Source organism: Dama dama, chromosome 17, assembly GCF_033118175.1.
Source record: "Dama dama isolate Ldn47 chromosome 17, ASM3311817v1, whole genome shotgun sequence".
In the NCBI taxonomy this organism is placed as follows: Eukaryota; Metazoa; Chordata; class Mammalia; order Artiodactyla; family Cervidae; genus Dama; species Dama dama.
Genome location: NC_083697.1, coordinates 68,137,282 through 68,281,460, shown reverse-complemented (window position 1 = coordinate 68,281,460; position 144,179 = coordinate 68,137,282). Strand labels below are relative to the sequence as shown.

General features: G+C 36.6%; 2 protein-coding genes across 2 annotated transcripts; one reads left to right on the top strand and one right to left on the bottom strand.

The window, feature by feature from the left end:
- Nucleotides 1-36,817: 36,817 nt before the first annotated feature.
- GABRG1 (gamma-aminobutyric acid type A receptor subunit gamma1) lies at nucleotides 36,818-123,114 on the top strand. Its single transcript, XM_061164677.1, has 9 exons — nucleotides 36,818-37,218; nucleotides 59,453-59,601; nucleotides 82,775-82,842; nucleotides 98,721-98,941; nucleotides 99,786-99,868; nucleotides 102,475-102,612; nucleotides 102,736-102,888; nucleotides 107,038-107,249; nucleotides 117,090-123,114. Exons 1-9 carry the CDS (start codon nucleotides 37,115-37,117, stop codon nucleotides 117,357-117,359), a joined length of 1,398 nt encoding a protein of 465 aa, XP_061020660.1. The 5' UTR covers nucleotides 36,818-37,114; the 3' UTR covers nucleotides 117,360-123,114.
- LOC133071822 (voltage-dependent anion-selective channel protein 3-like) lies at nucleotides 48,485-49,880 on the bottom strand. The gene has a single exon (XM_061164676.1). The coding sequence runs from the start codon at nucleotides 49,778-49,780 to the stop codon at nucleotides 48,929-48,931; it is 852 nt and encodes a 283-aa protein (XP_061020659.1). The 5' UTR covers nucleotides 49,781-49,880; the 3' UTR covers nucleotides 48,485-48,928.
- Nucleotides 123,115-144,179: the final 21,065 nt, after the last annotated feature.

The window sequence follows — 144,179 nt, the reverse complement described above, 5'->3', positions numbered from 1 at the left end:
AAATTTAAGATTTTAAGTAAAAAAACAACATGAATAAATAAATGCAAATCTCCTTCCAAGTCTGAGGCAGCTGTGTGACTTGATCTGACTTAGGGGATGTATGCTTTTTCTGACAGGAAACTTTAAAATCCAGTGCATCGGTATTCATGCTTTATTCCATGGTGGTTCAGTTGGTAAGGAATCTGCCTTCAATGCAGGAGACCTGAGTTCGATCCCTGGGTTGTTAAGCTCCCCTGGAGAAGGGAAAAGCTATCCATTCCAGAATTCTGACCTATAGAATTCCATGGACGGTTATAGTCCATAGGGTTGCTAAGAGTCAGACACGACTGAGCCATTTTCACTTTCGCTATTTCTCCTGCTATAGTAACCTTGAGAAGCAGCCTAGATGGGGTCTTCGTCAGTCCAGTTCTCTGACTAAATTGATCAGAGAAACTCTGCTGACCTTTACTGCACATGGGACACACCTGATAAATGTACCTGTTATCCAATTCTGTTTTTGTTTCTGCAATATTATTTAGCCTCTTATGACTGATACACTATTATTTGGAAAAATACTGTTTACATGTACAAAAGGCATGCAGGCATATTTGAAAGCATAAACTCACACATTAGAATAACTAATAGTTTTATTTAAAAAAAACTAAACATATGCTGCATTGTGCTATTGTACCTAAAAATAAATACTCATTGTGAATTACGACTATGTTAATTTAAATCCACTTCACAGTCATTGAAAGAATTCCACCTGCCAATAACTGCACATATAGTACAGTATAAGGGCACAGTAGGCAGGCTATAGAGTTTCCTTTTCTCTTTGGCTCTTAAATACGATTTTTCCAGTAGTCATGTGTGGACATGAGAGTTGGACCACAAAGCAGGCTGAGCTGAAGAATTGTTTTGAAACTGTGGTACTGGAGAAGGCTCTAGAGAGTCCCAAACCAGTCCATTCTAAAGGAAATCATCCCTGAATATTCATTGGAAGGACTGATGCTGAAGCTGAAGCTTCCTTTTACTAACTCTGCATTAAATCATTATAGTAAAAGTCTTGTCTCTGTACGAATGAAATGAAACAAGTGTAATAACACCAGGGGTCAGCATCCCTAAGGCTATCTTCAAATCTCTTTCATATTTCTATATCCAAGTGCGTGCTTAGTCAATTAGTCATGTCTGACTTTTTGCCACCCCATTAACTGCAGCCCACCAGGCCCCTGTGTCCATGGGATTTTCCAGGCAAGAATCCTAGAGTAGGTTGCCATAGATCCTTTAGGGGATTTTCCCAACCCAGTGATTGAACCTGATTCTCTTGCAGCTCCTTCATTGGGAGGCGGTTCTTTACCACTGAGTCACCTGGAAAGCCCAGTATCCAAGTCATATGAGCCAATCATGTCTATTTCACTAGAGTGGTCAGTTGCTGATCAGTATTTCAGGAAGTTCTTGTCTTTCCAATAAAGATTACATTCCATCTTAAGCAATTTGTTTCCTCACTAAACCTTAAATAACTTTCATCCTATAAACCTCACTTAGTATTTATTTTTCATTGTATCTTAATATGAATTAACTCCTTTGCATTGCATCCACAAGTTGATTTAAACTAAAGTTTAAACTCATAGAAAGTAAGCGTGCTTCCTTTCCTCCCAAAATATCTATGGCATTTAATGGTTCTTTATCAATTTGATTCTAAAAATTGATACACTTAATTTACTTTTTAAAGAAAAAACATTGAAAATTGTCACCTTAGCAAAGATTTATGTGAGAATATGAGAATTACCCTCAAAACTGGGAAATGAGATTACTAAATATGTCCTGATATTTTTTAAAAAAACAAATATTTTATATTTCTGAATATGCAGAAGTTTTTAGCAGTTCTCAAGATCCCTTTGGGGGAAAACTAAATAGTTAAATGAGAGAAGTGGTCTTTCCTTTTCTATGCCCAGACTTCAGCTTTGATATTTATAAATCATCATTGGAGCAAGGTGACTTCCATTTCAGTATGATAATATTATCCCAAGATTGAGGAGAATAAAAAGAGTATCAAAAATATCTTTTAAAAGAGAAATGTGGTTTAAAAATGAATTATGTTTTCTTCTGTCAGAACAAACAAAAGATAAAGTGGTGAAAGATTGCGTTTGTCAGCGAGCAAATGGAAACTTCATGTTAATGAAACATGGAGAGATGTAGTTGTAAACTTAGACATTAAAATTGGAAAAGACCAAGAGAATTCACAAAATTCAAGAAACATAAAAAATTTCAAGCCAATTTTTTCCCAGTGTGCAGTGAGTTAAAATCACACATTGGGTTAAATAGAGTTGGAAGCAGAAAACAGCAGAATTAAGAATTACAATCTCAGATATTTATGAGCAGAAATTTAGTCTTTTCACTTTCCTAAGAATCTGAGAGACAAATAGAAAGAAGAAAGATAATTGTCTTGGTTTATTAAGTACTAGAGGTTAAAATGTGAATTCTACAAATGTCCACATAGCTCCTTTCTTTCTTGCAGATCACCTTTAAGACATAAGCATTTCAGATGAATATTTGTAATATGTTTGGTACCAGGAAGATAGACCTGATTTTGAGACTTATAGAGAGATAACAAAAACAAATTAAAACTGTTTTTATTTGAAAAAAAAAAAAAAAGCTTGGAACTAAATCTAACAATAGAAAATGCTTTCAGATAGGGTATTTATTCTATCATCTCCCTTTGACTGGCTTTAACCAAGGACAGGATTCACTCCTTGTGAATGTGATGAATTTAAACCCCAGAGTCTCCCTTGCCCAGTACACACACACACACACAAAGCAAAACTAAATAAAAAACCAAATTTTATCTATCCCAGAAAGGGTGTTCATTCACGATGCTGTTGCATCTTTAGAATTCACAGATTGAATTCCTGCTCTTCCCAGTATTTGAAAACCTAACTTTTGCGGTTGCTTTACCTCTTATACCAGATCAAATTCTATATTGTATGATAGATTCTCTCTGCTAATTCCTCCAGTCCCATCCAGTCCACAAAGCTTCTATGATTAGACTCCCCTGTCATTGTTCAACTGTAAATGCTCTTTCACATCATCTCCCAAATCTAGAGTTGGTGGCTTGTGTATCAAATAACAACGGGTCTCCAGTCAAGTACTGACTATTGTTACAAGTACTGAGTATTGCTACAAGTACTGAGTATTGAAGACAAATGAGACAAGCAGCAAGCTGATTGTTCAAAAACCACCCCTCATTGTCCTTGATTTAATTCTGCTCTTTGTCCTTTTTTAAAAATAGAATGAAGTTAGTTGCTCAGTCATGTCTGACTCTTTGTGACCCCATGGGCTGTAGCCTGCCAGGCTTCTTTGTCCATGGTGTTCCCCAGGTAAGAATACTGGAGTGGGTAGCCATTCCCTTCTCTACTAGATCTTCCTGACCAGGGGTCAAACCCATGTCTCCTGCATTGGAGGCAGATTCTTTACAATCTGAGCCACCAGAGATGTTACTATAAAAGATCTCCACATTTTCTACTGGCACAACTCTTCTCCAATGACAAACATTAAAATAAAAAGGCAGTGTCAGCAACAATTGTATACTGATAATGTGCAAAATTACAAATGGAATGTGGCTTCAAATACTTACACTTGCCCTAAAATTCCCTAGAGGAAGAAATGGCATCACAGTATTCTTCCATGGAGAATTCCCTGGACAGAGGAACCTGGCAGGCTATAATGGGTAGGGTTGCAAAGAGTCAGACATGACTGAGTGACTAAGCATGCATTCATGCCCTAAAATTATAGGGACAATCCGATCCACAGAACACTCTGGTCACTGCACTGTGTGAACAGTACCTGGAGAAAGCTTATTGAATGTCTATGTTTATAAATGGTGGAATCAGCACTTAAAGGTGTGCACTAAGTAAATGCCAGATGGTGTGGAGAAGACTGACTGCCAACACCTGGACTCTTCAAGTTATTGCTTTTACAATACAAATAACCATATTGTATTTGGATCTTATTCTCTGAAAATCTCATTCCTGCTCTTCTTTCTTTCTCTCTTTTGTTTTTATAAACATCTTTAATGGGAAAACTCTTTTCTTAATACAAAGCTTCAAATATATAAATATATGTATATATACATATACACAATACATATATATATATATAATTTCAGTGTATACATGTGTGTGTCATTCTATAATGTAAACATTAACATTTTTATGTGTTTTATAACTATTTCTTATTTCTCAACTTTAAACACTTATAATTTCTATGAATTATCTTTCATAGATCAATCCCAGGCGTGGGTCTCATTTTAGTGGCTTCCAGTTCCCTTGACAGTCACTATCGTGTTCTCCTTTTATTCAGGGCATCCTTAGCCTTAGATCATGCCTTTTAGTTTTAGGTTGATTTTTACTTCTATTATTTTTGTAAGTGTGCCATCCTAATGCTATCTAAAAAGGGAAGGCTATTCTCTCCTGTGTCCCAGTGACATATTATCATTTTTCAATTAAACTGTATTCAGTTCAGTTCAGTCACTCAGTCGTGTCCAACTCTTTGCAATCCCAAGGACTGCAGCATACCAGGCTTCCCTGTCCATCACCAACTCCTGGAGCTTGCTCAAATTCATGTCCATAGCGTCAGTGATACTGTCTAACCATCTCATCCTCTGTCATCCCCTTCTTCTCCTGCCTTCAATCTTTCCCAGCATCAGGGTCTTTTCAAATGAGTCAGTTCTTTTCATCAGGTGGCCAAAGTATTGGAATTTCAGATTCAGCATCAGTCCTTTCAATGAATATTCAAGACTGATTTCCTTTAGGATTGACCGGTTGGATCTCCTTGCAGTCGAAGGGACTCTCAAGAGTCTTCTCCAATACCACAGTTGAAAAGCATCAATTCTTTGGAGCTCAGGTTTCTTTATAGTCCAACTCTTACATCCATACACGACACTGGAAAAACCATAGCTTTGGCTAAATGGACATTTGTTGGCAAAGTAATGTCTCTGCTTTTTATATGTTGTCTAGACTTGTCATAGCTTTTCTTCCAAGGAACAAGTGTCTTTTGGTTTCGTGACTACAGTCACCATCTGCAGCGATTTTGGAGCCCAAGAACATAAAGTCTGTCACTGTTCCCATTATTTCCCCATCTATTTGGCATGAGTGATGGGAACAAATGCCATGATCTTAGTTATGTTAATGCTGAGTTTTAAGCCAGCTTTTTCACTCTCTTCTTTCACTTTGATCAACAGGCTCTTTCCATGGAATGTGCAAGCGATTGTCTATTTAGAAAAAAAAATTAATCCTGTTCACTGCACCTTTTTCAGCCTCTTTCTTTTATGCATTTTTTTTCAAGTTTTGTCTGTTTTCATTGTTCTAGGCATATCTAGCCCCCACTGCTGCCCACACTTAACCATCTCTCTGATCCATACATGTTGCCTGCCATTATTTCTCCCCTCCCACTTTTTTATACACATTTCTAATCTTGTTACATGACATCTGACATAATTACCTGTAAGTCCCTTGCTGGAACTCTTTTCCACGCCTTCACCTCCGAAGAGTGTTAACAAATTTTAAAGTAATTTTTCCATTCTAAATTGTAAGACATAATATTCACTGCTGTTGTAATTTACATTTCCTTCTTTTTATTACTACTTTTCAACTTGGGAGAGGATTTCTGCATACTTTTTGGCTATTTATTTAGTGAATTGTTCTAATTTATTTACTTATTTTTTTAAATTAACTGTATACATTCTGCTGCTAATGATTCAATATATTCAATTATTTTCTTACAGTATGTCATTTTCCTTTTTATATTAAGCTTGATAATGTTTATAAATATTCATATCTTTATATTATAAACATTTCCTATTTCATAATATGAAATATTCTAAATTTATCCTTGTTTTATTTTACATTCTTAATAAAAATGTCAGAATAGCTTTAGGTGGATTCTACACAGTTACAAGTTTTATGTCTAGATTCTCCATGTTTGTTACTATTATTTTTGGTTTAATTTTCTCTACACTGTATAAGAATGTTATCGATACTTATTTTGTCTGGCACTTTATTGCTTATGTATTAAGTACCTACCATGGCTTCCTTGGTCACTCAGACTATAAAGAGTCCACTTGCAATGCAGGAGACCTGTGTTCAGTCCCTGGATTGGGAAAATCCCCTGGAGAAGGGAACAGCAACCCACTCCAGTATTCTGGCCTAGAGAATTCCATGGGCTGTATAACCCGTGGGGTTGCAAAGAATTGGACACGACTGAACAACTTTCTCTTTCAGGTGTAATGCAATTTCTAGTCTCTGTAGACGAAATAGTCCTTGCTTTTATGGAGGTTTCATATCTAACTTATGTGATGCATTTAATGACAGTTAGAATGCTTCCTTTTCAAAAGGTGCAATATGTGAGTGTTATTTATCAAAGTACTTTTGGTTGCCTTTCATTTTTGCTGTGAATCTTAAATACTTCTAAAAAACAAAGTCAATAAACAATTAGTAGTATAGTATTGAATAGTAAGGTCATTCTTGTCTAGTCCTTGACTGTAATTGAAAATGTAACTAATATTTCACCATTAAGTTTGAAGTTTTTGATTGATTTCTGATAGATATATCTTATTAACTAAAATTTGTTTCAACATATAAATTTATTATTAGTCATTTATAATCACAAATGCATGTTAAATTTGTTGAATGGTTTTTCATTATCTATCAAGATTATCATGGAATTTTTCACCATTATTCAAGAAGGATAATTGATCTTGAAATTTGTTCATGCAATTAGTCATATTGTCATAGAATATTATCACATTAATTAGTTCTATACTTCAGGTTATAATCATTAACTTTTAAAATATATGGACTGATCAATATCTTAATGTCTTTCACTATGCATAAGAAATAATTTAGATTTTCAATATTGCTTTAGCCATTTTATTTTTTAGCTAATGTTTATTGTATTCTACATCTATCTCTTCATTTAAATACATTTGTAAAAAATTCTGCCTTCTCTTCTCATAAAATTCTTTCAAAACTCTCCAAATGACAAACTGACCAACTACCAATCATTATTTGGTGAGTAATTTTTGACTAAAAAAATACTGTTCATTTTCCAGATTTTAAGTATTACTGTGAATACAACTCTGAGTTGAAAATAAATTTCATTCAGAAATTTAAAGAAATTATTACATTTCTAGTGTCCAATATTGGAAAAGAGAAATTTAATGCAATTTTATTATTCCTTCAAAGATACTATTTTCTTTCCCTCTCAAAGCTTTTAAATTTCATCTTAAGATTTCTATAATTTTGCCAGTTTATTAATATGTCAGAGTTAAGGAAAGAATGAAATAATTTTTCCTCAGAATTTGATAGCTTCTTTCAATCTGAGGACTAGTTTTAGGGAAATTACCCACTTAAAAGACAAATAAGGACAATGAGAAAAAGGCCACAAGTTTTTCCTCTTCCATTTTCTTTTTTCTCATTTTAAGAAGAACACATTGCATAAATGTCTAAATATCTCCTGTATATTGATCTTCTAGGTACTGAAGAGTTCTCTGATTTTCCCTTTTAAACAATGAATTTTATTTTTAGCCAAATTTAGATTTACTTAGTTTGTATTTTAATATAGCAAGTGTGTTGTGCAGTTTAGTATTTTCTCCTCTCTTACAAAAGCCTTGTTTATCATGCTTTAATTTTTCCCCAGAACTGCTCTGAGAATTTCTAGTACTCAGAATTTTCTTTGGCTCATTGTGTTTCTTTTGAGTTCAGTTATTTTGATCATTAATTTTGGTCCTTTTCCTTAGGTCTATTAAATATACTCCAATTCTAAAAAAAAAAAAAATTGATTTTTTTACTGAATGAAAATGCAGAATTATTTATATAGGTATCTAATATAGCAATCCCCTGCTGCCATAATATTATAAACTATTATAAACAGCTGTGATGTTGTAATAAATTTAACCTCAGGAGAATGTGTATTATTAATTACTAACAGAGAATTAACTGAGGAGTGCCTCTTGATTACTTTATTTCTTGTTGCTAATTTTAAACTATCATGAAATTACAATAATCTTTCACTGACTTGCTCTTACACATATTTTACACTGTGGTAGGCTGTCTTCAATCTTTCTTCATCATTATAATCTTAAATATTGTTTATCTCCCAGAAGTTTTTCAAAATACATGGCTTATTTTTGATGCACCTTTGGTTTCCAGGGCTATTAAGAGTTTTCCTTTAACAAAAATAGCATTTAAACCAAATCATGGTGATAGGTTTAGAGGAGAGATACAGTTTTCTCAATCTGTCTTAATGCAATTCTTTTTTTTCCATAACACATCACACAGTTTTATTTACTGTCAAACACTGCTCTTTTCTTTTTTATATATATATAAATTTATTTATTGTAATTGGAGGCTAATTACTCCACAATATTGTAGTGGTTTCTGCCACACATCAACATGAATCAACCATGGGTGTACATGTGTCCCCATCCTGAACCCCCTTCCCTCCTCCCTCCCCATCCCATCCCTCAGGGTCATCCCAATGTACCAGTCCTGAGTGCCCTGTCTCATGCATCAAACCTGGACAGGTGATCTATTTCACATATGGTGATATATATGTTTCAATGCTATTCTCACAAATCATCCCACCCTTGCCTTCTCCCACAGAGTTCAAAAGTCTGTTCTTTACATCTGTGTCTCTTGCTGTTTCTTATAAAGGATCATCATTACCGTCTTTCTAAATTCCATATATATGAATTCATATATTCTATTGATGTTCTTCTCTGACTTACTTCACTCTGTACAATAGGTTTAGTTTCATCCACCTCATTAGAACTGATTCAAATGCATTCTTTTTAATGACTGAGTAATATTCCATTGTGTATATGTACCACAATTTTCTTAACCGTTTGTCTGCTGATGGACATCTAGGTTGCTTCCATGTCCTGGCTATTGTAAACAGTGCTGTGGTGAACATTGGGGTACACGTGTCTCTTTCAATTCTGGTTTCCTTGGTGTGTATGCCCAGCAGTGAGATTGTTGGGTCGTATGGCAGTTCTATTTCCAGTTTTTTAAGGAATCTCCACACTGTTCTCCATAGTGGCTGTACTAGTTTGCATTCCCACCAACAGTGTAAGAGGGTTTCCTTTTCTCCATACCCTCTCCAGCATTTATTGCTTGTAGATTTTTGGATAGCAGCCATTCTGACTGGTGTGAGATGGCACCTCATTGTGGTTTTGATTTGCATTTCTCTGATGAGTGGTTTTGAGCATCTTTTCATGTGTTTGTGAGCTATCTGTATGTCTTTTCTGGAGGAATGTCTTTTTAGTTCTTTGGCCAGTTTTTGATTGGGTTGCTTATTTTTCTGGAATTGAGCTGCAGGAGTTGCTTGTATATTTTTGAGATTAATTCTTTGTCAGTTGCTTCATTTGCTATTATTTTATCCCATTCTGAAGGCTGTATTTTCACCTTGTTTATAGTTTCCTTCATTGTGCAAAAGCTTTAGGTCCTATTTGTTTACTTTTGCTTTTATTTCCATTACTCTGAGAGGTGGGTCATAGAGGATCCTGCTGTGATTTATGTCAGAGAGAGTTTTGACTATGTTTTCCTCTAGGAGTTTTATAGTTTCTGGTCTTAAGTTTAGATCTTTAATCCATTTTAAGTTTATTTTTGTGTATAGTGTTAGAAAGTGTTCTAGTTTCATTCTTTTACAAGTGGTTGACCAGTTTTCCCAGCAACACTTGTTAAAGAGGTTGTCTTTTCTCCATTGTATATTCTTGCTTCCTTTGTCAAAGATAATGTGTCCATAGGTGCATGGATTTATCTCTGGGCTTTCTATTTTGTTCCATTGATCTATATTTCTGTCTTTGTGCCAGTATCATACTGTCTTGATGACTGTAGCTTTGCAGTATAGTCTGAAGTCAGGCAGGTTAATTCCTCCAGTTCCGTTCTTCTTTCTCAAGATTGCTTTGGCTATTCACAGTTTTTTGTATTTCCAGACAAATTGTGAAATTATTATTCTAGTTCTATGAAAAATACCATTGGTAGCTTGATAGGGATTGCATTGAATCTATAGATTGCTTTGGGTAGTATACTCATTTTCACTATATTGATTCTTCCAATCCATGAACATGGTATATTTCTCCACCTATTTGTGTCACCTTTGATTTCTTTCACCAGTGTTTTATAGTTGTCTATATATAGGTCTTTTGATTCTTTAGATAGATTTATTCCTAAGTATTTTATTCTTTTCATTGCACTGCTGATTGGAATTGTTTCCTTAATTTCTCTTACTGAATGCAATTCTTAAAATAACCAATCACAACTTGTTAAATGATTCACAATCTTATCTCACAAAAATAGTATTTGTTGTTGTTGGACTTAATAGATTGGCCAACTTGAACTCCTATTCCAATTTCGTACTGGAAGTATTTCACAGATTTCTTAGAATCTAGGATCTTGGATTTGAGTTCAGCTTTGCCAATCAGATGAATTAGTATAAAATTTGAATTTGGAAATGAGCTAACTGGGGTTAGATGTGTTAAAAAAGACTCTTATTTTATTTTATTTTGCTGCTGAGGGATTAGTGATAGGACTCTCATTCCAATATTCTGGAGGGAGAGTCCTAGTTCTTTATTATAACTGCAAACCAATGATGCACTTTTGGAGCTAATGATTGCAGAAGCAGCTTCCTGATTCTTCACTTTCCTGATGTGACAGAGGTTCATAGAGTCATTACCAAGTGGCTTAGCTGTGAGTCTGTTCCTAAACTCTCTTCTGTTTAACATATTTAAATATATTAGAACAGAGACTGGAGGAAGTTAAACACTCAAGAAACTTAAGGTATTATTGTTAGTAGAATTTTTGCTTTCTCCTTATTATATACATAGCCTCCATAAAAGCAAGGACTTCTGCTTGGCTTAATCTTCTACACAAATGTTCTTTTACTGAACATATAAGAATAAAAGGAACAATATTGTAAAGTAATTAGCTTCCAACTAATAAAAACAAATGGAAAAAAAAAGATGTTTAGAATAAAAAAAAGAATAAAAGGAATATATGAAATAATCAAAATAATTGTTTCTATCTACAAATGTAAATTATAAAACCTATATTGGGTTTTAAATGTAGGCTTGATGCACACAACAGAGAATTTATTCTATTTCCTTGGCAGTGAATAATTTTGGAAGAATTTGCATCTTGAATTTTCATAAAAACTTAGACACTTTTTAAAATATATTAATCAGAACAAATTATTAGCATAAAGAGCACTGATAGAGACAAATAAAATATGAAATATGTCTGATCATATTCAAGCCAAGATGACAAAGTAATTATCAGATTACTTTGATATTTACAAAGTAAAACAAAACATACACCAATTTAAATAATGATAAACTTGTTATAGCAATTTAAAAATAATTTTTCATCTATATTTTAAAGATGTAATTAATAGAAAATATTTACTATATCATTTTGCACTCATCAAATTCATGAGAACGGCAATAATTTAATTAGATTAGTGAAATTGTTTTTCACCAAACAACTGAGGAATAAAATATGGAATTCAAGATGAATTACAGTTGAGGAAGAATCCTGAAAAAGGATACTAAGTCACCTTTTTTCTTTTATATACATCTTTAGCAGCTACAGCTAGTTTATATATTATAAAGAAAGTATATTAAAAAGATTCATACAGAATTGCAAGAACAAGAACAAATTTGTTTAAAGACAAGTAGAGAAACCCTTTTAATCCTAAGTCCTTCTTGATAATTTTAATTGTTTTTATAGGAAAGTCCTGACAATGGTTCAGTCATAGCAAGACAGGCATGACAAGAGCTGGGTATAGTGATGGTATGTTAGCTTAACTATGAAACACTCTCTTATTATATTTATCTGTTTTATTTTTATATTATCACTTTATATTTTATTGTATGTTATATATTTTATTTATGTATTACACACATATATTTTATTATTTACAGATACACATTTGTATACATTATGTTTTTTTTTATACCTACCCCTTTCTATGATCTGTATCTACCCCTTTCTATGATCACATAGTCAAATTGTTGGCTTTCAAACTCCACTTTTTTCAACTCTTGAAACTGTGTAAAAGTCCCCATGTCACTGTCTTTTGGAGTAAAATGTTGACTAAAGAATTAATGATTGGGAAATATGAAGATGTAGAAACAAAGAGTAGCTGTTGGGCTGGGGAACTGGCAACAATTTAGACTATAATTCTGTCACATAGCAGAATCACCAAACACACAGTTCCCTAAGAGACATAGATAAAGGCCTGACACACATTCCTAAGTTGTTTTTTACAGGAAGCAGACCCGCTCCAGATGAAAATTGTGACCATAAGTACATAGAATGTTGAAACCAGAAGGTCCATGATGCTTGAAACTACACTTTCATGTTAATCAATCCAATAATTGTTCACAAGTTGATCACATCCCACTTCTTGAACATGATAAAACTCTTCACTACTCCCTCCAGTGGGGGTCACACACAGTTTTGAGGGCTTCAGCCCACTGTGGTCCCCTTTGCCAGGCAAAGCAATCAAAGCCACTCTTTTCTGCTTCACCCAAAACTGTCTCCACATTTCTATCCGGCATTGGTGAACAGAGGCTGTTTTCAAAACACTTTTAAGAGATTGATTAATGATTCCTGTTGTTGGATGCTACAGGATAAGAACAAACAGTAGTGGAAGAACCAAGCAGGGTTCCATAACCTGCACCCCTGATTTATCCAGTTCATATTTATTTTTAGCTTTTTTGATAATTGGGATTTGTGATAAGTATTCATCTGAGAATAGGACTACAAATAAAATCAAAACCAAACCAAAACAAACCCCAAATGTTTACAGATAATTGATATAGTTCAAGATCTGCACTGTTTGATGAAAGAACTCAATCTTTTAAACACCATTTAATTAATGCCAAGCTCACCATTTAAGACCACTTTCTAATCCACACACCAGTCCTCTTAATGTGATGGCACATCTCTTCTCTCTACAGTAGTCTTTATTTATTCTACTTAACTCAGTTTATTTCAGTAAACATATTATGCCTCTCCTTTATTCCATGCATATATTAGGCACTGGAGGCATGAAGATGCATGATTTCCTTTCCTCTGAAATCTCAATCTACTTAGGAAACAAACAGTAAATACAGATTTCAGAATACAGGAGTAAATGCTATATGAGGTATACCATATCCAAACACTATTAAGACAAGTCAGGAGTGTTTGAGTAAGGCCTTTTATTTCTCATTATGTTCATTCTAAGTACCAAAATCTTAATTCTAATGTTTAGAAAACATTCATATGTTTCTTATATCAATATGAAACAATACTAAAGTGTTTTCATTTAACTTGGGCTTCCCTTGTAGCTCAATTGGTAAAGAATCCACTTGCAATGTGGGAGACCTGGGTTCAATCCCTGGGTTGGGAAGATCCCTTGGAGAAGGGAAAGGCCACCTACTCAAGTTTTCTGGTCTGGATAATTCCACAGACTGTATAGTCCATGGGTTTACAAAGAGTCAGACGAGACTTGGCGACTTTCACTTCACTTCACCTCTTCATTTAACCCAGAAAAATTTGAAATTAAAGGATTTATTGAGCATAACTAAATTTACACTAACTTTTGAAAACTATGTAGAATTACCTATACTATACTTATACATAATGGACTCTAAAGGAAGGTGGTTTTTGTCATTAATTTCTAGTTTTTTAAGTAACAGTCAATAACATTTAACCTTTAATGTTTATAAAAGTAGAAACTGTGATCCAATTTGTGTTTTTTTTTTCCCTGGCATTCACCATGTTGCTCTTTTCCACATCTTCTGGTCAATTTTGGGATTCTCACATTTTACTTCATGGCCCTTGTTAATAAAGCTTTTTCTTCACATCCCTACCCCTCTGCCCCCTACTGACCAACTGCAATGACTGATGTCTATCTCCAGTCTGAATAATGGTATCTCTGGAGTCTCTATTGAATTCATGTTTTCCCAAAGTATCAATGTTCTTCTACCTGGTGACTAAAGACAGGTTCTACTTTCAATTTCTTTGACTACAAGAGTTCCTCTGCTCACCTTTAAACAGAGCCCTTATTTGCACTGATGACACTTCCAGTGACTAATCATCAATGATAACTCAGGATCCAACTTTTTACTTATTTACTTGTCAATATCACATGGTCAAACATGAGATGAAGCTCAAATTATGAAGTTTAAATTATCAGAATTTACTGCCAACTTCACTGGAGACCATGTCCTTTCACTGGAAATTATGTCTTTTCAGGAAGTGAGGTCACAAATTGACAGAACATTTCTCTACTTTGTGTTATACATCACTCTAACTTAAAATATATAAGAGATAATAATAAGCATCTGTTTTACTATCAAAGAGTAACTTTCAGCTTCAGAGACCATGGCTTATATTGCTTACATGAATGATTCTTACTTTCTCAGTAGTCACCTTCACTGCTTGTACTTCTAAATCTCATTAATTACGTTCATTTCTATAACATCACAATTATTTAATCTTGTCTTTGAGTAAGCCTATGATCTTTTTAATGAGACATTATGATAAAAAATACTTGCTGAGATTTTTGAGACTGATTTCTTCATTAATAGATTCTGAAACCAACAGTTTAATTTATAATCATAAATTACTGTCAATAAATTTATGCATCTACTAAATTAGGATGAAGATAAAAACATTGAGAGAATGTTTTTATATTTAGGTGAGAAAAGTCATTTTAGTTAATTTGGATATTCGAGTCCCAAGATTCCTTTACGATTAAACAAATCAGTGGTCTTTTACCATTTGTATCCATACTCCAATTTTCTTCTTTGATGTTTTGCTAGCATCACATTAGTTAAATGAAGCAAATGTGCTTTTAGCCTTAAGCAGCTACTTAAATTCTTTTGAGGTACAGTGGAAAGCAGCAGGGTTTTGGAGTTGTTAAGAACAGGGATTTAAATACCATCTCTGCCATTTAGTAGCTGTGTAACCCTGGGCAAGTTTTTAACTTATCTGAGCTTTCACTACTCTATCTATAAAATCAAAATAATAATATTAAAGTGGAAGATTTCTTTTAGGGATTAAAAGAAATACTAAATATTTGCAAAAAAGACAACATCAGTTCAGTTCAGTTCAGTCGCTCAGTCGTGTCTGACTCTTTGTGAACCCATGAATCACAGGACGCCAGGCCTCCCTGTCCTTCACCAACTCTCGGAGTTTACTCAAACTCATGTCCATGGAGTCGGTGATGCCATCCAGCCATGTCAATCTCTGTCGTCCCTGTCTCCTCCTGCCCCCAATCCCTCCCAGCATCAGGGTCTTTTCCAATGAATCAGCTCTTCACATCAGGTGGCCAAAGTATTGGAGTTTCAGCTTTAGCATCAGTCCTTCCAATGAACACCCAGGACTGATCTCCTTTAGGATGGACTGGTTGGATCTCCTTGCAGTCCAAGGGACTCTCAAGAGTCTTCTCCAACACCACAGTTCAAAAGCATCAATTCTTTGGCGCTCAGCTTTCTTCACAGTCCAACTCACATCCGTACATGACCACTGGAAAAACCATAGCCTTGACCAGACAAACCTTTGTTGGCAAAGTAATGTCTCTGCTTTTTAATATGCTGTCTAGGTTGGTCATAACTTTCTTTCCAAGGAGTAAGTGTCTTTTAATTTCATGGCTGCAATAACCATCTGCAGTGATTTTGGAGCCCAGAAAAATAGAGTCAGACACTGTTTCCACTGTTTCCCCACCTATTTGCCATGAAGTGATGGGACCAGATGCCATGATCCTAGTTTTCTGAATGTTGAGCTTTAAGCCAACTTTTTCACTCTCCTCTTTCACTTTTATCAAGAGGCTCTTTAGTTCCTTTTCACTTTCTGCCATAAGGGTGGTGTCATCTGCATATCTGAGGTTATTGATATTTCTCCCAGCAATCTTGATTCCATCTTGTGCTTCTTCCAGCCCAGCGTTTCTCATGATGTAGTCTGTATATAAGTTAAATAAGCAGGGTGACAATATACAGCCTTGACATACTTCTTTTCCTATTTGGAATCAGTCTGCTGTTCCATGTCCAGTTCTGTTGCTTCCTGACCTGCATACAGGTTTCTCAAGAGGCAGATAAGGTGGTTTGGTATTCCCATCTCTTTCAGAATTTTCCACACAAAAGATCTTCATGACCCAGATAATCACAATGGTGTGATCACTCACCTAGAGCCAGACATCTTGGATTGTGAAGTCAAGTGGGCCTTCGAAAGCATCACTATGAACAAAGCTAGTGGAGGTGATGAAATTCCAGTTGAGCGATTTCAAATCCTGAAAGATGATGCTCTGAAAGTGCTGCACTCAATATGCCAGCGAATATGGAAAACACAGCAGTGGCCACAGGACTAGAAAATGTCAGTTTTCATTCCAACCCCAAGGAAAGGCAATCCCAAAGAATGCTCAAACTACCACACAATTGCATTCATCTCACATGCTAGTAAAGTAATGCTTAACATTCTCCAAGCCAGGCTTCAGCAATACGTGAACCAAGAACTTTCAGATGTTCAAGCTGGTTTTAGAAAAGGCAGAGGAACCAGAGATCAAGTTGCCAACATCTGCTGGATCATTGAAAAAGCGAGAGAGTTCCAGAATAACATCTATTTCTGCTTTATTGACTATGCCAAGGCATTTGACTGTGTGGATCACAATAAACTGTGGAAAATTCTTAAAGCGATGGGAATACCAAGCCACCTGACCTGCCTCTTGAGAAACCTGTATGCAGATCAGGAAGCAATAGTTAGAACTGGACATGGAACAGCAGACTGATTCCAAGTAGGAAAAGAAGTACGTCAAGGCTGTATATTGTCACCCTGCTTATTTAACTTATATACAGACTACATCATGAGAAACGCTGGGCTGGAAGAAGCACAAGATGGAATCAAGATTGCTGGGAGAAATATCAATAACCTCAGATATGCAGATGACACCACCCTTATGGCAGAAAGTGAAAAGGAACTAAAAAGCCTCTTGATAAAAGTGAAAGAGGAGAGTGAAAAAGTTGGCTTAAAGCTCAACATTCAGAAAACTAGGATCATGGCATCTGGTCCCATCACTTCATGGCAAATAGATGGGGAAACAGTGTCAGACTTTATTTTTCTGGGCTCCAAAATCACTGCAGTTGGTTATTGCAGCTGTGAAATTAAAAGATGCTTATTCCTTGGAAGGAAAGTTATGACCAACCTAGACAGCATGTTAAAAAGCAGAGACATTACTTTGCCAACAAAGGTTTGTCTGGTCAAGGCTATGGTTTTTCCAGTGGTCATGTATGGATGTGAGAGTTGGACTATAAAGAAAGCTGAGCGCCAAAGAATTGATGCTTTTGAACTGTGGTGTTGGAGAAGACTCTTGAGAGTCCCTTGGACTGCAAGGAGATCCAACCAGTCCATCCTAAAGGAGATCAGTCCTGGGTGTTCATTGGAAGGACTGATGCTAAAGCTGAAACTCCAATACTTTGGCCACCTGATGCGAAGAGCTGACTCGTTGGAAAAGACCCTGATGCTGGGAGGGATTGGGGGCAGCAGGAGAAGGGGACGACAAAGGATGAGATAGTTGGATGGCATCACCGACTCCATGGACATGAGTTTGAGTAAACTCCGAGAGTTGGTGAAGGACAGGGAGGCCTGGCGTGCTGTGATTCATGGGGTCGCAAAGAGTCGGACATGACTGAGCCACTGAACTGTACTGAAATCATGAGATATAAACAATGTTCTTTACAATCGTTACTGTTAGATTTTAACTGTGTCAAGATTTCCCAAAGCTAAATTCTGTCATGCAGTATGTAAGAAAGCTTTCTCTCCTAGCTTCATATTTTTCATTACCTTGCAAAAAATACTTTTTAATTTTCTTTCAGCATGACATTGATCAATTAAATCTATAGTGTCCTTGTTTGGTTGACTAACCAACTTGAAATCCACACAGACTAAAGCTACTAAACAGACTGAAACAATATGTACCTTAATGATTTCAAAACCATGACCCTTCACTATGTCTGTCAGAGGCAAGTTCCTTCAATGTAGCCAGTTGAGCTATAGAGAGGGTTGATCAAGTTATCTCAGAGCAAGGATTTCTGTCTTGAATTCTAATATGAAAAGCTTAAACCTCAGAGGCTATCTACATGATAATTACTGTGGAAAAAATGATGTTATTTCGTCTTGTTTCCTGATCATACTGTTTCCTTTTTATTCTAAGCATATATGGATTCTTGGTAATTGCACTTTGTTTAACATTCAAATGATGTTGGTTGTGAGCCTAGAGGAAAGATTTTAGCATGCATGCAAATCAACAGCAATATGAGTAATTTAGGGCAATGGTTCTTAACCTTTGGGAGATGGGAGAAAGAATCCCTTATTGATAGTCAAATATTTGCTGAATCAATGAGAATGAAATGGAGCTTCTTCTTAGAAAAAAAATACATACCTATTGTTTATGTAAAATGGAGTTCAAAGACAATGAATCCCATTCATCTTTTCATTAACAGGTTACCAAACCCTAAGAGAAGGATCACCATGATGTTGGCTTTTAAATACTTGTTAAGTTCTGGGAAATATTTTAACATCCCTAGGAATGTGATACATTTAGCCAAGCTGCAAAGTTGGTCATTTATATATTTAGTGAGCAAATATGTATTTATCACATTTTGCAATTGTATATGGTTATCAGTGGTTTCAATGCAGGTCTGTATATCCTTTGTGTCAGTATTACTATCTCATGAGAAGTTTGTTAAAAATACAAATTTCAGGATTTTACCTAGTGAACCTGAGTCACGTAGTATAGGGTGGTTCAATTTCTATTTTCAAAGCCTACACTAGGTCTTTCTGTTCAATAGCCTAGTTTAGAAATGTGTTTCAAAACTAACTAAGTCCTGTGCTATTTTTTCAATGTTTATAAAGGAATGAAATTATCTAACATGTTCTTTAAGTTAAACTTTCTCAGTGGAAAAAAAAAATATGATGACAAATTCATTCCTAAAGACAATGACAGTTAATTCCATGACTTCATAACCATTTCAAACATTTGTTCTGGGAAGGATTATTTATGGATTAAATATGCATTATTTATAAATAATTAAGGATTATTATATTGTCACCCTGCGTATTTAACTTATATACAGACTACATCATGAGAAACGCTGGGCTGGAAGAAGCACAAGATGGAATCAAGATTGCTGGGAGAAATATCAATAACCTCAGATATGCAGATGACACCACCCTTATGGCAGAAAGTGAAAAGGAACTAAAAAGCCTCTTGATAAAAGTGAAAGAGGAGAGTGAAAAAGTTGGCTTAAAGCTCAACATTCAGAAAACTAAGATAATGGCATCTGGTCCCATCACTTCATGGCAAATAGATGAGGAAACAGTGGAAACAGTGTCAGACTTTATTTTTCTGGGCTCCAAAATCACTGCAGATGGTTATTGCAGCCATGAAATTAAAAGACACTTACTCCTTGGAAGGAAAGTTATGACCAACCTAGACAGCATATTAAAAAGCAGAGACATTACTTTGCCAACAAAGGTTTGTCTGGTCAAGGCTATGGTTTTTCCAGTGGTCATGTACGGATGTGAGAGTTGGACTGTGAAGAAAGCTGAGCACAGAAGAATTGATGCTTTTGAACTGTGGTGTTGGAGAAGACTCTTGAGAGTCCCTTGGACTGCAAGGAGATCCAACCAGTCCATCCTGAAGGAGATCAGTCCTGGGTGTTCATTGGAAAGACTGATGCTGAAGCTGAAACTCCAATACTTTGGCCACCTGATGCGAAGAGTTGACTCATTGGAAAAGACCCTGATGCTGGGAGGGATTGGGGGCAGGAGGAGAAGGGGACGACAGAGGATGAGATGGCTGGATGGCATCACCGACTGGATGGACATGAATTTGAATAAACTCCTGGAGTTGGTGAAGGACAGGGAGGCCTGGCGTGCTATGATTCATGGGGTCACAAAGAGTCGGACACGACTGAGCTACTGAACTGAACTGAACTGAAGGATTTTTTAGTTTTTATTTTTGGGAAGATATTTATGGATGTCTTTAGCAATAATGACAAAATAATGGTAAAGCATCTGCCTACAATGCAGGAGACCCGGGGTTGATCCCTGGTCGCGAAGATCCGCTGGAGAAGACAATGGCACCCCACTCCAGTACTCTTGCCTGGAAAATCCCATGGATGGAGGAGACTGGTGGGCTACAGTCCATAGCTCACAAACAGTCGGACATGATTGAGCGACTTCAATTTACAAAAAAATTAGCAATAATGAAGGAATTTTTACCAAGTGAACTACTGAATTTGAAGAAATATTATGGTAATACTAAAAAAAATTCATTTTCAGAGAATAGCACACTGATGTTCGTAATTCTTCTGATGTGAAAATATGACAGAAAATGTTTTAAAGACTTCTAAGAATCAGCTCTATTAACCAAATATTTAATCTTGGGGCAAGTGAAAGTGAAAGTTGCTCAGTTGTATTCGACTTTTTGCGACCCCATGAACTATAATCCATGTAATTCTCCAGGCGAGAATACTGGAGTGGGTAGCTTTTCCTTCTCCAGAGGATCTTCCCATCCCAGGGATCAAACCCAGGTCTCCCGCACTGCAGGCAGACTCTTTACCCGCTGAGCCGTAAGGGAAGTCCGAGAATATTGGAGTGGGTAGACTTACATTATTCTGCATACGTGTTGCGCAAATTTGTAGATGCTTCCTCCTCTTCATCTACTCCACTTGTAAAATATTTTATGTTTGACATTATTTGCTTTTTTATTCCTCATTTCTGTGTCTCATAATTTGTTTCAGAGATTAATTGTCCATACTCTTGTTCTTTATCAAAACCTTTGATATCCAGACAAATATATTCTTCTCTTTTACCCATGAGATATGATACAATTCACCTGATTAACTTTTAACTTTTGTTTGAATCAACAAAATGCAATTCATCACAATTCTTAAAGACTTAACTTGTACCAGACCCTTGTACCATCTCAATTTCTACTGAGAAATATCTCCCTGTATTAACCCTGACATCGCATCCCATGCACTCAAATTTATGACAAGTCTTCAACTCTTTATTATGCTTTCTTGACTTAAATGCTAGTCTTATTTCTATAGCTAGTTATCTAGACAGATAGACTGACTGACAGATAATTTACAAATTTACTTTTTCATCCAACAAATAGTGTACCTACTATTGCTAGGTATTATTAGAAGCATAGACAAAAGTGTCTTTGCTACAGAGAAATTTGCCATATGGTATGATGACAAATACCATAATTTGAAATACTAATGGCTAAAATGGAACACATACATAGTGTAGAAATACAGAAAATATATGTCAATATCTGATGAGTGTGTGTATGTGGGGCCTGTCAATTAAAATTTAATTAAAAAATATTTTACATTGTGATAACATATTAGTCCATGTTTATTCTCAAATATATAGACATTAATATTCTTGGAGACTTTGTAATTTGGACTTCTCTCAGACCACCCTTTATTTTTGCTCAAAATGAGTCAGACTGCTATAGAATTTCATGGGTGGTGGTGGGTAAAAAATGGCTGTAGGTCAGCTGGGATAGCAATTTTGGAAGAAAGTTGGCTGCAAAGGGATGAAGAGTGAAGAAAAACTGGAAACTAGGGTGTTTCTCACAACTTCCAATCTTGAAACTCAGGTAACTTGAGAATGTCAGACCATTCTCAGTGAATCTATGTTATTGAATCTATGTGTAACTTTCACCACTTTGTGTCAGATTACAGTCTGTAAGAACAAGGGTGGTTGGGGAAAGCAGGTAGTCAACTAGCACAACATCTGTTCATGTGAACATAAAGGACTTACTCTGCTGACGGTATCTTAGTTGAGAATCACAGATGGAATGAAAAATAACTTGATATTCTGTTCCTTCAGAGAGATCTACTCAAATATCTCTTCCCCATTCTTCTTGTCACTGATTTTCCAGATACGGCCCTTCCATGTCTCCGACTTTACACAACCTATATATCAATGTAGATTCTACTTCTGACAATCTCTTATTTAAAAAAAAAATCCAACAAAACTGTTTACTACTCAACATTCTGCCTCCTGGAAAAAGATTTTTTCAATTTATTTGGTTTCCCAGTGCATATATTTTTTTTTCCATTTATTTTTTATTAGTTGGAGGTTAATTACTTTACAATATTGTAGTGGTTTTTGCCATACATTGACATGAATTAGCCATGGATTTACATGTGTTCCCCATCCCGATCCCTGCTCCCACCTCCCTCTCCACCCAATCCCTCTGGGTCTTCCCAGTGCACCAGCCCCGAGCATTTGTCTCATGCACCCAACCTGGGCTGGTGATCTGTTTCACCCTTGATAATATACATGTTTCGATGCTGTTCCCTCACAACATCCCACCCTCACCTTCTCCCACAGATATTTGGGAGGACCTGGAACAATACTTTGTTAAGCTGAAGTTGTCTACTTTGGGGTGCCAATCCTACAGAATCATTTGTAAACAAGGCTTGATTTTTTTTCCCCATTTTCTGTTCACTACTCATAGGAAATGCCTAATGAAACTCTAGGTGAAGATTATTTTTTCTTTTAAAAAATTTTAAATAATTAAAATTTTCTTTTAAATGAGTTTAAATAATTAAAAATTTCTTTTAAAATTTATTTACTTTTAATTGGAGAATAATTGCTTTATAGTGTTGGGTTGGTTTCTGCAATACATCAACATGAATCAGCCATAGGTATAAATATATCCCTTCTCTCTTGAACCTCTTTTCCACCCCTCCCCCCCCCACATCCTAACCCTCTAGGCTGTCACAGAGTGCCAGACTGAGTTCCCTGCATCACACAGCAGATTCTGACGGCTATCCATGTCACATCGGGTAATGTATATGTTTTAGTTCTACTCTGTCAGTTCGTCCCATACTCTCCTTCCCCTGCAGCATCCACAAGCCTGTTCTCTATATCTGCATCTCTATCACTGCCCCACAAATAGTGTCATCAGTACCATTTTTCTAGATTCCATATATACGAGTTAATATACAATATTGGTTTTTCTTTTTCTGACTTACTTCACTCTGTATAATAGGGTCTAGGTTCATCCATCTCACTAGAACTGACTTGAATTCACTTATTTTATTGCTGAGTAATATCCCACTGTACATATATACCACAACTTCTTAATCCATTCATTTGTCAGTGGACATCTAGTTTTTGTCCATGTCCTGGCTATTGTAAAGAGTCCTGCAATGAACACCAGGGTACATGTGTCTTTTAGAACTTTGGTTTTTCTCTGGGTCTATGCCCAGTAGTGGGATTTCTGGGTCATATAGTAGTTTTATTCCTAGTTTTTAAAGAAATCTCCATACTTTTCTCCGTATAATGGCTGTATTAATTTACATTCTCAGCAGTGCAAGAGGGTCCCTTTTCTCCACATCCTCTCCAGCATTTGTTGTTTGTAGATTTCTTGATAATGGCCATTCTGAACCTTGTGAGGTGATACTTCATTGTAGTTTTGATTTGCACTTCTCTAATCACAGGGATGTTAATTAAGCTGGAATCAATACTGCCAGGAGAAATATCAACAACCTGAGATAGGCAGATGATACCCCTCTAATGGCAGAAAATGAAGAGGAACTCAAGAGCCTCTTGATAAGGGTGAAAGAAGAGAAAAAAGTTGGCCGAAAACTCAACATTCAAAACACACTAAGATCATGGCATCCGGTCCTGTCATTTCATGGCAAATAGAAGGGGAAAAAGTGAAAACAGTGACAGATTTTATTTTCTTGGGCTCCAAAATCACTGTGGATGGTAACTGCAGCCAGGAAATTTTAAAAGACATTTGCACCTTGGTAGGAAAGCTATTGACAAACCTAGGCAGTATATTAAAAAGCAGAGACATCACTTTGCTGACAAAGGACCATATAGTCTAAGCTATGGTTTTCCCAGTAGTCATGTACAGATGAAAGTTTGACTGTAAAGAAGGCTGAGCACACACAAAAAATTGATAATTTTGAATTTTAATGTTGTAGAACAACTCTTGAGTGTCCCTTGGATAGCAAGGCTATCAAACCAGTCATCCTGTGGGAGGTCAACCCTGAATATCATTTGAAGGACTAAAGCTGAAGCTGAAGCTCCAGTACTTTGGCCACCTGATGCAAAGAACTGACTCATGGGTGGAGAGGGAGGTGGGTGGGGGAATCGGGATTGGGAATACATGTAAATCCATGGCTGATTCATATCAATGTATGACAAAACCCACTGGAAAAAAAAATAATAATAATAAAAAAAAAAAATGAAACCCACAAAAAAAAAAAAAAAAAAGAAAAAGATCTTGATGCTGGGAAAGATTGAGGGCAGAAGGTGAAGGGCATGACAGAGGATGAGATGGCCGGATGGCATCACCAACTCAATGGGTATTAGTTTGAACAAGCTCTAGGAGATAGTGAAGGACAGGGAAGCTTGGGGCACTGCAGTCCTTGGGGCTGCAGAGGTGGTCATGACTCAGTCACTGAATAAAAGCTACAAGGTGATGCTGGGCATGAAGACTGAGACAGGCACAAAGGCGCTAGGGAATAAGGGCCATAGACGTCTTAGCCATTGGGTTGTATGTCTTAATCTAAACCTTCAGGCCTCATTCAAGCCTGATCTCTTATGTGCTGCTATCATTTGACTGTGGACTTCTGTCCACGCTGACAGTACCAGTTCATGAAGGGTAACTCAGCTTGTAGGGTAACTTGGTGGCTCGTGTTAAGTGTTCAGTCTCTATTAGAGACCTATTAGAGCAAGCCAGAATCTATCTCTTAAAAGCAGAATATTAATCTGAAGAGGATGGTACATCTTTGCTCTAAAATTTTAAAGTCTAGTTTGTGTTTCACCAACAGAAGTCTGTTCATAAGTGCCATACAGTATCCCTATCTGCTAAAATCTTCTCAGACATAATTGGATTGGCATTCACTTTTGGCTCAAGTGGTACAGGCTTTTGTTCAGTAGTCTAAACCTATTGAAGTGTTTTCTCTGTTTCTAAGTCCTAATAAAAATAATAAAATCCTTAATAAAAACAGAGACTCTAAAGTTACTTGGTAAATGGGTTGGAGAAATAAACCTAAACAAGGGATATGTTGCTTCTAAAATCCAAAGAGACAGAGACAGTATGTTCCTTCTTTCATAATAGAAAGGACTGATGCATGAAGTTTTCCTTCACCTTCGCGGGAATACCTCCATGCCCGGGTCATTGAAGCCCTAGTGATTTCATCAAGGTGTAAACAAGGCCCCTCATTTTTGGGGAGTTCTTTTCCCACATTTTAGTATGCATATGTCTTATCAAGGTATCTAGAGTAGTTCCTTCTTGTTCCCCAGATCTGGTCAGAATGGTGTCTTCAATTTAATAAAAAAACCATGATGTCTTATACAATAAGGGCTTCCCTGGTGGCTCAGATGGTAAGGAAACTGCCACCTGGGAGTCCTGGGTTTGATACTTGGGTCGGGAAGATGCCCTGATGAAGGGAATGGCTACCCACTCCAGGATTCGTGTCTGGAGAATTCCATGGACAGAGGAGCCTGGCAGGCTACAGTCCACGGGGTCTGGGCAGCTAGCACACACAGAAGCTCTCTTTTGACTAGGGTATGTCACTGGGCTGGATGTTTGATTTGTCCCCGAGGTAAATAAGCAGCAGTGTATTCTGACTCTCTAGTCTGAAAGTAAACTACTGAGTTTCACCACTGATCTACTTTCTACACATCAGGTATCAGGAGATTCACTCCAGCAATAAAGTCACATCTAGGAAAAGAGCTGCCATTAGAATCATTATCCAATTAGATTTTTGCTAATCCACTCTTATTCTCTTATATCCATCTGCTTTATGAATAAGCCAAACAGACAAGCTAAATTTCTTTTTAGTAAGAAGCACCACTCTGTCTTCTTTTATGTCTTTGATGTGGCAGAGATGTGGTATTGCATTTTGCTTATTACATTGGTAGGTAAAAAAATAGTTCTGTGACTTTTAATTGGGCTTTTTCCCCACAGGTCACAGAATTAATCCAGTATTCTACCAGTTGCTAAGTATGTGCCTCACAGCTATGTCTTGTATAACTGGGATAAAACCACATGATATGTTAAGGCACACGTAGGCCTACTTTGGGAGTATCCCAAACTATAAAGGATCTTATATCTGTTGATGCCTACTGTGGCTACCTTGGATCATGGTGGCATTCGGGGTCTCCAGTAATTGCTGTAAGTTAGAACCAGGGCCTTATAGTCTCAAGGAATCTGGTTATTCAGCTTCTGTAGTCACTCTGATAAATGGTGGCAGGACTTCTTAGAGGAAGGCCAGGACATAAATTTACAGAATGAACTTTTGTATGTGTATCTATAACCTTCTTTAGGCAAATCTCACCTCCCCATCATTAAGAGGCTCTAGACTCAAAACTAGAAACTGGTTTGAGGGACTTGAACTCTTTTGTGTTATTTCAAACCAGATCTTCACCAGACCTAATGACTTTTTGATTATACAAATCAATAAGATTCTATAGGCTGATCATCTACTTCAGTTCCAAGGGCACCAAGACCATTTAGTTAACAGCACAGATCTCTGTGGAGCTCCCCAGGTGGCTCAGTGGTAAAGAAGCCATCTGCCAAGCAGAAGACGCGGGTTCGACCCCTAGGTCAGGGAGGTCCCCTGGAGAAGGAAATGGCAACCCACTCCAGTATTCTTGCCTGGAAAATTCCATGGACAGAGGAGCCTGGTGGGCTACAGTTCACGGGGTCACAAAGAGTCAGACAAAACTTACAGACTGGACAGCAGCAACAGGAAAGGTCTCTGAGGATCAAAGCGGGTTGATTACTTCACAGCCTCTGGTGTACGTTTCTGCACTGACGCCCACCTTAACCCTGGTCACAAGTGTTGTCACCAGACCCCTGACATTCTAGAATTCTATCAAGACCAGTGGATACAGAGAAGCCCTGAGTTCCCATTTTCCCCACTGATTTGGGGAATCCAGTTTGATGGCAGCATTTCCCACTATCATCTCTGGCCTACATGTAACAGCCACCCAAGAGGCTCAAGGTGACCGGAGCTTCCCCGATGAACACATTACAATTAAGGGACTGTGCTTGGACAAATTTAGGGGCCATATATTGGAGTTGGTAAGCCGGACAAATCCATATGCTAAAGTCACATTTCTTCTAAAAACTTTGTGAAACTGAAAGCGTTAGTCACTCAGTTGTGTCTGAGTCTTTGTGACCCCCGTGGACTGTCTGTTGCCTGCCAGGCTCCTTTGTCCATAGAATTCTTCAGGCAAGAATACAGGAGTGGGTTGCCATTCTCTTCTCCAGGGGATCTTCCCAACCTAGGGATAGAACCTGGGTGTCCTGCATTGCACATAGATTCTTTACCATCTGAGCCTCCAGAGAAGGCCCTTCTAAAAATTCTGGACACCTACTTTTCAGTACCATGGATATTTTAACTTCATAACTTGTTACTTTTGGGTAAAGGATCAGTCAACTGTTGAAGCCAATTGTTAGAAACAGTTTTGACTAAACATATTGAATCCAGAATCTTCACTTAATGAAGGTACCCATTGCAACACATATTGACAATTCAGCATTATAATTCTTCTACTCTGATCTAGGCAGCTTAGGATTTATTCTCACAGAGGCTCCCCAGAGTGATTAAGGACAATTCTTTTGGTATGCATGGCATCTGTTTGTGGATCTAAAAGGAGATTTGAGGACTATAAATGCTTTTCTGATACTTACACGTAATCACTGCATGCTTTGTTGGACCAAGAGTTACTGTAAGACAAATAAGCGAGTAAATATGCAAGTAGAAGGAGGTTCTCTCTCTGTGGACTATAATGGCCATATGAAACTATATGATTCTTCAGCTGCTAGTCAAAACCACATAAACAGACATACTGTGGGCTATTAGCTAGATGAACAGCGAGTTAAGTACTAGATAAGGACACATTCGGAGATGCCCTCAGGACAACTATTTCAATGCCAGTCCTGCTAGCAAGACATTTTTTAAAATAAAATATATTGGGCTACATACAAGGTGAATGAATAATTGATATAATAAAGCTTCATCAAGACCTTTAAGGTTTTCATTAAATGTCGGGCTTTGATATATCTCCAAGTCTCGGACCGCTTCCTGTAAGTGTCTCATATGCTGAACAAGACTGTATTCCTTTGAATCACGGCTGCTTAAGCATCATTCTTCAAAAGCTCTTTCCCACCTTCGACATTTTTATGGGATGGCCCTTTAAAGTGAAATATGGAAGGTTTTCATGACAGTGATGCCCTCATACGTAGTCACTAAAATAACAGTGTTGGTTGATCTGAGGTGGGGAAGGGTGTCATGGCAGATATATAAATTATCTTCTTTAAAGCAGAAATCATGATTCATCTGTCATACTGAAGACAATATCACATAGTAGTTCAAATGTGGGCTCTGAATGCTGACTCCCTGGATTCAAATCCAAATTCTATCACTTACTTGCTGTCTGACATGGACAGTTACTAAATCTACTAGATCAATTTCCTTATCTGTAAAATAAAGGAATTACAATAGTAACTGTCTCACAGAATTGTTTCAGGCTTTTAATAAATTAAGATATCCAAATTAAGAATTCCAATTATTAGAAAACTGCGAGGATTAAAAAATGGTGAGCTCTTGATATTTCACATGTCTTTGTCATATCTTCTTTAATTATTGCCAATTTGTACTGATCATCAAAGAATAATAACAGTGCTGCTACTGTTGTCTGATATTATTAGTAACATAACTAATATTTCTTCATTATTTAATTGTTTATTAAAAGTTATAATAAGGTTATCGCATTTGATCTTCATACCAATTTTTTAAGGGTTTTCATTTTCACTTTGTAATTGAGAAATCTGAGGTTCAGAGAGATGTTGTGCTTTGCCAAAGGTCACAAAAATAATTAGTGTAGACAGGATTAAATTTATGTAAGCTGACTCTACACACCTTACTTTTACAAGTATAATTTAATCATATACTTTATGATGTTAACAAGAGCTTACCCACCTGATTCCAAATCTTAGCCATATATCGATGTCTATTATGTGCTCAGCATTCTTGTAATATCTAATATTATTACATCAACTCTGCAAACTTCATACTGATATCCTGTACATTTTTTTTTAATAGAGAATAAATGTAAGCTTACAGAAATGAAGTATGCTGCTCAAAGTTTTAGAGATGGTGAATGTAGAAATGTACTTCATTTCTTCATTCAACAAATGGATATGATGGGGGCAGAATCACAGACAATGGGGACAATGTACAAAAGGAAAAAAAGAAAAAAGCCAAAATCTCTTGTCATCAAGGAGCTACAGTGTAGATAAGAGATAAAAATTAAATAGAAGGTGATTTATGTATCTCAGCGCGGCTCTCTGCGTGTGTCCTGCCCTTCATCCCCTGCTGTGCCGGCCAGCGCATCCTCTCTGTCTGTGTGCCTTTGGTCTTGCCCTGCAAACGGGTGAGCCTGGCGGAGCTGGGTCGACGGAGGGCATGGACGAGTTTAGAGTAGCACTGACATAAACACACTACCGTGTGAGAAATAGATGGCTCCTGGGAAGTTGCTATAAACACAGGGAACTCAGCTCAGAGTTCTGCGACGACCTAGAGGGGGGAGGGGGGGAGGAGGTGGGGGAAGGAGGTGGGGGAGGGGGAGAGGGAGGGGGGAGGGGCTAGAAAGGTGGGGCGCGGATGTACAGTTACAGCTGGTTCAAGCTACTATACAGCAGAGACCAGCACAACTTTGTAAAGCAACTATTCTCCAATTAAAAATACATTTCTTTAAAGAGTAAAAAATAATTGTGAAAAATATATTTAAGAATGAAACATATCATTCATTTATTAAAGCTCAATAAAATGTAAGCTCCATGACAGCATGAATCTCTGTTCTATTTATTATGATATGTTCAGTATATCAAAGAATGCTTAAAACCTTAAAATCTTCAATATAGCAAAGAATGCTTAAAACTTTGGTGCTCAATGACTATTTTTTGAATTAAATAAATCAGTGAGTTAACTTCAAGTGTCAGAAAGGAAAAGTACTGAATGCTACTCGATGGCATAACAGAGGACATGATTTAAATTTGGAAACTGGGGCTTCTTTGAGAATGTGTCAGTCAAGCTGAGACTGAAAAGAGGGAAATGGAATAGCCAGGGTGAAGTGTGACGTGGAGTGACCAAGACAAAGGGAAACATCTGTAAAACCCAAAATTAACAGTGAGTTCTGGCAATGGGAAAAACAAAAAAACAAGTTCATTCTAGTAGGAACACATTGAGAGAAGGGAAGAGCTGAAAAGATGGTGCAGGGGAGAGATGTAGGGACCAGAAGCAGGAGGGGCTCAAAGTCTAGGATAAAACTTTGCATTTTGTCCTAAGTACAATTTAGGATTCAGAAATACGTTCAGATACATTCAGAAAATCACTGAATGTATAAGAAAAACAGTATCAGATTTCTACTTTAAAAGTACCATTCAGGTAGTTATATGAAGAATAATTTAGGAGTAGGCAAGGTTGAAAATGGTAGGCACTTAGTCCATGTAACTGATGATGACTGCTTGGATTAATTGGCAGTAGAACTAGCTGGATTATGGTAATAAAAATAGCAATAGTAATAACAATAGTAATAATTGTTAAGATTGAGCACTTACTATATGCCAAGCACTAGTCTAAGATCTTAAGTCAATGTAAATTGACTAACTTAATTTTCACATCCATTTAATGCAAATTGACACTGAAAAATGAGTAAACTTTCTATTCTTACACTATTAGTAGTAGAGGATCTTGAGTTTGAACCCAGGCTATTTTATTTATGAGCCCATGGCCACTGCAATCTATTTACATTGGTTGACAGGAGATACAGGCTTCCTAGGTGGCACTGGTGGCAAAAAATCCCGGTGCTAATGCAGGAGATGTAAGAAAGGCAGGTTTGATCCCTGGGTAGGGAAGATCCCCTGGAAGAGGGCATGGAAACCCACTCCAGTATTCTTGCCTGGAGAATCCACATGGATAGAGGAGCATGGCAGGCTTGGTTCATAGGGTTGCAAAGAGTTGGACACGACTGAAGTGACTTAGCACACACTCATGTGTGACTGGAAATATGCTTTGCAAATATTGAAGTGTTAATGACAGGTTAGATGATACATGTATCTAGAAAAAATGTGAGATTCCTCATTTGACTACCTGGCTGGGGTTGGTTTGATATAAGTATCTATGGCCCAACAGAAATTCTTGGATTTTAAATTTGAGGGGATACACTTCAGTTTTTAAAATTGTATATATAGCTTGGGAAATAGATGAGTTTACTTAGTGTGAAAGTATGATGCAGAAAAGAAGTTGAACTCATATTTGAGGAACTCAGAAATGTTGGGGCCAGGTAGAATAAACATGCAAAGAAGCCTAAAATAAATTAGCTGAAGGAATGTAAAAAACAAACAAACCAGGAAAGCATAGTATCATGATGGCAAGTGTTTTAAGAAAGATAATCAACTGGATCCAATGGAAATGAAATACGAGTTGAGTATGGGAAACGTCTACTGAATTTAGCAGTCTGTAGCCATCAGTGACATGGTACAGACCACAAAGCTTGGTGAGTGAATGGGTGGTGACAAAAGAGAAGAATGGCTGTTAGTGGGAATAAGGAATAGTTATAAAAAAAAGAGGAGATAATAAGGTTAATGTAGTATACGTACAAAGTTTAATGTTCTACCTGAACATATTGGGACTTCCCTTGTGGCTCAGTTAAGTAAGGAATCTGCCTGCAATGCAGGAGACCTGGGTTCAACTTCCTGGGTTGGGAAGATACCCTGGAGAAGGGAAAGGCTGGCTACCCACTCCAGGATTCTAGCCTGGAGAATTCCACAGTCCATGGGGTCACAAAGAGTCAGACACAACTGAGTGACTTTCACTTTCACTTTTACTTTCATGGACATATTTGCATACTGGGAAGAAATCAGCTAGAAAAGAAAGCGTGGAAAATACAAGAAAGAATAGTGATAACCAGTGGCAAAAGGTTATTGGAAATTACAATATAGAAACCAAAAAATGGGATGGATTTAGAAGCTTTAAATCCATGGCTACCTGCACCAATGATCAGAACTCCCTCTCTTGGCTGCACTTCAGAGGCCGGGTATAGGATTAAGGAGATTGAACAGACTGACAAAGAAAGGGTGTGTGCTTTGAGTTTTGTGAAATATCTGTATGCTGGCCCTCTCTTCTGTTTGATTTAAATAATAATCTTATTGCATAAATTAAAGTGCCTGCATTTGTTCATTTTTATCATGGCAATATGTAAATAAGAAAAATAATTAATTCCCATGGTGTGATAAGAAGGAATAAGTCAAGCAACAAGGTCTGGATTTTGTCTAATTAGAGATGGGCACTTGGAACCTATGCCGTTGAAAGGGATCCCTTAATAGCTCCAGAACTTTATAGAAGGATTAAAGCCATGCATGTGTTTATTTATTCTCTGAACACTTCTTTTCATTCTACAGATATTTATCAAGTACCTACTATTTACTAGCCATTGCTTTGGACAAAAGGAGTGAGTGATGAATACAAATGAAATCTTTGACTTCGTGGAATTAAATTCTAGGGAGAGAAATGTACTGATAAAATGTACATATGATATTAAAGATAGATAAACTATAATAATATTAAATATATATATAATATAATAACAGGTCTAGGAAGTACTATAAATCTTTTATATGTAAAATCTAAAAACACAGAATTAATAATTTGGGTAGAAATACAGATAGCATTAACACATTTTAAAAAATGTGTTATGTTCTTTGATACAAATATGAAATGGTTACTTTATGTTGTGAGAGTATTATATACATCTGTAATGCAGAACCATTGAGAACAATGCCTGGTGACCCAGCAAACACTCAATAAACATTAACTATTATTGGATGACAGAACTGTACCTCAGACTAGCAAGTAGTGAACAATCAATAAAGACTCCCTGGAGAAAAATGACCCTTAAACATTCATGAAGAGTAACCAGAGACTAGGCAGATGAAGAAGGAAGGCCCCATAAGCTGAAGGAATAGCATATGACAGGACAAAACAAACACAGAATTATGATATTGAAGGATAAGTTTAGAAGGCTACAATTACAGCTTTAACTGCAGGATTTGTGGCCATCAGAAGAAGTGTGATCAGGAACTAGAACATGAGTCCCATCATCTTCATGCTCTGGAGAAGCCAGTTTTCAGGACAATGTTGAGGGTAGGATGAGAACGTCAGTGTTCTCCTGAGCTTCTCCATAGTCCCTGTAAGGCTGCAGATTCTAGGAATACTGCTTTGTGCCAGATTCAATACCAATGGCTGCAGTAAACAAGTTACATTTGAAATCCACTCTCAACAAGTAAATGACAGTGACAAATAACATTTTTTGAGTAATCTCTATTATCCACATACTGTTCAAAGCAATCCCCTTGTGTTCATCCATTTGATCTTTAAAACAACTCAATAGACTAAAAAGTCTTATCACCTTTTGATAGAGGAAGAAAGCAAGGCAAGAAGTGATAAGTCTTATTCACTACTGTATTCTTAACGTCAGATACAGTGTCTGACATCAAAATTTATTCACAAATATTTCATTGAATGTATTAACAACAAACAGGTGAATCATGTGGTAATCTAGCTTTCCTAGGGCCAGAATTGCATATTCATAATCAGGTCACTGTCTCACTAGTCATTTTGTGGGACGATTATCAGATTATGTTTTTCAAACATTTTGACACATGAGAAACTCCAGAGATTCTTGCTAAACTTTCTAATTCATTTGGTCTGGGTAGAAGCCCATGTCTTTGCATTTTAAGTAGATACTCCAAACATTTTATTCTAATGTTCAAATATTGATTTTATTCTAAATTTGGTTACATTTTGAAAAAATTGCTGTGAAATATCAGTCTATAGTCATTACAACTAGATACGAGATTAATGAATAATGGTTATAGCTCAGCTAGTCGAAAGGAGGCCTTCCCAGGTGGCACCAGTGGTAAATAATTTGCCTGCCAATGTAGGAGACCTAAGAGACATAGGTTCGATCCCTGAGTTGGGAAGTGCCCCTGGAGGAGGGCATGGCAACCCACTCCAGTATTCTTGCCTAGAGAATCCCATGGACAGAGGAGGCTGGTGGGCTGCAGTCCATACGGTCGCAAAAAGTTGGCCTTGACTAAAGCGACTTAACATGCACATCAAAGGAAGGAGAAGGGGTATGATGATTTCAATGATAATATTAGGAAATCATCAGCTGCAAGGAAATCAGTCTACTCTTTCTATTTTTATACATAATGTAGGGCTTCTCATCTTTGGTGCTATTGACAATTTGAATGCAATAATTCTTTGCTGTGGGATGGTTCTCTTTTGCATTTTACAATGTGTAGTAGCAACTCTGGACTCTGCTCACTTGAGGCCAGTAACTCACTCCGCCCTCCAAGCTGTGACAACTGAAGATGTCTCCAGACACTGATACATGTCTTATGAGGTAAAACTGCCCGGGTTTGGGAACCATGGCCTTAACGGAAGACAGAGTTTTATCTAGACTCCTCTCTATAGCAGCTCTGGCCTTCTAATTTAGATTTGTGTCAAACACCTAATCTGTTTCTCCACAAGTCTCCTCTATGACACTCTATGGTTGGTTTGATGAGCACTGCTTTCCTTCTTGGCTTTTTTCAGAGCTCACACTGTGTGTCATCCCCCACTCCCACCGCACGCGCACACACATCCACACACACAACTGATTCAGTAAATCAGATGAGACAGACTGTCAGGGTCAAGACATGGCTGATATACAAAATCAAGTTCTAGAGGGCACAGATCCCTCTAACATAGTTTACAGGGAAATATAATTAACTATGACAGCAGAATAGGATCCATTTCCCAGAAGACAAATGTTACAAAAAGGAAAAGAAAAATCAAAGGAAGAGACATAGAAATAAAAAGTCACATGACATTGTTTGAAAGAAAGGATTTAAATAAATTTGAAATATTTCAGCCCTGAATTGGCAAAAATGTGTATTTCAGAAAATACAGAAAATTTCCCAGTTTGGAAATTACTCCAGTCCTTTATCTTTTACAACAATAAACAATGTATAGTAGACTAAGGATATATCCTTCACCTTTCCTCTCCATTAATTTTTTGTAATGGCTCTCAGCATCTTTCAGTTATTCATTAGAACAATAAGAGTAAAATTTTTGATGGGAGAACTTTCAATGACTGTTGTATAAATAAATGCAATATCATATTGTCAACTCGATATCATATTGATTTTATGCAGAAAACTTACCTAATCTTTGAAAAATGCAAAGCGTACCTAGACAAGTATTTGTTTTTCACCACATACTTTGAATAAATTCATTCCTAAGTTCACTGGCTAACCAGAGAAGTGAATGAGTGTGTGCACCCAATGAAGCAGTTAAACAGCTATGCAAAGTGCATTCTTAATTGGCCAGAAAAACAACAACTACTACCCACATTCATATTGAAATCAACTTTTAACTAAATTCAATTCATTTCAAAATTTATTATAATGAAACTTTATTGTTATTCAAATTATTTAGTATGAGCTACCTTGACTAATGTGCTTTGATGAAAAAGAATAATGCTTAGTAATTGGGTAGTAGGAGAAAACTAAGGAAGTCAACACCTATTTTCAGAGAAGACTAAAGAGATGGAGAACCAAAGAGAGAGGAGAAAAGCCTTTGTATTTCACCATCTGTTATTCTGGGCAAGAAAACATCTGTAACCTTGTTACCCCATCCAGTTCCTTTAAGTGATTTCAGAAGCTAGGGTAGCAACAGCGACTCATGCACAAACATTGTTACTTCTACCTTGAACTGTTTGCTGGGGAGACAAATACTCTAAGGTGACCCCATGGTAAATTGCAGTTCACCCCTGAATCCGGTCAGTTCCAGGTAGTTGTGAGATGATTAAGGACGCAGCCACAGGCCCCAGCCCCACGGTCTGGGGGGAAGCAGCGATCCAGGAGGGCACAGAGGAGGAAGATGGCTGGGCAGAGCGAGCCCGCTTCCACCGCCGCCGCTGCCAGCCTGTACAGTTGTTCAGGCAGCCAGAGGCTTTCTAGTTGCCATGGCAACTGTTGGGCTCCGCTGCAAACTCAAAGCAGAGCCTCTGAAGTTGGGTACCACACACTGGAGCCCAGCAAACGCCAAGGGGGGAGCAAGGGTTACACATGTCGGTCTACAGCCCCCAGGACTGAAATAATCTCTCTAAGGTCGGATTTTTGTTTACGTTTTTGTACAATGAGATCATTTTGCCTGGCACTGTTCATTAGTATGTTTGGCGCCCAGAGCGAGGAGACTGCAAATCCTCTCACTTGTAACGGCAACGGAAAGGGGGTGGGTAGGAAGCGTGATGACCAGGAATGCACCCAGCTGGCTCATTCACTCATCCAGCTATATATTTCAACATCTCCTGAGAACATATTTGTGTGGGGCATTATGCCAAGTGCTGGGTCTGCAAAGAAATAAGACACCGCCCCTCTCAAAGTCACAACAGTAATTACCAACATTAGCAGAGCCTTCGCGAGCCTGGGGAAAACCAATTAGGCATGGCAAAGCTCCCCACGGATCCCTCTTGGAAGACAGATTCAGAATCCAAACGCGGACGAGGAAGGAGACTCCCGAAACGGAGTCGGTCAGGAGGGAAGGCTAGGGGACAAGAAGGAAGCCGCCTTTCCCTAGGGAGGGAGATCTGTCAGAGCCACTCAACCGTTTCTCTGAGGCTGCCAGGGAGAAGAGGTTTGTTTTTCTTTTAGGAAGAAAAGAGCCCTTTTGCCTACTGGGCTCGGTTTCTAGTAGGGGAAGCTCCGCCTCCTAGGGCTGTTGATTGGCCCAACTTTTCTTCAGCTAATTTTTACCAGCATCCTCTCGGTCTGATTGGCTCGCTTTGCTCAATTCCGCCGGGAGCCGCATCCTACCTGGTCGCGAGGTGTACAGCCTCTCCACCTTCTCCTTTCTGCACTCACCAGTCTGCAGCTGAGGTGGGAGGAAAAGTCCTGGCTGGAGAACTAGGAAGAAAAAGCGATCCCCATGGGTTCTTGGAAAGCTCTTCTCTTCTCCCCTTTTCTTCTGTGGAATCAAAGGAGAGGCGTGAGGTTGATGTTCCTGTTACTGACCGTGCATCTGGGAAACTGGTGAGTAAATTCAAGGACTTCAAACTATTCTTTGCTATCTACCCACTCCCTCCTCGTTTCTCTTTAGAAATCATTCTGGGTTAAATAATTTGCATTTCCCCGGGCACATTTGGGATATTTTTCCATCAGTTTATTTTTTTATCAGATCTACTCATTTTCTGATAGAATGAAATGAGCCTATGTGTGAAGCACCGAAATTAGCTCAGTTGGTTTTGACTTGAAGCGCAGTGGAAACTAGTAAAGACTCAGTTACTGGAAGTAGGGAGGGGAGTAGAAATGATTTTGTAACTGCATTTAGTGAATGAATGCCACTTTTGAACTTTCTGAATAATTCTGCATTTTAAAGACAAAGTTATTCGAGAAACTTGTTACACAGTATGGTATGTATGATGCTTTTCTATACACTGATATTGCTTTTTCCCTTATCCTTTCTTTTTTGCTATTCAAAAAAAATAAGCAAAGTTTTAGTCAAGGAGGATCATAAATATGGCTAAAAAATCCATCAGGGTTGCAAGTCTGTTATATTTGTTAGAAATTAATTGTGTATAATTTATTGAGTCAGTTTTGAATGATTTTTATTTTAATTGGCAGTGTACAAGTAAATGAAAGTGTTATGTTGATGTGAATGTCCTGGATGTGTGTGTGTGTGTGTGTGTGTATGCATGTGTATGACAAAAAGGGATGAGTGAGATAGGGGGACAGTGTTTAGAACTCGAATAAAACGCGATCACTATAGAGATAGAAACATGCCTTTATAACTACTAGCATCATTGCCAAAATTTATTATGATGATGATTATTTTTAGCATATAGCTAGAGTGAATTTTTTGCCACTAGTGGCCTATAGAACAACTGTATTTTCTCTCCAAAAATAGAGAATAAAGTATGCTAAGTAATACGAGTCTTGCCAGAATATGTTTGATACTGTTTTAAATATTACAGTTTTAGTTTATTTGCCCTTTTCCCTCAGAAACTTAAATGCTCTGTAAGGGTACAAACACACTACGTAATTAACTTCTTATACTGAAGTGTGTCATGATGGTTTATTTCTTTGAATATATTATAAAATTATGAAATATATCTTGGTAGGCCATGTATCACTGCTTTCCTGCATCTTCATAATATTGGAAATGAATCTGTGTCCTCATAAGTAAAAACAGATTTCCTGGTGGTTTTCTGGAATAACAACCTGTATGCTCCTCATCACTCTGAATGCAAGTTCCTTTTGCAACCTAATAGACAAACTGCTTACTACAGGGCATGCTGTCTTTCTAAAGAGATGTTTGGTTTTAAATAATACATTTTCTTCTTGAGGATATTTGCACTATCAAGGTTCCAGAACTCTCTTTCGAGCTGCTCAGAGTTAGAGTTTTGCGGTGGTGTAGACAGAGATGGACTCTGGCAGTCTGGAGACATGATTCTGTGTGTCAAGAGTCCTTAATCTCTCTGAGCACAGTTTCTTCATTTAGCAAATGGAGGAAAGTAGTAGATCATTTATGATTTCTTCAAGTTTTCATATACAATATGTTCAAGGTTTGAAGTGAAACTAACTCAGTAGTCATGTCATTGGCTTTTCTTAGTAGTTTTCAAGAGGGAAATTTTAATTGGAGATGTCATGTACTTTTTTTTGCCATTATAGATAAGTGAGAGAGAGATATATGTGTTAACAGCTTAAGTAGATGAATTGTTTTATCATAGTATCAAAGAGAATATGAATTTTTCTGGCAAGTGAATAAATACATAGTAAAAAAATAAAGCTATATGTTGCTGTTGTAATTAGCTCTTAGAGTCTCAATGATGAGAATGTCTGTATTCACTTTTCAAAGTAGCTACAGTTGTGATGAACTTTTCATCCTTTTAATATTTAGTTGAAGCTAATTGGTGTAGATACATACAAACCACTTATATTCATATTTTCTTCTTCCTTTCTCCTTTTGTGAGAGACCTTCCTAAAACTAACCACAGATGGTTCTTTCTAAGAATTTTGATGTCTGATGCCAGTTTCTAAATTAAATCTTCAAAGTCACCTATTTTGGAATTTACCAAATTGGAAGTCATTATTTTTTCATATCTCATCAGAGACAGTAGCTTGTTTCCTCATTAGTTTTCATCAAGAGTATAAAGAAGAGACAGTTTATTGATTTTTATATTGCTGAACTATGAAAACCTATCCTGTTGTTGTAGCTAAAACCTGAAGTCACAGTTCTTGTGTTTCATTCTCAGTGAGGCTCCATGGCATCTTGGCAAGTTGGTTAAAATTTCTCAAGCTTGAGCTGTCTTATTTGTAATGTTGAAAACAATCTCATTTTGATCAGACTTTGGAAAAGAGTTGAAACAGTGGTGTGAGATGTTGGCTGTTCTGAACTAAGTTACAGTGAGCTTTGACTAAGAAGTGATATTCTGACAGAGCTCAAGGAAGGGAACTCATCTTTATTTTTAGAAACAATTCATTAAATCAATAATCCTACAGAATAGCAGTCATGTGCCTAAATGACAATATTTAAGTATAATTGCTTTTAAAATATATTATTTTCAAACAATTTTAGTAATATATTTTGTGGAGATGATAATACATGGTTTTTCTTTAGACACTTAGATTTTTGGCTTCACTCTCTAATAAAATGTGGGTGCAAACTTACAGACACAATGACTAATGATGTTCTATAATAATTAAATATTCAAAGAAGAAATGAGAGACAAAATTATTTTGATGCTAAAATGCAAATGCATAATTAATAAATCCCATGTTTATAGAGTCTTTTAGGTATACTCTTCTTCCCTTTTATCCCATTATGTACTATGAGACACATTTTTGGTAAAGCAACAAAAGGAAATGTCTGATTTTTCATTTAAAAATGAAAGAGACAAGTCTTGTGTTTTATATTTATATATAGGTGATTAAGATTTATCTAAGAAAATAATAATGATGGTGGGGTCCCAAACAAGAGGAAGCAAAGCAGGGTGGAAAACTGGAAAAAAAAAATGGCTCTTGAGATATTACTAAATTATGGTGAAATGATTGCCACAGGCCTCTGGAGATTAATTCACATATATGCATGCTACCGACTGAGAACCCTGGACCTGATCATTAGATATAACTTCTAGTTTCAGCTATACCCCTTCCCACTAGGGTGATTTCAGGCAAATCTTTGAGGCAGAGTCCTCATTTGTGAAAAGCAGAAATGACATCTACCTTTCAAACTTGTTTCAAGACCAAGAGAAAAAATTTGTGCAAAGTAATGTCACCTAAATTTTTAACTGAAGTGACATAACAGATATTCTCAGAATCACAGTAAGTCTAGAATTATTTATTCTAGTTAAAGTCAAGCTCAGTAAACTCCTTGAATTCTTGTGCATTATTATTAAATATCTTACAATGAACTGAACTATAAAACTACTTTTCACATTATTAAATCTCTTTTGAATTAGAGATACCGTCGAGCCATCAGAAGCGTCCCTCATGGCTGAGATGGTAAAGAATCCACCTGCACTTCGGGAGATTGGGTTGGGAAGATCTCCTGGAGAATGGATTGGCTATCCACTCCAATATTGTTACCTGGAGAATTCCACAGACTCCTGACGAGCTACAGTTCTTGGGATCACAAAAAGTCGGACACTACTGAGTGACTAACACTTTCACACTTTAAGTTTTGAATTATGAGAAAGATCAGTCTTTCATTCAACAAATATTTACTGAATGCCGGCTATGCTCTACACAGCACAACTTGCTGGGTGTACAGTGGTGAATAAACTAGACATGAGTACTAACCAGATGGACAGTACTTGTATTTTACATGAGTACTCTGTTATACTCACTGCTAAGGCTGAGGTTTATGATATTACTCAAAAGGAAACATCCTGTAGTCAAAATAATGAAATACATCTTAACTCCAAAGATAAACAGAGGAGTCTAAATTTTTAAGGTTACAGGGTGCTAATAGAAAATATTACAGTCAAGGCAAGAAAATTAGAACACTGTGAGATTACTCATCGACAATACCAGAACACCATGGGGGAAATGTCTCCAAAATAAAGACACATGTTCAACCTAGAATGTTATACTTAGTGGAACTACCATCAGGTATGAAGGGAAAATAAAGGTTAGATACTGTTATTCTCCCAATTTTGCAGATGGAAAAATCAGGACACATCAATTTCTAGGAACTCACTAAAGATGCCAGGCATCTCAGGGGTAAACAATCCTCCGGCAATGCTGGAGACACAGGATGGATCCTGGGTCTGAAAGATCCCCTGAAGGAGGAAATGGCAACCCACTCCAGTATTCTTGCTTGGGAAATCCCATGGACAGAGAATCCTAGCTAACTACAGTCCATGGGTTCACAAAAGAGTTTGACACAACTACATAGCTAAATTCAGTTTAGTTCAGTTCAGTGGCTTAGTCGTCTCCGAGTTTTTGCCACCCCATGGACTGTAGCACGCCCTGCATCCTCTCCCTGTCCATCACCAACTCTCAGAGCTTGCTCAAACCCATGTCCATCGAGTCGGTGATGCCATCCAACCATCTCATCCTCTGTCATCCTCTTCTCCTGCTGCCTTCAATCTTTCCCAGCATCAGAGTCTTTTCCAATGAGTCAGTTCTTTGCATCAGGTGGACAAAGTATTGGAGTTTCAGCCTCAGCATCAGTCCTTCCAATGAACACCCAGGACTGATTTCCTTTAGGATTGACTGGTTTGATCTCCTTACAGTCTAAGGGACTCTCAAGCATCTTCTTGACACTTGAGTTCAAAAGCATAGTTCAAAAGCATCAATTCTGTAGTGCTCAGCTTTCTTTATGGTCCAGCTCTTACATCCATATGTGACTACTGGAAAAACCATAGCTCTGACTAGACGGATCTTTGTTGGAAAAATAACGTTTCTGCTTTTTAATATGCTGTCTAAGTTGGTCATAGCTTTTTCCAAGGAAAAGCTTGTTTCTAAGGAACAAAGGTCTTTTAATTTCATGGCTGCAGTAACCATTTGCAGTGATTTTGGAGCCCCCAAAAATAATACAGAGTAGGCACTAAATAATACATAGAAACAAAGTGAAAGTCGCTCAGTCGTGTCCGACTCTTTGCAGCCCCATGGACTGTATAGTCCATGGAATTCTTCAAGCCAGGATACTGAAGTGGGTAGCCTATCCCATCTCCAGGGGGTCTTCCCAATGAAGATCCCAGGGACGAACCCAGGTCTCCCCATTGCAGGCGGATTCTTTACCAACTGAGCTCTCAGGGAAGCCCAAAATAATACACAGTAGAGCAGCTAAATAAACAACAACAAAGATCATCTTGCTGATAATGCTGAATCCATGACTCAGATCCATGTGCTCTCTGCATGGAACCTGCATTTGTAATCACCTTTCCTCTAAGATTACAAATGCCATGTAGATCAAAGCCATTAACATAACTGTGGATGAGGAAAGCAAGGGAGGGAGGGAAAGGATGAGGAAGGGAAAGTAGAGAAAAAGAGAGGAGCAGAGAGGAGAGAAGAGGGGAGGAGATACTTGAGTGCATTTGAGAGAAGCACAGAAGCTACATTATCTGCTGTGGCCCTGATGCATAATCTAGAATATTATGTGTGGTGCTGGAGTAATTATTTTAGGGAAAAAACTTCAAGAAACTGGACTTCTTGATCTAGAAAAAAATCCCACTGGATAAAAGCAAGAATTTGGAATTCAGGAAACTTGTATTGAGGCATCTTATATTCTTAAGGATGCCAGAGAAAATCATGCTTGAATTTACTATGTATAGATGTTATAAACAATCCATAACTAAGTAGTGAAAGCTATGTGAAGACAGATTTTTATCCATACAAAAGTCTTCTAACAAGGTAATGGATGTCTTATCACTAGACTTTTCACAGAAACTTGTTAGAGATGAAATCTATGGTTTTCTTCTATTTTTAAATAGCTCAAGATCTAATTCTCTCTGTACTAAAATAGTTTAGCCAACTGAAGCCCCATGTTTCAGGAAAGAGTCTTAGCTATTAATTCAGTAAGCAGTTATTAAACATTAGCATTCATTCAACAAATATTTATTCAGTGCCTACTATGGAAGGCACTTTGGTCATTGAATGTGTTTCATTAAAATGGCAATGCTTCCCTTACAGCTCAGTTGATAAAGAATCCACTTGCAATGCAGGAGACCCTGGTTCCATTCCTGGGTGGGAAAGATCCGCTGGAAAAGGGATAGGCTACCCACTCCAGTTTTCTTGGGCTTCCCTGTGGCTCAGCTGGTAAAGAATCCGCCCGCAATGCGGGAGACCTGGGTTCGATCCCTGGGTAGGGAAGATCCCCTGGAAAAGGGAAGGGCTACCCATTCCAGTATTCTGCCTGGAGAATTCCATGGACTGTATAGTCCAGGGGGTCACAAAGAGTCAGACACGACTGAGTGACTTTCACTTTCTAACATCCTGTTAAAATCTATATAATTTAGTTAAATAATAAATTTCTGAACTGTAGAGATCTTTTTCTCCTAAATATAATCCATTTGGAGATTTAACATTTCTCCTTACTTTTAGACAAATATTTTGAGTAACACAGGGATATAGAAAGTTAACATAGACCCTGAACTTCAACCTGTAGGTGGATGGGCATATCAGAAGGCTTATGATTAGAAAATAGTAGGTTTAATATAAAATTTTAACACTGTTATGATCAGGGAATGATTCAGTTCGCTACATAACTATAAGACTATTAGAATCAAGGGTTCTGGAAAAGAAGTTAATCTTTGGGTATGTTACTAGGACCATGATCCGTGCTTGCAGAATTTGAGAACTGCTTTAGTAAAGGCATGCCATTCACCTCTCAGTCATCCTCGATGTGTGGAACAGAATAATTTTCCAACACATGTAGTGGAGGGCTTTGAGCAAGAATTACTTTTCTACTAAAGAGCCATATTGACTGAAACAAGGTAGTCCTATTGGCTAGATTAAACAAGTTCTAATCAGACAGCTGTGTTCTAAAAACTGATTTCTTACTCTGTGCAGGTTACTTATGCGTGTACATTTGTTCCTGTCATTTCCTTAGTAACAATTCTTTCTGAAAGCCTTCAGATTGTCATAACTGTAGTTGACTAGAGTGTTGTGTTGTTTCTGTTCTACTCATTTGTATTCTCTCCCTTTTCAAATGAAAGTCCTGAGAGGATACTTACATCAGTGAAAATATTTTACCTCTTATTTACGCTCTCAAGACTTAGGAAAAAGTATAACTTTTTGCATTCAGAAGAACAAATTCCCATTTCTTCTTCCATTTAAAGATCTTTTCATATCTTTTATAATTTAATAACCTCAATATTATGCCTCAATTTTGCAAAAATTTTAGCAGCCTTATATAATTTATCTGAGCATCAAAGGCTTAGAGAATGTGAATGTCATGAAGAGTTATATTGTTTCTAAGTCTAATTTATATTGTGTTGTGTTCTATGAATATAAAGTAAAATAATGAAAAATTTGGTGTTCATTTTAAAAACTTTCAATCCAGCAGTAATTTTTTAATAAACTGAAGAAAATTATGGTTTATTTCCCTTCCTCCAAAACATATTCACTTGGAAACAGGCTCAAAAAACATTTATAATCTCTGTGTATTCACCACCCCCCTAAATATCATTCTTTGGAATCATGGTTCCCAATTTTATAAACTCTGTTTCAAGAAAATAGAATTGGTGTGTCAAGCAAAGCAAATAAAAAATCCAAAAACTTGCACAGAACATTGTTTTATTATTTATTAGTGATTTTTGGATCAATCACTAAACCATTAGAATTTCATAACTGTGAGCAAAGATGTTAAGAAAAAATAAGCTGCTTTTTTTGTAATTTTCTCTTTTTGTTCTCTTTCTTAATATATGTCACTATACTAATTAATTTTTAAAAATATATTCCGATATGAGTCTTTCCCTTTTCTTATTAACTATTATAACTCTACATTCCTATATCTAGTCTAATCAGATCAAACTATGTTCTACTAGATTTAGGAATTTGTCATACTCCTTTTTGAAATTAAGAGTGAAGCACTGTGTGCCCAAGCAATATCTATGGTCATTAATTTCTTAATGTAATTTGAAGTATTCTATATATTCTACTTTATCAAGAAAGTCACATAAAGTTCACAGTGGATGAAGTTATCATATTTTATTTTTTCTTCTAGACTAATATTCCACATCTCAAATTGTAGAATCATTAATATTTAATCCAATTTCTATTCTATTCTGTGGACATAAAATATTTTAAGTTTTTTACCACAAATAATTAGAATTTATTTTTCTTTATCTTCTTAAATAATTGAAATAATCTCTTAGTGATATACATCTATGCTGCTGCTGCTGCTAAGTCGCTTCAGTCATGTCCGACTCTGTGCGACCCCGTAGACGGCAGCTCACCAGGCTCCCCCGTCCCTGGGATTCTCCAGGCAAGAACACTGGAGTGGGTTGCCATTTCCTTCTCCTCTATGTTGTTGAAGTACATGGAAAAAATAAAACAGTTTTCCCTAGTGTCATAATGTTTTTGATCATGTAATGTTAATAATAATAGAATAATACTTATTACATTTCTACTGCTCAAAATTACTTAGCCACTTGAAGCCTATACCTCCAGATTTTTCTGTAAGTTTAAACAAGTATGTGTATACACATCTGTGTGTACATTTTTATACAAACGAGATCTAACACTTGTTTTTGTCACACAGCTAATATCACAGGTATTTTTCTCGATTTACATGTATACTTACTTGTTGTTCAGTCGCCCAGTCATATCTGAATTTTTGCAGCCCCATGGATTGCAGCACACCAGGCCTCCCTGTCCCTCACCATCTCCCAAAATTTGCCCAGGTTCATGTCCATTGCATTGGTGATTCCATCCAGCCATCTCATCTTCTGATACAGTCTTCTCCATCTGTCCTGAATCTTTCACAGCATCAGGAACTTTTCCAGTGGGTCAGGTGTTTGCATCAAATGACCAAAATACTGGAATTTCATCTTCAGCATCATTCCTTCCAATGAGTATCAAGGTTGATTTCCCTTAAGATTGACTGATTTGATCTCCTTGCTGTCAAAGGGACTCTCAAGAGTCTTCTCCAGCACCATAATTCAAAGGCATCAATTTTTCATTGCTCTGCCTTCCTACTGTCCAGCTTTCACAATCGTGACATGATTGTGACCATTGGGAAGACCATAGCCTTGACTACAGTCTTTGTCAGCAGAGTAATGTCTCTGCTTTTCAACACACTGTCTAGGTTTATGATAGCTTTCCTGCCAAGAAGAAAATGTCTTCTGATTTCCTGGCTGCAGTCACCATTCACAATGATTTTAGAGCCCAGGAAGAGGAAATCTGTCACTATTTCCACCTTTTCCCCCTCTATTTGCCATGAAGTAATGGGGCCAGATGCTGTGATCTTAGTTTTTTTAGTATTTAGTTTTAAGCCAGCTGTTTTGTTCTCCTCCTTTACCCTCATCAAGAGTTTCTCTTCACTCTTTATGGACTAACTGAATAAATTATGATACTTCTGTAATATAGAATACCATATCATCATTAAAAGAAGGGACTAAGTATCTCTGTTCAGTTCAGTTGTTCAGTCGTGTCCCAACCTTTTGTGACCCCATGGATTGCAGCACGCCAGGCCTCCCTGTCCATCACCAACTCTTAGAGCGTGCTCAAACTCATGTCCATCAAGTTGGTGATGCCATCCATCTCATCCTTTGTCATCCCCTTCTCCTCCTGCCTTCAGTCTTTCCCAGCATCAGAGTCTTTTCCAATTAGTCAGTTCTTTGCATCAGGTGGCCAAAGTGTTGGAGTTTCAGCTTCACCATCAGTCCTTCCAATGACTATTCAAGACTGATTTATTTTAGGATTGACTGGTTTGATCTCTTTCAGTCCAAGAAACTCTCAAGAGTCTTCTCCAACACCACAGTTCAAAAGCATCAATTTTTTGGTGCTCAGCTTTCTTTACGGTCCAACTCTCCCATCCATACATGACCACTGGAAAAACCATAACGTTGACTAGACGGACCTTTGTTGGCAGAGTGATGTCTCTGCTTTGTAAGATGCTGTGTAGGTTGGTCATAGCTTTTCTTCCAAGGAGCACGGGTTTTTATTGCTGTGTCCATGCACACATATGTGCTTGCGTGGGCGTTGTCACTTCAGTCATGTTCGACTCTGTGCAACCCTGGGCACTATAGTCTGCACAGGCTCCTCTGTCCATGGGATTCTCATGTCTTCATTACTTCATCAGTGTTTCCAAGTTACCCAATTTGTTCTGTTAGAGTAACTTATTCTATTTACAGCGTCATCAACTCAATAGACATGAGTTTGAGGAAACTCCAGGAGATAGTGAAGGATGGGGAAGCCCAGTGAGCTTCAGTCCACGAGGTCACAAAGAGTCAAACATGACTGAGTGGCTGAACACAAATGGTTATAAAAATGCCATTTATCCATATTATTGCTAGTACTGAACATGCTAGTACTAAAACTTTTAATATTTTGCCAGTGTGATGGCTAAAATCTTATGTCATATTTTAAACTTATTTTTAAACATATTTTAAACTTATTTTTAAACATATTTTAAACTTATTTTTGAACATATTTTAAACTTATTTTCCCTTGCTACCAGTAAACGTTAGCATGATTTCATATGTTTATTAGTCTTCTCTTCCCTCTGAAATTCCTGTGCAAGTTATGTTGTAAATATCTTTGTTTTTATCCTTTGTCTCTAGTTTTTGTCTGAATTCTGTCTAATGTCCTCCACAATTTATTTTTCCTTTTTTGTCAGTTTTTTCCTTTCCTGATTTGACAACATGTTGTGTAGAAAGAACACCTTACCCCAAAAAGTTAAAAAATAAATATTTTTGATATTTTCTTTAATTGTTTTATACTTTACTATATTTTGGGCTTTAGTATGCATGCTGAGTCGCTTTAGTTGCTTCTGACTCTTTGTGACCCCATGGACTATAGCGCTCCATGCCCCTCTGTCCATGGGATTTCCCAGGCAAGAATACTGGAATGGGATGCCATTTCCTTCTCCAGGGATCTTCCAGATCCAGGGATCTAACCACATCTCTTGTTTCTCCTGCATTGGCAGGTGGGTTCTTTACCACTAGCCCCACCTGGGTATATTAGTAATTTATTGTGTAAGCAGTAACTTATTTTTTCTAAATGCTTTAATAGGCATTTACTGAATTACTCATGCTCTCATTTCTAAGCTGACTAGTCATATTTATCATACATTGAATTTTTGGACACTTGGTATTTCACTTTGAATGTTTGATTTCGTTCTCACTGATTTTTTTTTTTTTTTCCAAATGTGATGGGTTTATTTTATTTTACTCTGATGCAAAACCAAAGATGCTACTACCGTACAGAGACCAATATATTACAAGGTCATGAAAAAGTGGTGTGGGACATGCAGGACGTGATGGACAACTGGAGGGTCGGGTCGTCTCCTTTGAACATGACACTACACCGTCGCTGAGGAACACATTGAAAAAAACACTGCGGAAATGAACTGAAATGTGGCACAAACGTGATAACTTCCGGGCATGCCTTCAAGCACCTCCCTTAGGATGGACTCGGTACCTAAGCTTCAGTGTGGGGAGGAGTACAATTCTTTGGAAGAATAAAAAGTTCACACTTTTGAAATTTCACAGAAGACTTTTAAGGCCAAAACATAGTGGGTTCATTTCTCTTCACCTCCAGGGACAAAGCTGATGCTTTATTCAAAACCACATTAAGCTTCTAGTTCAAATCCCAGACCAACCTTGTGCCCTCCTGCATTGAAGTTCTTCCCATCGATCAGAGCCGACAGCGTCAGCTTCACTCCTGGTCGAAGGGTCTGAGTGTAACCCAGTCCAATCAGGCTGGCATTGTTTACTTTAGCAGAGAGAGAAGTTCTACAGTCCAGCTTGTACTTAGCAGCGATGCCGAAGCTGGTGTTGTTACTGCCGGCTGTCCACGCGAGGTTTATCGACGTTTCAATCTTCTCATTCACCTTCTGGTAGATTGACCCTCCAAATTCAGTGCCATCATTCACATGAGTGTGCAGCTGGAAGTCTGCGGCCTTGTAACCCAGGGCGAAATTATTCTGTGACAGTTTGGATTTGGCTGTGTCAAAACTCATCTGATAGCCAGCAAGCCAACCTTCAAAGGCCAACACAGCCCAGCCATAGATGGTTGGTCCTGAAAAATCTATATCAACATTACTGCCAAGACTGAAACAATCCCGTTTATATGAGGCCTTCAATTTCCCACTCTTCTTTCCTGTGTTCGGTACAAATATGGTATCAAGAGTCAGTTTCAACCCTTCAGCCAACTTATTCTCCCAAGAGATTTCTGTCCCAAGAGTATTGTCTGTGTTCCACTTCTGGGTGAAGGTCAGCCCATAGTTACAGATCTTGTATTTGGTCTCTAGGTTGCCTGACGCTTTCCCTGTATCAGTGTAAGCATGACCAGAAGTAGAAAATTCCACTCCACTACGTGACTTGGTTCTCAGATCTATTTTGACCATGCCAAATCCATATCCTTTGTTGAAGACATCTTTGGCAGCCTTTCCTAGGTCACAGTAAGTCGGTGTGTTACACATGTCTCCGACCGGAGGGCCCGTCCGCTCCGCTAGGAGGCGCCCGTCCGCTCCGCCAGGGCACCGCTGAAGGTCTTCCTCGGACCAACGCCGTCCGCGCCCGCGGCGCCTGCGTGCCCCGAACCCCGCGCCGCGGCTGCGCCGGAGAGTCGCTCCGGGGGCGCCTCACTGATTTTTTTATGTATTACACAATATGCTTTTGATTACAGTAACTTTACTTTGTTTTTCTCTTTATTCTGGCAAGGCAAATTTCATCTCACAATCTATTTAAAATTTTTTTTTTTTTGTTATCCTCATATTGAGGATTAATTACAGTATAATGATTTTAACATTTTATATAGGAACTGTGGATTTTAATTGAAACTTTCTTTTTGTTAATTTATTTTTAATTGAAGGATAATTGGTTTAGTTTCTGTGATACATCAACAAAATTTTTAAAATATAGATTTCTTAGATTTATAAACTAGTTTGAGAATTATATATTAATATGACTGTTTTATAGCCAAAATATTTACTTTGCCTTTATTTTTTCTATTCTTATATTCTTCAATTAGTTTTTTAGTTTCCTCACATAAGATGTACACCTTGCCTGCTATATTTTTTGTAACTGGTTTTTAGATTGTATCATCATTGTTTTTTCTGAAGTTTATGATAGATTAGTACTAGGATGAGAAAGCTACTGTGTTTTTAAAATTAATTTTATATTAGGTAAAAATTACAATAATGTATGCACGTCAAGAAGCAACAGTTAGAACTGGACATGAAATCACAGACTATTTCCAAATCAGGAAAGGAGAACGTCAAGGTTGTATATTGTCACCCTGCTTATTTAACTTATATGCAGAGTACATCATGTGAAATGCTGGCCTGAATGAAGCACAAGCTGGAATCAAGATTTCTGGAAGAAATGTCAATAACCTCAGATATGCAGATGACATCACCCTTATGGCAGAAAGTGAAGGAGAACTAAAGAGCCTCTTGATGAAAGTGAAAGAGGAGAGTGAAAAGGTTGGCTTAAAGCTCAACATTCAGAAAACTAAGATCATGGCATCTGGTCCCATCACTTCATGGCAAATAGAGGGGGAAACAGTGGAAACAGTGACAGACTTTATTTTGGGGGGCTCCAAAATCACTGCAGATGGTGACTGCAGACATGAAATTAAAAGATGCTTGCTCCTTGGAAGAAAAGCTATGACCAACCTAAACAGCATATTAAAAAGCAGAGACATTGCTTTACCAACAAAGGTCCGTCTAGTCAAGGCTATGGTTTTTCCAGGGGTCATGTATGGATGTGAGAGTTGGACTATAAAGAAAGCTGAGCGCCAAAGAATTGATGCTTTTGAACTGTGGTGTTAGAGAAGGGTCCCTTGGACTGCAAGGAGATCCAACCAGTCCATCCTAAAGGAAATCAGTCCTGAATATTCATTGGAAGGACTAATGCTAGACTTGAAACTCCAATACTTTGGACACCTGATGCAAAGAACCTACTCATTGGAAAAGACCCTGATGCTGGGAAAGATTGAAGGTGGGAGGAGAAGGGGACAACAAAGGATGAGATGGGTGAATGGCATCACTGACATGATAGACATGAGTTTGAGCAAGCTCTGGGAGTTGGTGATGAACTGGGGAGCCTGGCGTGCTGCAGTCCATGGGATCAGAAAGTGTTGGACATGACTGAGCGTCTGAACTGAACAATAATGAATTCTCTGATTAAGGCCAATATTTACAGTTCTTACTTGTTTATTTTCTTTATTCACTATAATTTTACCTATGAACATCTATATGATTTCTAATATTCTTTACATTATTATTCATTTATTTAGTGAATTTTCTTTTATTGTGCACATTATATGTCAGGCTCAGCAACAATGTTATCATATTGAAAAGCTTAGCCCTGGCTTTCAAGGAGTTTATAGAGTGCCATAAGCAAATAAAGTAGTTGAATAAGATGCAGTGTGATTAATTTATGGTAGAGTTAAGCACTGAATAGACTGGAAGCACAGAGTGGAAAACACTTACTTAGTACTCTAGGCATGCTTCCCTTCTCCCTCCTCAGATTTCCAAAGCATTTCTCTCTAGTGCCTTAAGTGATGGGTCCCAAATTCTTTTGTGCTGATAAGATAATCACAAAATTGAGTGGACTATCATTTCACCTCTGAAGATTCAAATCTGTAACACTGTTATCTATCACTCTTACTTATTTTGCTTCCCTACCAACATTTATGAACAATGAAAATGATTCAGCATCACTACCCTAAAAAGAACTCTATACTAAAGAAATAAGTGGTGGGACTATAACAGCAAAAAGAAGAAAAAGAATTAAATATTTAAAATTTTATTTTCTCTGACTTTTAAATTTAAAATCAGTGCCTATAAATACTCTTTAAAAGTTAGCTCCTATAGGCTTTGACTTTAAGATATAGTCTACTTAGAAGCATTAAACATTATATTTCTTCCCTGGAACGTGTCAGTTGACTTATGGAAATGTATCTGATGTTTATAAAAAAACACTAATTCGTCATGAGCAATAGTTCACCGATGAGGCCTGGTTTTTGAGTTTCATCTGCCCTATCTCAGCAGATTAATGAAGGGGTCTTTCCCAGGTGTCAGAACAAGGACACCTGCATTGAAGTCAACTTTATATGAACTATATGTATATAGTTATGAACTATATATAGGTATGTATATATACATGTGTATATATATATGTGTATATATATATACACACAGGGTGACCATACAATTTATAATTCAAATTAGGTTTTTTGTGAGTGAAAGAGGGTACTATTTATAATTATTCTAGGACAATAGGTGTAAATCAAGATTGTCCTGGGCAAATCTTGATGAATGTTTACCCTACTTATGGAAGATAGTTTATATTAATTGATAGACTTGTGTTATATATATATATATATTTTTTTCTAGCTGTAGAGATGAATTATTTCATGATTATATGCATTAGGTTATCTTGTCTATACTTAACCTATCTCTTAGTTATCATAAGTTTAAACTTTTACTTATCGTATTAAGAAGAGTAATATACTCATTAAAGTATTTTTACATCAAATAATTTAGTATATATTTATTATAATCAGACTTGTAAATGTATTAAAATAGCTTCAGTTCAGTTCAGCTGCTCAGTCATGTCCAACTCTTTGCGACCCCATGAATCGCAGGATACCAGGCCTCCCTGTCCATCACCAGCTCCCGGAGTTTATTCACTCATGTCCATTGAGTCAGTGATGCCGTCCAGCCATCTCATCCTCTGTCGTCCCCTTCTCCTCCTGCCCCCAAGCCCTCCCAGCATCAGGGTCTTTTCCAATGAGTCAACTCTTTGCATGAGGTGGCCAAAGTACTGGAGTTTCAGCTTCAGCATTAGTCCTTCCAATGCACACCCAGGACTGACCTCCTTCAGGATGGACTGGTTGGCTTAGACGCTACAGGCGTATAATAACTCTACTGAAACATGCTCTTGCTGTTTAGGGTGTGAGCTGCTGCACGTAGCGCTGTGACAGGATCTCTGCATGTTATGGTTTAATGTATTGTTTGAATGTGCTGCGCTCCGCTTAGTCACTCAGCCGTGTCTGACTCTGAGACCCCACGGGCTGTAGCCTCCCAGGCTCCTCTGTCCGTGGGCTTCTCCAGGCAAGAATACTGGAGTGGGTTGCCACGCTCTCCTCCAGGGGATCTTCTCGACCCAGGGACTGAACCTAGATCTCTCACATTGCAGGTGGACTTTTACTGTCTGAGCCACAAGGGAAGCCCAGGAATACTGGAGTGCATTGCAGGCGGATTCTTTACCAGCTGAGAGACCACAGAAGCCCGATGGTTTGAAGAGTTATCTCCTTTAATAGAAAATAATGTCATCTAGGTGTTTCCCTGGTGGGTCAGTTGTAAAGAATCTGCCTGCCAATGTGGGAGACTCAGGTTCAATCCCTGGGTTGGGAAGATCCCCTGGAGGAGGAAATGGCAACCCACTCTGGTACTCTTGCCTTGAAAATCCCACGGACGGAGGACCCTGGTGGGCTACAGTCCATGGGGTACCAAAAAATCGGACACGACTTAGTGACTAAACAATAACAACGACAAGATCATTTAGAACAGGAATACAGTTTTATTTGTCTTTATGTTTTCTGTAGTTAACATATTTGTAGCAATTGTTATTTCCTCTATAAATGAATGAAAGCATTGGGTTGAAGATTAAGCATACCTGTTAGAAAATCTTTTCATCAGAGTGTGTGTGATTCCTTGAAATTATCATTCTAACTTCTCAGAGCTCAAGGCAGAGACTAAGCATCCTACACATGCACAGTCCAAATGCACACTAACTATTTGCCACAAGTGTTGCTGTGTTCTTATAAATTAGAGGACTCAAAACTCAACCTCACTGGATTGTTTAATAATGATGATATCATGGAAACTTCAAAGAGAAAATGAGCCTTCAAACTAATTCTTGTTTCAAATTCTGCCTCTATTGTTTAATACTGTGGGTCCTGGAAATTCTGTATATCTATTTTTTCTCATTTGTAAAGTAGGAATAGTAATATTTATTTAATAGGATTACTCTGTATTAAATAACATAGCTTAATATGGAAGAAACCTTGCACACAGTTCTGAAAACATAACAGGAACTTAATGGTGCATTATCGGCACTCAACAGTTGATAATAACAATGAAAACATCAATCATTAAAATAGACAAATTATAAAATTATATACTGGGGAGTCTATGTATTTCCAGTAGTGATAAAATTATATTTATTCAAACTGTTTAAAAGAAGTGCTTGAGAATTCCCAGGGAAATTTCCTAAGAAAATATTACTTGTTTCCTCCAAATGAATGTTCACTCAACGTACGTAAATGTTACAGATCTTCCAGCCTATGAAAGACAGTGAGACATTGATATGCTACATAAACTATGTTTAACTTATTACAAGTGTTTTTTTCATCCACAAAATAATACCAATATGATATTAAAGTCATTAATATTCTGAAGGCAATTTAGAAAATGTAGAAGCAAACGTAGAATAATGGACTATTTAATATAATGAAATTTCATTTCTGTTATTGCCAAAAATGAGGAAAGTTAGCTTTGTAATATCATTGAAGTAAATTTTCATATTACCTCTGAGCTTTCTGGGAAAATGGGAATGTACATCAGTGTGAACGTGTACTTTTGGGATTACTAAGATTTTGTTGCCCTAAAAAGTAGGGAAAGCTTTTATATTTTCTGGGAACATCCATTTGACTACAATCATATTGCAAAGAAAAATCAAGCTCTTATATGTGTGTTGATCTTCTCTATCCATCAGATTTTTTTTTTTTTTTTAATAAAACCAGGGTTTAAAGCTAGATGTATGCCCTATAGTTTTGGTTATTGACAATATTTCAGCAATTCTAATTTCATAAAATTTTACTGGAGGACACACCAGCAGGGATTCCTAATACTTCAGTATTTTTGAGTCCTTAGTTCATAAATGAATGTATCTATGTACATATATATACCTTTTATTGAGGGAAAATAAGAAATTATTTGAAGGAAATCATATAACTTATATCAGTAGTATATACTTTTTAAGTTAAATACTGCAAAATAATTATGAATGAACACTTCATTAAAAACCTGTTAATATACCAGGAGTATAAAATTTGTACCCTGTGGTAATAAACTACCCCCCAAGTCTCAGTAGCTTACAAAAGGGATAAAATTATATACTCTAGTAATAAACTACTCCCAAATCTCAGTGACTTATGATTCTAAATGTTTATTTCTCGCTCAGGCTACGTGTCCATTGTAGGTCGACTGTGGCTCAGTTCGGATGCCTTTACTCTGATAGACAAGTCGTGGGGTAGTAACCTCTGAGCGTGACTGGGTCTTTTCACAGAAGGACCAGAGAGGTACGGTGAACGTGCGTTGACATTGGATCTTCTGCTTGGGAGTGGCACGTTACACGTTCCATTAGCCAAAACGAACTATTGAGCCAAACTTGAGTTCAGTGGGTCAGGGATGTATAATTCTCTTTGAGAAAGGAGAACTCAGATCACATGACCAAGCTAGAAGCCAGTGAAGTGAAAACTATAATTATCTGACAGGAAGAAGATGAGAAATATTGAGAAGACTACTACGTCCCATTATCTGTTAATAACTATCAGTATAATGACTGTGAAGATGAAATGAGGCACAAATCTTTCAAAGGTTAAGTTTTTATGTATAATGTTAATTTATACTCTTCAAAAGGATAAAAAGGGTGAATGTTAACTAAACTCACTGTGGTAGTCATCTGCTGTGTACATGGGTCAAATCATTGTGTTGTACACCTTAAATATAGATGACATTGTAAGTCAATCATATATCAATAAAACTCGAAAAAATGATAAAAGAGTTAAGGACTGCATTAGCTAAGATGTTTAGGTCCACAGCAAAAGAGAGCTGAATGAATAGTGTAGAAATAACAACTAAAGCTATTATGATAAACTTCAATATCTATTGTGTGAGGCAAGCCTATCTCTGAAACATATGTAAGTAAATAATGTATTATAGATTTACCCAATTTTACCAATATAAAAGTTTATATATATTTTTCACTGGGGACTAAGATTTACCAAAGGTGAGTATAAGTCTAGGATGATCTCGCTCAAATGATGATTGGGTAATTCATGGGTAATAAAGATGAATTGTTTTATCCTGGTAGCTCAACTTCCCTAGTAGCTCAGCTGGTAAAGAATCTGCCTGCAATGTGGGAGAGTTGGGTTCGATTCCTGGGTTGGGAAGATTCCCTGGAAAAGGGAACGACTACACACTCCAGTATTCTGGTCTGGAGAATTTTATGGACTATACCATGGACTGACAAAGAGTAGGGCACAGCTGAGCGACTTTGACTTTTCAAAGATAAATATATTACAACTGAGGCTTCCCAGGTGGCACAGTGGTAAAGAATCTGCCTGCCAATGCAGCAGATGCAAGAGATTTGGGCTCAATCCCTGGGTTGAGAATATCCCCTGGAGTAGAAAATGGGCACCCACTCCAGTATTTTTGCCTGGAAAATTCCATGGACAGAGGAATTATGCCATAAGGGTAGTGTCATCTGCATATCTGAGGTTACGGGCAGTCTTGATTACAACTTGTGCCTCATCCAGTCCAGCATTTCTCATGATGTACTCTGCCTATAAGTTAAGTAAGCAGAATGACAATATGCAGCCTTGACAGACTCTTTCCCCGATTTGGAACCATCTGTTTTTCCATGTCCAGTTCTAACTGTTGCTTCTTGCCCTGCATACAGATTTCTCAGGAGGCAGGTCAGGTGGTCTGGTGTTCCCATCTCTTTCAGAATTTTCCACAGTTTGTTGTGATCCACACAGTCAAAGACTTTGGCATAGTCAATAAAGCAGAAATAGATATTTTTCTGGAACTCTCTCACTTTTTCAATGATCCAGCAGATGTTGGCAATTTGATCTATGGTTCCTCTGCCTTTTCTAAATCCACCTTGAACATCTGGAAGTTCATGGTTCATATCCTGTTGAAGCCTGGCTTGTAATATTTTGAGCATTACTTTGCTAGCAAGTGAGATGAGTGCAATTGTGCCATAGTTTGAACATTCTTTGGCATTGTCTTTGTTTGGGATTGGAATGAAAACTGACCTTTTCCAGTCATGTGGACACTACTGAGTTTTCCAAATTTGCTGGCATATTGATTGCAGCACTTTCACAGCATCATCTTAGGATTTGAAATAGCTCAGCTGGAATTCCATCGCCTCCACTAGCTTTGTTCATAGTGATGCTTCCTAAGGCCCACTTTCCTTCACATTCCAGGGTGTCTGGCTCTGGTGAGTGATCATACCAACATGATTATCTGGGTCGTGAAGATCTTTTTTGTGTAGTTTTTCTGTGTATTCTTGTTACCTCTTCTTAATATCATCTGCTTCTGTTAGGTCCATACCATTTCTGTCCTTTATTGTGCCCATCTTGGCATGAAATGTTCCCTTGGTATCTCTAATTTTCTTGAAGAGATCTCTAGTCTTTCCCATTCTATTGTTTTCCTCTGTTTCATTGCATTGATCACTGAGAAGGGCTTTCTTATCTCTCCTTGTTATTCTTTGGAACTGTGCATTCAAATGGGTATTTCTTTCTTTTCTCCTTTGGCTTTTGCTTCTCTTCTTTCGCAGCTATTTGTAAGGCCTCCTCAGACAACCATTTTGCCTTTTTGCATTTCTTTTTTTGGAGATGGCCTTGGTCACTGCTCCTGTACAATGTTATGAATCTCCAGCCATAGTTCTTCATGCAGTCTGTCTATCAGATCTAATCCCTTGAATCTATTTGTCATTTCCACTGTATAATCATAAGGGTTGTCACTTCCACTGTATAATAGTAAGGGATTTGCTTTAGATCATACCAGAATGGTAGTGGTTTTCCCTATGTTCTTCAATTTAGGTCTGAATTTAGCAATAATTCAAGATCTGAGCCACAGTCAGCTCCTGGTCTTGTTTTTGCTGACTCTATAGAGCTTCTGCATGTTTGGCTGCAAAGAACATAATCAGTCTGATTTCAGTTGACCATTTGGTGATGTCCATGTGTAATCTTCTTTTCTGTTGTTGGAAGAGGGTGCTTGCTGTGACCAGATGTACTTAATACTTCTTCCTTTTATTCTTTGAACTCTATTTTACTCATCTTTCCTTGTCTTCTTTTTTATACTTGCATTTTAAATACACTTACTAGAGTAATTAAAATTATGACCAACCTAGACAGCATATTAAAAAGCAGAGACATCACTTTGTCAACAAAGGTCCATCTGGTCAAGGCTATGGTTTTTCCAGTGGTCATGTATGGATGTGAGAGTTGGACTGTGAAGAAAGCTGAGCACCAAAAAATTGATGCTTTTGAACTGTGGTGTTGGAGAACACTCTTGACAAGAGTCCCTTGGACTGCAAGGAGATCCAACCAGTCCATCCAAAAGGAGATCAGTCCTGGGTGTTCACTGGAAGGACTGATGCTGAAGCTGAAACTCCAATACTTTGGCCACCTCATGGGAAGAGCTGACTCATTTGAAAAGACCCTGATGCTGGGAGGGATTAGGGGCAGGAGGAGAAGGGTATGACAGAGGATGAGCTGGCTGGATGGCATCACCAACTCAATGGACATGAGTTTGGGTGAACTCTGGGAGTTGGTGATGGACAGGGAGGCCTGGTGTGCTGCAGTTCGTGGGGTCACAAAGAGTCGGACACGGCTGAGTGACAGAACTGAACTGAACTGAACTAGACTAATTATTGCAACTTTTCCTATATATACTCACCTTTTTAATTTTTATTTTAGTGTCTGGTTTAGAATCACTGTATATGACTCTGCAGATTGTGGTCTGCACAAATCTAGGGCCACTACTTACATTATCATCTGCATGACCTCTGTCATTGTAAATGACAGTTGTGGGATGGCAAAATTTTATTTTATTATATTAATATTACATGATTATTCCTTGTATTGATATATTCATTTTTGGATGTTATTGAAACAGCACACTTCATATGATGAAAGTATTAGGTATTAGGCTAACTTAGTATAAGATATTTCTAATGATTTTTTTTACCTCTTATTACTCCCATACACAATTATAGCAACCTTAAACTATTTTTAAAAATCTTTCTTTGACTGAACTATCATACAAATTTTTCTTTGAATTCCTTAGTGTTGATAAAGCAGATGATGAAGATGATGAGGACTTAACAGTGAACAAAACTTGGGTCTTGGCACCGAAGATTCACGAAGGAGATATAACACAAATTCTCAACTCCTTGCTTCAAGGCTATGATAATAAACTTCGCCCAGATATAGGAGGTAAGTTTGAGTAATCATTCTGGGACTTTGGTGCCTATGAAAGCCACACTTACTGATGTTTCTTTAATCATATCTCATATTTCTTTTGATTTTCTGACAAATGTTATAAACTGCTAGGTTTGACAATTATTAGTTGGACTGGTACTGCTTCAAAAGATTCACAGTTTCATGTGAGAAGAAAGATATATAAATATTTTTGATGTCATTATTTTACAACTGCTACAACAAAGGGTGCAATAGCAAAGTTTTGATAAAATAGCCATCAAAGTTTTGATGAAATGCTAAGAGATATTTCATAAAACAGAATATTTCAAATGTGACTAAGAGTTCTAATTCTGTACAGTACTGCTGCACTGTCTTAGATAAAGAAGAATTATAAGCCTTGAGAGTATATTTAGTGTAGGTAATCCAACTTTGTTCTTCTTTGTCAAAATTCTTAGTCTCAGTTCTGTGAATTTTTGTATACATCTTATAACATGATTAACTTCTGTTTCTCCTGACAATTTAAAATTGTCACAATATGGAAATACAATAGGCATTTTGCTATCTATTATGTCTTCAGCAGCCTTGCTAAATTTATCAACTTTATTTATTGAATGATGATTATTATAAATAATGACTACTTTGCCAATAGTGTCCATTTTTCAAATAATGAATTTTTACTTCATTTTAAAAAATTTTGCTAGGGCTCTTTCTTCCTCCCTAATATTTAAAATGATTTCTTTGCATCTATTGAAACAATCATATTGATCATATTTTGCTCTTTATTCTACTTACCATTTGCTCTATAAATTTGACTGATTTCTAAAACATCAACCAAATTTGCATGCTTATAATAAATGTCGCTTGGTTGTGACATAGTAAGATATTTAAAATATCACTAGATTCAATTTGATAATATTTTGTTTTAGAATTTTATATATATGTTCAGGAAGAAAATTATTTTACTTAAAATAATTTTTTTTCAGTTATAAAGTCAAGATTATGCTAGCATCTACAAATGAGTTATGTTTTCTCATTTTTTCTCCACTGCAAGAGTTATTTTTTTTTAAATTTTTTAAATTTTTTTTATTAGTTGGAGGCTAATTACTTCACAACATTTCAGTGGGTTTTGTCATACATTGATATGAATCAGCCATAGATTTACATGTATTCCCCATCCGATCCCCCCTCCCACCTCCCTCTCCACCCGATTCCTCTGGGTCTTCCCAGTGCACCAGGCCTGAGCACTTGTCTCATGCATCCCACCTGGGCTGGTGATCTGTTTCACTATAGATAATGTACATGCTGTTCTTTCAAAACATCCCACCCTCACCTTCTCCCACAGAGTTCAAAAGTCTGTTCTGTACATCTGTGTCTCTTTTTCTGTTTTGCATATAGGGTTATCGTTGCCATCTTTCTAAATTCCATATATATGTGTTAATATGCTGTAATGTTCTTTATCTTTCTGGCTTACTTCACTCTGTATAATGGGCTCCAGTTTTATCCATCTCATTAGGACTGATTCAAATGAATTCTTTTTAACGGCTGAGTAATATTCCATGGTGTATATGTACCACAGCTTCCTTATCCATTCATCTGCTGATGGGCATCTAGGTTGCTTCCATGTCCTGGCTATTATAAACAGTGCTGTGATGAACATTGGGGTGCACGTGTCTCTTTCAGATCTGGTTTCCTCAGTGTGTATGCCCAGAAGTGGGATTGCTGGGTCATATGGCAGTTCTATTTCCAGTTTTTTAAGAAATCTCCACACTGTTTTCCATAGCGGCTGTACTAGTTTGCATTCCCACCAACAGTGTAAGAGGGTTCCCTTTTCTCCACACCCTCTCCAGCATTTATTGCTTGTAGACTTTTGGATAGCAGCCATCCTGACTGGCGTGTAATGGTACTTCATTGTGGTTTTGATTTGCATTTCTCTGATAATGAGTGATGTTGAGCATCTTTTCATGTGTTTGTTAGCCATCTGTATTTCTTCTTTGGAGAAACGTCTGTTTAGTTCTTTGGCCCATTTTTTGATTGGGTCATTTATATTTCTGGAATTGAGCTGTAGGAGTTGCTTGTATATTTTTGAGATTAATCCTTTGTCTGTTTCTTCATTTGCTATTATTTTCTCCCAATCTGAGGGCTGTCTTTTCACCTTACTTATAGTTTCCTTTGTAGTGCAAAAGCTTTTAAGTTTCATTAGGTCCCATTTGTTTAGTTTTGCTTTTATTTCCAATATTCTGGGAGGTGGGTCATAGAGGATCCTGCTGTGGTTTATGTCGGAGAGTGTTTTGCCTATGTTCTCCTCTAGGAGTTTTATAGTTTCTGGTCTTACATTTAGATCTTTAATCCATTTTGAGTTTATTTTTGTGTATGGTGTTAGAAAGTGTTCTAGTTTCATTCTTTTACAAGTGGTTGACCAGTTTTCCCAGCACCACTTGTTAAAGAGGTTGTCTTTTTTCCATTGTATATCCTTGCCTCCTTTGTCAAAGATAATGTGTCCATAGGTTCGTGGATTTATCTCTGGGCTTTCTATTCTGTTCCATTGATCTATATTTCTGTCTTTGTACCAGTACCATACTGTCTTGATGACTGTGGCTTTGTAGTAGAGTCTGAAGTCAGGCAGGTTGATTCCTCCAGTTCCATTCTTCTTTCTCAAAATTACTTTGGCTATTCGAGGTTTTTTGTGTTTCCATACAAATTGTGAAATTCTTTGGTCTAGTTCTGTGAAAAATACCGTTGGTAGCTTGATAGGGATTGCATTGATAGATTGCTTTGGGTAGAATAGCCATTTTGACAATATTGATTCTTCCAATCCATGAACACGGTATGTGTCTCCATCTGTTTGTGTCCTCTTTGATTTCTTTCATCAGTGTTTTATAGTTTTCTATGTATAGGTCTTTTGTTTCTTTAGGTAGATATACTCCTAAGTATTTTATTCTTTTTGTTGCAATGGTGAATGGTATTGTTTCCTTAATTTCTCTTTCTGTTTTTTCATTGTTAGTATATAGGAATGCAAGGGATTTCTGTGTATTAATTTTATATCCAGCAACTTTACTATATTCATTGATTAGCTCTAGTAATTTTCTGGTAGAGTCTTTAGGGTTTTCTATGTAGAGGATCATGTCATCTGCAAACAGTGAGAATTTCACTTCTTCTTTTCCTATCTGGATTCCTTTTACTTCTTTTTCTGCTCTGATTGCTGTGGCCAAAACTTCCAACACTATGTTGAATAGTAGTGGTGAGAGTGGGCACCCTTGTCTTGTTCCTGATTTCAGGGGAAATGCTTTCAATTTTTCACCATTGAGGGTGATGCTTGCTGTGGGTTTGTCATATATAGCTTTTATTATGTTGAGGTATGTTCCTTCTTTCCTGCTTTCTGGAGAGTTTTAATCATAAATGAGTGTTGAATTTTGTCAAAGGCTTTCTCTGCATCTATTGAGATAATCATATGGTTTTTATCTTTCAGTTTGTTAATGTGGTGTATTACATTGATTGATTTGCAGATATTAAAGAATCCTTGCATTCCTCGGATAAAGTTATTTAAAATGAATACTGTTTCTTTTAGAAATTTGAAAGGATTATTTGATAAAATTATGTTGACCTAGAGTTTGCATTTTAGGAAAAATTTTTAACAGTTCAATTACTTCAATAATCAGTTTTGGTGGGTTTTTAAGGAACTTAAATTTACTAATGTTAAATTGTTTCATAAAACTTTTGTGATATTTTTAGTGATTTTTAGCACTAAGGATTTTTCCCCTTTTCACTTATATTGATAAACTATTCTTTCACTTGTGAATAAATCTTGAAGGGCTTAAAGCTTTTTATCAGTTTGTCATAAAATCAAATATAGGCTCTGCCAAATTTCTTTGTTGGAAAATGTCTTAAATGTCACTATTTTGTTTATTATGTTAATTCATTTTCTGTGTATTTAATTTCCTGTGTTCCTACACTGTTTTAAATGTTTCATTTCAAAATAGAATTTAGACTTAGTAAAATACTATCTGGGCTTCCCCAGTGGCTCAACAGTAGAAAGAATTCTCTTGCATATCCAGGAAATGTGGGTTTGATGTCTGGGTCAGGAAGATTGACTCGAGAGGAAATGGTAATCCATTCTAGTATTCTTTCCTGGAAAATCCTATGGACAGAGGAGCCTGGAAGAGTACAGTTCATGGGGTTGTGAAGAATCAAGACATGACTAAGCGATTCAACAACAACAAAATGCTATCTATACATGGGATTCCCATAAGCCTTTTAAATGTACTGTTAACATTTATGTAACCATAGAACCATTACCTAAATCAATGAATTAGTAGTATCAATACAATAATATTAACTAATCTATAGACTTATTCAAATCATGCTAGATACTTCACTAGTGACCTTTTTTTCTAGTTCAGAAGCCTAACCGAGATCACACATTGCATTTTGTTCTCATGTCTCGATACTCTCCTCCAATCTGGTATAGTTTCTCAGTTTTTCTGTTTGGTTCATGAACTTGATAACTTTAAAGTATATTAGCCAGTGTAAACCACTCAATTTGTCTGATATTTTCGTTATTGAATTGTGCTTATGCCTTTTTGCCAAGAACACCACAGACTGATATTTTGTGCTTTTCTGCACGTGTGCTCACAAAATGAAGCAGGGCAAAGGCTAACAGGGTTTTCCCAAGAGAACGCACTGGTCACAGCAAACACTCTCTTCCAGCAACCCAAGAGACAAATCTACACATGGACAACACCTGACGGTCTATACTGAAATCAGATTGATTATAAAGTTTGCAACTGAAGATGGAGAAGCACTATACAGTCAGCAAAAACAAGACTGGGGACTGATTGTGGCTCAGATCATTAGTTCCTTGTTGCAAAATTCAGACTTAAATTGAAGAAAGTAGGAAAAATCACTAGGCCAGTCAGGTATGACCTAAATCAAACCCCTTACAGTTATACAGGGGAAGTGACAAATAGATTCAAGGGATTAGATCTGATAGAGAGGTTAGATCTGGTAGACCAAAACAATCCCAAGGGAAAAGAAATGCAAGACAGCAAAGTGGTTGTCTAAGGAAGCTTTACAAACAGCTGAGGAAAGAAAAGAAGCTAGAAGCAAGGGAAAAAGGGAAGGATATACCTGAATGAATGCTGAATTCAAGAGAATAACATGAGAGAAAAGAAGATCTTCTTAAATAAACAATGCAAAGATGTAGAAAACAATAGAATGGGAAACACTAGAGATCTCTTCAAGAAAATTGGAGATATCAAGGAAACATTTCCTCCAAGGATGGGCACAATAAAGGACAGAAACAGAAGCAGGACCTAACAGAAGCAGGAATGATTAAGAGGTGGCAAGAATACACAAGAGAACTGTACAAAAATGTCTTAATGACCCGAATAACCACTATGGTATGTTCAGTTACCTAGAGCCACACATCCTGGAGTGTGGACTTAACTGGACCTTATGAAGCATTGCTATGAACAAAGCCAGTGAGGTGATGGAATTCAAGCTGAGCTATTTAAAATCCTAAAAGATGACATTGTTTAAGTGCTGCATTCAATATGTCAGCAAATTTGGAAAACTCAGCAGTGGGCACAGGACTGGAAAAGCAGTTTTCATTCCAATCTCAAAGAAAGGCAGTGCCAAAAAATGTTCAAACTACCATAAAGTTGTGTTTATTTCACATACTAGTAATGTTATGCTCAAAAACCTTCAAGCTAGGCTTCCGCAGTACATGAACCAAGAACTTACAGATGTACAAGATGGATTTAGAAAAGGCAGAGGAACTAGAGATCGAATTGCCAACATTCATTGGATCATAGAGAAAGCAGAGGATTTACAGAAATCTACTTCTAATTCATTAACTATGTTAAATCCTTTGACTGTGTGGGTCACAACAAACTGGAAGATTCTTAAAGAGATGGCAATAACAGACCACCTTACCTATCTCCTGTGAAGCCTGAAGCAAAGTTAGAACCTTACATGGATCAACTTACTGGTTCAAAACTGTGAAAGGAGTATGGCACAGCTGTGTATTGTCACCCTGTTTATTTAACTTGCAGAATACATCATGTGGACTGCTGGGCTGGATGAATCACAAGCTGAAGTCAAGATTGCTGGGAGAAATATCAGTAACCTCAGATATGCAGATGGTGCCACTCAAATGGCAGAAAGCAAAGAGCGTCCTGATGAGAGTGAAAGAGGAGAGTGAAAATGCTGGCTTAAAACTCAACATTCAAAAAATTAAGATCATGGTGTCTGGTCCCATTACTTCACAGCAAATAGAAGGGGAAAATATGGAAGCAGTGACAGATTTTATTTTCTTGGGCTCCAAAATCACTGCAAATGGTGACTGCAGCCACGAATTTAAAATATGCTTGCTCCTTGGAAGAAAAGCTATGACAAACCTAGACAGTTTATTAAAAAGTAGAGACATCACTTTATTGACAAAGGTCCCTATAGTCAAAGTTATATTGTTTCCACTAGTCATGTATGGATGAGTGAGTTAAACCATAAATAAGGCTGCGGTGGTTTAGTCGCTAAGTTGTGTCTGACTCTTGTGACTGCATGGACTGTGGTCTGCCAGGCTCCTCTTTCTATGGGATTCTCCAGGCAAGAATACTGGAGTGGGTTGCCATTTCCTTCTCCAGGGGGTCTTACCTGCCCAGGAATCGAGCCCTGGTCCCCTTCATTGCAGGCAGATTTACCAACTTTACCAACTGAGCAATGAGGGAAGCCCCCTAATGAAGGCTGAGCACCAAGGAATTGCTGCTTTTGAATTGTGGTGCTAGGGAAGACCCTTTAGAGTTTCTCGGACTGCACAGAGATCAAACCGTTCAATCCCTAGTGAAGTCAATCCTGAATATTCGTAAGAAGGACTGATGCTGAAGGTGAAGCTCTAATACTTCGGCCATCTGATGCAAAGAGCCGAGTCATCACAGAAGACTCTGATTCTGGGAAAGATTGAGGGCGGGAGGAGAAGGGGACAACAGAGGAGGAGATGGTTGGATGGCATCACCGACTCAATGGACATGGGTTTGAAGAAACTCCAGGAGATGGCCTGTTGCAGTCTATGGGGTCACAAAGAGTCAGATATGACTTAGGGACTGAACTACAACCTCCTATAATTTGACTGCTCTTTCCTTTTACATTGACATCATTTCCTAGGCATATCCTTTTCTTTCTAGCACATAAGATATTTCAGGCTTATCTTGATCCAGGAATGTAATTCACTATATCTCTAAAAATCCTGGTTCCCCCTTTTGTAGAATGATATATAGAAACCAAGATCTGGGTACTTGGTGGTGATGGTGGTTTAGTCGCTAAGTCATCCGACTCTCATGGCCCCGTGGACTGTAGCCTGCCAGGCTCCTCTCTCCATAGCATTCTCCAGGCAAGAGTACTGGAGTGGGTAGCCTTTTTCTTCTCCAGGGGTTCTTCCCAACTCAGGAATCAAACCTGGATCTTCTGTTTTGCAGGCAGATGCTTTACCAACTGAGCTATGAGGGAAGCTTCCCTGACAGCTCAGTAAAGAATCTGCCTGCAATGCAGAAGACCCCAGTTAGATTCCTGGGTTGGGGATATCTCCTGGAGAAGGGATAGGCTACCCACTCTAGTAGCCTTGGGATTCCCTTGTGGCTCAGCTGGTAAACAATCTGCCTACAATATGGGAGACCTGGGTTGGGAAGATCCCCTGGAGAAGGGAAAGGCTACTGACTCCAGTACTCAGGCTTGGAGAATTCCATGGACTACAATGGCAGACACCCCTACCAGCGTCCTTGGTATTTTCATTCATATTGAGGGTCATTGCTTCTTGACTTCATTGGTCAGACAGAGAAAACATACATTCTACCTACACATTCACAGGCATTCCTGTGTGTATCCATTTGTACATGTATTATGGACCATGAGTCCAAACCTTTCACTTTTCCTTATTTGTAACTTCTTTTTTCCAACAAATAGGTACCTGGTTCTCATCTTCCCATTGTATATTTTCTTATTTGTTCAATTCTAACAAATATATAAAGTGGTTCTGTAATTTTAATGTCTATTAAAATTAACTAACATGAATAAAACATTCATGTACAATTATTTTTGTGTTTATCTTTGAAGTATTAATGAAAACACTGTTCCCCAAAATTAGTTAGTTCTTTTCTTCCCTATCCCCATTCAGTGTTGTTATGTGACCCATTTTTTAACAGTTTGGTTTCATTGTTACTGATTATATCCCACTTTAAATGGAATTCATCTATGTTTACTTTAAGCATTTGTATCATTTTATTTTATTTAATCCCCTAATGCACTCAAACTTTATCCTGTGCATGGTGTAAAGTATGAATCTAATTTTTATCTTTTTCAAATGGCTTTTCTGTTGACTCAGCATGATTTATTAAAAAGTCAATCTTTGCTTCCATTATTTGAGATGTCAACTGTATATTATATTTTCTTATGTATTTTGGTTATTTATGACCTTTCTATTCCATTCTCTTACTTGTTTTTCTATTTATTTGCCACCACACTATATTAACAGTAGAAATTCAACAGTATTTTGAGATTTGTAATGCCTTGTAAAATATTTTAATGCCTGCCCTAAAGCTGGCCCTACCTCATATTTTCATTTTAGTTTGTTTTTCCTTTTAAGTTTTCCTTGCTATTGTGTGTCTTTACATATATATATATATATATATATATATATATATATATATATATATATAGGCTTTATTCCTATATATAGAAACAACAAGTTTAGTTCCACTTGAAAAATATTTGTTGGCATTTTTATTGAGGTTGTGTTAAACTTGTGAATTAACTTTGGGAGAACTAGGATCTTTATAACACTGAGTCATTTAAAACAGGAACATGGGCTGTCTTTCTAAATCTTCATGCTTATTTTCTATCTCTCTAGAATGTTTTAAGATTTAGTCATTGATTTTTTTCACATTTCTTAAATTGAATCCTGAATATTTAAGTTTTTCTTCTGTAAATGATATTTCCTCAAACATAATATCCTCTGAATATTGTTTTTGTATTTCAGTGCTATAGATTTATGAATGTTTAATTTTATATCTTTTTACCTTAATTGATTTTTGTTAGTTTAAGCATTATTTCTTTTCAAAATTTTGCTATCATACCATATGCAAAAAAATCTTTTTTCTTTACCAATTCATATGAAACTAATTTAATTCTCTTGTCTAAAAAAATTACAATGTCTCATTATTTAATATAATTAATAATAGTGGAGATAATGGGTAAATTTGCCTTGTTCTTGTTCTTAGGGAAATGATTCAAGTATTCCTTTATATGAATATTCACATTAAGAACTTATCCCTTGATTCATTTGATTTAGTTTTAAAATCAAGAATCAGTGTTGAAATTTTTGTCTTTTTCAACATTTATGGAAATAAGTTTGAGTTTTACCCTCCTTAAATCTATTAGTATGGTATATAATAGTAATTGAAACTATTTGAATTCTGGACTAAAGATATACTTATCAAGGTGCTGGATTCTGCTTGCTAATATATTATTTAGTATTTTGCATTGGTATTTATTAGTGATATTCATCTTCCATTTTATTTTTGAGTAATGTTTTCATATGTTTTGCATATGTTTTTTTTACATTTGTTTCATGAAAGGGTGTTTTCCTTCATTCCCAAAGGTGTAGCGCTTTTTAAAATTAATTTTTATTTGAGTATAGCTGATATGCAGTGTTGTGTTAATTTCTGCAAAGCGTGTCACTTATATGTATACATATATCCGTGCTTTTTATATTCTATTTCCACAAGGTCATTGCAGAGTATTGAGTAGAGTTCTCTGTGCTATTTATTAGATTCTTATTAGTTATCTATTTTATAGATAGTGGGGTATATATGTCAATTTATGTTTTCCAATTTATCCCTCCCGCCTGTTTCCCCCTTGGGAACCATCGTTTGTGTTCTATATCTGTGACTCTATTTCTATTTGTGAATAAGTTCATTTGTACACATTTTTTAGATTCCATATGTAAGTGATACCATATAATCTTTATTTCCTTCTGTCAGGCTTACTCCACTCAGTATAGCAATCTTTAGATTCACCCATGTTGCTGCAAATGCCCTTATTTATTTTTTGTACAGCTGAGAAATATTCTATTGTGTATATGTACCATGTCTTCTTTATCCATTCCCCTGTTGATGGACATTTAGACTGCTTCCTTGTCCTAGCTGTGGTAAATGTGCTGCAGTCAACACTGGGGTTGGGTTTCCCTGGTGGCTTAGCAGTAAAAGAATGCATCTGCCACACAGGAGATGCATGCAGGAGATGCAGGTTCAATCCCTAGGTTGGGAAGACCCCCTGGAGAAGGAAATGACAGCCCACTCCAGTTATTCTTGCCCAGAAAATCCCACAGACAGAGGAGCCTGGCAGGCTACCGTCCATGGGGTCACAAAAGAGTCAGACGTGACCTGGCAGCTAAACAAAAATGAAAAGCACATTGGGCTACAGGAATCTTTTCGAATCATGCTTTTCTCCAGATAGCTACCCGGGAGTGGGGTTGCTGGGTCATCTGGTAGCTCTATTTTAGTTTTTAAAGGAGCTTCCCTGCTGTCCTCTGCAGTGGCTGTATCAATTTATATTCCCACCAACAGTGTGTATGCCCTTGTTTCCACACTCTCCTCAGCACTTATTGTTTGTAGATTTTTTGATGATGGCCATTCTGACTGGGGGGAGATGATACCTCATTGTAGTTTTGATTTGTATTTCTCTACTAAACAATGATGTTGAATGGGGCCTAATTAAACTTAAAAGCTTTGGCACAGCGAAAGAAACCATAAAGAAAATGAAAAAAAATCCCTCAGAGTTGGAGAATATATTTGCAAGTGAAATTACTAACAAGGGATTAATTTCCAAAATATACAACAGCTCATGCAGCTCAATATAGAGCAAGCAAACAACCCAATCAAAAAAATGGCAGATCTAAATAGACATTCCTCCAAGGAAGACTTACAGATGGCCAAGAGGCATGTGAAAAGATGGTCAACAAAGTTCTAACACTTTCTTTGTCCACGTGTTAGCATTGTCTGACTCTTGGAAATTTGGTAAAATTCTATTATAAATTCATCCAGGTCTTGTGCTATTTGGAAATAGTTAATCATTTGATCTTTTTTTTTTTTTTTCCTGCTCAAATATTTAGTTCACATTTGTTATTTCCTACTTTATATTTTGTATTATTACCCCATTTTTTCGAATCAAGAAAATTATGAGTAGTGGATTTTTTCAGGATTTCAGCAAATGAGTTCTAGTGGCTTTCTGTTAACTATCTCATGATTCCTACTCTATCTTTATTATAACCTTCATTTTATTTTGTTTTGTTTTGTGTTTTTTGAGCTTGAAATCTAATGGTTGATTTTCCCTCTTTAACTTTTGGTGTGTTACTATCTGTGTTTCCCCTTTTCCCCCTGTATGTTGTACCTCATAAATGTTATTATCTATTGTTTAGTCACTCTGTCTGACTCTTCTGTGACTTCATGGACTGTAACACACCAGGTTTCTGTCCATGGGATTTTGCAGGCAAGAATGCTGGGAAGGGCTGCCATTTCCTTTTCCAGGGGCCCTTCCAAGCCCAGGAATTGAACCTGCATCTCCTGAATGCAGGCAGATTCTTTTCCTGCTGAGCCACCAGAGAAGCAAAGGTAGCTGTGTTTTATTTAGTGTAGACATATTTTGTGTTATAGCTTCATACTGCCTTGTGGATTTAAACACTAAAAAGAGAACTTATTTGTCACCTATAAGGTTTTTTGGGGGTTCCCTGGTGGTCCAGTGGTAAAGAATAAAAACTGCCTGCCCCTGCAAGAGACACAAGAGACATGGGTTCAGTGCCTGGGTTGGGAAGATTCCCTGGTGGAGGAAATGGCAACCTGCTCCAGTATTCTTGCCTGGAAAATTCCATGGACAAAGGAGCCTGATGGGCTATAGTCCATGGGGTCACAAAGAGTCAGGCATGACTGAGCACAGCAGATCACAAGGCTTTTTGACTTATGTTTTCCTTCATCTGATATCAAGATATTGCTAATCCTTGTATTCTTAATGTTTCCACTTGCCTGTATCTTTTTGTCCCCTTTAATTTTTGCTTCTGTAGATCACTTTGTTTTAGCTATGTCGTTTGTATGCACCATGGCATTAGGTCTTATTCTGTAGTCCAAGATAAAGACAATTAGGTCTTTTTCTTTGAACAGATCATTTGATTCCATTATATTTGTCAATATGACTGATAGTTTTGTTCTTAATTCTGTCATAACATTTTAGTTATAGTTACTGTCTTTCTACATGAGATTGGATTATTTGCACTTTAATTGATAATGTTTATATTTTAGTATTTTCAAAGCTTTATATTTTTGTTCTACTTTACCTTTATATTTTTAACTTTCCTAATGGGCTTAGTCCCCTTTTTTAAAGTCTTTGATCTTTCTATTATCAGATGATTTTGGTATAATTTAACTCCTACCTACTATCCATGAAATAGCAAGCTTTTCCTAGGTTTTAAGTTTTCCTCTCCAATGCTTCATTATTTTTAGTTAGCCTATTTTTTGCTTTACAACAACATAAAACAATTGTAAATTAGTCTCACATCCTTGTCTCAATCTTTGTTTTAGTATTTGATCTGCATGGATATGTGTTAAAAGGCTCACCATTAGCATTTTTTTTTTCTGCTATTTTCCTGGTTCTCTCCAATCTAGTACATTTTTTGAGTTTTTGTATGGTGAAAACTCTTTTCCGTTGACCCAGCACTTGAAAGACACACTGGCTGCCTATGATATTCTTAGTTCAGGCTTTCTTTCGCTGAGTTTTCTTTTATTAGACTGTTTCAGGGTTGACATGTTTGTGTGTTTCTGTTAATATATATATATCTATAGTTGAGGTGCAATATTGTGTCATGTACTACTTTGTGGTTGGCATTTCTTTACATTGTGAAATGGTCACCATGATACATTTAGTAATTGGTCTCATAAAACATGAAACTATTATTGATTATATTCTTTATGCTTTATATTATATGCCCATGAATTATTCATTCTATAACTGTAGGTTTGTGCCTCTTAATCCCTTTCACCTGTTTTGTCCCTACCCCGCGGCGCCACTCTCCTTTCTGCCAATTAACTGTTTTCTGTATCTATTAGTCTGCATTTGGCAGGGGGAGGGATTGTTTGTCTGTTTTTTAGATTACACATATAAGATTAAATTTACTTTGTTTTACTCTGACTTATTTCACTTAGCATAATACCCTCAAAATCTACCCATATTGTTGCAAATGACAACATGACTAGTGATGTTGAACATCTCCAAATGGATTAAAGGCCTAAATGTAAGATGGGAAACTATAAAACTCCTAGAGGAAAACACAGGCATATTAGTCTTTGACATAAATCATAGCAATATTTTTTCAGATCTGTCTCCTAAAACAAAGGAAATAAAAGAAAAACTAAATGTATGAGGCCTAATTAAACTTAAAACTTCTGCACAGCAAAGGAAATCAAAAGCAAAATGAAAAACTACTTAATGGGAAAAAATATTTGCAAATGATCTGACTGATAAGGGTTTGGTATCCAACATATAACCATCTCATACAACTCAGCATCAAAAATGAACAACCCAATTAAAAAATGGACAGAATAATTATCTTTAATTTTTTAAAGACCCTCCAGACTATTTTCCTGTAAAGTGGCTCCACCAATTTTCATTCCTACAAACAGTGTCCTGGACTTCCCAGATGGGGCTAGTGGTAAAGAACCCATCACCAATGCAAGAGACACAAAGAGACACAGGTTCAAAGTCTGGGTCGGGAACATCGCCTGGGGAAGGAAATGGCAACTTGCTCCAATATTCTTGCCTGGAAATTCCATGGACGGAGGAGCCTGGTTGGTTACAGTCCACGGGACCACAAAGAGTTAGACATGATTGAGTGACGGGGCACACACAACAATACACTAAGGCTTCTTTTTCTCTACATCCACGCCAACACTTGGTATTTCTTGACATTTTGATAAAGTCCTTCTTGCAGACATGAGGTGACCCCTCAATGTGGTTTTGATTTGTATGTCCTTGATAATAGTGATGCTGGACATTTTTTCATATGTCTGTGTGTCTTTGGAAAAACATCTATTCAGGTTCTCTGCCCGTTTTTTAATTAGCTTTATTTTTTTGATGTTGGGTTGTAGTGTCATTTTGAGAAAATCTGATGCCAATACAATTTTCTTGCCCTGGTTATTGATTCAATCTCTGTTTTATGAAAGCTAGAGGACTTTATGGATTTTTCTTTGTCTTTCAGCTGGATACTTTTGTTAAGATGTATCTTAGAGTTGTTCATTTTGGGTAACATTTCTTCCGGGTAATCAATGTCTTTTTAAAATGTAATTTCAGGTTTTCTTTCACCTCTGGGTAGATTTATTTATTTATTACATTATAGTGTTGAATATTGGTTCTCTTTAACTGTTTTGGTTTTCTTTTTAAGCTACAATTACAGGTGTGTTAATCATAGCTTTCTATTTTCTATCATTCTCTTTGAATTCTCTTCAACTCACTTATATTCTCTTGATATTTTCCTTGTTTTTTATTCATTATTTTTAGTTTATTTATTTATTTTTCTATCTTATCATACTGTCTTCCATTTCTTTCCTAAGTTCAATAAATTTCCTATTCATCTCTTCCTATGTATGTGTTTGTGTTGGGAGGGGGGTGGAAATGGCACATTTTTAGTTTCTGAATTTCTGATACAAGGAGGTTTTTCTAATCCCCAAGTGATTGCTTGACTATGTGTAACTGTTTTTTGTTTTTTTAAAAAACAGGATTTTTTTTTTTTTTTTTCTGCTTATGTGTATTGAGAGGATTTTCCACAGTTAATTTGCATTGGATCTTGATTTCTTATTTCTTCAACATTTTGGTATGGATCCTTTCCTTGCTGTTTTCCTATTTCTTTTTGCTGTTTATGAGTGTTTTGTAAGATTACTAGTTTGTTGGTATTTCTTGTGTCAGTAGAGCAAAACCTTGACTTTGAATGTATTCATTGTTGTGGGTGGTGTATATTTGGTTGGTGGTGAGTGAGGCATTGCATGGTTTCCAATATATTGGCTCTCTTTTTTTTAAGCTCTACGATCAATTTTATCCAGATTTTATTTTCCTGCAGTTCATTCCCTCTTTTGAATTCATCATCTAGTTATAATTTTATTTTCTTTTTACATTATCTTATTGTATGTACAATTGTTATCAATTTTAGTGATTAAAATATGCCTTCTTTATTAGATTTACTCATACATTAGTAACTTTAGCATGATTTAAGGACCTCACAAGCCATTTACTACATAAACTCTAGTCCTTATTTTTTTTTTTGCTATTACATTAACATATTTTCATTCTATATTTTGAAATACTAAAAGAAACTATTATTTTAAAATGTTGAACAACAATTTACTTTAACCAAGAAATTACTCTTTCTGATATTCTTTCCTCTTTTCAGTACTATATTTCCATTTAGAAACATATGCCCTATAGTATTTCTTTTGGTGTAAGTCTCCTAGCAAAAATTTATTTCAGTTTTTATATGAAAATACTTTTGTGTGGCCTTCAGTTTTGAATAATATTTTCAATGTATGCAAAACCCCAGAATGGCTATTATTGCCTTTTCAAAACTTACGCACATTACTCCATTTTCTTCACTTATTTATGTTGAAAAGCACTTTTAAACATTAACTTTTAAATCAACTTTAGGCATTTTATCAAATTTGACATCATCTCATCTATTTTCTCATAGTTATATTAAAGTCTTTGATAATCACAATAACTTGATTACTTGTGTAACTTTCAAAAGTTTTTTGAAAATTTTATGTCTTGGTTAAAGGTGATTGGTTTCTGTTTCATGAAATGTGTGTTAATTTTTTACTGAATGCCACTAAGGCATATTAAAAACAAAATATTCTAGATGATGTTATTTCCTGCAAAGTTGACGTTATTTTGCTTGTATAGTTAGGCTGTTTGGCCAAACTTCATCTGGCCAAAATTGGTGTATTTTGTTTTGTAAAACTTTTATTTCTCCTAGAGCACAGTCATTTGAAATTTCTCAACTTATAGCCTGAGGGTTGTACTAGGATTCCCTCTCCTTGGTGGCCCTAGGCTTCTCTAAATAGCTGAAATCTCTACATATTAACTTAGAGTCAGAAGCTGACTTATATGTTTCCTCAGCATCACATGTGCACATACACAATTTAGGAATCAGTACATGCCTTGAGGGAAAGTTGATTGTGGATTGTCTGATTGAGTTCCCTGTGGGGCAGGTACAAGTTGTAAGCAACTATATTTTGTTTAGACACTATTGCTATACAGTGACAGAAGAAATATACCAAGGGGAAGAGTGATCAAAGAATAGCATAGAACTCACATCTGCATTTTAGAGTTGAGAAGCAAGGATATACCTAATGACTATTTTATAGGTAGGAGTATAGGAATGCCTTTGCTGTTGTTCATAGGCATTTTAAATTGCTCATTTCCTTGACTTGGACTCCAGCATGCTTTTCTATACCTTTCACCTGTGTTACCTACTTTCATCAATAATCTAGTCTGGGGATATGCACTGCTAGTGGCCAAAAAACTGGCAAGTTGTCTCTGGTCCAGGTATTTTCCTTTTAAGTGAATGGTAACCATAAGAAAATAAGGTATCCTAGACAGCGTCTTCCAACAACACACGAGAAGACTCTACACATGGACATTACCAGATTGGCACTGAAATCAGATTGATTATATTCTTTGCAGCCAAACATGGAGAAGCTCTATACAGTCAGCAAAAACAGGACCGGGAGCTGACTGTGGCTCAGATCATGGACTCCTTACTGCAAAATTCAGACTTAAATTGAAAAAGTAGGGAAAACCACTAGATCATTCAGGTATGACCTAAATCAAATCCCTTATGATTATACAGTGGAAGTGACAAACAGATTCAAGGGATTAGATCCGATAGACAGAGTGCCTGAAGAACTATGGACGGAAGTTTGTGACATTGTACAGGAGACAGGGATCAAGACCATCCCCAAGAAAAAGAAATTCAAAAAGGCAAAATGGTTGTCTGAGGAAGCCTTACAAATAGCTGTGAAAAGAAGAGAAGTGAAAGGCAAAGGAGAAAAGGAAAGATATACCCATTTGAATGCAGAGTTCTAAAGAATAGCAAGGAGAGAGAAAGCCCTCCTCAGTGATCAATGCAAAGAAATAGAGGAAAACAATAGAATGGGAAAGACTAGAGATGTCTTCAAGAAAATTCGAGATATGAAGGGAACATTTCATGCAAAGATGAGCACAATAAAGGACAGAAATGGTATGCCTAACAGAAGCAGAAGATATTAAGAACAGGTGACAAGAATACACAGAAGAACTGTACAAAAAAGATCTTCATGATCCAGATAATCATGATGGTGTGATCACTCACCTAGAGACAGACATCCTGGAATGTGAAGTCAAGTGGGCCTTAGAAAGCATCACTACGAACAAAGCTAGTGGAGGTGATGGAATTCCATTTGAGCTATTTCAAATCCTAACAGATGATGCTGTGAAAGTGCTGCACTATTGCCAACAAATTTGGAAAACTCAGCAGTGGCCACAAACTGGAAAAGGTCAGTTTTCATTCCAATGCTGAAGAAAGGCAATGCCAAAGAATGTTCAAACTACTCCACAGTTGCACTCATCTCACATGTTAGCAAAGTAATGCTCAAAATTCTCCAAGCCAGGCTTCAACAGTACATGAACTGTGAATTTCCAGATGTTCAAGCTGGATGTAGAAAAGGCGGAAGAACCAGAGATAAAATTGCCAATATCCATTGGGTATTCGAAAAAGCAAGGGAATCCCAGAAAAACATATACTTCTCTTTATTGATTACATCAAAACCTTTGACTGTGTGGATCACAGAAAACTGTTGAAAATTCTTCAAGAGATGGGAATATCAGACCATCTGACCTTCCTCCTAAGATATCTGTATGCAGGTCAGGAAGCAACAATTAGAACTGGACATGGAGCAAACTGGTTCCAAATCAGGAAAGGAGTACATCAAGGCTGCATATTGTCACCCTGCTTATTTATCATATATGCAGAGTACATCATGAGAAACACTGGGCTGGATGAAGCACAAGCTGGAATCAAGGTTGTTGGGAGAAATATCAATAACCTCAAATAAACAGATGACATCACCCTTATGGCAGAAAGTGAAGAAGAACTAAAGAGCCTCTTGATGAAAGTGAAAGAGGAGGGTGAAAAAGTTGGCTTAAAGTTCAACATTCATAAAACTAAGATCATGGCATCTGGTCCCATCACTTCATGGCAAATAGATGGGGAAACAATGGAAATGGTAACAGAGTTTATTTTTCGGGGCTCCAGCATCACTGCAGATGGTGACTTCTGCCATGAAATTAAAAGATGCTTGCTCCTTGGAAGGAAAGTTATGACCAACCTATACAGCATATTAAAAAGTAGAGACATTACTTTGCCAACCGCAGTCCATCTAGTCAAAACTATGTTTTTTCCAGTAGTCATGTATGAATGTGAGAGTTGGAGGATAAAGAAAGCTAAGCCCCAAAGAATTGATTTATTTGAACTGGGGTGTTGGAGAAGACTCTTGAGAGTCCCTTGGATGGCCAGTCAATCCTAAAGAAAATCAGTCATGAATATTCATTGGAAGGACTGATGCTGAAGCTGAAACTCCAATATTTTGGCCTCCTGATGTGAAGAACGGACTCATTTATAAAGATCCTAATGCTCGGAAAGATTTAAAGCAGGAGGAAAAGGGGATGACAGAGGATGAGATGGTTGAATGGCATCACGGTCTCAATGGACATGAGCTTTAGCAAGCTCCAAGAGTTGGTTATGGATGGAGACATCTGGAGTGCTGCAGTCCATGTGGTTGCAAAGAGTTGGACATGAGTGAGCGACTGAGCTGAACTGAGACATTCTAAAGTGTGGGTGCTTCTCTGTCTTTAAATCTTACCACAGCTCTTCTTCTTTACCCCTGATTAGGTGCAAGCCCAGGGGTAAGTTGCTCAGCCTTCTGTGTAAAGAGACATTTATTCAGAATTAGAGATCAGTCTTTCATTCTCTAACAAGACACTCTCAATAATTAAATTTATATGTATTAATTATATGTCATATATATTGATAATAGCCTTATGTTTATGAGTGTTGAATATTTGCAAATGGTTATTGATTACTGAGTATTGAAATGTGTTAGTATGGCTAAGCAAGTACATTTAAATTCAAGTTTACTTAATTAATTTTTATTTAAATATAGAGCCTCTTGATGGGGGTGAAAGAAGAGGGTGAAAAAGCTGGCTTAAAACTCAGTATTCAAAAAACTAAGATCATGACATCAAGTCCCATAACTTTATGGCAAATCGATGGGGAAAAGTAGATATTGTGACAGATTTTCTCTTCTCGGGCTCCAAAATCCCTTTGGATGGTGACTTCAACCATGAAATTAAAGGACACTTACTCTTGGAAGGAAAGCTATGAGAACTTGGACAGCATATTAAAAATCAGAGATATCACTTTGCTGACAGTGGTCCATATAGTCAAAGTTATGGTTTTTCCAGTAGTCATGTACGGATGTTGGGCCAAAGGAAGGCTGAGCACAGAACTGATGCTTTCAAACTAGCATTTGAATAGACTCTTGAGAGCACCTTGGACAGTAAGGAGATCTAACCAGTCAATCCTAAAGGAAATCAACACTCAGTATTCATTGGAAGGATTGATGTTGAAGCTGAAGCTCTGATACTTTGGCCACCTGATATGAAGAGCTGTCTCTGGAAAAGACCCTGATGCTGGGAAAGATTGAGGGCAGGAGGAGAAGGGGTGACAGAGGATGAGATGGTTGGATGACTCAATGGGCATGAGTTTGAGCAAACTTTAGGAGACAGTGAAGGAAAGGAAAGTCTAGCCTGCGGCAGTTCACAGGGTCACAAAGAATTGGACACGACTTAACAACTGAAGAGCAACAACAAAATATACAGTGTAAAGTAGCATTTTAAATTTTCATCTCAGAGTTATATAATAAATGACTTAAGTCTCTTCAAAAACTGGTATTGGGAAAGCTTGACAACTACTTATAAGTCAATGAAATTAGAACACTCCCTCATACCGTACACAAAAATAAACTCAAAATGGCTTAAAGACCTAAATAAAAAACATGACAACATAAAACTCCTAGAAGAGAACATAGGCAAAACATTCTCTGACATAAATTGTAGCAATATTTTCTTAGACTAGTACCCTGAGGAAAAATAAATAAAAGCAAAATATAAACAATTGGTACCTAATTAAACTTGAAAGCTTCTGCATAGCAAAGGAAATCACTAAAAAAGACAACCCATGGAATAGGAGAAAATATGTGCAATGATGTGACCAACGGGGAGTTAATATCCAAAATATACAAACACTACCTACAACTCAACATTGAAAAAAACAAATAACCCAATCCAAAAATAGGCAGAAGATGGATATAGACATTTTTCCAAAGAATACATGTAACTGGTCAACAGGCAGATGGAAAGACGCTCAAATTTTTAATGATTGAAAGTGAAAGTGAAAGTTGCTCAGTCGTGTCTGACTCTTTGCGAGCCCATGGACTAGGCAGTCAATGGAATTCTCCAGGCCAGAATACTGGAGTGGGTAGCCTTTCCCTTCTCCAGGGAATCTTCCCAACCCAGGAATTGAAGCTAGGTCTCCTGCACTGCAGGTGGAATCTTTAGCAACTGAGCTAGCAGGGAAGCCCAATAATGTCCTCAAGAATCATTTAATTCTTGGTATAGACTATGTTCAGCCCCAAGTATCATGCAATTAAGAGTGGGTATTCAGTGTTTGTTGGTTTATCAGATGAACCAAAAATCTAATCAAATAAGACAGGTACACTGCACTTAATCACTTATCACTAGTAGTAAATGTACTTGCAAATGAAAGTAATAAACCTCTTGTTATTAATTGACTTGCATAAAAACCACTCTGAATCTAGTTATAATTAGCTTAATAATATGATATTTATTGGTTACAACTCATAGCTAGTCAAAAATAAATGGCAGCTGATTAAAAGAACTCATTTGGAAGTCATCAGTTTAAGTTAAGCTATAAAACCTTCTCTACTTTATGGGACCTACTTTTATTTAAGAAATCTAGTTGTTGGTTAGTAGATCCAATTACACTGTCATATATTGTGTAAGTCTAGAAGCCTATACCTGGAGGAGGAAATTACAGCCCCCTACAGTATTCTTGCATGGAAAATCCCATGGACAGAGGAGCCTGGCAGGCTACAGTCCATGGCGTCACAGAGTCAGATGTAAAGAGTGGGACTGAGCAAGTGAGCACTCAAGCCCAGAAACCTATAGTTTTGCATACTGAGACTATTTATAATTTCAAAGATTAAAAATAAATATGGTTTTAAAATAATATAAGCACTGTTTCTCAAAATGCCTTAAGTTTTCCATGGAATCTTACCAGCCTGGAGGCTCTGCCAGAGTAGGTTACCAAGACAGGGAGATTTGGGACAGGCTAGGGAATCAGACAGGCAGACTCAGCTACATATTAAAGGAGAAGATTCATCCTGCCAGGTCTAATATAGTGTTTGCATTGTAAGAATGATAAACACTGGGCCAGACAGGGAAATCGCATAAAGTTATCCAGAAAGGATGACTGAATAAATATTTCTAGAAACATGCTTACTTTAGAAACTTTTAACGTCCGAGGTGGTTTTTCTGCTTTAGTTTGCATCATCTCTTTGTAAATCTCTATGAGATCTATTATAGACTTTTTCTCTCAGTGTTTGTTCCCTTCCTGTCTGCCTATGAAACATTTACATATATTCCTCAACAAGTATTTGTGGAATCAATAAATGAACCTTTGGGGGAGTAGGGAATAAAAAGAAACTATGTGAAAATGTTTTTCATAGTAAACAAAAAAAAAATCTCATGAGTATAAATTATCATTATTAAGCTAAATCTCATTATAGGAAGCCAAAAATACATGACGAAGGGAGAAAGCCTAAATCACAATCGCTATTTAGTGATCATAAAATATTCACTATAGAGGGTATTAGTTAACCATGTCGTTCAGTAAATGTTTAAAAGGCTGACCTGGGCTACACATTCTGATAGAATCTAAGACTATAGACGTTCAAAGGCTAACTCAGAAGGCACAACAGATGAAACTCTCAGCGGGGGCTGCCCAGTGTACCCTGAGAATTAGAGGCAAATACACCTTTCCTTGGGGCCAGCTGTAAACAATCCAAAGGGATGTTGATAGCGAGGGAGGAAGGAGGTGGAAATACATCGATTATGCTTTTGATAAGAATCAGACCTAGAGGAGATGCTTTACATTCATCACCTCCTTTAATCATCATAGCTGTGCTTCAGATTCTAGTGTTGCTGGAACTGGCTTGTACTGGCTCACAGTAGCCACTAATTGCATACTGTCCCCACTCTGCACTCAGGGACCTCACAGTGGCATTTCTACACCAGTCATGGTGGGAGTATTTGCAACACTGAAATCAGCAAATGGTACAGATCAGGGCTTTCTTACTCATCTCTCAGAGTAAGCTTGTAACATTTGCTAGACACCCCTGACATGCACTAAGTATAACAGGTTTCCCAGGTGGCTTAGCAGTAAAGAATTCACCTGCAATGCAGGAGACAAGGGTTTGATCCCTGGGTCGGGAAGATCCCCTGGAAGAGCGCATGGCAACCCGCTCCCTCTTCTCTGGAGAATCCCATGGACGGAGGAGCCCGGACGGCTACAGTGCGTAGAGTCGCAAAGAATCGGACACGACTCACGCGACCGAACATGTGCGCATGCACAGGCTTACATAACAATATTTAGGCTTAAAATCCATCCGGTCCTAAATTCTATAACTGTTGGAGAGTAAGTTATCTAACATTTTTAACTAAATTAACTTTATTAATTTTCATGGAAGGTTTGAACAGTTTTAACATTTTTAGGCTATACACTGGAATATTTTTAGTCAAAAACGGTCATTTTTAGTTACATAATTGATTTAAAAGATTGTTGTGTTTATATAATGAATCATGCTTCTTCATTTCATAAATGTTTTATAACTAAAATGATAAAGTATTAATGATTAGTAAAGACTTATTTAAATAAGATTTAACACCAACTTTGATTATATCTTTGAACATTCTTTGTATTGGTATTTTGCAGTGAGGCCCACAGTAATTGAAACTGATGTTTATGTAAACAGCATTGGACCAGTTGATCCCATAAACATGGTGAGTTATGAATATTAAAAATTATTATTTGCATGCAGTTCTTGAGTACATATCACAGCAATAGAATAAATATGTGAGCAATTTCTGAGAGCTAATTCTGAATGAGTTCAGGGTGAAAATGTGCAGTGATTTGCTGGTTGTGCATAGGCTGACTCTAAGGTATAGAGATGACTTTGTGGACAGCAGAGTCATCTTTTGAGATTGGGAATATAGTCACATGTGCCCTCAAATGCTAAAGGCACATTCAGGAGGAACTGTCCAGCAATGATTTGGATTTTAAGTTCAGGGAATAAGTTGATTTGGAGATGATTTGGAAATAGATATAAATTGAGAAAGGAGGAAGAACAAATACTATAAGATATGGCTTGAAGCCTCAAGAAGTGATCCAAGGGAGACACATATTAAGAAGAACACAGATCTGCCAATCAGATGGTAAAATGAGGCCAGTGTGTATAAACTACAGGTGGAAAAAAAAAGAGAAGTGCAGAAAAGGGACATATTCAGAAAAATCAGAGGGTAAGAGAAGCAAGGAGAAGATGATATTAAATTATCTGAGGAAGAAAAGAGGATGAAGAAGAAGGAATTAATAAACAATTGTTTATGTACATGAGAATCCAATGATAAATGAATTAAATTGGGCCTACTGGTATTGGCTAGATGATACTGGTTCTCTCAGATAAAATCCAGAGGAATGCTGAAAGTAAGAAAAGAATAAGAGCTGGATCATATGTCTCTCCTTCAGCCTCAAAAGTGGTCTCATACCCAACTTCTTGGCACAGAGCCCTGAAATACAGGTTCTGCAGGAACAGCCATGAAATCATGTGCTGATTTCAAGGTGATGGAGATTAAGTGGGAATGCAGGTTAATTTTATGAACTACTATTTTGAGAAAATTGACTTAGAAGAGAATGAGAGAAGAAGGTGGTGGTAGAGAGGGAAGAGAGTGTAAGAGAAATATGGGCAAGAGAGAGAATATGAAAAAAATTCCAAGGGAAGGTCATTTAGGCTGGAAATTAATAAAAGTGTATAACTATGCTTTATCTCTTACATGTATAATGAATAGATTTTCTTACCATTTGAAAGACATAATTAACACCTACAGTATAACCCATAGACAGTATTTAAAGTAGATTGAAAATATACTAATCCAAACCCTAATAATCCCACTTCTGAGTCAGACTACTTGATGCCTTTCAATGGGTTCTATCATATGTTATATTCATCTCCTTTGATGGACACCGTGTTAGCCTCTCAGCTGCCATAACAAAGTATCAGAGACTGGATGGCTCTAAGGATAGACATTAGACATTTACGTCTCAAGTTCTGAAAGGCAGAAGGTGTCAAATCAAGGTGTCAGCAACTTTGCTTTTTTCTAAGCCTCCCTCCTCGGCTTGCACATGTCCACCTTTTTGCTGAATCGCACGGGATTTCTGCAGTGCACCCGCTTCCCTTGCGCTCTGTGTATCCAGATTTTCATGCACATTTTATCCAAATAGCCAAACTTTCCCTTATTATAAGAACAGCAGTCAGATTGGATTCAGGTCCACCCTAACAACCTCATTTTAATCATCTCTTTAAAAGCCCTGTCTCCCAAATAGTCACATTCTAAGGCACTGGGGGTTAGGCCTTCAGCATATAAATTGTGAGAGGACCCCATTGAGTGCATAATACCATGCAAAGATTATTTTCTAACACTTTGAGGATTTTTCTCCCCAACTTCATTTATTCATTATTACGACCAAGTGTCCCTTTATTCTAGTCTTCGCCATTTTAGACTTGAATGTTGTCGTTTAGTCACTGTCCTGTCTGACTCTTTTGTGGCCCCATGGACTGTAGCCCGCCAGGCTCCTCTGTCCATGGGATTTCCCAGGCAAGAATACTGGAGTGGGTTGCTATGTCTTACTCGACGGGGATATTCCTGACTCAGGGATGGAACCTGCACCTCCTGCATCGGCAGGTGATTCTTTACCACTGAGCCGATGGGAAGCCCTTTATTATACCTGAATAAATCATCATTATATACCTAACAATTATCTGTGTCTGCTTTGTCCTATATATTACAGTCATGATCGGTTTTTCTCTTGCTCAACATGATGTTCACGTGACTGTCATTAACTTTCACAGCTGCCTATATTGATCACCATAGTGACAGGATTCAGGCCACACAATAATGGACATCTTTGTTGCCTTAATGCAAATGAATATGAACTGGCTGTGGATAAGTTGAATTTGATAGCCTGAAAACTGGAGCCAGCTCTCAGGGTAAAGGGTTGGAGCAAATATTTGTCTGTGATTAGCTAAACCTCTGAGGAACTGGAAAGTCTGAAAGTAAAGAGAGAAGGAAAAAGAAAAAAATATCAGACCCTGAGGAATATATACATTTAAGGACCTGAAAGATGAAGCTGAGATAGCAAATTAAACTGATAAGTTGGCAAGAAAATGAAGATAAAGCAAGGGAAGGTAAAATTTGAAAGTGTTTGAGTTTTCCTTCTAACTCCAAACAAATTTGTATACAACCACTTGGTTTTCGTAAAGATAAAGATGTTTAAATAGCTGTGTGTATTAATTTAACATTGTGCAAATATAAGATTTTATAAAGTAATGCCTTAATAAGATGTTAATTTTCCCTTTAAAAGAATCTTAAAATATCCAGTCTCTACTGATGCTTAGGTAAACCCATTTGGGGATGTGGAAGTCTAAACTTCTCTGCATTATATATTTTTTATTTGTGCCTTTTGTCTTCAATTTGAATTAATTCATTAAAGAAGAAATGTGGTTATTAAAAAGAAGTAGAATTTAATACTGAATTAGTATTCCAGAAATACTTTGACAAGAATAGCTATCAGGACTTTTGTGATGATATTCTTGCATAAAACTTTCATAGTATTAAATATTTAGTTTCCAGTGGGGTAAATCACACACTTGCAACCTTGGACAGTGATAGTTTTTTTTAAAGCTAATTAAGTGAAATTACTATTAAAATTGGTGATACTAAAGCACATATAAGAAAAAAACTAGGGTATTTAATAGTGTTTATTAAAACAGAAGCATGTCATAGTAGGAACAATGGAACAGTTTATAGAGAAAACAATTTTAACTAAACAATGCAAGAACATTAGAATTCAATTATTATAAAATGAATAGAATTGCTTTGACTGTGACTGTAATAAAATAAGCAGACTCAAATAGAATTGAGCAAGCAAGTCCTTTTTTCCTCTCTTGACTACACATACAACTTAAGGTACTGATAGGGAACAAAGCTAATATATAGGTTTAATAATTTTACTTTTTCAAATGAAATAAAATATGGTTTGGTACAAAATGTTTTTTTTTTTTCAAACTTGGCTGCATAAAATAGTATCTGTAGATTATTAATAAGACCTAAAAACAGTAAAAAGCCTCTTGATGAAAGTGAAAGAGGAGAGTGAAAAAGTTGGCTTAAAGCTCAACATTCAGAAAACTAAGACCATGGCATCTGGTCCCATCACTTCATGGGAAATAGATGGGAAACAGTGGAAACAGTGTCCGACTTTACTTTTCTGGGCTCTAAAGTCACTGCAGGTGGTGATTGCAGCCATGAAATTAAAAGATGCTTACTCCTTGGAAGGAAAGTTATGACCAACCTAGACAGCATATTAAAAAGCAAAGACATTACTTTGCCAACAAAGGTCCATCTGGTAAAGGTTATGATTTTTCCAGTCGTCATGTATGGATGTGAGAGTTGGACTGTGAAGAAAGCTGAGTGCAGAAGAACTGATGCTTTTGAACTGTGGTGTTGGAGAAGACTCTTGAGAGTCCCTTGGACTGCAAGGAGCTCCAACCAGTCCATCCAAAAGGAGATCAGTCCTGGGTGTTCATTGGAAGGACTGATGCTGAAGCTGAAACTCCAGTACTTTGGCCACCTCATGCGAAGAGTTGACTCATTGGAAAAGACCCTGATGCTGGGAGGGATTGGGGGCAGGAGGAGAAGGGGACGACAGAGGATGAGGTGGTTGGATGGCATCACCGACTCAATGGACATGGGTTTGAGTAAACTCCGGGAGTTGGTGATGGACAGGGAGACCTGGCGTGCTGTGGTTCATGGGGTCACAGAGAGTTGGACATGACTGAGCCACTGAACTGAACTGAACTGAAAACAGTATCATTCTACAATCATGTATATCTTTCTTTTTTTTTTTTAAATTCAAGGTTAGGTTAATGGCTTCAATCCTGGTGTCACTGTTAAACATTAGATATTCAATAATTGCATGTTGAAAGAATGAATAAATTAGTCAATAAATAGATTATCCCATAATTTCTATTTTGAAAATGAGTGTAAAGTGAGTAACAGATGCAACTAATTGGAATTGAAAAAAAAATAGGAAAGAGGCCATTCAACTATGCATATTCTAATTAAAGCTATTTAAATGTAAACAGAAGAAAAATACAATAAAAACTTAAGCCACAAAATGTTAATAGAGGTTATTAGACTGAAATTAAAGTATGTCATCCTCTTAATTTTTTAGGTTTTGAGGAGATTATGTGTTTTCACTCTTTCCAGTAAATATCTCAGGATAATTAAACAATTGCTATCTTCTGTGCTACCAGTTATCTTCTGGTAGCACATATAATAGTCAAGGGTTATGGGAATTCTCTGAATAAAGTAAAACTCAGTGAAAGCTCCAGTGAATCCAAGATGATATAATGAGTATCTAACACAAGGGAAGTAAGTACAGAACAGTAATCGCTGACAATTACAACTATAGTTTGGGCATGGGTTTACTTATAGGAAGTAGTACACCCTTATATAGCCCAATATTAAGAGATTATCAGTATAGGTTCTTTGAAAGTATCAGACCAGAGAGAAAAACAGTGATAAAAAACTTCTCAAGAACAAGATCCCAAATCATGTCTATAGAATTTAACTTTATATCATTGTAAATGCCAGGGTCATAGGTCACTTGATCTGAGAATATGTTTCCTAAGCTGGATAGATTCATCAGACTTGAAATTTTTATTGGTTTTGGTCCTGGAGACAGGGCTGAAGAATGAAGGCACCAGTTATAAAGAGGGCAAACTAGAAAGAAGCCAGGGCACCAGCCAGGCTAGACTTCAGAGTAACTACCTGCTGGAGTGACAGGACAGGGCAGTTCAGTTCAGTCTCTCATTCGTGTCCAATTCTCTGTGCCCCATAATCGCAGCACGCCAGGCCTCCCTGTCTATCACCAACTCCCGGAGTTTACTCAGACTCATGTCCATCAAGTCGGTGATGCCATGCAGCCATCTCATCCTCTGTCATCCCCTTCTCCTCCCACCTTCAATCTTTCCCAGCATCAGGGTCTGAGCAGTACACAAATAGGATTTATCGAATTTAGCAAAAGACAAGTTGTTTTCTTTCTGGGCAGTATAGAAATACTTAACAATAATGCCCCTTTTCAGGCTCTTTTGACTGGAAAACGAGAGTTCAACCTGTTCCCTATAAGAGTATAAATAATCTTGAAGTATGGGTGAACCCACAAAAGTTATAAACATTAATTATTACTGCATCAAAATAAAAGAAGGGGGATAAGAGATTTTTTCAGTAAACAAGTTTCGTTCCATCATTTAAGCAGAAGGGGCAAGCATCGAATGTCTGTCTAGAAGGTGCCCGCGTGCCTGCTAAGTCACTCAGCCGTGTCCGACTCTGCGACCCCATGGACTGTAGCCCGCCAGGCCCCTCCGTCCTTGGGACTCTCCAGGCGAGAACACTGGAGTGGGTTGCCAGGCCCTGCTCCAGGGGATCTTTCCAACCCAGAGACAGAAGCGCTCCTGCGGCTTCCTGCGTGGTAGGCAGATTCTTTACCACTGAGCCACCATATAGAGAGTGCTGGTTTAGTCACCAAGTCCAGCTCTTCGTGACCCCATGGACTGTAGCAAGCCAGGCCCCTCTGTCCCTGGGATTTTCCAGGCAAGAATACTGGAGTGGGTTGCCATTGCCTTCTCCAGGGGACCTTGCTGACACAGGGATGGAACAGACGTCTCCTGCGGCTTCGGCATTAGCGCAGATTTTTTTTTTCCACTGAGCCACCTGCGAAGCCCATGAGGTATAGTTACAGGGTAAGGTATAGTTAAATTCATTTGAGAATGGTGAGAACTGACTTTTAGGATTTTTTTTTTTAAATTTTATCATATTTTATCAAACAATTTTTATAATTAAATCCCTAGGCATACAACTTTTGTTTAACCATTCCAAATATACTGAGAAAGCTGGTGCTCGGGGAGAATTTTTTCCTTCATGAACCCTGAATTTCTTTCAAGGAGCACTTCTCTTTGGCGTGGTTCATACAATTGGTCCCCGTGTTCATGCTGCTGCTGCCGCTAGGTCGCGTCAGCCGTGTCCGACTCTGCGGGACCCCGTGGGCGGCAGCCCAGCAGGCTCCCCCCATCCCCGGGATTCTGCAGGAGGAACACCGGAGCGAGCGGGCCGCCGCGCGCTTCTCCCCCGCACGCGCGCTTCTCCCCCGCACGCGCGCTTCTCCCCCGCACGCGCGCTTCTCCCCCGCACGCGCGCTTCTCCCCCGCACGCGCGCTTCTCCCCCGCCGCGCGCTTCTCCCCCGCACGCGCGCTTCTCCCCCGCACGCGCGCTTCTCCCCCGCCGCGCGCTTCTCCCCCGCACGCGCGCTTCTCCCCCGCCGCGCGCTTCTCCCCCGCACGCGCGCTTCTCCCCCGCACGCGCGCTTCTCCCCCGCACGCGCGCTTCTCCCCCGCACGCGCGCTTCTCCCCCGCCGCGCGCTTCTCCCCCGCACGCGCGCTTCTCCCCCGCCGCGCGCTTCTCCCCCGCACGCGCGCTTCTCCCCCGCCGCGCGCTTCTCCCCCGCACGCGCGCTTCTCCCCCGCCGCGCGCTTCTCCCCCGCACGCGCGCTTCTCCCCCGCACGCGCGCTTCTCCCCCGCACGCGCGCTTCTCCCCCGCCGCGCGCTTCTCCCCCGCACGCGCGCTTCTCCCCCGCCGCGCGCTTCTCCCCCGCACGCGCGCTTCTCCCCCGCCGCGCGCTTCTCCCCCGCACGCGCGCTTCTCCCCCGCCGCGCGCTTCTCCCCCGCACGCGCGCTTCTCCCCCGCCGCGCGCTTCTCCCCCGCACGCGCGCTTCTCCCCCGCCGCGCGCTTCTCCCCCGCACGCGTGCATGCCAAGTCGCTCCCGCTGCGCGCTGTGTCTCTGCGACCCCGTGGACGGCCGCCCGCCAGGCTCCTCGGTCCACAGGATTCTCCAGGCAGGAACACTGGAGCGGGTCGCCGTCTCCTCCTCCACCGGGGTCCATAAGCGCCCCGTTTCTCCGCCTCTGTCTCTCTCTGCCCATCCCTCTCTCAGGGTTTCTTTCTCTCTACTCTCTCTTCCTTCCCATTCCTCTCCTTCCTTTCTTTTCTGTTTTTGTTACTGATGCTTCCAGATTTAAGGAAATGAAGATTTAAACATGGCTTCTGTCTATGAAATTAACCGTGTGTTTTCCTTTTACTGTATTAATAGGGAGTAGTCACTCCTTGCCAGCCGTATTACTTTTAGGAATTATAAAACAGCAACACATTAAGTTTGTTTGTTTCATTTGTGCAATGTTTTAAAGCTTGCTACCCTAGTTTTTATTTCTTTTTTTGCATATTACATTAAGATTTATTTTTTTTTATTATACCCTTTAAAGTCAATTTCTTTTCACTGGCTCTATTTTAGGTACCTTTTGACTCAACACTAACAGAAATAAAATTAGAAATTATAAACAAATGAGTGTTATTTTCATCTCTGTGTTGCTTTGATCCAGAATGCTTGTTTGCTCCAAGAATAGGAAGTTAGAGTTCTTATAATAAAGAAATTACATTGACCTCTAAACCTCCAAAAATTATTAAAATAATTTATACTGTTTCTTAATGTTAAAAATACTTTTAAATTTGTATTCTGTAATCTTATTTGTCTTTTATCTATGTAATTGTTGTGACAGTTGATACATTGATTACTAAGTTAGAAAATATATGTCCTTCTTTGGAGAAGTATAAAACCTAGTGGGGAGGATGGCTTAAAATATTAAATTAGATCAATACAGAGTAGGAAGGGTCAGGAAGAATTATGTTATGAATCCATACATATTTTAACTTGCAAATGGTGACCCTATGCTATATTTTCTAAAATATTTTCAGATAATATCATGGATTGTCATTATACAGTGGTCACCACTACTAGCTACTATTTTAACATTTTAATAACTTTGTATACATGGTTTCCCCAAATGCTATACTATTATGCATAGTTTTACTATAACATGGTATCTTTCCAAGTATTATATCATGGCTATTATTACACTTAATTCCTGTTTAAAATATCATTAAATATTGCCTCATATATTAAAATATATTTAATTATTCATTATCTAATACTGTGGTCAGTCTTTGGAGGTGGCTAATGCTGAATTCTTTTTTAGTGAAATGCCTCCCAGGTTAGTTATAATTTTGAGTCCTTTATGGACTAGTAGATATAGAATGTTCATAATGGACTAGTACTGCTTGGCAGTTCTGACCTCAGGTTAGGATTAGGGGGACAGTTCTGTCAAAATGTGATTAAAATCTCGTTTTTAGATTTGCTTCCTACCTAGCTAATTTAAGGCCCTATTTCATTTTTCAAATGTTATAGTTAATACAGCTATACCTTATAAGTCCACAGTTTTCACCTCTTTATTTAAATTGAGTTATATGGTATCTACCAAAATTTTTCAATGATGAATTCAAAGTTATTAGGCAACCATTTGATTGTTTCAGTTCTTAATATAAAATTTATTTACATGAGGAGAGTGACAAATGGTAGTATGTTGCTAATAATATTTTTTAAAAAACAGAAAAACAGTGAATAGGAAAAAGCAGCTTAGCATATAAGGTGATGCTATATCATGGACTAAAGATCACTTCAAACAATAATATATCACCATTTTAGAAGATTCAGTTCAGTTCGGTTCAGTCACTCAGTAATGTCTGACTCTTTGCAACCCTTTGGACTGCAGCACACCAGGCTTCCCTGTCCATCACCACCTCCTGGAGCTTGCTAAAACTCATGCCCATTGAGTCGGTGATGCCATCCATCCATCTCACCCTCTGTTGCCTCTTCTCCTCCTGCCTTCAATCTTTCCCAGCATCAGAGTCTTTTCCAGTGAGTTAGTTCTTCACATCAGGTGGCAAATGTATTGGAGCCTCAGCTTCAGCATCAGTCCTTCCAATGAATATTCAGGACTGATTACCTTTAGGATGGACTGGGTGGATCTCCTTGCAGTCCAAGGGACTCTCAAGAGTCTTCTCCAACACCACAGTTCAAAAGCATCAGTTCTTCGATGCTCAGCTTTCTTTGTGGTCCAACTCTCACAACCACAGATGACTACTGGAAAAACCATAGCCTTGACTAGATGGACCTTATTCAGCAAAGTAATGTCTCTGCTGTAATGTCTCTGCCACAATGGTATGGACCTAACAGAAGCAGAAGATATTAAGAAGAGGTGGCAAGAATACACAGAAGAACTATACAAAAAAGATCTCCACAACCCAGATAATCATGATGGTGTGATCACTCACCTACAGTCAGACATTCTGGAATGGGAAGTCAAGTGGCTTTAGAAAACATCACTAGGAACAAAGCTAGTGGAGGTGATGGAATTCCAGTTGAGGTATTTCAAAACCTAAAAGATGATGCTGTGAAAGTGCTGCAATCAATATTCCAGCAAACTTGGAAAACTCAGAAGTGGCCACAGGACTGGAAAAGGTCAATTTTCATTCCAATCCCACAGAAAGGCAATGCCAAAGAATGCTCAAACTACTGCACAATTGCACTCATTTTACATGCTAGTGAAGTAATGCACAAAATTATCCAAGTCAGACTTCAGCAATATGTGAACCGTGAACTTCCGGATGTTCAAGCTAGATTTAGAAAAGGCAGAGGAACCAGAGATCCAGTTGCCAACATCCTCTGGATCATCTAAAAAGCAAGAGAGTTCCAGAAAAAACATCTATTTCTGCTTTATTGACTATGCCAAAGCCTTTGACTGTGTGGATCACAATAAACTAGAAAATTTTGAAAGAGATGGGAATACCACATCACTTGACTTTCCTCCTGAGAAATTCATATGCAGGTCAGGAAGCAACAGTTAGAACTGGACAGGGAACCACAGACTGATTCCATATCAGGAAAGGATTATGTCAAGGCTGTATATTGTCACCCTGCTTATTTAACTTATGTGCAGAGTACATCATGAGAAATGCTGGGCTGGATGAAGCACAAGCTGGAATCAAGATTGCTGGGAGAGATAATAACTTCAGATATGCAGATGGCACCACCCTTAGGGCAGGAATTGAAGAACTAAAGAGCCTCTTGATGAAAGTGAAAGAGGAGAGTGAAAAAGTTGGCTTAAAGCTCAACATTCAGAAAATAAATGTCGTGGCATCCGGTCCCATCACTTCATGGCAGATAGATGGAGAAACAGTGGCAGAGTTTATTTTTTGGGCTCCAAAATCACTGCAGATGGTGACTGCAGCCATGAAATTAAAAGATGCTTACTCCTTGGAAGAAAAGTTATGACCAACCTAGACAGCATATTAAAAAGCAGAGACATTACTTTGCCAACAAAGGTCCATCTAGTCAAAGCTATGGTTTTTCCAGTGGTCATGTATGGATGTGAGAGTTGGACTGTGAAGAAAGCTGAGCACTGAAGAATTGATGCTTTTGAACTGTGGTGTTGGAGAAGACTCTTGAGAGTCCCTTGGACAGCAAGGAGATCCAACCAGTCCATCTTAATGGAAATCAGTCCTGAATATCCATTGGAAGGATTGATGTTGAAGCTGAAACTCCAATACTTTGGCCACCTGATGCAAAGAGCTGACTCATATGAAAAGACCCTGATTCTGGGAAAGATTGAAGGCAGGAGGAGAAGGGGATGACAAAGGATGAGATGGTTGGATGGCATCACTGACTCAATGGACATGAGTTTGGGTGAACTCCGGGAGTTGGTGATGAACAGGGAGGCCTGGGGTGCTGCAGTCCATGGGGTTTCAAAGAGTCAGACAGGAATTAGTGACTGAACTGAACTGACCAGACCCACTCCCATAATATACATTCTAAGATATCAGAATTAGTCAGAAGGTTTTCAGGATGGAGAAACCGCCCTCAAACAGGATACATTGTTGTTATATAATCCCCAGTGCAGAGTTTAAACTGAGTTGTTTGTTGTGTAATCATCAGTTTTGGATTTAAAGAGAAAAAAAAAAAATTTATGTGACTAACACTAAGGAATGTAGAGAAAAAAGAAAAAAAAAGTATCTCCTCCTCTGGGACCCCGGACTTCTTATCAACCTGCCTAGGAATTGACTCTCTCAATACCTTTAGATCAGAAGTGTTTTTATGAGGACAGGTCACTGGATGCTACCATGTCCATGGGGCCTTTATTCTTATTTATGTTTAGAATATGATAATGGAACCTTAGAGCTAGGAAAGATAAGAATGATAATTTCATGTAGTGCCCTCATTTTTCCATTGAGAAAGAGTAAAGGCCTTGATCCGCTTCCTCCTCTGGAAACTCACAGAACTGGGAGTCTGACTTGACTTCCTGTCTCCATTCAACCAGTATTCTTTAGATTACATCATAACTTCTCACGATAACACACATTTGATGTATTTGTTGTAGTTTATCTTAAAAGTATTTAAAATTATGTGTACAGTTAAAGACAGTGTCTTATTCCTTAATTGTGTTTATATATATATATATATATATATATATATATATATATATATATATATATTTCAGTCCAAGGGCTTTTTAATAATGTATGAAAGCCTTAGGTTTCAGATTGGCAATGGATTTTAACTCACATCAGTTTAATTAAAATCTGAAGTAGATAAATCTTGTTAAGTGTCTCCAGTTTTTAACATTTTGCTATAATGTGAATCATGACAAATCTCTCTAGGAGACGCTGTGCAAGTCCTGCAGTAAATAGGCTTTGGTTTCATCTGCATGGAGAACTCCATTTTGTGATACGTACAGATTTGATCTAACCTACCAAAGTAAACACTGGAAGCTGGCACTTCCAATAATACTGTGAAGAGTGCAATCCTAGAAGCATACAGATATGTCGGAAATTCTTTGATTCTATGCTTGTGTTAGTATTTGAACTTGGACAGCATAATTAACTTTTGTTTTAGAGATAAAAATCTCTAATGTTAGTTTGCAACTGTTTAAACATCAATTCAGGTTAAATACAATTTCCGTCACAAAGTCTTTATTAATTTCTCCTAGCTGAAAATAATCTCTATTGTTTTTGTTTCTCTTTAATTCTGTCTCTCCTAAGCAGTATTAACTTCCAATTTTATTATGTAAATATACATAACAGCAAAGCTTCACATTCATCTTTGTAAACTGAGAACAATGCAGAAGTAACTTGAACACTGAAAAATATTTGTTAAAAAGTTACTTGATGAATGTACATGGCATTATGTATTTTTGGCAATCTAAATTTTCAGACATAAAAATAGCACCCACTTGGTAACTAAATGCAGGATTTATGTCATAATATCCCTCAATGTATTGATGACTGACTTCAATGATTTAAGTATCTGACAAAACCTTTTTTTTCTTTTCCATTTGAAAAAAGGAATGCCAAGTCTTTTTCTTTTTTCTTTTTTTCCAAGTCTTTTTCTTATCTTGTGACAGTATCAAGAAGTTGATGCCTTTATAATAATTGAGTAGGGTGGGGAAGAATCCTATGAACTTGCATCACTAAAGCTGTTTGTGCTGGTGATTAGCTAGACTTACACCTTTTCTCTATATGTTTATAGCCTTAGTATCTGATTCACTGCTAACCACTGCTCTATCTCACTGTTTTGGCCATGTAAATCGATAGCTTAGGGAGAGATCAATACCAGGTTCATAAGATCACATGAGAATCAACCCAATTTCATGATGTAATTATGCACCTAAGTTAATTATTTAGGCCTGCATTTTGTGTGATGTTAATTTCATTACTGAAAAAAGATACTGAGTTAACCTGTGCATTTCAGTTTTAGATACAGCAGGTAATTGCAAGCTGACATGAAGCAGGAAAAGGGCATGACACTCACTTTCATCAATTATGATTTGATTGATTGAGTTAGAAGTCAAGATGGCTCAGTTCTTCACCTTTACCCACTAATGCTATTTTCTGGGCTAACTGCAAGGAGGCAAAGTTTCACAATGTACAAGCGATCTCAAATGCTACATGCACTGCTCCTCATCTTGAAATGTTTATCCTAGAAGCTATTCTACTTGTTGTTCTGAGTGACTGGAAGTTCCTTTTCATGTTTCTTTTGCTTATTTATTATGTAGATAATTATAACCTGTAAATAGGAACATGAAGTACAAGAACACGGTTTGATCATTTTCTTGAAACTACACTAATACAAATGAGCAAATAAAATGGGATTTTTCAATTATGTATAAAATGGCACAGGCTTGAATAACTTCTTCTCTCAATGAAGCATTTATTAAGGGTTAGAAATTTAAAAGAGCTTGGAAGTATTAACCTCTGCAAAAAGTTTAGGGAGGATGGATTATCAAGACACATGCTCTGTATCTTTCTCTTCTTGAGCCTAGATTGAGGGAATTGTGAGCAGGAAAAAATCTTCCCATTTTCCCCAAAATCTCTCCTTGGGGGAATTTGACGCTTTGGACGTCATAACTCATCCAACAGTGATTAGCACAGTTATAAACAGCTCTGCTAAAGAAGGAACTGCCAGCTGAAAAGCAGGATCCACAACAGTTTGCCTGGCTGTTTCCCAGCCCTGTACAAGCTAGTTCTCAAGTGCCATTTTTAATGCCCCGTTCATTCGGAATACTGCAGCCAATATACCTACTCAGTAGCTTACGGTTTCCGCTACCAACCAATGTTGTATCTTTGCTAATCCATAATCCTGGTGGGGTATGTTAGCCTCTTACTTTATCTTAAGCAGTTTCTGCTGTTCAGTTCTCTCTACCATTTAAAGATTTTTCTTTCATTAGTCAAACTCTCAAGTATACTCTTTATTATATTAAATATTTCTTTCTGGGTAAGTTTGGACAAGAGCTAGCATTACATCAAGAGTGAGCAAACAATCTCTCCCACCTCTAATGACTCATATAAAACTTCATACTTTTCGGCTTACTCTTTTCCTAACCTTCTAATGTCAGAGTTTCACACATATGTACACTTACTCACTTTCCTTTCTCAATAGCATTGGTTATGCATTCTTATTCACTACTTCTATCAAATTATTTTTTACTTTTATAATATGGCAGGCATAACTGTCAGGATACAAAGGTAGGTTATACCTAAGCACCTACTTCTAGGAATTCTCTCATAACCACACAATTTCCTATTTATAGTCTTTCCGATTATGAACAGAAGCTTTTCTCCACTTATGGCGCCCATCAGGCCTCACTATGATCACCATTATATGGGGTTGCTATGTGTGTGGATTTGGGATTCAACTTATTCCCTGGGGGCTCAGATGGTAAAGTTGTCTGCTTGCAATGCTGGAGACCCAGGTTCAATCCCTGGGTCGGGAAGATCCCCTGGAGAAGGAAATGGCAACCCACTCCAGTACTCTTGCCTGGAAAATTCCATGGGTGGAGGAACCTCGTTCAATGGAATTGCAAAGAGTTGGACACGACTGAGCGACTTGACTTTACAATGCCTCAGTTTTCATACCATGTACTCTATGATGTAGGGAGAATTATTTTATATCTCTATTCATAAACATTCCTTAAAATAAATATTATAGTAGTGCTTATTTCATAGGGCTGTAGTAAGGATTTAATGACATGATGCTTGCAAGTGAAAGTCACTCAGTCATGTCTGACTGTTTGAAACCCCATGGACTATATAGTCTCCAGGCCAAAATACTGGAGTGGGTAGCCTTTCCCTTCTCCAGGGGATCTTCCCAACCCAGGGATCAGAACCCATGTCTCCCCCATTGCTGATGGATTCTTTACCAGCTGAGCCACAAGGGAAGCCCAAGAATACTGGAGTGGGTAGCCTTTCCCTTCTCCAGAGGATCTTCCCAACCCAGGGATCAGAACCCATGTCTCCCCCATTGCAGGTGGATTCTTTACCAGCTGAGCCACAAGGGAAGCCCAAGAATACTGAAGTGGGTAACCTATCCCTTCTCCAGCAGATCTTCCTGACCCAGGAATTGAACCAGGGTCTCCTGCATTGCAGGTGGATTCTTTACCAACTAGGCGATCAAGGAAGCCCTGATACATGCAAAACTCTCTCTCAATTTTTGATACTTGCAAAACTCAACATAATACTTAGCATATTATAAATGCTTAATGGGGTTTCTGTGTGTGTGTGTGTGTTTGTGTGTGTGTGTGAAACAGAGAGAGAGAGAGAGAGAGGGAAAGAAAGAGAGAGTGTGGTTGCTTTAAAACATTTGAATCTAAATAAATGAAATTAGTTTTCTGGACAAAGGATAATCTGATGGCTGTTAGATAATTTGGTGAGTGTTTGAATTTTGATATTTTAGTTTGTGCCTTTTTGTGTGACTTAATCACTCATAAATATCACAAAATTTAGTATAGTTGTTAACATGAAAGTGATTGACCTTTATATTAATAACCATATTATAAAATGTTGAATACAATTTACAAAAAGTATGTGAAGCGACACTGGACAGCAGTTATTGCTAGAAATCTTGGATTTTATTTTAAGACGCATGTAAACAATGAAAAAGAAAGGTTAAGATAATGGCATATTCTTTTCTATGAAACGACTGAGTTCAAGTGCTATTTACTTACAGAAATTTTAAAATATAAAAAATCCAAACTTTTGAAGAAAATGTCTAAAATAGAAGCTTTACTATCATGAGTCATTACTCCCTTTTTATCTCTTAGGAATACACAATAGATATAATTTTTGCCCAAACCTGGTTTGATAGCCGTCTAAAATTCAACAGTACCATGAAAGTGCTCATGCTTAACAGTAATATGGTTGGGAAAATTTGGATTCCTGACACCTTCTTCAGAAACTCAAGAAAATCTGATGCTCATTGGATAACAACTCCTAATCGTCTTCTTCGAATATGGAATGATGGACGGGTTCTATATACTCTAAGGTATTACTGTTTAAAACAAAAAAAAGAACTTGTAGTTGCTCTAATTTAGTTTCCATATTAATATTTGAAATTCATAAATTTCCCTTTTTCAAAGTTGAAAATAAGTATGAAGCTTCTTTTATACACTAAAATTTAAAAAGGTGAAATTTTGTGAAAACACTTGTTTAAGCTTGGTGTTACCAGTAGTGAATAGGACTGAAAGCAAAGAGGAAAAACTTTTTGATTTCCCTGTTTTGAAGCAGAAAAGGCTGTGGCATAAACACTGTATTTTTAAACCTGTAAGGCAAACGATTGGCAGAGATTTTCTTTAGGAGTCCACCCTACTATAACGCTTTAAAATACTCTGACCTTCAGTGGTATAGTAAAACATCCCTGACAGAGGATTCAGTGAGGGTGGATAGGTAAGAGTCAGGTTTATTTAATTCATTGTCTTGAACATATTGGCTCATTATAAATCATCCCCTTAATGGAAAGGTGTTTATGATCCAAAGAAAAAAAATTACCATACTTAACCGGATACACTCTGTTAATCTGCCTGTGTATGTACGCCTGTGTATTTGTTGAAATTCTGAAGTATAAAATTTTAATCACAAACACAGAAACCACACTTGGGCTAATTGAGGCAAGTTAGGTGGCTGGAGAGAAAAATGTCAGAATTTTATTAATCATTTATGAGTGTTAAAATATTACTACTTAAGATTTTGAGACTTCAGAATTATTATTATTTTATATTGTATCACAGTCCATTATTGTAGGACAAAATTATGTTTTAAAATTAAAGAAAATATTTTTAATGCCTGAAATTATTTCTTATTATTTAATATTTATTTTTCCATCTAAATAGACTGACAATTAATGCAGAATGTTACCTTCAGCTTCATAACTTTCCTATGGATGAACATTCATGTCCATTGGAATTTTCAAGTTGTAAGTAATAAAATGTTTGATATTTTCATAGAAGTTTATAGCCTATGATCCTTTTTATTTAAAAATGTAAAATGATGTGAGATAAACCATGATTTATACAATTATCAGAAGTTTAAATTATGTTTAACTGTCTTAGATAAATTTATAAATAACATTTATTTCTTACTTTAAAAAGTGATAATAAATGCATACTGAATATATATATATATATATTTTATTATTTATAAATATTCATTCTATCTGTATCCTTTTCCTATTTTGATTAACTAAAGGACTACTGAAGATAGATTTGTATTCAAATATTTTTACACTGCCATGAATAAAAAATTGATTGAAATTTTATTCATCTTCCAAGAGGTCAGATTTAAGTTTATTACATTGTATTTTAAAATATATTTAATTGGTCTGGTGAAGAATTTTACCACATAAATAGCAAATATTTAAGAAGACATTAATGAGTTGGAAAAGTCAAGGAAGAAATAAGTTTATTTCATTCAAAAGAATGAATGAAACAAAGAGAAATTACTAGAGAGAAATAATTTAGGTATACAAACTGAATATTTGTTGCAAGGAAATAGCTATAATCTTTCTATAACAATATCAGGTTTATTTTATATTTATTAACATTTATTCTCACATGCATTTTTATAAAAATATTTTTCTACATAATATATAATTGAGCAAGTCTTTAAAACACATAAAATGCCTTTAAAAATGATATTGTCTATGTATATGAATGATATAATTCTATTTTCCTATTTTAAAATTGATTTTTTAAGATATTTTCTAGAATTTATTTATAGTAGATTATAAGTATTCATAAGTCTTTATCCTGCTTCTTCACTTTAAACATTCCCATGTATCTCTTGTTGCCCTTTGTTAAGGATTTTCTTGACTTTTAAAATTTTCATCTCACTAAAATGTCCTTTTTAATTCATAATCTCATGTCTCATTACTTTGATTTTCTAGCATTGACCTCTCAATGAATAAAACAGTCAATTAACAACAAAGACTTGATTAATAGGAATATTCAAGGAGTAGCTGATGCACAAATATTTGAAGATATACCATATTCTCCTCTAGATATCATGCCTAAATCCTTGGTGTGGCATCTCTTTAGCTTTGATTGTCTTTACTGGGAATATTCTATCCCTGTTAGTGCAATTGGGTGTCACTAACATCAACATAATAATTATAACCGTCTTTTTTTCATACACTTTATATGAGTCCAGTAGAGAATTAAGCCTTCTCCATCTAATATTTCACAATAAATATAATTAGAAGATGTCACTATAGTTCCCATTTTAAGACTCAAAATCATGAAATTTAGAGTGGTTAAGTAACTAGCTCACTGTCTTATTTGACTAAGGTCTAAATCAGCATACCTGAGTGAATTAACTCCTTGAGAGGATTTAATCACAAGCCCACCCAACATGGATTTTCCCAAATTTCCTTAACTTGGTCCAAAATACCTTTGTGTATTTCTAGGATGTGTAGCAAAAATAAAAGCATGTGTTTTTTAAAAGAATGCACTTACATTCTAGACAGCCATAGAAAAGGTAGATGTTTTCAACACAAATAACTAACAAAGGTCTAGTATCCAGAATATATATAAGAATTCAGACCAAGAAAAGATTGGGGGGGGGGGGTGGGGAAACAGTAAAATAATGGGCAATTGAATAAGCAATGATCCAAAAAAGAAACTCAAAAATCTAATAACCACATGAAATTTGTTTTAGATTTTATTCGTATTCAGAAAAAAAAAAATACACTCTACAGTGAAAATAAAGAAGCCTGTCCACATAAACTTTAATGAGAACATGGATCAACATGCATTCTCAAACTCTGGCTGGTGAAAGATGAGATTAATATATTCTCTATGGAAAAGAGATTGACACTATCTCATAAAGTGGGAAGTATATGTAATCCACAACCCAGCTATTTCATGTCTAAGTATTTATACCAGAGAGACTTTTGCATATATGTGTTTTGTGAGACATGTACAATAATATTGTAAACTGCAGTGTTAGTGATAGCCAACAGGAGAGATTACAAGTGTGGACACAGTAAAATGGATGAATAAATTTTGGCACATCTTTACAACAGAACACATTTACTACTGCTACATAAAATAGCATGAATGATTGTTATAAATACTATATTAAAAGAAATAAAATGTAAAATAATGCATCCAGCATGGCAAAAATCAAGTAGAGTTCAAAAAGAACGTAAACTATATTTTTCAGAATTGCCTATCAAAAATATATATAACCAAAATCATAAGGGGAGGATTATCACATAAATCAGGTCAGTAGTTACCTCTGGATGAGAGGGGGAACACTACATTGGAGTGGATGCATGGTTTTTTTAGATGCTAGCAAGATTTTATTTCTTGATTTAAATGTAATTATCATGGACTATCATTATTTAATCATTAGGATTATTCTTTATACTATACTCACCAATTTTATGCAGTATTTTTCTATATTAACCCATAAAAATGAGAAAGAATTTCCAACCATTTGTCTTTTGATAATGTTGGTGTTGCAACAATAACAGATTTGGATCTGCTAATGTATATATTTTTAATTTTAATTTTTACCTAGATGGATACCCTAAAAATGAAATTGAGTATAAGTGGAAAAAGCCTTCTGTAGAAGTGGCTGATCCTAAATACTGGAGATTATATCAGTTTGCATTTGTAGGATTACGGAACACAACTGAAATCTCTCACACAATCTCCGGTAAGAAAGGAACACAAATCAATGACTAGTGCTAGCATCAAGTGGCATCTGTATTTAAATCTATGACTTGAAATCCTATACTTATTTGTATTTTATAGCCAAAATGTTTTTTTTTTCTTCCAGGGGACTATATCATCATGACGATTTTCTTTGACCTGAGCAGACGGATGGGCTACTTCACCATTCAGACGTACATCCCGTGCATTCTGACGGTTGTACTTTCTTGGGTGTCTTTTTGGATCAATAAAGACGCAGTACCTGCAAGAACCTCGTTGGGTATGATGTAATGTTACGCTAGAGTGTCGTACAACTTCTAATGTGCTAAACGTTTATAGTTTAATGTACTAAAAATATTCCTCTAACGACAGTCAGACAGAAATGGACAGATGCTCTAGTGCAGTGTGATGTTGAAGCGAATATATGTAAACAAGTAGGAAATAGAATTGTAAAGAGATGGAAATCTCAGAAATGTTTTTAATAGAGGTCAAGGGAAGCATAAAAGCTAAATAAGAATGAATGCATGAAAATCATACCTAATCCGTGCATCTTAAATGTGGTCAGTATTGCCAATACTTTTCATCAAGACTATTTTTAGCTGAATCACTAATAGGCAGTATTTATTGACTAGCGTGTATTTAGAAGGCTTTGAAATCCTGTGCTCTTACAATGGTACTAATGAATAGTCAACTGCTCCAAAGGACAGGGACAAGAAGTTTCTGGGCTTCTGTTATCTATAAAATGTGCTATTATTTTGTGAACTTTTGAGAGTTGCCTGTATAAGAACATTGATTAAAAGGGTAATTTGTAATTCATACTTGATAAAAGAAACTTTTCCTTTCTTTCTTTGGCAATCTGTTGCAATAATCAGTGTAATCAGTAATTAGGCCTAAGAAAATGTGTCTACTTATTATACATTTGTTTAAAAGAAAATGATAACCTAAACTCTTGTATAGATATACAAAGATAAATTATTGATTAATTGATTACTTCCCCACATCAGTATAGTACGTGAATCTCACTACTGATAATTGTGTCTTAAAAACAAAAAAAAGTTGGGATAGTTTCTATTTTCAAAAATAAAGAGGTTTTCCTGTAGTTCTATTGCAGCTAGTAAATAACTCCATTTAGTAAATAGTAAAAAAAAAAAAATTATAAAATTCAAATCACATAAAACTAGCAAGATAAAACAGGAAGTATCTAGTTCTGTACTTGGAACTGCAACTCCCAGAGAGTCTAAAGAGAGGTATAGATACAGCTGGGGACAATGCATTCATATCTGAATGTTGTTTCTATAAATATTTCAAATTATTTTATGTTCCAAGGTAAATAAATTACTTTAGGTTCTTTCTGTATGCTACTCTGAGTATTCTTGTCTGGAAAATCCCATGGACAGAGGATCCTATTGTTCTATAGTCCATAGGATCTCAAAGGGTTGGGACATGACTTAGCAACTAAGCAACAAAACTGAGTATAATAAATACTGTATGTTGTTTTTAAACAGCATTTTTGTATTTTCCCAAAGATAATCTGGGTGGATTTTTTTATACCTTAAGGTTTCTACAAAGCCAAAAGTCTATGCCATAATGTCAAAGAGAATAGACAATTGTGGAATTGTATTTTTACATGAATTCATATTTTTCAATGTTACTATATCAACTATAAACATAAGCCATAGTCAGGTCTACTTAGAAAATATCTCTTAAAATGGGGATTCCTGTGTAGTTGGAGGAGCAAAGATTTTTTAAAAATTATATATGCATACATGCATATATCCGTCCCTGAATGACAATGTCCTCAGCTCATTTATTTAACACTGCATTTTAACAAACGTTTTTCAACTGCTTTAATGTTCTAGGTGCTGCAGTGTTAACAGAGAACATATGTTGTAAAGTGATAATGTTCATGTTAAAACAGGAAACATTTATGTTTTAGCAGGGTGTACAGGTGATGTACATATGTATAAAGCATAATAAAATGTCAGTGAGCAATAATGGCTATGAAGAAAAATCAAAGTAAATGACTAGAGAATGGCAAAGTATGTGGGTGGATACTTATTTGCTATGTTATCTTGTGGAGTCAAACTAGTCCTCTCTGCGGAGGTGGCAGAGACCTAAGGAAGTCTCTGTTGGATATCTGGTATTCTAAATGTTTTCTTAATTTCATGAACTCAGATATATTTTAATAGGAAATCCACCATATTATTTTTAAGCTAAAGTCTGTGATAATAAATACTACATAAAATAGATAAATGTCTAAAAGCTAAGTTCTGCTATATTTTTCCTTACTTCATGAAATAGATATGTAATAGTATTTTAGTCAAGTGAAATTTAATTTCATCATTGATAATGAAATCAGTCTACTTGGAATGGGACATAATAATGGAAGCAAGGGGTACCTTGGGAAATCTAACTTTGACCACAGGAATGTTATTATTTAATAAATTACAAAAACTAGTGCACTAAGCAAGGAAGAGAGAAGAATGGTAGTCACGGAGATTATTTCATGCTTACTATATGAAAATCCTTTAATTATAATTTTGGGCTAAAAATAATTGAAGCAAAAACTGTCAGGAATAATGAGAGAAATATAAAAATCTGCAATAATAGTTGGACATTTTAATACTATGAAAATGAAAATCTTTTACATTTACAGAATAACTACATGGAAAAATCAATTAAGATGTATAAAATTTAAATGAAATTATCAACCTACTTTACCTGATTGATATTTATAAAACATTGTACCTAACTACAGAATATACAACATGTTCAAATGCATACAAAATATTAACCAAGGTATCAGCAACATTCAAAAGACTAAAATTTTCCAGAATATATTTTCTGACCAAAATGAAAGTAAATGAAAAATTAATACAAATTTTATAGGTTAATAATGGCCTCATTTATTTGGAATTTTTTAAAATGATCTTTTATATAACCCCTGAGTTAAAAATTAATCAAAAGGGAAATTAGAAAACATTTCAAACTGAATTTTAGTAAGAAATTAGCATATAAATATTTGTAAAATGCAGCTAAAGCCTTGCTTAGAGGGTGAAATTATAGATTTAAAACCTAGTATTAGAAGGGAAAAAAGATTTTACATCTGCTTTAAACCCAAATGAAATAAATACATTTTTTATAAATATATTAAACAAAATATATTACATTTCTGTGTCAATTTTTTAGTTGAGAGGCACAGATGAGTTAAGAAAATCCCCCCTAAGGTCACGGAGTTAATAGGTGGGAATGTCAGAATTTGAACTTAACTTGTCTCCATAACTTCCAATCCATCATAACTGTATCATCCTTAACTTTTTTCAATCCTAAGTGATGACAAAAATAAAAAGATGGGCATATGAAAGGAATTATTATTAAGGTGTGTTTTAATGTAGATATGAAGGGAAAAGTTGGATATTAACTTCAACATACAAAAGGGGTGCTATTATTTTCAGCCCAGATATTGCCAATCTGTAAATAATTGGCCAAATTAAGATTCATCTGGCATTATATTTAGGACTTCTTGGAGAGAAAACAATTCCCCTAATGCTGCTCTATTTCATGAGACGAAGAATGAGAATTAAGGCAGTTTGGATAAGGAGAGAGAGAGCATGTGCGTCTGTAAGGGGGGCTAAAGTGAGCAGTGGTAAGAACCACAAGAAGGCCATGGATAAAGAGAAATAGACAGCCTCAAAGATCCATATACAGGGCTTGGGTCCAGGGGGACATCCTCATTTTATATGTTGACTTCTTCAAAATATGATTTACTCTTGTCTTTCTAAAATAGTCGCTTGGTATCATTTTGCCTGTATTTACTGAGACTAAAAAATAGGTTTAATACAAGTTATAAAAAAGTTATGGCAGTTTGGATTAATTTTAACTGTGTCTGACAGGAAACCTTAGATCACTGGAAATTAAATTAGACAGAGGCCTAACGTGGCTTCTGATGGTCTGGCCATCATATTCCAGCAGAAATCAATTGAGAAAGAGGAAAAGAAGGGCATTTCCAATCTCTCTAATGTCTAAGGACATCTTTTGGTCCTTGTTTACACCCTTGACTTGATTCTTCTTGGCTACATTTCAGCCTGTGGCCACACATAGCTAAAGGAAGCTGGCAGATAAATGCACTTCCAGGCAGGCACAGGCCAGCTAAAAATTGGATAGTCTGTTATTCTGGAAGAAGGCAAGGACAGGTATGGGGGGTTACCTACTTGCAGTCCAGAGAATTTACATGATTAAAAGTCATGCAAAGAATGCACTGAACACAATGTAGCTATGGTTACCAGTCTTTTTCCCCTGTAAATCATGAGTAATCATATTCTTTTGCTTCCATTGTTTATTTATGCAAACAATATTGCCATATCAAGTGGAAGACTAAAAATGGTCTAAGATCATTTTCGTCATCTATTTTTCTTCCCTCCTTCCACAGGCATCACCACAGTGCTGACTATGACCACTCTGAGTACAATTGCCAGGAAGTCCTTACCGAAGGTTTCCTATGTGACTGCGATGGATCTCTTTGTTTCTGTCTGTTTCATTTTTGTTTTTGCAGCTTTGATGGAGTATGGCACCTTGCATTATTTTACCAGCAACAAAAAAGTTAAGACTGCTAGAGAAAAAAAGCCAAAAATCAAGACCTCGGTATGTTAAAAAAAAAAAAAAAAACTCTATAAACAACTTATTGTTGGAGATACTCTTTTGAGTTCTCATGTTATATTTTCTTAGACTGATATAGATGCTAGAGGTACCCTGACAAAAGATAAAAAGTACTAAAATGAAACTGAGTATGTAATATTTCCCACTAGCAGAAGTATACTTATATTTTTTCCCTAGAAAATACTTTTGAATCACCTCTGCAATGAGTGGTTACTATGCTGTGAAGTTTTCCACAAGTAGTAAATTCTTTGCCCTAGAAAACTCATTTAAGCTCTCTCTTTGAATCTATTTTTGTGATAGGATTTTAATTTCTAATATGGTTGTCCCACAAACCTAATTTTTAGAGATTAGTATCCCTCTTTAATGTCGGTATTCAACTGTGTTTGAAAGACGCAGCTTTCTATATCATAGAAAAGATATCTCTTTGGCTTTTGTACAGATAACAGTTGTACTCTCTTACTCCCCCTTCCTAAGCATATGTCTACCTTAGCTTATAAAACATCAAGTTGGTAAATTAGAATTAATTCTACTGACTCTAAAATGCTTAAGTATTGGCTGACTAACTATTGTTTCTTTTTGTAATGGCATTATAACAACCTTAAAGTAACACTTTTACTGAGTGTGCCAGGAATGCCTCTATTTTACATGCATGATTTCATTTATGCTCACAGGCACCTAATAAATACTTTGCACAAGGACAGCCTTAGAAAGTGAAGAATCCAAGACTCAAACCCAGGTCTTTTTTGGTGCCAGAGGTCAAGCTTGTAACCCTTCCTTTATGTTGTCTGTTCTTAAAAGATTCTGAAAAATAAGACACTTCATTGCTAATTTCACTAAATGTTCTCCAAGCAGATTTGTTCCATAATAACAATATGCTTGAAAACTGTATAAAACAGTTATCCATGAGTGGCAAGCTTGTAAACTTACTGTGCGCGCATGGGTGCTTCGTCACTTCAGTGGTGTCTGCCTCTTTGCAACCCTATGGACTGTAGCCAGCCAGGCTCCTCTGTCTGTAGAATTCTCCAGGCAAGAATACTGGAGTGGGGATCTTCCTCCAGGGTATCTTCCTGACCCAGGGATTGAACCCGAGTCTCTTGTGTCTCATGCATTGATGCGTGGGTTCTTTACCACTAGCAACACCTGGGAAGCCCAAACCTACCATAGCAGATGCATAATGAAGCATGGGATTTTTCAGGTTATGTGCTAAATTTGTAAGTTCTAGGATATAATGCTTTTTTCTCCTGTCCCTCATTTTTCATCAATTTGTTTATATAATTTTGCCATACTTTAAAATTATATTTTACCTTTTATATTGTACTCCAAGGACCAAAGCCTTATGTATTTGCTTCCAGATTCCCACAATATTCCTAGGAAGAAAACACGTTGTTGGTGGTACATGTTTCAGAACTTACGTGGTAGAATTAGCCTGTGGTTCTCTCAAGTTGATGTAGTTTTAGTTTATTAATAAGACTTACTATGGTCTCTGAATGGACAAAGCATCAGGAAGCAATGATTTCAAGTTTAATACCCGTTTGCTATTTTTTTAAGTAAAGAAAAACAGGGGTTTTCTACTTTCTACCTTTAATCCAAGCCAAGCATCCTCTCTGGATTTTCCATTTCATCATTTACTCATCCACAGCTGTGCTCAATTACTACCTTGACAATTTTATTTCTGAACATTGTGAATGAAAATGTTTAAAATAAAAATAATTGACATTATAGGCTAACCTTGTACAGTCTCACATGGATTCTAGAATTTCATTCTAAGAATATGTGATATAGATACTAATATTGTCTAAGACATTATAGGCTAACCGTGTACAGTCTCACATGGATTCTAGAATTTCATTCTAAGAATATGTGATATAGATACTAATATTGTCTAAGGCTACTGTAGGACCACAGATAATCAGTTTGACTCCAGGTCATGTGCTTTCGACCACATTACCGATACCTCACTCAGGAAGCTGAAACACTGGAGTGCAAGCTTTCAAATTATGACGTTCATGTAATTGTTCATTCATCTAATATTTATTAAGGACATCCAGGTTCTAGGTATTGTTCTAGAATAGTTATTTAAGAAAAAAATTGTCTATATGTTGACTATTTACAATATATCAGCAATCCGTAGAAGCAAAATACTAAAGCTGAAAAATTAAGGAATAAAAAATAGATGAGTGATTGAAACCACTAAATTATAAATATCAAAAAGTTAAACATGTAATTGACTACCTAGAGAAGAAAAATATTTAGAGCCATCTAAAATAAAATTCTGTAGTATCTTCTTTCTATTCAGTTACATGCTTCATCAGCTCTTTCAATACTAGATGACACTTTGAGTGAAAAACTGGATCACTAATCAGAGCCGACTCCTTGCCTCGCTCAGTGTTCAGCCATATGGGCTCGCTAATCAGGTGGATCAGAACACCCTTCTATGAAGAATAGATAGCTCTGTTTGCTGTTGTCTCGAAATGTTCTATTTCAGGGCTTTGCGGAATCCGTGTTTTCCTCTGTTCCAGCCAGGAGAATCAAATGCAAGCCTAGACCCAGAAATCTTGCAGCACATTGCCTTTACCCCTGTTTCAATAGTTTGTGACTTTATCTTCCCCTCTTATTCTCTATGTCTCTGTTCTGCCATCACTCTACTTTATTTTATAGGCCCCAAATTGTGCCTAGTTTAAAACCAAGCATTTCCTTTCCTTCACCAGATTACTTATGGCGATGGGCCAGGACCAAAGATCTTGCCTGGAGTCATTGAAAGGTCCGCATGTCTATTTTTAAATGATACTCAAGGCCATTCTTGAGATCTCTTTGACTGCTTAGCTGAGAATCCCTGGAAAGTTCAGTTTGTTTTACTTAGGAAGAGAGGACGCATGCATACACACTAGGTTGCTTCAGTTGTGTCTGACTCTTTGCAACCCTATGGACTGTAGCCGTTCAGGCTCCTCTGTCCATGGGTTCTTTAGGCAAGAATACTAGAGTGGGTTGCCATGCCCTCCTCCAGGAGAAAGAGATGATACTTGAACACAACAGATTTTTAGCTTCAGTGACCCCTCTAAGAAAAATATAAGTTAATAAAAATGCTTTCTACATTATTCTCCATGTGATATTATATAATGGACCTCTTCTCTCTTTCTCTTACTTCATCCCCCCTTCCTTCTATCTTTTCATCCTTCCTTTCTTCCTTCTGTCATTTTCTTATGTCCGTATTTCTTTATTTCTTTCTTCTTTATCTTTTATTGTGAATGTCAGTGCCATTTTTGACTTGGCCTTTATTACCATAGTTGAGAAAAGAAGAGATGCTAAAGGCAAAGGAGAAAGGGAAAGATATACCCATTTGAATGAAGAGTTCCAGAAAATAGCAAGGAGAGATAAGAAAGCCTTTCTCAGTGATCAATGCAAAGAAATAGAGGAAAACAATAGAATGGGAAAGACTAGAGATCTCTTCAAGAAAATTAGAGATACCAAGGGAACATTTCATTCTAAGATGGGCTCAATAAAGGAGAGAAATGGCATGTACCTAGCAGCAGAAGAAGATATTAATAAGAGGTGACAAGAATACACAGAAGAATTATACAAAAAAAATCTTCAAGACCCAGATAATCATGAATATGTGATCACTCACCTAGAGCCAGACATCCTGGAATGTGAAGTCAAATGGGCTTTAGGAAGAATCACTATGAACAAAGCTAGTGGAGGTGATGGAATTCCAGTTGACCTGTTTCAAATCCTAAAAGAGGATGCTGTGAAAGTGCTGCACTCAATACGCCAGCAAATTTGGAAAATTCAGCAGTGGCCACAAGACTGGTAAAGGTCAGTTTTCATTCCAATCCCAAGAAGGGCAATGCCAAAGAATGTTCAAACTACTGCATGATTGCACTCATCTCACTTGCTAGCAAACTAATGCTCAAAATTTTTCAAGCCAGACTTCAACAGTACGTGAACTCAACTTCCAAATGTTCAAGCTGAATTGAGAAAAGGCAAAGGAACCAGAGATCAAATTGCCAACATCCACTGGGTCTTCGAAAAATCAAAAGAGTTCCAGAGAAACATCTACTTCTGCTTTATTGACTATGCCAAAACCTTTGACTGTGTGCATCACAACAAACTGGAAAATTCTTAAAGAGATGGGAATATGAGACCACCTGAACTGCCTCCTGAGAAATCTGTATGCAGGTCAAGAAACAACAGTTAGAACTGGACATGGAACCACAGACTGGTTCCAAGTCAGAAAAGGAGTACCTCAAGGTTGTATATTATCACCCTGTTTATTTAACTTATATGTGGAATACATCATGCAAAATGCTGGGCTGGATGAAACACAAGAAGGAATCAAGATCGCCAAAGAAATATCAATAACCTCAGATAGGCCGATGATACCATCCTTATGTCAGAAAGTAAAGAGGAACTAAAGAGCCTCTTGGTGAAAGAGGAGAGTTAAAAAGCTGGCTTAAAACTCAACATTCAAAAAATTAAGATCATGGCATCCAGTCTCATCACTCCATGGCAAATAGATTGGGCAACAATGGAAACAGTGAGAGACTTTACTTTGGGGGGCTCAATAATCACTGCAGATGGTGACTGCAGCCATGAAATTAAAAGATGCTTACTCACTGGAAGAAAACTATGATGAACCTAGACTGCATATTAAAAAGCAGATACATTACTTTGCTGACAAAGGTCTGTCTAGTCAATGCTATGATTTTTCCAGTAATCATGTATGGATGTGAGAGTTGGACTATAAAGAAAGCTAAGGGCCAGAGAATTGATGCTTTGTAACTGTTGTGTTGAAGACTCTTGAGAGTCCCTTGGACTGAAAAGAGATCCAACTTGTTAATCCTAGAGGAAATCAGTCCTGAATATTCTTTGGAAGGACTGATACTGAAGTTGAAGCTCCAATACTTTGGCCACCTGATGTGAAGAACTGACTGATTGGAAAAGACCGTGATGTTGGAAAAGATTGGAGGCAGGAGGAAAAGGGGACAACAGAGGATAAGATGGTTGGATGGCATCACTGACTGGATGAACATGAGTTTGAGCAAGGTCTAGGAGCTGGTGACGGACAGGGAAGCTGCAGTCCCTGGAGTCACAAAGAGTCACACATGACTGAGCATCTGAACTGAATATATTTTACTAGGTTTTTATTTCTAGTCATTGAAAATATGATTCAGGTGTGTTTGTATCAATATCTATTTTCAGTTAAATCTAGTATGCTAAATATATTGAATTATAGAATCAAGATCTCCTATGAAATAAGTAAAGATCTCAGAAAAGCAATAGTAATAAGCAATCCAAATAGTCATTCATTTTAAAACTCAAGCATTCAGCCCCTTGATGATAAAAATATCAGAAAACTATTTTATACCTATTTTAGGAGCCTGGTATACCCATTTGAGGACGGAACTTTCTTATTTGTAATCTCTCAGTGGTGGAAATGTTAAATGTTTGAAGTTTATTCCACCAACAATGAACAAGAAGAGTTTCCCTACTGGCTCTGAATAAGAATCTCCCTGCTGTGTGGGAAACCCGAGTTAGACCCCTGGGTCAGGAAGATCCTTTGGAGAAGGGAATGGTTGGTTACCCACCTTAGTATTCTTGCCTGGAGAATTCCATGGACAGAGAAGCCTTGTGGGCTACAGTCCATGGAGTTGGACATGAGTGAGTGACTAAGAATGGGCAATGAATTATTCTCTATGAAGAGAATAATGACAGAATGTGCTCTCTGCTTTCAGGGATCTTTCAATCTAGTCGTGGGAAAATGAATTAGAAGTATAAACAGAAGATAAGAAATACGTACAAATAACAGTCCAATGTAAAAATCAAAAGTCATCAAAGACACTGTAAAGAAGTGGAAGTTAGGTGACTGGCTTCCAATACCTTTTCAGCAGCAAAATGTTTTCTAAGACAGATATAATTTAAGAATATTTGAAGAGGTTCTCACTGAAACAGAGGTAGCCCCCCCAGAGTCCGCACCGAGTGGCCTGTCTCATGCCCAGAGGGACCCCTGAGACCCTACGTTACAGTTTGTGAGGCAGGGACACGCACGTGGTGTTGAGAAGGGGCCCGACCATCGTGAGCGAAGCACAGTGGGCGGGCTCCTCTGATTCCCTGTCAGTAGTTCATTCAAAGTGTGTGTAAGCTAGTTCTCCCAAGTGGGCATCTGATAGAGAAAGCTACAAGGAAAGCATGACATCGTTCAAGTCGTTCTCTGAAGAATAAATTGCAGTTTTCAGGAAAACGAATTAGCAAGAACATTTGAGAGAAGGAACCACGTAATCCAGGTTGAGGTTTACATATAAGAATAAAAAGTAGACTAGTGTAGTACTCAAGCTGTTTGTCTAATACAATAACCACAAGCTAGGTTGATTTAAACTAACTAAAATCAACCAAAATTTTAAAATTTATATCTTAGTAGCAGTGGTCACATTTCAAGTGCTTAGTAGCCACATGTAGAGACTTCTCCTGGACAGTGCTGGTTTAAAAATAGGGATCTTAGGAAAGAAATTAAACCAAGTTGAGGATAGAAAAGTAATTTCTTGCCAAGATGTTAAAGTCTCCAGCACAATGTTAAGAAATTTAGATTTTGCCTTGTCAGCACTGATAAGCTATGAATGTTTTCAAGGAAGATGGAATATTTGTTTCTATATTTTCAAAAGACAATTACAAGTAGCATGGAATACTTTTGAATTACAAAAGAAGCAAGGAGATAAAGACTATTGCCAAAGTTCAAGATGTAATAGATTACTGAGGATGGAACTAGAATATAAAAGTGAAAATAAAGTGTGAAAGGTATTTTTGTGTGTGTGTATTTGTTTTGGACACAGTATCCAACCCACAGCCCATTCTTCAGCTAATACATATCATATCTTTGTGAATAAGCAATCTTCTACCTTTTAGAGCACAAAAATAAGGAAAAGTTGTATCAGTACAGTTTCACGAATTATAAACTTTCTTTCCTATAATGGTATTTGGCAAAGCTTCCAGGAATGATTATTTGATATTGGTGAAATCTGAAATACAGTAAGAAGCTTACTTGTGTATGGTTGAAACAAATGGACAAATCAAACCATGTATAAATGTACAAGTGAAAATACAATTCCCTGCTTGGCAGCCTTGGTCCCAACCCTCAGAATTAGGTTTGTTTGTTTTTTTAGCTTTCTGTTTTTTACTTTCCTCTGATAATTATTTCCATTAACTTCTATATTCTTGAAGTACCAAGACTGACAACTCAGAATGACGAAAATCTACCTCATGTCTATTTTAACACTAATATAGTTTTGTAATATTTGAAATTTTGACTGATAATTAACTAATTATTCTCATGTATAACTTTTTGATGAAAAGTTAATAATAGTGATACTAGTCAATATTTCATAATATCAATAACATGACCTAATAATGTCTGCAATGTCTGCTAATTACTAATACTTAATATTATTAATGGTAGTAGTATATGATCTAAATAGTTAAGTATTGGCCTTGGTGCTTAAAATATATTTTGTATATTAACTATATGATTAATCTATAAGTAATAAAGTATCTAGTATATAACCAGATACATATGTATCTTTAATAGAATGGGATTGATTTCTCAAAATGTTAAGTTCAGCTATATTCTTAGTGATTTTTTTGAAATGACAAAAAGATGGTATATTCTCAAAACTACATCATTTGAAGTAAAAGAAAATTGTATTCAACTGTTGTTTTCTTTATATTATTTAAACAGATCTATTTTATTTTCTCAATGTTTGTTATTTTGGGGGAACATCAGGATCTTTATTTGAGAAAGTATAAGGTAGGCTATGCAGTTGTACTTCAGATAAATAAAGTTTATAATGTTTATATTTTTCCAATTAACATTTCAATGGTTCCAGATTACAAATTTCTGTATGTCACAAATATTTTATTTTACTGATACTGTATCAACTCTTTAGCTATTTTTCTCAGCACATACAAAATTCACTTCAAGTCACGTACATCATTCAATGAAGTATAGTTTCCATTTATGATTAGTGGCATTTTGAGGGAGATAGCAGGAAACCAGAAAACCATCAATCCAAAGTGTCACCGCAATAGGTGTTCTCCATGGTTTTGGCCACCAGGGGTTGGTTCATATTTTAAGTGAAGCATTTGCAGTTTTCCTCCATTTTTGTGCACTTTAATGTTTGATCATCCTTCTCATGCAAAATTGATATCTTCCAACAAACACACTGCTTCCATTTATGGCAGTTATGAGTGATAAAGGGAGTATATTTTATGTCTTATAGCCTTGAAATTGCATATGAACAATCTTATATTTTAATCGCTTTCACTCTGATTAATATTGAAATATATGCTATTTAAGTATCAAGTGATAAGAAAATTAATACCAATTTGTCTCATTTTTGTACATAAGTTAGTGCTCCACTAAAATGTAGGAGTCTAGTCAAGTACCCCCAAGTGACAATCTCAGAAGATCATCATTAACATATAATAATATGTTGCCTCTGTTTTTCATGATACATGTGCACAAGTTCAGTCACAAATTTATTTGTTTTTAGGGCATTGTTTATCTTTGGGTTGCACAATTTGTTCCTAATATGGATAGTATAACTTGTGTGATGGATTTATCTTTTTAAAACATCACTAAATGTGATTATTTGCTTTTTGATCTACTGAATGTTTAATATTTAGTGGTTCAGATTCTATGTTTATTTTAGAAATAAAGTCGGTTTGAATATAGGTCCAAATGTTTTTAAATTCTCATTTTTGTGCTTAATTTTCTAAATCTTTCTCATACAGTGTTTAATTTTCATAGATATGAGATTTATCTCAGAATTTAGGATGAAAAATTTTTATAAACATTTTCATTAGAATTTAAAATCAGGATAAAACAATTGTTATAATCTTGGCATTGTATTCAGTGTTTACAAAATAAAACCACTGATTATACTATATTGTGAGATTCATATCTAGAATAACCCCTGAAATACGTGGATGTCTGGAAGAATAAAGGGTTACTAAAGACAGCAATTTTCATTCATAATTTACTTGCCATTTTATTGCCATTTATTAAGCATTCATTAATGTAATTCTTCCCCAGCCATGGGGAGGATTGGAATGAGACAAATTTTGGTTAGAATGAGCAAAATTTTGAATATCAGTTGTTTCCAAGCTTTTTAACTTTTTTAACAAGCTTCCAAGTTTTTAACCCCTACACATTCTTTCTCCCAAACACAATGCTTTGTGCTTATCCACAACTCCAGACCTCAAATATTTTTTATTCATTTACACCTTCTCAAAATGTTCTGCTTTATCAAAATCAGATACTAACAATCTTGTATTTTAACCACTTTCAGTCTAATTAACATTGGAACATATGCTATTTAAATATTAAGTGATAAGAAAATTAATACCAACTTGTCAATCTTTATTATTTGTTCTCATTATGACTAAAATACAGTACAGAATATAGCTATAGCAAACCAACAGACGTTTATAGTATTGTAAATATTTTACTGTAAATATTATGGAAAAATATAGTTTATCCTCATTTTAGAATTAGATTCATGGTCAACAATAATTTAGTAGATCATCTTTTTAAACGTATAAAAAGTATATTTCATTTTTAGTGTCTTTTTCCTTCAAAATCTTTGGAATATAAAATAGTATTTTTATAAGCTACAAAGTAAATTATAGTCTAAAAAAGATGTTAGGATTGAATATTTGATTTTTGAAAAATAAGATTATTTTTTACTGCATATCACTCTTATAGTTTGCCTTGAGGGACAAATTGATCTTTTTTATGCTATTTTTTTCTCAACACTCATTTATTATCTTACTCAGATGTCCTCCGGACTCCATCCTGGATCTACTCTGATTCCAATGAATAGCCTTTCTCTGCCGCAAGGAGAAGATGATTATGGCTACCAGTGTTTGGAGGGCAAAGATTGTGCCAGCTTCTTCTGTTGCTTTGAAGACTGCAGAACAGGATCGTGGAGGGAAGGGAGGATACACATACGCATTGCCAAAATTGATTCCTATTCTCGAATATTTTTCCCAACAGCTTTTGCCCTGTTCAATCTGGTTTATTGGGTTGGCTATCTTTACTTATAAATTCTACTTACTAGGAAAAATGAAAAAGAAGTCTGACTAAATCCAATATAATCTCCTGTCCTTCAATAGCATAAGTTTGAATTCAAAATGCAGAGAAACCAATGGTTTAAATGTGAATATTTATTTTACCTATTTTATGGCTTTCATAGGTAAATAAAGTAGCAGCTTTCAGATTAATGTACTTTATATAAAACAAATTATTGCAAACTTCAGCCTATTAAAATAGTATTGTATATTTGTACTTTAATTTTCTTTATTTTTGCATATATCCTATTAGGAGTTTGAATTTATGAGTTCTGTGATTCATATTTTAAAGATGGAATAATTTATTACAAATTTTATTTAAATTTAGCCTAATCTAATGCCTAATACTATGTAATCTTTTTTTGCCTAGAAAATATTGTTAATTTGTTTTTTTTTTTTTTTTTGCTTTTTATTTTTATGCTTTGTTTAGGATAGAACTAGTTGAAAACATTAAACCATGATTTCATTGGGTCGATTTCTAAGAAGCTTTACACCTCCAAATAAATTAATTTTTAAATTTTTATATTTTAAAGAAGAAAGGCCAGTTTTTAGCTTATCTTTAATCTAGTTCATTTCCTGATGAAATATTTAGGTTTGGTGGCTTGCAAACTAGGATGGAAACTATCAAAGACACTTAAATACAAGGTGAAAAGAAATGAAAAATATTACATTTAACCATTTTATTCTCTGTCTTATAGCATTTATGAAGAACAAAGAGATTAATACTGAAATGTTTAGATCTACCAACCTTGAAATTAAATGACTTTTTCTTAATCTTCTGCAAAAGTATTATATTCTTTAAATTAACAACAACAACAAACATTGAGGAACACGGCTTGTATTTACTCATGTGGCTAAAGAATATTATCCAGCAAATTGATTTGAAATTCAATTTGAGGATATTGTCTTAGGTACATGCTATTAACATTTTTCAGACCAGTGATATTCTGGAAACACAGTTTCAGGCCTGTGTTGTATATTGTCTTTTCCAGTTCCTAAATTTCAGCTTGGTCAGCTTTACGAGTTTGTTATAAATTGTAATGACAATCTGTTTTTCAGAAAACGTGAGCAGGCACAGAAACTATATTAAAGGTGAAATTCTGTTAGAGGTACTTCTAATGAAAATGAGTGTATGGAACACTCTCAATTCTGAGAGACAGGAACAAAAATAATCTTACTATAGTTTAGCGCCTGTTGATTAATAGTTTCCAAATGTCTGTTTTGTTAAGTGGCAAGTTAAACTCAGGCTTTAATTATTGTATTCCTGTAACTAGTTTAGCATATCAATTATTTATAAGAACTCCCTGTTCATTCACCATCACCTAATCATTTGGAAAATCACCAGGGTGATCTTGAGGGTAGCCTTTAAACATTGTTTCCATTGTCAACAGCTACTATAGGGACAGAGTTTTAAGATCTGACCCATCTCAGGTGTGTGGAGGAAGCTACCCCTTGTGCACGTGACACCATGTGGTTAGTGAATACATGAATATGCTCTGGCATGGTTATTCTTGGGCTTTTAGAATATATAGGGGTTATTTTAGTCTCGTATATTTCATTTTGTATCAACAGCCTACATCTGAATTTTTTCACTTTGCTTATAAATCTTGGGGAAAAGTAACCATGAATTAAGTGATATTGCCCAAATATCCACCGACACTGCTTTTTTTGAATGGAGAGCCAAATTAAACTTTGGCCATGTATATATTCACTTACAAAGTGCTCATGCTTTCATTTTTATAACATTGCATACTGAGATATTCTTAAGGTAAACATTCATTTAAAGATAAATGAAAAATGAAGTACCAATGAAGAATAAATCATTTCACTAAAATGTATCATGGATATTTCCACGTTTTAAACTCTAGCCTGCTCATTATCATGGGGGCAGTTTTAATTCTGGTATTCTTTCAAGTCTATCTGAGCATGGCCATACTTCAAAATTCTTAAAAATTAATATGAACAACTTTGCTTTTCTCACTGTGTTCCATTAACTCGACTTTACTGTTCACAATTTTCACATTGTGAATAAATGAAAATAAAATATGATGATAAAAATTAGATAAAAATATGACAGATGGTTTTCTATGTACATTCATTGTATATACCATCAAGACATGTGATTTGTTTTCAAATCCAGTGGTATTCTGAGTAGTTCTATTTAAATATGCAAATCAGAAAGGGAAGTGTGCACAAATTTTATTCTTTCTAAAAATGAGAATGAAAAGAAGATGCAATTAGATTATTTTTTACAAGAAATCAAGTAGATCTTACTGTAAAAGGAAATGCAGTCTAATCCCTGTTTCTCTCTTCTTTCAAGTATTAGTTTTATTATTTTAGGAAAGAATTCTTAAAAAAAAAAATTCCTCCTTTTTCTCCAGGTGAGTTACATCTTGATTTTATTGGATTCACTAGCACTTGTGTTTTCTGACTATTTAAATATACACTGAATAACATACACCACAAGAAAAAAAAATAGATATAGAAAGGATAATTGGACCAGAGGGACTTAAAATAATTTGGAGAAGTGTTAATTAACATAGCGCTATCCTCTAAATATGTTACCAGGATCCAGAAGTATTGAAAAGGAAAATTGTGACTGGTATGATTTTACTCTCTTAGATTTATGATTGCATGAAAATATTTTATCTATTTTGAATTGCATAGATAGACTCAATTGAAATAAAATTCCTAAAATGTCAAGTCATTTCTGAAAAAAAGAGAAAAACTTAGATTGTCTGAGAATTTTGTAGGGAAAGGGCATAATTCAAGAGTAAATCTAACTAAATAGAAGGTGTTAATGTAATTAGAAATTAGACAATTCATTGGATACATTATATTTTAAAAATATAGATTTCATTAAGGAGTTTTTAAACTTATTAACTTTAGGTTAAAGTACAATAAATATGGGCTCCCCTGGTGGCTTAGATGGTAAAGAATCTGCCTGCAATGAGGTGGACTCAGGTTCATTCACCATTGCAGGCAGGGGTTGGGAAGATCCCCTGGAGAAGGGAACAGCTTCAGTATTTCAGTATACTGAAATATACTGAACCCACTTCAGTGTTCTTGCCTGGAGTATTCCATGGATGTAGGAAACTGGCGGCCTATGGTCGATGGGGTCAAAGAGTTGGACACGACTGAGCGACTAACATTTCACTTTTCACAATAAATGTGGGTAAATATAGAAACAACCCCCAGGGTTTTTCTCCCCCTTTAGTGTGTTCCCATATTCTGATATTAAATTTAATCATAAGATATCTTATATTTCAGCTTAATAGCAAGACCCATATTGAGAGCTACATCCTTTCCAAGGATTCGGCATCAAAAATAGTGATTGACAGAGCTCCCAATCAAGGGCTCATAACTGTAAGATGTGAAACTGTGTTTCAAGTCAAGTGTGTTGTGAAGAAAGGCATCTCGTACTTTGATTATGCAAGAGATTTAGATGAAATGATATGTTTGAGTTTAAAATTTAAACTGATTACCAATAATTGAATAAATGCATAATAAATAAATAAACACATGTATAAAATCCTCGGTTTATTTTTTTGTTGCTCAGTCATTCAGTCACATCTGACTCTTTATGACTCCATCACCTTGAGCCCACCAGGCTCCTCTGTCCATGGGGTTTCTCAGGCAAGAACACTGGAGCAGGTTGTCATTTCTTCCTCCAGGGGATCTGTCTGATTCAGGGACCATAGCTGTGCCCCCTGTGTCTCCTGCATAGGCAGGCAGATTCTTTACCACCGAGCCACCTGGGAAGTCCCCAAAGTTTTATACCAGTGCCTATTTTCACTCTTGAAAAATTCAGCAAGATACCACATTTGCAATTGCAATAATTCATTGATCTTAGTGCTGGAGTTTAAGTGAAGTGGTTCCATAGACAATGACTTAGCATTTGTCCCAAGAATAACATTTTGAAAATAATTTCTGACCAAGCTATTTTTCTTTACATCGTCAAATTTATGTAACTCCCTTTGTCACACCAAACAAAGTCCAGACTTACTTGCTATTGTTTCTATTGGTCATCATGGTATTTGCTGCTAGAGCCCTTAACAAAGCATAGTAAAGTCATGGAAACTGTTCCAAAACTTCTAACAAAATTTTCCAAGGAGTTTCCAGACACTATTGACCACACTGCTCTAGTCAATGTAAAGTCAGGTCTGCTTTTCTTGTGTTTGCATTTTGAAAATAACCTAACTTAATTCAAATATTTATGCAGCACTTCCTATGTATAAGGTAATGAGGTACAAGAGGGAATGTAAAAATGAGCTTTCCATAGGAAAATTATCGTATAATCAGAAGATTAGTTATACAATTTAAGAGAGGGAAGGTAACTCTGAGAAAGTTTCTTGCAGAATATGTGCTTAGACATGGGAGTGTGAGAATTCAATATGTCAATAGGTGAGGTTAATAGAGAACACGTTTTCCAGTTGAGTAAATAGCTTGAAAAAAGAAACAGAATCAAATAAAAGTTTGCTTTTATTTGGGTACAAATAAAAGTTCATTTTAACTGAAGGTCAAAATTCATACAGGAACAAGCAAAGATGAGGCTAGATAGATAGATCTAGCCCCATGATAGGCAAGAATACAAATTTCAGAGGGCTGGGTGATGCAAGCCTGGTGTGCTGCAGTCTACGGGGTTGCAAAGAGTCGAACATGACCGAGCTACTGAACTGAACTAGGTGATACCAATTTTTGAACAGTTTATGACGTTACGTGAATACAGAAGCATCATTATTCATATCACAGAAGTTTCATCCTACTGGTGTGTGTGATGTTTAGAATAAGAACAACCAGTTAGGAAGCTTCTACTATAATACATGGAAGGAGAGAGAATGAAGGTCAGTATGCTGGGAATAGAAGTTCAGTGGAGTAGGGGGAAAGATAGATCCTGAAATAAAAGGAAAAATGGCAAACAAGAAGCTGTGATTAACAGACAATATTAACTAAGTGACATGCTGTGTGTAAGAAAGGGTATCCTGCATTGCATAGTAGGTGTGCGAGTGTAAACCACTAGAACATTACAAGGAAATTTCGAATGTATTATGATCTTGTTGTTACTTGTAACATTGTAATCAAATGCTTATTTTCCCTACTGATCTAAGGTCCTCCCACATTAGGGATGACAAAAAAGAATAATCTCCTGAAATACAGTCTGTCCAGATTGTTATTATTTTGTAAAAATCTGTTCCCTCACTGAAAGGGCTTTTTCTTCAAGTAACTGTCTCTTCTTTCTTTCTAACTAAGGAAAAATACTATATTTGGACAAAGAGAGGAAGGGAGGAGAAGTGTGAACATAAATAGGCTGCTGAGTGACCAGACAAATGCAGGAAGTTGATTTCTGATTCTCAAACAATTTCTGAAATATTTGTCTCAAAGTAAATTATTGTTGGACAATGGAATGTATCTGGTACCTTTGAATCTGTGTGAATAGTTCAGATGAGCCTGTGATAGCTATAATGCAGTTAAGCTGAAAAGAGTTACTAATTAAAAGACTTTGAAGATATAGATGATCTAAATACAAATGGTTTGGATCTTGATAAACTACTGTGATAACAGTTATTTGTGTCCATATGTAGTCACTTTGTATAATAAAATTTTATGGCTTGTGATTGCAATGGCTTCTGTTGTCAGCTTCTGACCCGTCATTTTGGGGAGCATCCTGTGAGTGTGTGGCAAAAGTATCTCAGTTTATCTGTCTTCTTTCCTTTAATGATTCTGAGTGCAAATAAATGCAGTAACTTATTATGAAATAAAAAGTTACATTCTCTTAGAATGTGTCTGTTTTGTACTTTTCTTACAGATAGGTCACTTTTTTGGTTCTGAATATGTAATTATGATTTTAGCATAGCAGTTAATTTCTGATAATGTTATTTCACATTTTTTTCCAATTAAGGAAATAAATTTAAGAGTTTCTCTTTGACACAGAGATATGAAAATGAATTAAGCTAAATGAACTAAAAGATTAGGCAAAGATAGTTAATGTTTATGCATGATTCTCACTGCAAAGATAATGAAAGATTAGTTTAACAACCTGTGATTTCATCTTAATCAGAACAGCCAGATATTATGCCCCACATGAATCAATGAGAACAATATATATTAGCTAGGATTAATACCTGAGCCATTCCAAATACCCTGCTATGAAAATGTATTATTTCATTTGAGGAAACAGCTAGTAAAGGAAAATTCTCTACCACTAAAATACAGTACTTTAAAAAAAAAGGGGGTGGGGGGTTGTGATTCTTCCTTAAAGTCCAATGCTGTTTTTATAAAAAACTGAATAAGATGTGGGAGGTTTTAGCATTTTTTGAGAACTTGCCACCTATCTAGAATTTTAAGTGCATTATATATGAATAGCCTAGTCTTCAAGGTAAAGAGCTATATGTAACAGACGGAAAAATTGAGGATCAGTATGTTAAATGCATCCTCTAAGCTCACACACCTAAAGAAACATACGTACCTTAGGTTGTACAGATGCTTCTCTTTCAGTTACAAGGAACTAATCTGATGACAACATAATTGTTCATATTTCAACAGTAGAACAAGATTCCTTTCCAAAAGAGGCATTTAGACTTGAAAAAAACAAAAAGCCTACTCATTTGTGTTTGAGGCACAGAAATCCTATATTATTCAGTAAGAACATAATCTTTGTCAAATGTGGACTTAATGTCAGCTGAAACATTTTAAACAGGTGCTAAAAGTGTTCTGAAAAATTACCCTGATAGCTAATCAAATATAATACAGACTGCGCAGCATGCCTCAGAGATATTGTGGGTTCAGTTTTAACGCCTCTGCAATAAAGTAAATATTGCAATAAAACGAGCCACACAAACTTTTTGGTTTCCCAATACAGTTAATGGTGAGCTTATATTTACACTACACTGTACTCTATTAAGTGTACAATAGTTTTGTTTATTAAAAAAAAAGTACATACCTTAACTTAAAAATATTGCTGAAAAGTACTAATCATCATCTGAGCCTTCAGCAAGTCATAATCTTTTTCCTGGTGGAGAGTCTTGCTTAGATGTTAATGGCCGCTGACTGATCTGGGGGGTTGTTTACTAAAGATTGGGTGGCTGCAGCAATTTCTTAAAGTAAGACCAAAAAATGGAGTTCTCCATATCAACTGACTCTTCTTTTCAAGAAATATATTTCTGTAGTAGGGAGTGGTAGGGAGTGCTATTTGATAGCTTTTTACCCACAGAAGACCATCATTCAAAATTGAAGTTAATCTTTCAAACCCTGCCTTGGCTTTGTCAACTAAGCTTATGTAGTATTCTCAACTTTTTGTTGTCATTTCAACAATCAAGTTTGCCATCTTATATGAGATGGTTTGTGGCACCACCAAATAATTGTAAGAGTAACAGCAAAGATCACTGATCACAGATTACCAAAACAAACAGTGGAAAGTTTCAAAATATTGAGAGAATTACCAAAATGTGTCACAGAGATAGGATGAGCAAATGCGGGTGGACAAATTTGCACTAACAGACTCGTTTGACCCAGGGTTGCCACAAATATTCAATTTGTAAACAGTACAAGATCTCAAAGCACAATAAAGTGAGCTATGCCTACATTTACCTTTTAGAAAAGAAGGCGGCACTCTATCACAGCAACAGCTATTGGTTCACAGCCATACCCCTTCATTTATGTACTGTCTGGGGCTGATATTGCACTGTATTATCAGAGTTGAGTAGTGGTGTGTGTGCATACCTGTTAAGAGTTTCAGTCGTGTCCAGCTCTTTGCAAACCTTTGGGCTGTCGCTCACCAGGCTCCTCTGCCCATGAGATTCTCAAGAATACTAAAATAGGTTGCCATGCCCTTCTCCAGGGGATCTTCCCAACCCAGCGGTCAAGCCCACACCTCTTATATGTCTCCTGCTTTGGCAAGTGGGAAGCCCAGTTGAGGAGGTATTGGAGATCAAGTGGTCCATAAAGCCTCAATATTTACCCTCTGGCACTTTACACAAAAAAATTGCCTCCTATTTTGAAATAACTTTATCATGCTATTTAAAAGGCACCACATGTTTTAAAATGTGTTTTCTTAATTTAAAAAAAAAAACACTGCATTGGTCAAAAAGTTTGTGTGAGTTTTTCCATAAGATATTACAGAAAAATCTAAATGAGGTTTTTGGCCAACCCAATAATGCAATTCATTGTTCTTCACTGTGCTTTACAGTCTCAATTCCTCTCAGAGACATTAATCACAGCTATGATTTTTTTTTAATCTGCTTGAAAAACTGTTGTGAATCTGTTTTATTTATTCAAATGCATGCTTCATAATTATTTCAGTGTTTTCTGAAGTAGATAAAGTAGATTAATCTAGACAGAAGAGTGCTGCTACCACTAAAATTGACACATGATGCTTTAAGTAAAAGAAAAGTGATAAATGCAACTACTAAAGTAATTTTAATATTTTCCCCCTTTAGACAGCATAAAGTATGTTTCTTCATTAAAGCTGTTTGTGCCAATGTATTATCTTGCTTTTAACATTTTTCACGGTATCAAAATCTGAACAGCTCTTTCTGAATAATTTTATTGGAATAAATATTTGATTTACTTTGCACATTACTCATGTGCTTTCTCTCTGCATTTCAGTATGTGCACTTCAATAATTAAAATTTACAATTCCAATAGTCACAAAAATTATTTTGTTAAAAGTTTTATACTCTGACTACATAGGAAAGCATCTTTAATATAATACTACATAATAGGTAACTTTAGTAATGACATATTCAACATTTACCATAAATCAAATCTCAAAATACTGATTCAAGTACACTACTGAAAAATGTTTATATTCATATTAAGATTTAGATTTTTAATTTTTAACTTCAAATTATTGTGCAAAAATTTCAACTCTTCATTATGGCTTGTCTTTTTAAAAGATTATTCTCATAATAAAATTTTGAAACTGTGAAAACCTCACTTTGCATTAATCTTAATAATTAGTATTAGAATACTCTTCTGCTACACATTTTTAAATTAATGCTCTCAGCTGACAAGTAACAAAGCTTATGCCACATGAATAACCAATAGTAAGCATTCCATTTGGTCAGCTAGAAGCCATAAGCTTGGGTGACCCAGATAACATGGCATGGGGCAGGTTCCAGTCTTTTGCTTGTAAGTTCTGTGTCTCTAATGTAAACTCTGGATTTTAAGGACTATCACGAAAGAATTAGAGCCATTTGTACTGTGTGCATAATTCCTCCCATCTTCCCTGTCTCTTCTCAAGGATGAGTGAGGAAAGAAGGAAGCTATGCCCTTTCCTTTAAATTTATTTGTAGTTGGAGGATAATTGCTTTGCAACCCTGTGCTGGTGTCTAGCGTCCATTAACGTGGCTCAGCCACAAGCATCCTCTCCTCTTAAACTTCCTCCCCTCTCTCACCCCATTCCACCCCTCTAGGTTGTGACGGAGCCCAGGGCTGAGATCCATGCATCATGCAGCAAACTCCCACTGGCTGTCTGTTTTCCATATGGTGATGCGTAGGTTTCAATGCTACTGTCTTTATTCATCCCACCCTCTTCTCACCCCATACGTCCGCAAGCCTGTGCGCTATGTCTGTGTCCTCATTGCTGGCTCATCAGTACCATAGGTTCATCAGGACAATTTTTCTCAATTCCATATATACGTGTTAATATACAATGTTTGTTTTACTCCTTCTGACTTACTTCACTCTGTATAATAGGCTATAGGTTTATCCACTTCAGCAGAAGTAACTCCTCTTTTATGGCTGAGTAATATTCCACTGTATTTATGAACTACAACTTCTTTATCCATTCATCTGTTGATGGACATCTAGATTGCTTCCATGTCCTAGCTATTGTAAACAGTGCTGCCATGAACATTTGGGTATATGTATATTTTTCAATTATGATTTCCTCACAGTATATGCCAAGTATTGGAATTGTTGGGTCAGGAACAAGATAAGGGTGCCACTCTTGCCACTATTATTCAACATAGTTTTGGAAGTCCTAACCGCAGCAATCAGAGAAGAGAAGGAAATTTAAAAAAAAATTCCAGATTGGAAAAGAAGAAGCAAAACTCTCACTGCTTGCAGAAGGCATGATACCGTACATAGAGAATGCTAAAGATGTCACCAGAAAATTATTAAAGCTAATTAATGAATATAGTAAAATTGTAGGATATAAAATTAACACACAGAAATTGCTTGCATTCCTTTACAATAACAAAGAAAAATCAGAAAGACATGTTAAGAAAACAGTCCCATTCACTACTGTGATAAAAAGAATAAAATACCCAGGAATAACCTACTTAAAAGGACAAAAGACCTGTATGCAGAAAACTACAAGGCACTGGGGAAAGAAATCAAAATGACACAAACAAATGGAGAAACACACCATGTTTCTGGGTTGGAAGAATCAATATTGTGAAAATGACTATACTATCCAAAGAAATCTACAGATACAATGCAATTCCTATCAAACTACCAATGGTGTTTTTCATAGATCTAGAAAAAAATGCTCACAATTTGCATGTAAATGTGAAGAAAAAACAAAGAAAAAAAACCCTGAATAGTAAAGGTAATCTAAAGAAAGAAAAACAGATTTGAAAGAATCAAGTTTCCTGAGTTCAGACTTTACTATAAAGCTACAATCATCAAGATAGTATGATACTGATATGAAGACTGGAATATAAACCAATAGAACAAGCTAGAAAGCCCAGAGATAAACCCATGCACCTGTTGGTACTTTATCTTTGACAAAGGCAGCAGGAATACACAATGGAGTAAAGACAGCTTCAATAAGTGGTGCTGGGAAAATGGACAGCTACATGTAAAACAATGAAATTAGACCATCTCCTAACACCATACACAGAGGTAAACTCAAAATAGATTAAAGACTTAAATGTAAAGCCAGAAACTAATAAGGCTTTTAGAGGAAAACAGGCAGTACACACCTTGACATAAATCACAGCAAGATCCTCTATGACCCATCTCCTAGAGTAATGGAAATAAAAACAAAAATAAGAAAATGTGACCTAATTACACTTGAAAACCTTTGCACAGCAAAGGAAACTATAAACAAAGTGAAAATACAACCTTCAGAATGAGAGAAAATGATAGCAAATGAAACAAATGGCAAAGGATTAATCTCCATAATATACAAGCAGCTCAGGCAGCTCAATACCAGAATAACAGAACAAAACAACCCAATCAAAAAGTGGTAGAAGACCTAAACAGACATTTTTTTTCCAAAGAAGACATACATATGGCTAATAAACCCATGAAAATATGTTCAGCATCGCTCATTATTAGAGAAATGTAAATATAAAAACTACAATGAGGAATCATTTCACACCAGTCAGAATGGCCATCATCAAAAAATCTACAAACAATAAATGTTGCAGATGGTGTGGAGAAAAGGGAACCCTCTTGCATTGTTAGTGGGAATGTAAATTGATAAGCCACTGTGGAGAACAGTATGGAAACTCCTTAGAAAACTAAGGATAGGAATATGTACTCTTAACTAAAAATGGTTTAATGTGTTTTTCAGTCATAGTCCCAGGAACATGATGGGACTGTTTAATTGTGTAACTTGAGAAGGGTTTAGCAAAAGGATACTTTACAAAAATGTGAGCCTTAGGAAAGCCCCCAGGCATTTTCCAGAATCTTGAAATTCCAAAAGGAAGAGCTAGGGCCAAAAGATCAGAGGGGAGGGAGTAGTTTCAGAGAGCAAGAAAGAAGTAGCTGTAGGCAAAGGGACATTTGATGGGTGCTATGATCTTCAGTTGAAGGCCACTGGCGGCTTGTGGCAACCCTGTTGGAGGAATGACATCATTTCCCTTCTTCCTTCTGATCATCTGTTAAGCGCTTGTGGAGTCCTAAACCAAGGCCACGGGTGTGGAGCCTAGAATCAAGTCACCTCTGAAACTCACTGAGTCCTTTGAAACCATTGCCAAAAGCCCCCTGATCTTTGCCAGGCAGCTTCCTGACTCCAAATTAGGCAAAAATGCCCACCCCATTACTCACCCTATAGCACCCTAGCCAATCGCCTAACACCACCCTTCCAACAGGAATTTTGTCTGTAGGCTATAAAACTTGGCTACTAATCCAAGAAAGGGATTCCCAGATGTTGCAGTGGTAAAGAATCCAGCTGTCAATACAGGAGACACAAAACACGCAGGTTTGATCCCTGGTTCGGGAAGATCTCCTGGTGAAGGAAATGGCAATCCACTCCAATACTCTTGTCTGGAGAATTCCATGGACAGAGGAGCCAGGCAGGCTACAGTCCATGGGATTGCAAAGAGTCGGACACTACTGTACAACTAACATTCATTTTCACTTTTTCACTGAGAAATTTAGAACTCATTACATAGCTAATGAAATTTACGGTTACATAGTTACTTCCTCTCTGTCTGGAGAACCAGAACTATTTTTTCTGACACCTGCAGGTATTATTTTTGACACAGTGATACAGTGCACTTTTAGGTATATGTTTATTCTAAGGGCAAAATTTATAGATTGTTTTTCAATTGACATTTGTTACCAAAATTCTAGTTATTTTAAGTGGTTTTTTTTTTTTTTTTTCCATTTGCCTCTACTGTATACCCCTTTTTCTTGATTATTTGAATGGAGGAAGCAGGACCAAGAAGGACAAGATTCTGATCTTTCTAGTTCTTCCTTTTTGCTAAGATTACAACAAGTAATATGACAGACTTTCTGACTTGAATAATTATTATAAACTAAAGTGTAATAGCATATGCTGAGTTTTCACTATGTACCTAGAAATATTTACAAAAATTCAATCACATATAAGGGTGAAACTTCAAAATATATTGATGCTATTGACTGGTGTGCAATTGAACATCTGTGATACACAAATATACCATAGTTCAATTCTGATCTAACTACCTTTGACAAATAGCTATAATATAGGAAATTGAAGGTGACACAGTGATCTAAAGTATAATGAGAATGAGCCATGTTTTTCTAGGAGGAATTGTGAGAGGAAATGGCTTCTGAGAAAAAAAAAAAGTGGGCAATAAAATATAAAAATAAGAAAAGAAAAAAAGTAAGAAAAAGTAATTTTAACCAGTGCATAATGTATACTTGATATATTAACTACTTTAAGTTTTACAACACTACTAAGTAGTAGTTAGTAATTTATTTGTAGTTTACACAAAGGGAAGTTGAGGCACAGAGTATTTGACATACTTGTTCAAGGACACAGAGAAAGTGAATAGTACACCTGGGATTAAACACTGCTATGCCAGCCTAAGAGTCTGTTCTCTACATCACTCTACAAATTGCCTCTCTAAGCATACAGGATCCACATACTCAGCCTGACTCCTAACATATTAATATGAATATATGCCTCACACACATATATGTGTGTGTGTGCAAATATATGCATATATACTCAACCATATGCATATATACTCAACCATATATATATGCATATATATATATATATATATATATATAGAGAGAGAGAGAGAGAGAGAGAGAGAGAGAGAGAAAGAGAGAAGTCTATCACTTTGGAGAGTAGTCAGCAGAAGACAAATGTTCAGAATGTGATTAAAAACAAAAAATTTCATTAAGGCTCTGACAAATTGGAGAAACCATGTTACTTATATTAATCTATATAACTGGAAAGTCAGAATACAAATATTAATTGTCCTAGCAGGAGACTTCAGGGATGAAGAGAGAAGAAAAAAGGGGAAACATCCAAATGGAATCTATAGATTTCACATTTTATACCTTTTTATTAATTAAAGTTACTTCTACAATGATTCAGCAATCTTATATGTATCCAAAAGAATTAAAAGCAGGATCTCAAAGGGATATTTGTACACCCATGTTCATTAGAGAATGATCTACATTAGCCAAAATGTGGAAGCAAACTGATAACTATCAATGATGGTGGTGGCTTAGTTGCTAAGTCGTGTCTGACTCTTGCAACCCCATGGACTATAGTCTGCCAGGCTCCTCTGTCAATGGGATTCTCCAAGCAAGAATACTGGAGTGGGTTGCCATTTCCTTCTCCAGGAGATCTTCCTGACCCAGGGATCGAACCCGGGTCTCCCGCATTGTAGGGTTCAGCTGGTAAAGAATCCGCCTGCAATGAGGGAGACCTGGGTTCGATCCCTGGGTTGGGAAGATCCCCTGGAGAAGGGAAAGGCTACCCAATCCAGTACTCTGGCCTGGAGAATTCCAGGGACCATGCAGTCCATGGAGTCACAAAGAGTTGGACACGACTGAGTGACTTTCACTTTCACTTTCACATGCTAGCAAAGTAATGCTCGAAATTCTCCAAGCCAGGCTTCAGCAATACGTGAACCATGAACTTCCAGTTCAAGCTGATTTAGAAAAGGCAGAGGAACCAGAGTTCAAATTGCCAACATCCGCTGGATCATTGAAAAAGCAACAGTTCCTGAAAAACATCTATTTCTGCTTTATTGACTATGCCAAAGCCTTTGATTGTGTGGATCATAATAAACTGTGGAAAATTCTGAAAGAGATGGGAACACTAGACCACCTGATCTGCCTCTTGAGAAATCTGTATGCAGGTCAGGAAGCAACAGTTAGAACTGGACATGGTACAACAGACTGGTTCCAAAGGATTATGTCAAGGCTTGTCACCCTGATTATTTAACTTATATTCAGAGTACATCATGAGAAATGCTGAGTTAGAGCAAGCACAAGCTGGACTCAAGATTGCCGGGAGAAATATCAATAACCTCAGATACGCAGATGACACCACCCTTACGGCAGAAAGTGAAGAAGAACTAAAGAGCCTCTTGATGAAAGTGAGAGAGGAGAGTGAAAAAGTTGGCTTAAAGCTCAACATTCAGAAAACTAAGATCATGGCATCTGGTCCCATCACCTCATGGCAAACAGATGGGGAAACAGTGGAAACAGTGTCAGACTTTATTTTTTTGGTCTCCAAAATCACTGCAGATGGTGACTTCTGCCATGAAATTAAATGATGCTTATTCCTTGGAAGGAAAGTTATGACCAACCTAGATAGCATACTAAAAAGCAGAGACATTACTTTGTCAACAAAGTTCCGTCTAGTCAAGGCTATGGTTTTTCCAGTGGTCATGTATGGATGTGAGAGTTGGACTGTGAGGAAAGCTGAGTGCCGAAGAATTGATGCTTTTGAACTGTGATGTTGGAGAAGACTCTTGAGAGTCACCTGGACTGCAAGGAGATCCAACCAGTCCATCCTAAAGATCAGTTCTGGGTGTTCATTGGAAGGACTGATGCTGAGGCTGAAACTCCAATACTTTGGCCACCTGATGCAAAAGTGAAAGTGAAAGTGAAGTCACTCAGTCGTGTCCGACTCTTTGCAACCCTGTGTACTATAGCTCCAGGCTCCTCTGTCCATGGAATTCTCCAGGCAAGAATACTGGAACGAGTTGCCATTTCCTTTTCCAGGGCATCTTCTCGACCCAGGGATTGAACCCAGGTCTCCTGCATTGCAGGCAGATGCTTTAACTTAGACCCTGATGCTGGGAAAGATTGAGGGCGGGAGGAGAAGGGGACAACAGAGAATGAGATGGTTGGATGGCATCACCAACACAATGGACATGAGTTTGAGTAAACTCTGGGAGTTGGTGATGGATAGGGAGGCCTGGCGTGCTGCAGTCCATGGGGTCTCAAAGAGTCAGACACAGCTGAGTGATTGAACTAAACTGAAATATATGACTATACATTAAATATACAGCTTTACAGAAGATAAATTACTTCCAAAATTTTATTTTTAGGGTAGATCTAGGTGAGTGATATCAGCGACAGTCATTATGATTAGGAAAATTAAAACCGTGTTGTAAGTAAAAAAGAGAAGCAGTTTTGATGTTATACAGGATTGAAATTATATCCTTACCTTCTGTTGCTTCTGTGTGGCCATGGACTAATTACTTAACTTTATAAGCATTGTTTATTTATTTTTTTTTTTAGTCTAAAAATTGGCCTAACATATACTTCAAAGTATTTTATAAAAATAATATTTGAATAATATTCCATGGTGTATATGTACCACAGCTTCCTTATCCATTCATCTGCTGATGGGCATCTAGGTTGCTTCCACGTCCTGGCTATTATAAACAGTGCTGCGATGAACATTGGGGTGCACGTGTCTCTTTCAGATCTGGTTTCCTCAGTGTGTATGCCCAGAAGTGGGATTGCTGGGTCATATGGCAGTTCTATGTCCAGTTTTTTAAGAAATCTCCACACTGTTTTCCATAGCGGCTGTACTAGTTTGCATTCCCACCAACAGTGTAAGAGGGTTCCCTTTTCTCCACACCCTCTCCAGCATTTATTGCTTGTAGACTTTTGGATAGCAGCCATCCTGGCTGGCGTGTAATGGTACCTCATTGTGGTTTTGATTTGCATTTCTCTAATAATGAGTGATGTTGAGCATCTTTTCATGTGTTTGTTAGCCATCTGTATGTCTTCTTTGGAGAAGTGTCTGTTTAGTTCTTTGGCCCATTTTTTGATTGGGTCATTTATATTACTCAGCCATTAAAAAGAATTCATTTGAACCAGTCCTAATGAGATGGATGAAGCTGGAGCCCATTATACAGAGTGAAGTAAGCCAGAAAGATAAAGAACATTACAGCATACTGACACATGTATATGGAATTTAGAAAGGTGATAACGATAACCCTATATTCAGAACAGAAAAAGAGACACAGAAATACAGAACAGACTTTTGAACTTTGTGGGAGAATGTGAGGGTGGGATATTTCAAAAGAACAGCATGTATACTATCTATGGTGAAACAGATCACCAGCCCAGGAGGGATGCACGAGACAAGTGCTCCGGCCTGGTGCACTGGGAAGACCCAGAGGAATCGGGTGGAGAGGGAGGTGGGAGGGGGGATCGGGATTGGGAATACATGTAAATCCATGGCTGATTCATATCAATGTATGACAAAACCCACTGGAAAAAAAAATAATAATAATAAAAAAAAAATTAAAAAAAAAATAATATTTGAAAACATTTAGTGCCTTGGCATTGCTCCTAAGTTGTTAGTATTTGCACTTGATGTTTCCATGAGGGGAAAGACTTGAGAAAGGGAGATTTCTTGAAATAATGATTTTTTGGGCAATAACTTAAGAGGAAGCAGCTTTATTATAGCAGTTGAAAATGTGACTTGGAATTCAGATGATAAGTTTGCAGCCCATATCCACTAGTCATTGAGCACATGGCACTAGGAAAACCATTTAACCCCTTCTAGGCTTGAGCCACACTCCTCTCAGCTGTAAAACGTGAATGATAATAAAGGTACCAGCTCTGTAGAATGTACAGCAGTCACTGCAAAGTGAACTGCCAGAGAAATATTCCAGAGAAAGAGAAATATCATAGGACATTACTCGTTTGCATAATCTAAAAAATGATACATATGAAGTTATTCACAAAGCAGAAATAGACTCACAGATGTAGAAAACAAGTTCATGGTTACCAGAGGGGAAGTGGAAGAGAGAAATTAGGAGTTTGGGATTAGCTGATAGGCATTACTCTTTATATAAAATAGAAAAACAGCAAGGACCTGCTCTGTAGCACGGGGGACTGTTTCAGTAAGTGTAGGAAGAAGTACATGCATATGGCATGTTTGTGTGCGCTCACTCACTCCAGTTGTGTCCAACTGTTTGAGGCCCTACGGACTGTAGCCCACCAGGCTCTACAGTCCATGAGACTCTCCAGACAACAAGATTGGAGTGTGATGCCATGCCTTCCTCCAGGGGATCTTCTTGACCCAGGGATCGAACCCACATCTGCGTGTATCTCCTGCATTGCAAGAAGATTCTTTACCCTGAGCCACCTGGGAAGCCCACATAAATATATAATTGAATAACTTTGTTGTACACCTGTAACAACACAGCATTGTTAAGCAACTATATTTCAATTAAAAAAAATTACAAATCCCTTTCTTTCCCCTAGTGTTTCTCTAGAGGCAAATAAAATAGATATTCATTTTCCCATACTTTCTTATAATCTAAGGATGACCATATGATCCAATTCTCATTAATTAGATGTAAGAAAATGCCTGGGTGTCTCCATTAGCAAGATTTTCTTTTTCTTCTTAAGAAATATATTAGGCTGGTGTCTGCAAACAGTCATAGTCCCGTCAGTTTTTGTCAGCTTCTCTTTCTTTCTCTTGGGTTTAGACAGAAGAATTCTAAGCACAAAAGTTGATGTACGGAAAAAGTAGAGATCATTATACTGCTCATGAATTGTCATATAAGCCTTATATTACTTATGCCAGAATTTCTTATCCTCATGTTTTTTTTAAAAAAAGGGGAAAAACCTCTCTATTCTTCTAGACACTGTATATGCTTATCACAAGTATTAAAGGAAGCAAAGAGAAGAAAACAGCAAAGAGACTTGCCTGCAGAAAATTATTATTGACAGACGTGTGCCTAGATGATTTGTGGATCTCACAAGTCTTCTATTTCATATTCTATGATGCTGAGCATATGCTAGCAATGAATGCATTAGTATCCATCTCTACATAAGTCTTAATTCAATGTTTTTATTGCTTTTCTAACCTCTACCAATAGATACATAATTATGAAGAGCCAGTTGTACTACAGGTTTCCTCAGTTTTTAGAGTTGCTTTCCACTATATTTTGATTGATTGGTTGAACCATGCCTTTCAAGAATGCATGAGAATATATTGTGAAATCCTCCAAAGGATGTGTAAAAAATCATTTCTGGGATAAATTTTATTGCTGCATTAAAAAAAATGGATCTACATCTGGCTTGGACTACTTAGACAAGCTTAAAATATCTGAGGGGGAGTACAGTGTGTATACCATATGCTCAAGCCTTAGTTCATTGATTAGTTTATTGAGCCGTGCTGACTTCCTAGTATAAAGCTGATTCATTTTGTGATTCATCATAGAGAAAGCTAATAAGTTGAAATGCTTTTTTTACTATTATGGAAAATGTATGTTTTCTAATGGGCTTCATAATGGTGTAGTTTTCAACCATGACCTGTTTTTCTTAAACTATCAAGATGAAAATTAGAATAGCATTTAAACTAAAATGATATATTCAGTGAAGTAAAGATGTGACTGGCTCTTTGAAAGCATATGTATCAAATCATATTTCCAGAGCTCCATTATTTACCGAATCTGTTGCACAGCAGATTGTGTTTTCCAAAAATGGTTGCCACAACACTTTACAGCATGTATGATTTGCTTCTTTCTTTGTTTTACAATGTGATTGCTTACCTTCCTTCAGTTAAGAGGTAGGACTTAATTTCATTACTTATTTCCTGGAAAGTTCTGCAGTATCTGGACTTGGAAGCATTTGCAAGTTAGTCTAATGCCATTTCAAAAACTCTGGGGTTTCACAACAAGAACCTTGTCATAATTTACTATTTCTGCTAAGGCTATCATTTCCCCTACAATTTGCTTTGTTGGCTTTTCTTATACGACAGATCTAAGCTTAGTTGAAGCTCAATTGTAATCTAAAGGAGGTATCCTCTGACTACTCTATAAATGTGGGTTCCTCCCTAGTAATTCTCTGTATATGACTGATCTGAGCCCCAACTGTTCACTTTGTAGCACTTATATAAGTGGTTGCTTTTATAAGTATATAATACACATTATTGATTAATAGATCCTTCTCTATAGCTTTAGATAGTCAGGGGCCAACGCAGCTATCACATAAGACAAAATAAATAACTATTTTTTGAAAGAAAAATGGAAATAGTGGCTCAGAAGAGAAATCATAATTATACCTTGATTACAACAAATGTACAAAATTTATCTTTTAAAATAATGGAATGTAATATATATATATATATATATATATATATATATATATATATACTATCATTAGTACTATTAATGCTATCATTACCAAATAGTAAAAAGAAAACGTAGTGAATAAAATTCAATCAAGCAATACAACAAATGCAGGAAAACCAGAAAAAAATAATAAGAAAAAAATTGATAAATATAAAATTGATAAACATGGGCAGGCAATTATGAAGTAAAAGGGAAGAATCACTTTTAAAAGAAGAGAGAGTAAAAAAGACAGGTAACTCATGTAACCAAAGTTGTAAATGTAAATAAGGTAAAACCTCAAATAGGGAAATAATTGAGACATTTTAGAATACATTGTGCAATTACACAATAAAAATAAGGCAACATGAAATAGGCAAGACTGACATAAAACTACTAAGTATTTCCACAACAGTGTGAATCAGGAGGGAGTGGTAGTGGAGGCAGACATTTAACAAGAAACTATTTTACATTTTAAGAAATAGACAGGAGATAAGTTTTTAAAACCTCTCAATTTTATTTTTATAGAAAATACATTTTAAAATCTGAAAACCATAAAAGAAAAAAAAAACAAATAAAATTACAGAACTGTTGCATAAAATATACTACCTATATTTTATATAAAATTCTACAAATAAAATTCATCAATCATAGCTCCATACCTGACAGAGAATATTATTTGCTATATAGGGCTAAAAGCTTCCAAAATGTTAACCCAAGAGGTTTGGGACCAGTAATAGCTCACAGAGATCAAAGATGTAGCTTCCTAGAGGGTTTTCCTAAAAGAAAATTTCGTTTCCACAGGCTATTTGGTATGATACTTCATACATATAACAACTTAAAACAATACCTTTAGCTCAAGAACTTATAGCAATAAATATTCACATACACAAATATATTTTTAATATTTCAAGAAAAATAGCAGTTGGAAAAAAGATTTATACATTATTTATTTCAGGCAAGTTTACCATTATTGAAGATTTTTAAACCATATTATGTAATGAAGAAAAATAAATGTACTAAGGGGTTTTGAATAATAGTATTTTTGAAGAGTTATTCCAAGCTGAATATTCTAAGCTCACTGAATCTTCATCTTTAATTTTTCTCTGCCACACACACACACACAATTATGGAGTACATTTTAGTTAGAGTCATCTTGAAAAGCTTACTAAATGATTTTATGGAAGCTTTAATTCTATCATTTGAATAATTCCTTGCCATGAAGGGGGCAAATTTGGGAAATGGAGCCCTATCAGGGAGGAAAATTCATTGTCAACATGTGCTTAAATAGTGGCAATGCTTGATACATTATTTCATTTAATTCCTGCAATCTCCTTATGAGGCAGTTATTTGAAAATTAGGTTCTGAAAGACTGGGATGGTGGCTCAGTGGTAAAGAATCCTCCTTCCTACTCAGAAGAGACATGGGTTAAATCCCTGGGTCAGGACGATCCCCTGGAGAAGGAAATGGCAAACCATTCCAGTATTCTGGCCTGGGAAATCCCACGGACAGAGAAGACATGGGCTACAGTCTGTTGGGTTGCAGAAGAGTCAGACATGACTTAGCTACTGAACAACAACTGAAGGTTTTTGTACTAGAGATGTCTGTTCAGGTCATGCTGCTGTTAAATGTCAGACTAAAATTTGAATTTAGATTAGCCGGACTAAATACAGTGTGCATACGTGTGTGTGTGTGCTATTTCCTTATTTCATGGTTTGATATGGAGAAGGATAAAAGAAATGTGGTTAACTCTACTAAAAGCAAAAAATTAACAAGTCACAGAAACATTAGAAATGGTGGCTCTCAATGTGAAATATTATTATAAACATCATAATTATTTTTATAAATAATATTTCAGAACAATATTTTATTTCCAAATTGCTGAAATACTACAAACATAAACATACTATCATTTCAAAACTACATTAATAAAGTAATAAAGTGAAGCCAAATTGCCCTTGGGATACATGAGAGCAGCTATTAATGAAATAAGACTTTTAAAAGTCACAAAAATAACAAGTAACAACAAACTTGAACATATTTTAGTAAACTGTGAAAAATGGAAATAACCTATGTGTGACAATCACAAAGTGCTTGAAGAATCTTGCTATTGTTTTATTTCTATTGAAATATACTGGAATATAAATATGATTCTTTGGTAACAGATTTTAATAGTCACAAGCCACTCAAGACATATAATCAAACAAAGACTTTGGACTCAGCTTTTCTCTAATTGCCACCATCACTTTCTCTACTGAATATTTCTAACTTCATATATATATATATATATATATATATATATATATATTTATGATCTTCACTAAGTGTTGAGCACTGAGCTTCAATGGATATTTACCCAAGGATACATTTACAAATTTCAGGTTTCAAAATGATTTTTGTTTTTTGAAACTCTGACTATATGACTGTCAGTGGTAATCATCTGACATATATTACACCTGGTCTTTCTATAGTAACAAACAAAATAAAGGTCCTTTAGAGTCAAACAGACCACTACCCATCTACTCTATCCAATCACATTAAATACATCACCTGAGTTTTCCATTTATCAGTTTCAGAATAACTAAAATGGTCCAAGAATTCCGAATCTCATCTTGAATATCTAAATCAAAAGTATTTTCAGTATATGAAAAATATGTTATTCATTTCTATTTCAAGAACTTCTTCTAGATACAGCATAATATATAATAGTTTTAAGAATTTGTGTAGAAACATTTGAGGTCATAAGACCCAATTTTTTGAATCAAGAATCATCAAGCAGCTTCAAAGACAGCTGATGTTGAACAATCGTAAGACAACCTTATCTCACCAAAGTCAATAATTTTCCTTTATAATACCGTTTTCCAAAACTACAGGAGTATTTTAGCCATTGTTTTAATGTGACCCTCTTAAAGAAAGATCACTCTCTTAAAATGGTCATTCTATTGCTTTAGAGCTCATTCTTTAAAAGAACTCCTTTCTTGGTCTACCCAAGGCTCCAGATAAAGACCTGGGAAAGAAGGTGCCTGGACTAAGAAGGAAAATATGAGAACATGATGATCAGGTAGGCGTCTCTGAATCTTTGACTGCAGCTCCCCTCAAGGGCTGCAGTCCACTGGCTATGCTTCAGTTCTGGTGTGGAGAAGACAGCTTTCCTAGTGAGGCCCTCCAGGTAAAGCCTTTGTAATTGCCTGCGACTGGGCCTGAAAAATCACACATAAGTTTGTAAACAGAAGCAAGACTCCTCAAACATAGTATTTTCTCTATGGAGTCAAAATATATTGTATTTCATTTTATGCCCTGATAGCAGCAGCAACAGCAATCTAGAATGAAGGAGACCCCGGCTCAATTCCTGGGTGGGGAAGATCCGCTGGAGAAGGGAACGGCTGCCCACTCCAGTGTGCTGGCCTAGAGAAGTCCATGGACTGAATAATCCATGGGGTCACAAAGAGTCGGACATGACTGAGTGACTTTCATTTTCAAAGTGAATGCTACTTCATAAATGAATATGAATAACCAGCTATTCCTATCTTCATTTTCAATAATTGCAAGGATGGGACTTGATAGGTCTGATAAAGGAACTTAAAGGTCTTCTGTGTTATTTTGAAGGTATAAGAATTTGTACATAGATCTTAGTTCTTAGACTATTTTCTTTACTAATTCACTCACTTCCCATGTGATTTCATCTAGTATAAACTATCTATCTAAATGCTAATGACTTCCCAGTTTCCATCTCATCCATGAACTCTACTCCCAGCTGCCAACTTAACATCCTGACTTGCTTCTCCCATGGGACTCATAATCCTGCCCCAAGATCTTGATACGCATCTTCTCAAATATGTTCCTCCTTTAGTTTGCTTCATTTTAATACAATATAACTTCAGCCTTCAAGATCGCAGTTCAGTCTAAAAACCTTGGGCTCATCCCTGACCAAACATTTAAATGCAAATATTGTTGGCTTTTCATAAAATTCTATTAAGTTAATGGGCACTTCCTAACACTTCCAAAGCTCTGTTCACAAGAATAAGTCACCGTTATGTCTTGACTGAATTGAAGAGTCTTTATCTTCTTGGAACCAGAGTGACACTTTTGAAACCTATGCACATTAGATCATTCTAATCCTTTGCTCAAAACATTTTAAAGACATCCCTAGCAAAGTAATGTGCAAAATTCTCCAAGCTAGGCTTCAACAGTATGTGAACTGAGAAGACACTGACCCAGCAGGGGGCTCTAAATCTTTGTCTGCAGCTCCCCTCAGAGGCTGCAGCCCACTGGCTATGCTTCTGGATATTCAAACTAGATTTAGGAAAAGCACAGGAACCAGAGATTAAGTTGCCAATAACCAGTGGATCATAGAAAAAGCAAGAAATTCCAGAAAAACATCTACTTCTGCTTCACTGACTACCCAAAGTTTTTGACTGGGTGGATCACAACAAACTGTGGAAAATTCTTAAAGAGATGGGATTACCAGATCACCTTGCCTGCCTCCTGAGAAACCGTATGCAGGTCAAGAAGCAACAGTTAGAATCAGACATGAAACAACAGACTGGTTCCAAATTGGGAAAGGAGTATGTCAAGGCTGTATATTGTACGATGCTTATTTACCTTCTCCCTGGTGGCCTAGAGGGTAAAGCATTTGCCTGCAATGCAGGAGACCCGGGTTCGATCCCTGAGTAGGGAAGATCCCCTGGAGAAGGAAATAGCATCCCGCTCCAGTACTCTTGCCTGGAAAATGCCATGGACAGAGGGGCCTGGGAGGCTGCAGTCCATGGGGTTGCAGAGAGTTGGACACGGCTGAGTGACTTCACTTTCCTTTCCTTTCCTTTCCTTATTTACCTTTTATTCAGAGTACATCAGGTATATTGCCAGGCAGGATGAAGCACAAGCTGGAATCAAAGTGCTGGAAGAAATATCAATAACCTCAGATATGCAGATCACACCACCCTTACGGCAGAAAGTGAAGGGGAACTAAAGAGCCTCTTGATGAAGGTGAAAGAGGAAAGTGAAAAAGCTGGCTTGAAACTCAACCAGCAAAAAACTAAGATTATGGCATCCAGTCCCATCACTTCATGGCAAATTGATGGAGAATCAATGGGAATAGTGACAGACTTTATTTTTTTGGGCTCCAAAATCACTGCAGATGTTGACTGCAGCCATAAAATTAAAAGACACTTGCTCCTTGAAAGAAAAGCTATGACTAACCTAGACAGCATATTAAAAAGCAGAGACATTACTTTGCCAACAAAGGTCTGTCTAGTCAAGGCTGTGGTTTTTCCAGTGGTCATGTATGGAGAACTGGTCCATAAAGAAAGCTGAGTGCTGAAGAATTGATGCTTTTGAACTGTGGTGTTGGAGAAGATTCTTGAGAGTCCCTTGGACTGCAAGGAGATCCAAGCAGTCCATCCTAAAGGAAATCAACCCTGAATATTTATTGGAAGGACTGATGCTGAAGCTGAAGCTCCAATACTTTGGCCACCTGCTGAGAAGAGTTGATTCACTGGAAAAGACCCTGATACTGGGAAAGGCTGAAGGCAGGAGGAGAAGGGGATGGCAGAGGATGAGACAGTTGGATGGCATCACTGACTCGATGGACATGAGTTTGAGTAAGCTCCGGGAGTTGGTGATGGACAGGGAGGCCTGGGGTGCTGCAGTCCATGGGGTTGCAGAGTGGAACATGACTGAGCAACTGGACAGCAATCTTTTTCAAGTGAAAACCCTAAATCCCTTACATGGCCACAAGGTTACATGAACTGACCGCCTTTTCCTAACTTTTCTCGATGCTGTGGGCTTCATCTTCTTTCACTCTGCTCCTGGCTCCTCCCACCTCAGTCACACACATTTCCTTGCAGCTGGCTCAAATATGACACTCACACTACAGCCTCACTTTATACTTGCTCTTCCTTTTGCTGAAAAAGCCTCCTTCTGACATCTTTATGGTTAGTCTCTTCTCTTTCTTCAGGTCTCTGTTCTAATATTACCTTATCAAGGAAGCCTTCCCCTAACTCACTAAAATATCAACATCTTTCTTCTCTTTTCACTGTAACTGATAACTCTTTACTTAATTTTTCTCCATGGCTTTCTGTGACAATTTTGAATTAAAGAATTAATCTCAGAGCCTTTTTCTAAATTTTCTATTAAAGTATTACTGCAGTTAAGTATTTTTTATTACATAAGATTTTTAATGAATAAAACTGTTGTCTTAAAAACCAGAACAAGTGATCAACAAATTCTTTTGAGTTTATAGTCTCCCAGTACTCATTTTAACTAAAATGAAGCCATATCTAATTTTCTTAGTGGTCAATATATGGAACTGAAGTTTACCTTTAAGTAAAATATAATTATTATAGATAAAAAAACTAATTTAAGAGTATCTTACTCAATTGAAAAAAACTCCTCAAACATTTTTATCCAGTCAGCCATTCACTCAATCATTTAGATGCAGAATAGTTTTATTATGTTCATGTCATATATAATGTTGTAAGTTAGCTATCTCATATGCAAAGTTAAACAAAGCATAGCCTTTGTTCTTACCTTTAACAGAGGAGAAATTGTCTAAGTCTAATCATAATTGTGATATAATCAACAAAGCATGCCCAGATAAACTATTCTTATCTAGCAGCAGTACTTAAAATGACCTTATATTTTATGTTCTTTGTAGGAGTTGATTGCCATTAAATGATTTTCCAATGATTCTGATTTTTCAGCAGTTCAGATAATGTTTCCTAATTCCACATCAGTGAAGTTGGATATTATCCTTTATGCTTTTCCTTTGTAATAAACTCCTTTGAGGCCATTTAGAAGATGACTAACTTGTTCTTCCAATATCTTGCCAAGCTAACTGACATAATTTTTTTCTACCTAAAGGGAGAAGAAAAAGACCTACATCTTTTGCAACAATGACATATTTCAAGGACCTAAACTTAAACAATATTTTCTGTAATTATTAATTCATGAAGAGCAGAATGATTTGCACTATTTTTTAAAGGAGGACTAAATTCATGTCCAGTTCATTTTGACTAATAATGGC

Excerpts from the sequence above, each read along its gene's own strand:
- GABRG1 (XM_061164677.1), top strand. The coding sequence starts at position 37,115 with ATGGGTTCTTGGAAAGCTCTTCTCTTCTCCCCTTTTCTTCTGTGGAAT. Across the intron at positions 99,869-102,474 it reads TCCATTGGAATTTTCAAGTT|ATGGATACCCTAAAAATGAA; the intron begins GTAAGTAATAAA and ends ATTTTTACCTAG. Across the intron at positions 107,250-117,089 it reads AGCCAAAAATCAAGACCTCG|ATGTCCTCCGGACTCCATCC; the intron begins GTATGTTAAAAA and ends TATCTTACTCAG.
- LOC133071822 (XM_061164676.1), bottom strand. The coding sequence starts at position 49,780 with ATGTGTAACACACCGACTTACTGTGACCTAGGAAAGGCTGCCAAAGAT.